Below are 136,644 nucleotides of genomic sequence, written 5' to 3'. Positions count from 1 at the left end.
GCCTGGGCCTGGGCCCTGGACAACTTCCCTGCGCTGAGCCGCCCCTCCTGCGACCCCCGCCTCTGCTTCCCCCAGCCCGGCCCCTGGGCCGCCGAGGTGCCCGGAGCAGAGCAGCCAGGAACGCGACCCGGACCCGAGCCTCCAGGACCCGCAGGCGCCTCCAGGGGAGGCCTTAGCGCCGGACCGCACAGCCCTGCGGCTCACGAACCCGCCAGGAGGTGTCGCCCCCGGAGGGGACGGGGGACGCGGACTCCTGGCGCCGCGCTGAGCCCCAGCCGCCCGCACCAGCGCTGAGCACCCAGCTGCACCCCAGGAAGCCGACAGGAGGCGCCCACCGGCTCGAGGAGCCGCACCCCTGGGGAGCCCGACGCTGCCCTGTAGGCAGCCCTGCTGCTGCTTCCTCTCCCGAAGGACACACAGACGTTCCTGGGACAAACCCCTCCGATCAGGCAATAGCGTGCTGAGGTGCTGACTTGGCTTTGGCCTCTACTCTCTGTTCTCCCTGGAACCTGTGCACCGCGATTAAACCACGGAGCCTTCTTCCGCCCCCACTTTGCAATGATTCCACATGGGGCATCCGGATGGCAGGGGATGGGGCGGCCTGGGCGGGGAGGGGCCAGGGAAGTCCTGGGGGTTCTGGGAGGGAAGGGACCTCAGGGTCACACCCAGGGGAGCTGGGCTGTCTGAGTGGCCCTCCAGCTGAGTGCAGGGCGAGGGCATCAGGAAATGTTTCTTGAAGGTTTGAAGGGTACATGGGCGGGTGGGGGAGGGTGCTGGTTAAGGGTAAGGGGGTCTAGGGGAAGCCCTGTGCCATCTGAATGACAGCCATTGGGGTTCCAGGGCACCAGCCCCCCCAGGCCAGACAGTTCCAGGCAGATACAGGATGCTCCCCTGGTGGGAGGGGGTGTTTTCCCCCCTTTTTTCTAAATAATGTGTATCTTAGCTCTGTCTACCTAATAGGACCAGGTGGGATTATCAACAGAACAGTTTTGAGCCTATCAGTGAAAAAATGGTGCTTTCTACATACATTTCCCAATAAATGGAACGGAGGTTCCTGGGGGGGGTGGGGGGGTCCGGTGCTGATTGCAGATCTGTGGCAAGAAAAGCTAGGAAACTGTGAAAGATTAGTATGGTGCTCAAAAGGAAAAAAGAAAACAAAAGGTGAGATTGAAGGGCTTTCATGGACCTAAGGTAACAAGATATGACTATCAAATAGGATAAGAGATGAACTGAAATTAAACACTGACTCCAGCAGGGGGGAGCATGCAGGAATGAAGTTGGGCAAGCAAATATTTTGTATTCATGAGTAATGCCTAGGACAGGAAGAAAGAAAAAGGGGAGTTGGACACGCACATCTGTGAGACTGCTCTGCAGATGTGACAGAGTTTCTGCCAGGCCCGGGGGTGGATCCAGGCCCAGAGGCAAGGATTCCTCATGAAAAGCCCTTATTCCACTGCAAGGCTGGGTCCTTGGCTGATGGGGCCTCACAAAGCCTGTGCCTCAGACTCAGCTCCTGAGAAGGGCTCCCCTGAAACTGAGAGCTGGAGGGCGGGGACAAGGACACTCTTCCCAGAGGGTGTGGCTTCGTGTGCTTCAGGGGCATCTGAGCACTGAGACCAAACCACACAAACGCCCTAGAAAGCTGGTGTTCAGTTCCCAATGATTCTGAAAACTCACCAAGGCCTCGTGTTCTTGGGATGTTGCGTGGATCTATCTTTCTCCAGCAGATGAATAAAGAGAAGTAATTATTTACCCAGCCACTGCTGTATGAATGACATTGTGGTCTAAGAAAACGATCAGAGAAATCGGAAAAGATATAAGCTGGCCTATGCTCATGGCAGCACCATTTACATGAGCTAAGCTACTGAAGCAATCTACGTGCCCACCAGTAGACAACGGGGTAAAAAAGTTGTCCAGCACATGGAATATTTGTTATAGAAGATGACCTTCCAAATAGCATATCCGACTAACTGGTTTGTTTTAAACAAACTTTAAGGCTCTCAGCAAAACATCTTAATCCTATCCAGCCCCCACCCAGAATTATTGGATCCCCCTCAATCTCATTAGGTCCCACCTTCAGCGACAATTGGCACCACCCAGCCTGACTACCCTCCCATTGGACCCAAGGAGCCCAGGGGGTATAAGTAGGCAGGGAAGGAGTCACTGGAAACCTTCCGCTCCCCAGCTGAGCCATGGAGCCCAGCCTTCCCCTCTGTGTGCCGGGTGTGGGCTGTGTGCGTGAGGCCTGGGGTTCCGTGGAGGAGCCGCAGGAACCACTCCAGACCTTCTAGCACCCCAGGCCCAGGGCACCCCCTCTCTGCCCTGGGCTGGGCAGCCTCACTTGGGCTTCAACCAAGATCTGTGTTCTGATCCCTGCGGACTTCTGCGCCAGCACTGCCCGCTGCACTGGCCCAGAGGACAGAACACGTCCAGTCGGGGCACCGAGCTGCCTGCACCAGACGGGACGCCCAAATCCCAGGAACCAGAGACGTCCCCAGGAGTGGGGCACCCCACTTCCAAGACACGGGAGCCAGAGAAACAGGAACCATTCCTGCCCCTCCCGGACCCCGGACCCTGGTCAGAACTCCTCCACTCTAGGCGGTGCCACCTCATTTCCAAACACCAGGACGCCACCCAGGAACTACATTCAGGCCCCTGTGGGCTTCGGCCCGAGGACTGCCTGCTGCACGGGCCCAGCGCGCACAACACGTCCAGTGGGAGCACACAGCCCCCCCGCCCAAGTCCCCGGAGCCAGAGACGCCCAGGATCCAGAGACCCCTCCAGGGGTGGAGGCTGCTGCCCGCCCAGAAGCCCCCCTGATGCTCGCCCTGCAGGCTCCCTCCGCCTATCCCCTCGAAGGGGGAGGGACAACTGGAACTGAGACTTCTGAGGGACCCTCCAGCATGGCTCTCAGGTGGGACCAGTTCCTTGGGAGGCCAGCAGCAGTGGATCTGAGGCGCGGGGCCCAGGAACTCCATGGCTGCCTCCACTGAGACCCGCTAGTGAACCATCCTCTGCCACAAACGTTCTCACAATAACGCTTCTGGGTGGAAGTCCTGTAGGAAATGGGCCTTCCTGGGCGTTGGGAACCTTTTCTTTTGGTTTTCTAGTAAATCTGGCAAGCATTCCAACGTCTTTCCCTGTGTGCCCCTGCTTTGGCCATAGGGAAGGACTAAGCCAGGGTCCCCACAAGTCGCCTGACTTTGGGGCTGTCAGGCGGTAGTGTCTCCTGCACACATGGGGTGGGGACATAGCAGGTCATCAAACTCGGACCCGAGTCCTGGGAGGGCCACTCAGCTCAGAACCGCTTCAGCTCCCGGCCCCGCCCCTTTCCTCTGGTCAAGAACCTGGAGTGGGCCCCCAGGTTCCAACCCCCGCTCCCAGCTGGTGGCTTACCAGGGCTCGTCCTTATTGCTGATAAAGAACCAAGTTCAACTCAGGAAATGTAAAGATTTAATTGGCTTTATTAAAAGATTCAGGAACCAGGCAGCATCCCCTCTAGCAACTAGAGCAGAACTCCCAGGGGCCACACAGAATGGAAGGTTTTAATAGGGAGAGGCTGAGCCAGAAGTGCTGTTAACAAAGGAAAGGATTATTATTACTCTGGCCATCTTCTGTGGAGGGGGCGGGGCAAGAACAGCAAGGGTTTTCTATGCACATTGTATCTTGAGGTGGGGGAGGGGGGGAGTGTATCAGAGATGGAGAGGTCCATGAGACAGATCACCTACCTGGTGCTTGACTGGAAAATTCCAGTCTGGTTCATTGAGATGACATTTCTGGGGAAGACTGCAATTGCAGTTAAGTCAGGTATTAAAGTTAGGTTCGGAGTCATGGGCTTTTAAGCGTGAGTGGTGCCATTCTGGGCCTGCGTGTTCTCTTTCACATGACCAAATAGAGCAGAGCTATGTTATCCAATGTATCAGGGGCTGAAAGCAGGCACTGCCTTAAACAATGCCCAGCAAAGTGTACATGCTCCATGCATGTCGACTATAATTATTCTTAGAATCGCTCAGCTCCTGTGATCTCTCTGGGTCAAAGGAATTCACTGAGATTGAACTCACAGGTGTCAACCTGTGGCTTTCTCCCTCAGGAGCTCGGCCTGTGATCCTGCACCTCAGCTCTCTGGTCTCTGCCATCCCACCCGGTCCCTGCTTCCTATTAGGATTCCGGTGTCACCTCTCCACACAGAGGAATGCTGAGGCTCAGCCACCTTAAAAGCCCTGCCCAGTCCTCAGGAATTACAGCTTTTCCTCAATGTGGAAATTATCTTGTTGGAGGCTGGATGAAGGAACAAAAATACACGGATTAAAATGCATTCCCACCCTTCCCCCTTGTCAATGTTTAAGTTGTTTTATTTCATTTCACTTCGTTGTGAAAAAATATTTTTATTGACTTTAGAAAGGCTAGGGAGGGGAGAGACAGAAAGAAAGACATCCACTGGCTGCCCCTGGGCACTGAACCTGCAACCCAGGTCTGGGAATCCAACCCAGGACCCTTTGGTGCTCCAGCCCAGGTCTGAACCGCTGAGCCACACCAGCCACAGTGAATTTTTTTCACTTCTGCACCATAAGGCTCCCCACAGAGAAACCATTTTTGGAGTTATTTTGTCTTTTAGAAGTTTCCTCATACTAGAATGAATTCTATGTTCTCCCTGAGCTTCCAGGATGCTTGCTTTTTAAGGGCAGCCCTAAGGTGGACCATCTCAGGTAAGTTAAAGTTTCCCCAGAGTGGTCACTACAGTTCCAAACTACCCAAAAGTCCCCCCATTTCCCCCTAAAGGCAAAGGACCCTGATTCCTGTATTGGCCCAGGAGAAAAGCCCCCTTTACCTCTAGATTTCCTAAAACATCTAAACCAGGGGTCCTCAAACTTTTTAAGCAGGGGGCCAGTTCACTGTCCCTCAGACCGTTGGAGGGTCAGACTATAGTTAAAAAAAAAAAACTATGAACAAATTCCTTTGCACACTGAACATATCTTATTTTGAAGTAAAAAAACAAAACGGCAAAAACACCCGCATGTGGCCCGAGGGCCGTAGTTGGAGAACGCCTGATCTAAACTGATGGACCCTGCTATTCATCAGCTCTTCCAACACAGAGGGACTCACACTGTTCCTGGTTTCAGTAGAATAGGGTGAATTATCAAGAAGCTTCGACAGAGATGGCTCAGGATCCCAGAGCTCAGCACTAAGAGAGTGGAGCTCACAGCTGAGCTGTACCCTGGAACTCCAAGGACCTCGGAGGAGGCAGAGAGGACAGTGGGCTCGGGGGTACCAGCACCCACTACTCACCAGCCTCGGGGGTCACCAGGCCTCTTGTCCCCATCCCGCTTCTTGGCCACAAGAACAGTGGAGTGAAAATTCAGAGCCCTACCTCCCTAGGAAATCTGAAAAGCAATATGCAGCTCGGAGGCTGGGTGTGCAGGACAGCTGGGAAGAGGAACTGAGAAGTGATGGGTTGTCAGGCCTGGCTTTCCTGGAGCCAGGGCATGGGGAAAGGGAATACATTGGTGTCTCTGGTAAACCAAGGCTTCCTGCTCACAAAACGCTGTTTCCATTGTTCTCCCCTCTTCCTCTCTGAAAGTCATTCAATTGTTTACAAAGTGACTCTATGGGGCCTGGCCAGAGAGCTCCTTCCTTTAGAGATAGGACTGTCCTCTCTACCCCTTTCTTAGCTCAGGCTGCCCTGTCAGCCTCCTCTGCCCGGCTTGCTCTCAAGAGCAAAAAACTGCCTCCAACAATACACAGCGCCCACCATTGAAGGGGCAGCCCTGCCTGTCCCCACCTCTGGAAACCAGTGCCTGCTGCTTCCCAAGTGGGGACTTGGAGGTCTGAGAAAGCACTCTCCCTGCTAAGCGGCGGCGTTTGCTGTGCGGAAATCGCTTCCCCAGAACCCGGTTTGGCGGGTGAAGTCGGAAGTGGGGCTACAGAGGAGCCTGCTGCCCTGAAACTGGCTCCTGCAAGGGGTGTCCCAGCCAGGCACACCCCAACGGGTCGAGGCAGTCTGAGGGGCGAGGGCAGAGTCCTCGGGGCTGGGCAGCACCCCTGGCGCCACCAAGAGAAACCAAGAGAGAAACTGCTTCTGAGAAAAAGTCTGCTGGGCGCACCCAGTCCCCAGCAGCCACAGCAAAAGCCCGTGGCCCCCGCTGGGGAGCATCTAATGGCCCAGGACTAACCAAGTTGCAAACAAACAAACACCTGCCACAAAGAAAGCATGGACACCGGGAGGGAGCAGTGCTAACACCCAAAGCGGGTCCCGGGTAAAATGCCATCCAATGATCACCAGGCTTGGAAATCCCCTGGGCGGACATTGCGCAACATAACCGGCACAGACCAGCCGATTTCTCCTACATGCTTGAAAATCAGAAAGAAAGCAAAAAAATAAAATAAAAAGGAGAAGAAAAAAAAAGAACAAGAAAAAGAGAAAACCAGAAAGAAAGCAGACACCATCTTCCTAAAACGGTAGGAGACGGTCCCTTTTTTGTTTTTCCAATTTATGCATTCCCTGGTTGCTTCTTGTGTGTGCCCTGACCCAGGGATTCCACCTTAAACCTTGGTATATCCGGACTACGAGCTAAACACCTGAGCATTCTAGCCAGCGCCTGAGATGGTCAGGTTTTAAACAATTTATTTACTGTTAGAGAGAGAAGACGGGAGAACAATGGAGACAGCAATTTGTGAGCCTGAAACCTTGGAACGCCAGACTGTCTGTTTATAAACAACTGAGCTCTCTGAGCTCTCCCTACAGACACCCATTGATGTTTCTCTCTCCCTTTCCCTTCCTCTCTGAAGTCAATAAAAATATGTAAAAATTAAAATCATATACATATTATGCATACACAGACACACAAACATACAGAGAGACAGACACAAAGACATTGCAGCTATCATGTAAAAACTCGAAATAGTCTTTGGAGCCAAATGGGGTTTCTGGGAGAAGGTAAGGTTACCTGCACAGGTGGCTAAAGCTTTCCCCTCCAGTTTTTCACCTCTGTTTTTCTTTGTTTGTTTCCTTGTTTGTTTGTGTTGTTAATCCTCACTGCAGGATAATTTGCCCCTGGGCATTGAACCAGCCATCCAGGTCTGGGAATCCAAGCCAGGACACTTTGATGCTCAGGGTGGTGCTTTAAGTGCAGAGTCACAACAGCCAGGGTTTTCTTTAACTTCTGCACCACAAGGATGCCCACAGAGAAATCATTTGTTGGAGTTATTTTGTCTTTTAGAAGTTTCCTCACACCAATCAAAGAACACATTCTATGTTCTCCCTGAGCTTCCAGAATGCTTGCTTTTTAAGGGCAGCCCTAAGGTGGACTATGTTAGGTAAGTTAAAGTTTCCCCAGAGTGGCCACTACAGTTCCAAACTACCCAAAAGTTCTCCCATGTCCCCCAAAGGCACAGGACCCTGGTTCCTGTACTGGCCCAGGAGGAAAGCCCCAATTGCCTCTAGATTTCCTTAAACATCCTAACTATGATTCACTGGCCCTGCCAACACACAGGGACTCACACGGTTCCCTGCTTTCAGTAGAATAGGGTGAATTATCGAGAAGCTTCAACAGAGATGGCTCAGGATCAGAGAGCTCAGCACTAAGGGAGTGGAGCTCAGAGCTGAGCTTTGCCCTGGAACTCCAAGGCAAGGCCCCGGGTGTGGGTGTGGGGGAGACAGAAAGGGCAGTGGGCTCAGGGGTACCAGCACCCGCTACTCACCAGCTTGGGGGGTCACCAGGCCTCTTGTCCCCATCCCGCTTCTTGGCCACAAGAACGGTTGAGAGAAAATTCGGAGCTCTTCCTTCCTAGGAAGACAATCTGAAAACTGGTAGTAACGCAGCGCAGCTCGGAGGCTGGGTGTTCAGGACAGCTGTGAGGAGGAACGGAGGAAGCAGCTTGCCCTTTGCAGTGATTGGTTGTCAGGACGGGGCGTTCCTGGAGCCAGGGGACCGTAATGTTTACAAGGGGGCGGGGAGGGCGGGGCTCACTGGGTACTGAATGACTCACCCAAGTGTTTAGTGGAAATACATCGCTCCAGCGCCAGGCGAAACCTGAAACCGCTTTGGCTCAGTGGATAGACCGTCGGGCTGCGGACTCAAAGGTCCCAGGTTCGATTCCGGTCAAGGCACATCCCCCCATCCCCCCATTACGGGGTGTGCAGGAGGCAGCTGATCGAAGATTCTAGCTCTCTATTCCTCTCTGTAAAAAATAACTTAAGTCTTCGAAAGGAAAGAAATATGCCATATGCCGGTTTAATTTCGTTATTCGGGCTAGGCGCGTTAGACGCAAGATCGGGCCGCAGAGCGGCCCTCCTACGTCGTCCGAAGACCGGGCTGCAGAGCGCCATCCTCTGTGGTCCTCTGTGGTCCCCGCTAATCTCAGACTCGCCACCTCCCCTCTGCCTGCCCCTGGCACAGTCCTCAAGCCACCACAGCGATGACCACCAGCCAGAAGTATGTTCGGATGGGGAATGCAACTCGCGGGATAGAGCCCGAACTCGGTTTAATATCAGCAAGAAGAGCGCCGTCCTACGTCGTCTGAAGACCGGGCTGCAGAGCGCCATCCTCTGTGGTCCCCGCTATCCTCAGACTCGCCACCTCCCCTCTGCCTGCCCCTGGCACAGTCCTCAAGCCTCGCACAGCTCTGCAGTCCTTGCTGGCAGCTGCCCTTCTGGAGCTGGAGCCAGGGGAACGTAATGTTTAGGGGTGGGGGCGGGGGCTAACTGGGTACTGAATGACTCACCCAAGTGTTTAGTCGAAATACATCGCTCCAGCTCCAGCCGAGACCGGAAACTGCTTTGGCTCAGTGGATAGACCGTCGGTCTGCGGACTCAAAGGTCCCAGGTTCGATTCCGCTCAAGGAGGCAGCTGATCGAAGATTCTAGCTGTCTATTCCTCTCTGTAAAAAATAATGTCTCTAAAGAAAGAAATATGTTCGGATACGATACGATCGGTTTATTAAACGAATCGGTTTATTAAACGATAGGGGCGTTAGACGCTTGCACCCGCGCGCCCCCCCTCCCCCCAGCCAGAGCATAAATATCCAGCTGCAGGCAGCACCCAAGGATTGGCCTCTGCATCAGCTCCAGGCTCACGTCCTCCTGGCCCAAGGTCTCTGCGATGGAGCAGCTCTTTCTCCTGGACAACGGCACGCTGCAGCTGGCTTGGGATTCCGAAGATCGGGCTGCAGAGCGCCATCCTACGTCGTCCCTGCTCTTCCCAGACTGGACACGACCCGCGCTGCAGCTGGCTTGGGATTCCGAAGACCGGGCTGCAGAGCGCCGTCCTACGTCGTCTGAAGAGCGGGCTGCAGAGCGCCCTCCTACGTCGTCTGAAGAGCGGGCTGCAGAGCGCCGCCCTGAAGATCGGGCTGCAGAGCACTGTTCTACATCGGCTGAAGAGCGGGCTGCAGAGCGCCGTCCTACGTCGTCCCTGCTCTCCCCAGACTGGCCACGACCCGCTCTGCAGGTGGCTTGGGATCCCGAAGATCAGGCTGCAGAGCGCCGTCCTGAAGATCGGGCTGCAGAGCACTGTCCTAAAGAGCGGGCTGCAGAGCGCCATCCTACGTCATCTGAAGAGCGGGCTGCAGAGCACCGTCCTACGTCATCCCTGCTCTCCCCAGAGTGGCCAAGACCCTCGCTGCAGCTGGCTTGGGATTCCGAGGCTGCAGAGCGCCATCTGTGGTCCCCGCTATCCTCAGACTCGCCACCTCCCCTCTGCCTGCCCCTGGCACAGTCCTCCAGCCACCACAGCGATGACCACCAGCCACTGCTCTGCAGTCCTTGCTGGCAGCTGCCCTCGGTCTACCTGCAATACCGAGCACTCTTAGCTGAGGCCCAGAGCCCCTGGGAAGAGAGCCCAGTGCCGCCCAGTGCAGGCCTCTTGCCAGGAGTCCCTGCAGGAGCGCCTGAGTCCCCGGAGCACACCCCCTCCCCGGAGCTTCCTGGGGCCCTGCGGCCCAGCGCCTGTGCTGGAAAGGGGCCGCTGGACACGGAGGCCTGGGACCCCTGGCAGCCTTCAGTGTGCAGTCCGCCCCCGGACCCCACCGGGTGGCGCCTGCACCTGCTTGGAGCGGGCTGCCTGCAGTGCATCCTTCGTGCTGTCTCCTCTTTGAGCCGCTGGGCTGCTGACTGCTGGGCGACAGTCCTGGACCTGTAGGAGCCCCCAGACTGTGCGGGCGGGAGGGCGCCTGTTGTGGACAAGAGGCCTGAAACAAATGTAAACCTGTTTTAATATTAAATATTGTGTCCAGACCACAGGATTCTGATTAATTTACATACTACGTGTACCAGTTGTATTTTGTTGTATTGACAGCAAGCTTCAAAACTTCATATATCAAATTTGCTGAAGGTGTTAACAGCATAGATATTTTTACGCTTAAAAATGTCGAAATTTGCCCTGACGGGTTTGGCTCAGTGCATAGAACATTGGACTGAAGGGTCTCAGGTTCGATTCCGGTCAAGGGCATGTACCTTGGTTGCTGGCACATGCCCAGTAGGGACCGTGCAGGAGGCAGCTGATCGATGTTTCTCTCCCATCGATGTTTCTAACTCTCTATCCCTCTCCCTTTCTCTCTATGAAAAGGTCAATAAAAGATATATTTTTAAAATGTTGAATTTCATGCCAAAAGAAGAGCATTTGCATGAAGTTTTAATTCGTTACTTTATTTTGAAGAAAAAGTTATCGTATACTTCAGGAAGCTTATGGTGAACATGCTCCATCTCAAGATACTTGTGAACGCTGGTTGAAATGCTTTAAAAGTGATCATTTCGATGTGAAAGACAAAGAACGTCCAGGTCAATGGAAAAAGTTTGAAGACCAACAATGACAAGCATGATTGGATGCAGATGCACGTCAGACTTAAAAACTACCTGCAGAAAGATTAAACGTTGCTCAGCAAACAATTTCCAAACAGCCTCACCGAGTCCGGAGAGCGGGCGCCCCTGGCCTCAGGCAGGCCGGCTCCCCGCCCTCTTCTTCCTTGGCCCGTCCCAGAGTCCGTGCTGGTTTCTCATCCTCGGGTCCATCCTCTGGTTCGACCTCGGCTTAATTTCGTGATCGGTTTAGGCGCGTTAGACGCAAGCAGAGCGCCATCCTCTGTGGTCCCCCCTATCCTCAGACTCGCCACCTCCCCTCTGCCTGCCCCTGGCACAGTCCTCCAGCCACCACAGCGATGACCACCAGCCACTGCTCTGCAGTCCTTGCTGGCAGCTGCCCTCGGTCTACCTGCAATACCGAGCACTCTTAGCTGAGGCCCAGAGCCCCTGAGAAGAGAGCCCAGTGCCGCCCAGTGCAGGCCTCTTGCCAGGAGTCCCCGCAGGAGCACCCCAGCCCCCAAAGAACACCATCTCCCACAGGAGCACCCAAGCCAGGGAACACCACCTCCCACAGGAGCGCCAGAGCCCCTGAGCACACCACCTCCCCGGAGCTTCCCCGGGCTCTTTGGCCCAGCACCCATGCTGGAGAGGGGCCACTGGACACGGAGACCTGGGACCCCTGGCAGCCTTCAGTGTGGCCTGGTGGTGCCTGCACCTGCTTGGAGCGGGCTGCCTGCAGTGCATCCTTTGTGCTGTCTCCTCTTTGAGCCGCTGGGCTGCAGACTGCTGGGCGACAGTCCTGGACCTGTAGGAGCCCCCAGACTGTGCGGGCGGGAGGGCGCCTGTTGTGGACAAGAGACCTGAATCAAATGTAAACCTGTTTTAATATTAAATATTGTGTCCAGTCCACAGGATTCTGATTAATTTACATACTAGGTGTACCAGTTAATAATGCGGATTTTTTCAATAGATGGAGTTACCCATAGGTTGATATATATGCGATTTGGTATGTATGCTATTTTGTTGTATTGACAGCAAGTTTCAAAACTTCATATATCAAATTTGCTGAAGGTGTTAACAGCATAGATATTTTTACGCTTAAAAATGTTGAATTTTCGTCCTGGGTCCGGGTGAGGCAGCCCCCCTGGGTCAGGGAGAGGCCACGCGCCCCTGGATCCAGGCGAGACCAAACCAGAGGGAGTGGGAACTGCATTGCGGGGGGGCTGAAGCGGCGGGGGCCAAACATGGCGGGGATCTCCCTTTTCCGCGTCCCTCACGGAAAGAGAGATGAACGAACCGGTTCTAAGTGGAGGCGGCCAGGGATTGAGAAATAATAGAAATAAAGAAAACAAGACGCAAAAATAGATTCATGAAGCTGGGGCTGGGTGGGACGCCATCTTTTCTCTCTGATGGAGAGGCAGCATGAGGACGAAGACAACCCTGAGCCACCCAGCAGGTTTATTTTATATCCCCAAAATCCAGGAAGTAACACCAAAACTTAGGATCAAAGGAGCTTATTTGCATTCTTAACTAGGCCCCAGCGTTACTGGATTTACATATCTAGACCCGCCCCTGCTGACACCTGGGCTGCTCTGAAGTCAGAACTGATTAACATGTCCAGCCTCATTGGGGAAGCATGTTCCCAGGGCGTGACTCGGCCTAAGCCCTGAGTTCGGCTGATGATAATTAAGGAAATGCCCAGGTGCCTCCCAGGCGGCCCTCTACACTGCATTACCACCATTTGTCCACCATCCAGAGCTGAAAAGTCAGTGCCAACATGTACACATAAGGAACTGGTGGACATTGAAATTGGGTCTCAAGAGAACTGTTGGTCCAGAAAGAAACTCACTACAGACTGATTCATTTGCCTGTCAGCATAAGTATTATTGCTCGTCTCACATTCTGTTCTTATAAGTATGTTTCTGGTGACACATGATCTCACTCATCTAGGGGAAATGATGAACAACATAGACTGATGAACAAGAACGGACCCAGAAACAGGGAGGCATCGATTGGACTGTGGGGCCTCTGAGGGGCCCCCTGTAGGGGAATGTGGGGGTAGGGGGGAGAGATCAACCAAAGGACTTGTGTGCATGCATAGGAGCCTAACCAATGGTTAAGGACAAAGGGGGGTGGAAGCATCTGTGGGGAGGGGTGTGGGATGGGAATGAAGGGATGAGGACAAATATGTGACACCTTAATCAATAAAGAAATTAAAATAAAATAAAAAGCACAAGGGCCTGTCTTGGTTTTGAACTAAAAAAAAAAAAAAGTCGAATTTTCCCTGGCCAGTTTGGCTCAGTGGATAGAGCATTGGCCTTCGGACTGAACGGTCCTGGGTTCGATTCAGGTCAAGGGCATGTACCTTGGTTGAGGGCACATCCCCAGTAGGGGTGTGCAAGAGGCAGCTGAGGGATGTTTCTCTCCCATCAATGTTTCTAACTCTCTATCCCTCTCCCTTCCTCTCTGTAAAAAATCAGTAAAAAATTTTTTTTAAATGTCGAATTTCATGCCAAAGGAAGAACATTTGTGGGAAGTTTTAATTCGTTACTTTATTTTGAAGAAAAAGTTATCGTATACTTCAGGAAGCTTATGGTGAACATGCTGCATCTCAACATACTTGTGAACGCTGGTTGAAATGCTTTAAAAGTGATCATTTTGATGTGAAAGACAAAGAACGTCCAGGTCAATGGAAAAATTTTGAAGACCATGCGCCCTGCACCCGCGCCCCGCGCCTCAGGCAGGCCGGCTCCCCGCCCTCCTAGTCCTCAGCCCCCTCTCGGGTCCGTCCTTGGGGTGCGCCCTGGTTCCTCGTCCTCGGGTTGATCCTTGAGTCCATTCTCATTTCTGTCCGTCCTCGGGTCCGTTCTCGGGTTCGACCTGGGGTCAGTCCTAGTGCCCGTCCCCGGTTTGGACCTCGTGCCCGACCTCGGGTCTGTCCTCCGGTTCGACCTCGGGTCTGTCCTGAGAGCGCTGGCTGCCCCGTCTCAGCTCCGCATCGCCCCGCGGGCGGGTGGAGGGAGCCCGTCCTGCAGGGGAACAGCGACCTCCGCTCTTGGCAAAACACCGGTCTCCTCGGCCGACGCCTCCGCCTCCTCTGCGCCCGGCCGGCCTGTGCGGAGCGCAGGGGGTGCGGGCGCCACTCGCTCTGAGCGCTGGGCGGATCCGAGTCTTTTTGCGGCTGGTCTTCAATCCTGTCGTCTGTGCACCTGGCATAGGAGTAACATACCAGGAACAACAGCAGCAACAGTGAGCCGTCACCACCGGTTTGGAATAGAAATGTCCAGCGCTAGATAACGGGGTTCGCGGGGAAAAGCATCCCAGCCAAGCGCGCAGAGCGAGTGCCGGCCGATAAAAGGAAAACATACAGCCCCAACCGGTGTCGCTCAGTGGATAGTGCATGGGACTTCGGGCTGAAGGGTCCCGGGTTCGATTCCTGGTCAAGGGCGTGTACCTTGGTTGAGGGCACATCCCCAGTAGGGGGTGTGCAGGAGGCAGCTGATCTCATGGACGTTTCCAACTCTCTATCCCTTTCCTTTCCTCTCTGTAAAAAAATCAATGAAATGTATTTTTTTTAAAAAAGGAAAACATATAATTAGCTTAAGAAAAAGCGATGATAATACCTGTGAAGGGTCTTGCTTGGCTGGGATGCTTTTCCCCGCGAACCCCGTTATCCAGCGCTGGACATTTCTATTCCAAACCGGTGGTGACGGCTCACTGTTGCTGCTGTTGTTCCTGGTATGTTACTCCTATGCCAGGTGCACGAAAAGCAGGATTGAGAACAAGCAGCAGAAAGACTCGGATGGGCCCAGCGCTCAGAGCGAGGGGCGCCCGCACCCCCTGCGCCCCCCCACAGGCCGGCCGGGCGCCTGGGAGGCGGAGGCGGCGCCCCAGGAGACCCCTGTTTTGCCGAGAGCTGAGGTCGCCATTCCGTGCAGGACGGGCTCCCTCCACCCGCCTGCGGGGTGATGCGGCGCTGAGACGGGGCAGCCAGCGCTCCGAGGACCGACCCGAGGTCGAACCGGAGGACAGACCGGAGGACGGGCACGAGGTCCAAACCGGGACGGGCACGAGGACGGACCCCAGGTCGAACCCCAGGACAGACAGACATGAGAATGGACTCAAGGATCAACCCGAGGACGGGCACCAGGACGGACCCAAGGACGAGGAACCACGGCGCACCCCAAGGACGGACCCGAGATGGGGCCGCGGACGAGGAGGGCGGGAGGGCAGGGAGCCGGCCTGCCTGAGGCGAGGGGCGCGGGTGCACCGCGCAGTGACCGGCCCTGCCACTCCGCCCGCTCTCGGGACTCATTAACTGGTACACCGAGCATATAAACTAATCAGAATCCTGTGGTCTGGACACAATATTTAATATTAAAACAGGTCTACATTTGATTCAGGCCTCTTGTCCACAAGGGCGCCCTCCAGCCCGCACAGTCTGGGGGCTCCTACAGGTCCAGGACTGTCGCCCAGCAGCTCAAAGAGGAGACGGCACGAAGGATGCACTGCAGGCAGCCCGCTCCAAGCAGGTGCAGGCGCCACCAGGTGGGGTCCGGGGGCGGACTGCACACTGAAGGCTGCCAGGGGTCCCAGGCCTCCTTGTTCAGCTGCCCCTCTCCAGCACGGGCTCTGGGCCAAAGAGCCCCGGGAAGCTCCGGGGAGGGGGTGTGCGCCGGGGGCTCAGGCGCTCCTGTGGGAGGTGGTGTGCTCCTGGGCACAGGTGCTCCTGAGGGAGGGGGTGTGCTCTGGGGCTCAGGTGCTCCTGTGGGAGATGGTGTTCATCGGGGGCTCAGGCGCTCCTGAGGGAGATGGTGTGCTCTGGGGGCTCAGGCGCTCCTGCGGGGACTCCTGGCAAGAGGCCTGCACTGGGCGGCACTGGGCTCTCTTCCCAGGGGCTCTGGGCCTCAGCTAAGAGTGCTCGGTATTGCAGGTAGACCGAGGGCAGCTGCCAGCAAGGACTGCAGAGCAGTGGCTGGTGGTCATCGCTGTGGTGGCTGGAGGACTGTGCCAGAGGCAGGCAGAGCGGAGGTGGCGAGTCTGGGGAGAGCGGGGACCGCGGGGGATGGTCCTCTGCAGCCCGGACTGCGGAATCCCCAGCCTTCTGCAGCGCTTCGACGTCCAGGAGAAATTGCTGCTCCATCGCAGAGACCTTGGGCCAGGAGGACGTGAGCCTGGAGCTGATGCAGAGGCTAAACCTGGTGTGCTGCCTGCAGCTGGATATTCATGCTCAGAGCAGGGGAGGGGGGCGGGGATGGAGGCGGGTGCAAGCCTCTAATGCGCCTAAACCAATCCTGTAATCATGCTCCACCAAAAGGATCAAGTAATCCTGTTCCACCCTAAGCCAATTGTGTGTTTGAGCTCTATATTTTGACTAAACACTCCAGGGAGTCATTCAATGCCCATTTAGCGACGCCCTTCCCCGCAGCCTTCTAAACATTGGTTTATCTAAGACAATGATACCTATATGGTCACCCAATCCCCTGGCTCCAGGAAAGCCCTGTCCTGACAACCAATCACTGTAAAGGACAAGCTGCTTCCTCCATTCCTCTTCACAGCTGTCCTGTAAACCCAGCCTCCCAGCTGCATTACTATGGGTTTTCAGATTGTCTTCCTATGAAGGAAGGGCTTCGAATTTTCTCTCAACCGTTCTTGTGGCCAAGAAGCAGGATGGGGACAAAACACCTGGTGACCCCCAAAGCTGGTGAGTAGCGGGTGCTGGTACCCCTGAGCCCACTGCCCTTTCTGTCTCCCCCACACCCACACCCGGGGCCTTGGAGTTCCAGGGCAAAGCTCAGCTCTGAGCTCCACTCCCTTAGTGCTGAGCTCTCTGATCCTGAGCCATGTCTGTTGAAGCTTCTTGATAATTCACCCTATTCTACTGTAACCAGGGAACACTGGGTCCCTGTGTGTTGGCAGAGCCAGTGAATCATAGTTCAGATGTTTAAGGAAATCTAGAGGCAAATGGGGCTTTCCTCCTGGGCCAATGCAGGAACCAGGGTCCTGTGCCTTTGGGGGACAGGGGGGAACTTTTGGGTAGTTTGGACCTGTAGTGGCCACTCTGGGGAAACTTTAACTTACCTAACATAGTCCACCTTAGGGCTGCCCTTAAAGAGAAAGGATCCTGGAAGCTCAGGGAGAAAGTAGAATGTGTTCTTTGATTGGTGTGAGGAAACTTCTAAAAGACAAAATAACTCCTAAAATGGTTTCTCTGTGGGCATCCTTGTGGTGCAGAAGTTAAAGAAAACCCTGGCTGTTGTGGCTCAGCAGTTAAAGCACCACCCTGAGCATCAGTGTCCTGGCTTGGATTCCCAGACCAGGATGGCTGGTTCAATCCCCAAGGGCAAATTATTCTCGAGTGAGGATTAACAACAACAACAATAACAACAACAAAATGACTTTAAAAAAATACAAGGAAACAAACAAATAAAAAATAGAGGTTAAAAACTTGAGTGGAAAGCTTTCGCCACCTGTGCAGGTAACCTTAACTTAGTCCTTCTCCCAGAAACCCAATTTGGCTTCAAATACTATTTCGAGTTTTTAAATGATAGCTGCAATATCTTTGTGTCTGTCTCTCTGTATGTTTATGTATCTATGTATGTATAATATGTATATGATTTTAATTTGTATGTATTTTTTATTGACTTCAGAGAGGAAGGCTACGGGAGAGAGAGAAACATCAATGGGTGTCTGTAGGGAGAGCTCAGAGAGCTCAGTTGTTTATAAATAGACAGTCTGGCGTTCCAAGGTTTCAGGCTCACAAATTGCTGTCTCCATTGTTCTCCCATCTTCTCTCTCTAACAGTAAATAAATTATTTAAAACCTGACCATCTCAGGCGCTGGCTAGAATGCTCAGGTGTTTAGCTCATAGTCCGGATATACCAAGGTTTAAGGTTGAATCCCTGGGTCAGAGCACACACAAGAAGCATCCAGGGAATGCATAAATTGGAAAAACAAAAAAGGGACCGTCTCCTACAGTTTTAGGAAGATGACTTCTGCTTTCTTTCTGATTTTCAAGCGTGTAGGAGAAATCGGCTGGTTTGTGCCGGTTATGTTGCCCTATGTCCGCCCAGGGGATGTCCAAGCCTGGTGATCATTGGATGGCATTTTACCTGGGACCCGCCTTGGGTGTTAGCACTGCTCCGTTCCCAGAGTCCAAGCTTTCTGAGTGACAGGTGTTTGTTTGCTTGTTTGTTTGCAATGTGGTTAGTCCTGGGCCATTAGATGCTCCCCAGCGGGGGCCACGGCTTTTGCTGTGGCTGATGGGGACTGGGTGCACCCAGCAGACTTTTTCTCAGAAGCAGTTTCTCTCTTGGTTTCTCTTGGTGGCGCCAGGGGTGCTGCCCAGCCCCGGGGATTCTGCCCTCGCCCCTCAGACTGCCTCGACCCAGTGGGGTGTGCCTGGCTGGGACACCCCTTGCAGGAGCCAGTTTCAGGGCAGCAGGCTCCTCTGTAGCCCCGCTTCCGACTTCACCCGCCAAACCAGGCGTTCTGGGGAAGTGATTTCCGATTTCAGCACAGCAAACGCCGCTTAGCAGGGAGAGTGCTTTCTCAGACCTCCAAGTCCCCACTTGGGAAGCAGCAGGCACTGGTTTCCAGAGGTGGGGACAGGCAGGGCTGCCCCTTCAATGGTGGGCGCTGTGTCTTGTTGGAGGCAGTTTTTTGCTCTTGAGAGCAAGCCGGGCAGAGGAGGCTGACAGGGCAGCCTGAGCTAAGAAAGGGGTAGAGAGGACAGTCCTATCTCTAAAGGACGGAGCTCTCTGGCCAGGCCCCGTAGAGTCACTTTGTAAACAATTGAATGACTTTCAGAGAGGAAGATGGGAGAGCAATGGAAACAAGATTTGTAAGCAGGAAGCCTTGGTTTACCAGAGACACCAATGTATTCCCTTTCCCCATGCCCTGGCTCCAGGAAAGCCAGGCCTGACAACCCATCACTTCTCAGTTCCTCTTCCCAGCTGTCCTGCACACCCAGCCTCCGAGCTGCATGTTGCTTTTCAGATTTCCTAGGGAGGTAGGGCTCTGAATTTTCTCTCAACAGTTCTTGTGGCCAAGAAGCGGGATGGGGACAAGAGGCCTGGTGACCCCCCAGGCTGGTGAGTAGTGGGTGCTGGTACCCTTGAGCCCACTGTCCTTTCTGTCCCCCCCCCCACCACCACCACCACCACCTAAGCCCCCCCTTGGGCCTTTGAGTTCCAGGGCAAAGCTCAGCTCTGAGCTCCACTCCCTTAGTGCTGAGCTCTCTGATCCTGAGCCATGTCTGTTGAAGCTTCTTGATAATTCACCCTATTCTACTGAAAGCAGGGAACCATATGAGTCCCTGTGTGTTGGAAGAGCTGATGAATAGCAGGTTCCATCAGTTTAGATGTTTAAGGAAATCTCCAGGGGAAGGGGGCTTTCCTCCTGGGCCAATACAGGTACCAGGGTCTTGTGCCTTTGGGGGACATGGGGGAACTTTTGGGTAGTTTGGAACTGTAGTGGCCACTCTGGGGAAACTTTAACTTACCTGAGATAGTCCGCCTTAGGGCTGCCCTTAAAAAGCAAGCATCCTGGAAGCTCAGGGAGAACATAGAATTCATTCTAATATGAGGAAACTTCTAAAAGACAAAATAACTCCAAAAATGGTTTCTCTGTGGGGAGCCTTATGGCGCAGAAGTGAAAAAATTCACTGTGGCTGGTGTGGCTCAGCGGTTCAGACCTGGGCTGGAGCACCAAAGGGTCCTGGGTTGGATTCCCAGACCTGGGTTGCAGGTTCAGTGCCCAGGGGCAGCCAGTGGATGTCTTTCTGTCTGTCTCTCCCCTCCCTAGCCTTTCTAAAGTCAATAAAAATATTTTTTTTTTACAATGAAGTGAAATGAAATAAAACAACTTAAACATTGACAAGGGGGAAGGGTGGGAGTGCATTTTAATCCGTGTATTTTTTTTTAATTTCTTTATTGATTAAGGTGTCACATATTTGTCCTCATCCCCCCCATTCCCATCCCACCCCTCTCCCCACGCATGCCCCAACCCCCTGTTGAACTTAACCGTTGGATAGGCTCATATGCTTGCATACAGGTCCTTTGGTTGAACTCTCCCCCTCCCCCCACCCTCCCCTATCCTCCCTCTGAGGCCAGATAGTCCGATCGATGCCTCCTTGCTTCTGGTTCTGTTCTTGTTCCTCAGTCTATGTTGTTCATCATTTCCCCTAGATGAGTGAGATCATATGTCACTAGATATATACTTATAAGAACTGAATGTGAGACGAGCAATAATAGTTATGCTGACAGGCAAATGAATCAGTCTGTAGCGAGCTTCCCCCTGGACCAACAGTTCTTTTGAGACCCAATTTCAATGTCCACCAGTTCCTTATGTGTACATGTCAGCACTGACCCCTCAGCTCTGGATGGTGGACAAATGGTGGTAACGGAGATCCGACTCCCTCTGGTTTGGTCTTGGCCGGACCCAGGGGCAAGACTTCACCTGGACTCAGGGGCACGTGGCCTCACCCAGACCCAGGGGGCGCATGGCCTCACCCGGGCCTGAGACCCAGCCTCACCCGGATGGATCCAGGGGCACAGGGCCTTAATCCGTGTATTTTTGTTCCTTCATCCAGCCTCCCAGGCACCTGAAGGCTCTGCTTTCTTCAGCGGGTGTTTGTCCAGGTAGCAGAGCAGGCGGCCTCCTGGGGAGCTGGCTGGACCCAGTCCTGGGAAGTGCTCAGGGCAGCGTGTGTAGCCCAGTCTCTGATTGGAGCCTCCCCACCCCCACCCCCCAGGCATTCCAGCACCTGGTGCGCCCAGTGTTTCAGGACCAGCCCCAGGCTCAGGATGGGAGGCCACCTGGTTCCTTGTTTGTGGTCGCACTTGGGCTGGGACTAAGGAACGGTGGCCTCCAGGTAGTTGCTTGTCTTCCGTCCTTTTCTGGGCAAACAGCGCTATTTTCAGGAAATTAAAAAATGGTGGAGTTTTCATGCCTTTTTTTCCCCAGGACGGGTCCAGGCAAAGCTCTCCGAGGCGGAACCCCGGGTCTCCGTGATTGGCTGGTCCTCACAAGGCCGGTTCCCCGCGCAGGACGGGCTCCCTCCACCCGCCCGCGGGACGATGCGGCACTGAGACGCGACACCCAGCGCTCCCAGGTCGGACCCGAGGACGGATCCGAGGAACCCCTGGTCCCCGGTGGTGACTGGTCTCCGCGGGGGTCTGGCAGTGTCCTGGCCTTGGCTCCGGCTGCGCGGAGCTCCCCTGCTCCCCTGAGAGCACTGTGGCTGGTTGGGAGCCGCCCTGTAGCTGTCACTCACCGGGGGCAGCACCGGCCGCGGTTCGGAGCCTTGTGGCGAGGATTGCTTTTTCCTCCTCGTACAGACGTGGGTTTCTCCGCGGAACACGGAGGGATCTGGGTCCATTCCCGCAGACTGGTGCGAGGGCCACGGCTCTGTTTCCCTGCGTGTGGCTCGCCTCCCGCAGCGCACTAGTTGGCCCTCTGTCTTTGGCATCGCACCGCTCTGGGCTCTGCCAGTGCCGGCTGGTTTCTGCAGGGCTGTCTCCATCCCCGGGGGCTAGGAGCTCAGGAAGGCAGTGTCTGCGCAGCAGGAAGCAGGGGGCGCCGGGTTTCCAGTGGTCCCCGCGCCCCTGGACCTGTGCTTTGCTGGGTAGTTCTTGGTTTCGGTTGCTATTGCTTCTCGCCAAGTGGTGAGTCAGGGGCTGTGACATTGTGGGTAGTGCTGGTTTTCTTGAATGTGTTAAGGGGTGGGGAACTGGAAACTGCGCTTTGAATTACTGGGTGTTTTGCCAAGTCTGTGGCTTGCATCTGCCCATGACCCTTGAGGGCATAAATGCGGGGCTGCTGGTACAAAGGAAGGCTTGGCCCCCTGCATCAGCTCAAAGGCTCCCCAACAAGCCAAAGTGCTCACAGCGGGAGCTCTGTGCAGCCTTGGAGGCTGAAACTGGGAGACACCCCCTCCCCCCAAGACAGGCCATAGGAGGACCCAGTCAACACCTGAGATCCAGGGGTTCCCTAAGGAGAGCTTTGACTTGATCCATCCTGGGAACAAAAGGGATGCAAATGGGAGGACTTTAGATTTTTCCTATAAGTAGTGCTCCTTGCAAGGAAAAGGATTGAGGAGAAGCAAGTGGCCTCTAGGTCAGTGAGAAAAGGCCCACTTCCAGTGTGACCCAGGATTATGGTCTCCTCCACCAGGGGGTGTGGGCTTGTCCGGAAACCCTGGCAGATGGAGGGAAACAGTAAGTTATTATATACTATAAGGAAATATAACTACAGTAATATATAATGCAATCTATACCTATATATATAAAAACCCAGCGACCATTACAGTGGAATGACCAGAAAGACCAGAGGCTATGACATGCACTGTGGCAGCCAACCAGCCTCATGTAGATCGCCCCCAACACCCCAATCAGGGTGGGGCTAGCTAGCTAACTGCCTTGGCTGGCAGAAATTTGGGGTCTGGGGACCTTGCTCCCCTTTGGCGGAAGTGGACCCAGGATCAGGGCACGGGAGTCGGGGATGGGGTAGGAAGACTTTCCTGGTGGCCACAGCAGTCCCTGCATGCTGAGCACAGCACCCAGGCATCTGGCCCTCGTCAGAGCAGTGGTAGGAATAGGGGCCATGGGGCACAGGAGGTGATGGCACAAGAGCCAAGAGGCATGAGGCCCGAACTGGGCTCTTACAACACCCTATGGGCCCTGTAACACCCATGGTGTGCAGCGAGGTGCTGGGCCATAGACAGAGGGGAAGCCAGCCAGGAAGGCAATGCCCCAGCCAGCCAGAGCCCCAAGCAGACTGGGCTGGCTGGAGCTGGAAACCCTCACAGAGTGGGCGGGGCTACAGAAGAGGAAGCTAAGACTCAAAGAAGGGAATCTTTCTCAACACCTCACCCACTTCTCATACTTGACCTGTGCAGCATTGTTTTCCTTGACAGTAGAGGATCCAAAATGTTTTTAGATCTTTGCTGTTTTAGGCAGGAGAGAATTTAGCACAGGGAATTGGTGCTTGGGAAATCACTGGAAAGCTGGAGGAGTGGGTATTAGGCTGGCCCCACAGGAAAGACCCTTGGCCAGCGGGAGGAGCAGCCGCCTCAGACACAACTGAATTCTAGGACATTCTGACACAGCTGTGACCAGGGAATCGGGAAATTGCTGCCCCTGCCAGTGCCCTTCATCTCCCACAAACAGGTCCCTGGGCACTGCCTCTGCCACAACTGCCTGTGCACAGCCTGGGTTCCACTGCAGAAAACCTCCACATCTCTGCAAACGTGATCACCAGCAGCAAACAGCCCAAACTGCAGGAAGATGCCTCTGCCCCGCTTCTGCCTTCAGAATATTGTGCAAGCAAATCCGATCGGCAGACGAATTCATATCCAGAAACCTAGCTGCAAAGGAGTTTGGGCAATTTCAGACATTCATCTGGGAGTGAGATCTTGCCAATGTACCTCATGTGCCTGGTATTGATAAAAATGGGGCCCCGGCTGGTGGGGCTCAGTGGTTGAGCATCGATCTATGACCAGGAGGTCACGATATGATTCTCAGTCAGGTTTCAGGCTTGATCCTCAGTAGGGGCAGGCAGGAGGCAGCTGATCAATGATTCTCATCATTGATGTTTCTATCTATCTCTCCCTCCCTTCCCTGAAATAAATAATTTTTAAAAATGGGATCATGCTGTATGTATGTGTCATAACAAGTTTATCACTTCATGGATCAGTAATGTCTTTCCTGTTAAAACCATACTTATAGAACATTATTTATTTATCATTCCTTTTAATTGATAGCCGGCAGAGAAGGGAAAGAGAGAGAAACATTGCTCCATTGTTTCCTGCACTCACTGGACTGGGTATTGAATCTGCAACCTGGGCATGTGCCCTGACTGGCAATTGATCCACCACTTTCTTGTGTGTGAGATGATGCTATGCTGGTACCCTGACTGCAAATTCCAGCCTCCAGAACTGTGAGAAAAATGCATTTCTGTTGTTTAAGCCACACAAATTTATGATATTTTTATGGCTGTTTGGGCTAACTAATCCTATATAATAAAAGCCCAGCAACCGAGTGGTAGAAAGACTGGAACAACCGTGGCCCTTCTCCCTGGCCGGCTCTGCCCTTCATCGGCCCCCATCGGGGCAGGCCGACTGGACCCCACCAGTGCACAAATTCATGCACTAGGCCTCTAGTTTATATCTATAAAAACCCAGTGGCCATAACATTGTATCAACCAGGGCACTACAAGGCATGCACGGGTAGGCGGGGCCACGTGATTTCACGGCGAGGCCTGGGGACTGAGGTCCTGCGGCATGCTGTGGCCTGGGCATTGCCTCTGCATATGTACTTCATTTGCCTTGTATTGATTTTGTGCACTGGGCCTCTAGTATGGCCTCTAGTATATATATAAAATGCTTCCCTCTGTCCAACCACTCCCTATGATGTGCACTGACCACCAGGGGGCAGATGCTCAATGCAGTAGCTGCCGAGCTGCAGTGACTTGCCAGCAAAGGTTCTTGGGTGATGCAACGTGAAACCAGAGAGGATGGAGCCAGACATAGCTGGATTCCTCTTTCAAACCTGGGTTATGTTGGGGGTCACTGTTGGCCCTGAATCTGGTTTACTGCACACTTGCGTTTGTGTTCCACACCCTGTACGACAGCAACTTTGCAGAGTGCCCGCTCCAACTCCGTGACGCCTCTGGGGATGTTGGAGAGCCTTTTCAGCCCAATCCCCGCAGGCCCGGCTGAGGGAACACACCTGTCAGAGTGACCCCGCTCACTCCACGGATGCCTTTGGAGGCATGGTGACTCCCCAGATGCAGCGGCCAGGGAGCGACTGTGGGAGGTTAGCTCCAGGGTCTATCCGGCCCATTTCATCCAGTCCTGCCTTGCCAGCCATCTTCTAATTAATTTCCTTCCAATGTGCATGAATCCGTGCACCAGGTCACTAGTATAGTAATATAATTATACGTTTTATATTATCCTGAAACTGACAGGTGCTGTGCCAGGACTTGACAGAGATGACACAGGACACAGAGATGACATGGGTGAGATGGGGGCTGCAAAAAATGTGATTTGAATATTTTATTTTAGACTAATTAAATTTAAGTCTATTATTTAATTATTCTTTTAAATGTATTCCTTTTTGCCTGGCTGGTTTTGCTCAGTGTTTGAGCATGGGCCCATGAATCAGGAGACCACAGTTCAATTCCTGGTCAGACCACATGCCAGATTAGAGGGCTCCATTCCCAGTGAGGAGCATGGAAGAGGCAGCCAGTAAATGTTTCTCCCTCAGAGATGTTTCTATCTCTCTATTCCTCTCCCTTCCTCTCTCTAAAATAAAAAATATATTAAAAGTGCTACTTTCAGTTATTAATGTTGGCCTTTGAGTTTCATAATAGACTTGCCTTTAGGGCATCAGGTTCAAGAACAGTCTGTTTCTCCCTCAATGAAATATTCATGTCAAGTAAAGTTCTCTGTATCTTTAAAAAACATATTTTTATTGATTTCAGAGAGGAAGTGAGAGGCAGAGAGATAGAAACATCAATGATAAGAGAGAATCATTGATCTCCTGCCTCCTGCAGGTTCCCTCCTTGGGATCGAGCCTGCAACCCAGGTATGTGCCCTGACTGGGAATCAAATTATGTCCTCCTGATTCATAGAGCCACACTGGTCGGGCCACATTTTCTTTCAACAGAGGAGTGAATGGTGCCTTCATAGAGTAACGTCTGAGTTGTGCCCACAAAAGGGTCTTCTAGTGACACTAGGGAATTGCAAGTGGGTATAAGGAGTGATTGCTGCCAATCATGAAATGGATAGGGGCTGTGCCAGGACTTGACAGAAAGGACACAGAGGACACAGAGATGACACGGGTGAGGTGGGGGCTGCAAAAAACGTGATTTGAGTGGTGCCCCCACCCAGGAGCCACCAAGAGTTGTTATTGTAAAACCACAATTGCTGGACTAAGGATCTCAGGCTGAACTAAATCCTCACTTGCCATACTAAGGAATCGCTAAGCCGGATATGCTCAGAATCAGAAATCGTGGCGGTACCATTAAACCCTGATGCTAGGGCTAAACATTGACCTCAAGGACTAAGAAATCGGCGTCAGGCCTAAGCCTGTACTTGACAAGCATGGCATTTTCTGTTGCTTATGTAGGGAGTGGCTATAGGGTCAAGCCTCGGGCTGATCTGTGGCAGGACCTCAAACAAGTCCCTGTCTAGAGGGCAGAGCTCTCCTAGCATAATTAAGTCTGACCTTGTAGCCCTCCCTAATTCCTTCCTAAGTAGCTAATGGGCTGTGGGAGGTGCAGCAAGTGTTGCCAAAAGAAGAACATTTGGAAAAGTGTTAATCTAACCTTGTTTTAATCAGACTATAAAGTAAAGCATCGGCTTGCAGGCTGGGTCTTTTGTGTTCTCATCCAGGCTCGGGAGATCCACCAAGCCCCAGCTATATTCTCTTGTCTGTCTTTTCTTCAATCCTTCACTGCCCCTCCTCAGGTTCACCCTTGGCCCTGCCGGGGTGGCACAGCTAAGACTTCACATTGAAGGTTCTCTCCCGACTACTGAGAGGTGTAGAGATAGCAGGAGGGGCCAGTGCCGTACCTCTAATCGGAAACTTGGTAAATGAAGGCTTCAATGATGTGGGGAAATCACAGCTGTCCTGTGACAGAGACGTGACAGGCACAGTCCACTGGTGTCCTGCTTTTCTAATTATTATTATTACTAGGGGCCGGGTGCACGAAATTCGTGCACTGGGGTGGGGCGTGGTCTCTCAGCCCAGCATGCCCCATTTCACATATTGGGAGCCCTCAGGGAATGTCCTACTGATGGCTTAAGTGGGGAGCGGAACTAAGCCACAGTCTGGTCTCCCTTTGTGGGAGGCGACTGGGCTTATCAGAGGAAGGCAACAGCACCATCACCACGCTGCTGCTGCAGCCACTGCCAGTCACTGCAGCCACCAAGGTATTTTCATCAACACGAAGTCCAGTCCCTTCACACTGAAAAAATGACAGCTTTCTTTAGGCATTTTCAAATTGTGTCTTTCATAGGATATGACATTTCTTTCTTTCTTTTATCCTCATCTGAGGATATGTTTCCATTGCTTTTTAGAGAATGTGGAAGATAAAGGGAAAGACGGAGAAACATCAAAGTGAGAGTAACACTTTGATTAGTTGTCTCCTACATGAGCCCTGACCTGGGCCCCATCCAGGGAGGAACCTGCAACCTAGGTACAAGCCCTTAATCAGAATCGAACCCGTAAGGAATCGCTAAGCCGGATATGCTCAGAATCAGAAATCGTGGCGGTACCATGAAACCCTGATGCTAGGGCTAAACATTGACCTCAAGGACTAAGAAATCGGCGTCAGGCCTAAGCCTGTACTTGACAAGCACGGCATTTTCTGTTGCTTATGTAGGGAGTGGCTATAGGGTCAAGCCTCGGGCTGATCTGTGGCAGGACCTCAAACAAGTCCCTGTCTAGAGGGCAGAGCTCTCCTAGCATAATTAAGTCTGACCTTGTAGCCCTCCCTAATTCCTTCCTAAGTAGCTAATGGGCTGTGGGAGGTGCAGCAAGTGTTGCCAAAAGAAGAACATTTGGAAAAGTGTTAATCTACCCTTGTTTTAATCAGACTATAAAGTAAAGCATCGGCTTGCAGGCTGGGTCTTTTGTCAGCAAGCCTAGGCATTATCCACTGACCCAAACCGACTAGGGCAGGATATGACATTTCTTAGCCCTCCAGCAGCGGACTTTCATTTTTTTCTTCAGGAGTGTGGTGGAAAAGCCTTAGATCACCTTTTTGGATTCTTATACCCAAGTTACTGAGAATATTACTAGTGGCAAAAGGGGAACTTAGCCAATGAGCGGTCAGAAAAGGCATTTCCTTTGTAGTTCACACCCTCTGATCTCCGACTCCACCCCTGCCAAGGCCTAAAGCCTCCTGGCTTAGGCAGTGGCCCCCAGCCTCCTCCAATATCCAGCTCCACCCCTGCTAAGGCCTAATGCCTCCTGGCCTGAGCAGGGGCCCTCTAGCTCTCTCTGATCCCCGGCTCCACCCCAGCCAACACCTAAAGCCTCAGGATTGGGCAGGCGCCCCCCAGTTCCCTAGGAACTCTAGCTCCACTGCTGCCAAGGCCTAAAGCCTTGAGGCTTGGGCAGGTTTCCCCCAGCTCCCTAGGTTCGAGGGCTCTGCCCTGCCCAGGTGCCCCCTGGCTCAGGCCCTTCCCAGGTTGCTCAGGACCCATTCGGGGCCTACCCTCGGAGTGACCTGGGTGCTTAGAAAGTTCCCAGGACACAGGCTGCTGGGCCCCTACCTGTGCAAATTAACCTCCATCTTTGTTGGGTTAATTTGCATACTCACTCTGATTGGCTGTGGGCGTAGCGGGGGTATGGTTAATTTGCATGTTTGTCTATTATTAGGTATGATTCTTTATTGTTGAAAGTATTACATATGTCCCCTTTTCCCCCATTGACCTCTTCCAGACTGCCCCTGCCCACCTGCCCAGGCCTTCACCCCCCTTTTTTGTGTGTCCTTGGGTTATGCATATATGCATACAAGTTCATTGGTTGATCTCTTCCCACCCATCCACCCTCCCCCGCCTCCCCTCTGAGGTTTGCAGTCTGCTCCATGCTTCTCTGGATCTATTTTTGTTGATCAGTTTATGTTGTTCAACCACTGACATTCTTATGACCAAGCGGTCAGGGCTGTGGGAGAGAAAGCTAGGGGAGGGCAGGTGTCCAGTAAAAGGACAGAAGGAGAAGCCGGGCCGGTCCACTGCGCGGGTCACTTCGCAGTAACAGCACCTCTAATTACAACTCTGGCACAGTGATATGTTGCAGGTTTCCCAGTTCCAAGGAGCAGAATGTATCTTCGTAGCAGCAAGCCGGGCAGTGGGGCACCTCCTCAACTAGCCACAGTGCTCTCAAGGGAGCAGGGGGAGCTCCAAGGAGCCAAGGCCCTGACACTGCCAGAACCCCGTGGAGACCGGCCTTGCAAGGACCAGTCACCACCAAGACCCAGGGTTCCGGGAGAGGTTTGCCTGGACCGGTCCTGAGAACAAGAGGGATGAAAACTCCACCATTTCTCAATTTCCTGCAAATGGCAATGTTTGCCCAGAAAAGGACGGATGAGGAGCAACTACCTGGAAGCCACGTCCTGGAGGCCACGTTCCTTGGTCCCAGCCCAAGTGCGACCAAAAACAAGGAACCAGGTGGCCTCCCATCCTGAGCCTGGGGCTGGTCCTGAAACACTGGGCACTGCAGGTGCTGGAATGCCTGTGGGGTGGGGGTAGGGGAAGCTCCAATCAGAGACTGGCCTACACACCGCCGCCCTGAGCACTTCCCAGGACGGGGTCCAGCCAGCTCCCCAGGAGGCCACCTGCTCTGCTACCTGGACAAACACCCGCTGAAGAAAGCAGAGCCTTCAGGTGCCTGGGAGGCTGGATGAAGGAACAAAAATACAAAGGATTAAAATGCACTCCCACCCTTCCCCCTTGTCAATGTTTAAGTTGTTTTATTTCATTTCACTTCGTTGTGAAAAAATATTTTTATTGACTTTAGAAAGGCTAGGGAGGGGAGAGACAGACAGAAAGACATCCACTGGCTGCTCCTGGGCACTGAACCTGCAACCCAGGTCTGGGAATCCAACCCAGGACCCTTTGGTGCTCCAGCCCAGGTCTGAACCGCTGAGCCACACCAGCCACAGTGAATTTTTTCACTTCTGCACCATAAGGCTCCCCACAGAGAAACCATTTTTGGAGTTATTTTGTCTTTTAGAAGTTTCCTCATACTAGAATGAATTCTATGTTCTCCCTGAGCTTCCAGGATGCTTGCTTTTTAAGGGCAGCCCTAAGGTGGACTATGTTAGGTAAGTTAAAGTTTCCCCAGAGTGGCCACTACAGTTCCAAACTACCCAAAAGTTCCCCCATGTCCCCCAAAGGCACAGGACCCTGGAGTCTGTACTGGCCCAGGAGGAAAGCCCCATTTGCCTCTAGATTTCCTTAAACATCTGAACTATGATTCACTGGCTCTGCCAACACACAGGGACTCATGGTTCCCTGGTTTCAGTAGAATAGGGTGAATTATCAAGAAGCTTCAACAGAGATGGCTCAGGATCAGAGAGCTCAGCACTAAGGGAGTGGAGCTCAGAGCTGAGCTTTGCCCTGGAACTCCAAGGCAAGGCCCCGGGTGTGGGTGTGGGGGAGACAGAAAGGGCAGTGGGCTCAGGGGTACCAGCACCCGCTACTCACCTGCTTCTGAGGTCTCCAGGTGTTTTGTCCCCATCCCGCTTCTTGGCCACAAGAACGGTTGAGAGAAAATTCGAAGCCCTTCCTTTCTAGGAAGACAATCTGAAAACCCATAGTAATGCAGCTGGGAGGCTGGGTTTACAGGACAGCTGTGAAGAGGAATGGAGGAAGCAGCTTGTCCTTTACAGTGATTGGTTGTCAGGACAGGGCTTTCCTGGAGCCAGGGGATTGGGTGACCATATAGGTATCATTGTCTTAGATAAACCAATGTTTAGAAGGCTGCGGGGAAGGGCGTCGCTAAATGGGCATTGGATGACTCCCTGGAGTGTTTAGTCAAAATATAGAGCTCAAACACACAATTGGCTTAGGGTGGAACAGGATTACTTGATCCTTTTGGTGGAGCATGATTAAAGGATTGGTTTAGGCGCATTAGAGGCTTGCACCCGCCTCCATCCCCGCCCCCCTGCCCTGCTCGGAGCATAAATATCGAGACTGCAGGCAGCACACCAGGTTTAGCCTCTGCATCAGCTCCAGGCTCACGTCCTCCTGGCCCAAGGTCTCTGCGATGGAGCAGCAATATCAGCAATATCTCCTGGACGTCGAAGCGCTGCAGAAGGCTGGGGATTCCGCAGTCCGGGCAGCAGAGGACCATCCCCCGCGGTCCCCGATCTCCCCAGACTCGCCACCTCCGCTCTGCCTGCCCCTGGCACAGTCCTCCAGCCACCACAGCGATGACCACCAGCCACTGCTCTGCAGTCCTTGCTGGCAGCTGCCCTCGGTCTACCTGCAATACCGAGCACTCTTAGCTGAGGCCCAGAGCCCCTCGGAAGAGAGCCCAGTGCCGCCCAGTGCAGGCCTCTTGCCAGGAGTCCCCGCAGGAGCGACAGAGTCTCCGGAGCCCACCACCTGCCACAGTAGCGCCTGAGCCCCGGAGCACACCTCCCGCAGGAGCGCCCGAGCCCCGGAGAAATACCACCTCCCATAGGAGCGCCTGAACCCCGGAGCACACCACCTCCCGCAGGAGCGCCCGAGCCCCGGAGAAAAACCACCTCCCGCAGGAGCGCCCGAACCCCGGCGCAGATCACCTCCCATAGGAGCGCCCGAACCCCGGCGCAGATCACCTCCCGGGGGATTCCCGGCCCTGCGGCCCAGCGCCCGTGCTGGGGAGGGACCACTGGACACGGAGGCCTGGGACCCCTGGCAGCCTTCAGTGTGCAGTCCGCCCCCGGACCCCACCTGGTGGCGCCTGCACCTGCTTGGAGCGGGCTGCCTGCAGCGCATCCTTCGTGCCCTCTCCTCTTTGAGCCGCTGGGCTGCTGACTGCTGGGCGACAGTCCTGGACCTGTAGGAGCCCCCAGACTGTGCGGGCGGGAGGGCGCCCTTGTGGACAAGAGGCCTGAATCAAATGTAAACCAGTTTTAATATTAAATATTGTGTCCAGACCACAGGATTCTGATTACTTTATATGCTCCGTGTACCAGTTAATGAGTCCCGAGAGCGGGCGGAGTGGCAGGGCCGGTCACTGCGCGGTGCACCCGCGCCCCTCGCCTCAGGCAGGCCGGCTCCCCGCCCTCCTCATCCTCAGCCCCCTCTCGGGTCCGTCCTTGGGGTGAGCCGTGGTTCCTCGTCCTTGGGTCCGTCCTGGTGCCCCTCCTTGGGTCGATCCTAGAGTCCATTCTCAAGTCCGTTGGTCCGTCCTCGGGTCCGTTCTCGGGTTCGACCTGGGGTCCGTCCTCGTGCCCGTCCCGGTTTGGACCTCGTGTCCGACCTCCAGTTCGACCTCGGGTCGGTCCTCGGAGCGCTGGCTGCCCCGTCTCAGCGCCGCATCGCCCCCGGGCGGGTGGAGGGAGCCCGTCCTGCAAGGGAACGGGGACCTCCGCTCTTGGCAAAACACGGGTCTCCTAGGCCTCCGCCTCCGCCTCCCGGGCGCCCGGCCGGCCTGTGGGGGAGCGCAGGGGGTGCGGGCACCCCTAGCTCTGAGCGCTGGGCGGATCCGAGTCTTTTTGCGGCTGGTCTTCAATCCTGTTGTCTGTGCACCTGGCATAGGAGTAACATACCAGGAACAACAGCAGCAACAGTGAGCCGTCACCACCGGTTTGGAATAGAAATGTCCAGCGCTAGATAACGGGGTTCGCGGGGAAAAGCATCCCAGCCAAGCAAGATTCCCCGCTTTCTGCAGGGGAATCACGGGTGGCCATCGCGGCGGCCTGCCGGCCCGCTCTCTGTAGGGGAATCACGGGTGGCCCATCGCGGCCGCTGCGGCCTGGAGAAGCCGTGTGTCTGGGCCACACGAAGCGGAGCTTCCCAGCCCGCTCAGTGCTCAGCGATCAAAGGAGGGCGGAAGGCTGGGTGTTGGCATTGACCTTGGGAAAGTGGAGGTATTTTTTGAAGTTGACTTGGTTGTAGTGTGCGTTGGAGCAGAAGCAGAGCGGGACAGACTTCAGGAGAGGAGCCGCTCCAGAAGGGCCTTTGAGGGGGGCTTAGGCGTCTAAGCCTCATGGGAAGTCTGCTCTGCATGCCCCTGCCCTCTGGTCCTCACGGCAACGCTGGGCGGGAATTGTCCGGTGTTATGGACCAGGTTTGTTACCCCGCCCCCAAAAAGAAACTAGTTAGTGCTGGAACAAAAGTGAAAGTCAGATCTCCAAGCAGCCTCATGCTAAGAAGGGGGGCAGACTCACATTTGGGGTGGGCCTTGTAGTGCGGAAAGAAAGAGGCAGGTGGGATCGACTTACAACATCCCAAAGGCCATCGGTTTATTTTTAAGTGCAGGTGAGCAAAAAGTACAAAATCGTGGGCTCTGGGATTCAGACTATCTGGGTGCAAACACAGGTCCCAACATTTGCAAACTTTGTGTCAATCCCGTCTCTGAAACCTCTGGTTTTTCCCCTGTAAGTGAGGACAGTAAGAGTACCTGCCCAGAGAGCCAGTGCTTTCCAAAGTACCTACTGCAAAGAAGTTGCTCAATTAATGTCTGTTGCTATTCTCTAGTGTAGAAACTTATCATCAATGAAGAATAAATGCAAAAAAAAAGTGACTGTTAAAGAGTTTTTAGAGTTTTCTTGCTGTGAAAGGATACGTTTGACTTATTAAACCAAATATACTGTGAAATTACTTTATCATTCATAAGCCCATAGCCAATTTCTGACCCTCTGTTTGCAGAAACATTGGTGGGAACAAATGGATTTCCTCCATCTACTCTAAGGATTGGTCAAGCCTTTTTTTTCTTTTCTGTGTTTAATGGACTGACTCTGTCCAATAGGCACAGTCTAACTCAACTAGCAGACTTCGAGAATGTTCTTTGTGCCAGGCACCGTGTGGCATGCTGGGCGCACAAGTGTCCTGCCAACACGCCCGGTCTAGTTGGAGAGCCAAGCAGAACACCAGGAGCCCAGGAGGTTGATGTGACCACCAGCAAGAACATGCTGAGGGCTCCGAATACCTTCTGGAATGGCTCATGTTCTCTGATGGTGTGATGAAGTGAAATAATAACAGACATTTTTTAATCCAAGGATTTAGAAAACTGAGGGAATCAGAGAAGGCGGTTTAGACCCCACAAAGTGGCAGCAATTAGAAGATTAGGCAATAGCAGCAGATGGTGGATCCTGGAGGACATGGGAACCACAGGCTGCTCACACAGCCGGGCTGAGCTGAGAGGTTTATGCTAGAACATGTGTGCTGGGGTGGGAGCGGAGCAGGGAGACCCTTGTCTAGGACGATGTGGTCCTGATGACATGGCCATAGAAGTCCTCTCTCCTGGGTAGTATGGATACCAAGGAGTGACATCCCAGTCCTGGCATGTCACTCCTCTGAACTCAAGGGCAGGGAGAAGCTGGGGATCAGAAAGGGATGGCTAGACACAGAGCAAAGTGGCATCTCTGTCAAAGGGCTCAAAGAATGCAGAAGAGGAACATTAAGAGGAGGGGACGATGATGAAGGAAGGAGCTAAAAGGAATCATTCATGAAAAAAAGAAGGCGGGCTACACTTGAAGGGAAAGTTTACCCAGCACCACCTCTGGCTAGCTCCCATTTGCCTGCTGACCATTCCTCTGTGCAGTGTTTCTCAAGCTTAGTGGGCATACAGATCACCTAGGGGTCTTGTCAAAATGCAGTAGGTCTGGAGCTACAGGTTCTGCATTTCTTTCTCTTTTTTTAATATATTTTATTGATTTTTTTTACAGAGAGGAAGAGAGAGGGATAGAGAGAAACATTGATGAGAGAGAAACATCGATCAGCTGCCTCCAGCACGCTCCCTACTGGGGATGTGCCCACAACCAAGGTACATGCCCTTGACCGGAATCGAACCTGAGACCCTTGAGTCCGCAGGTCGAAGCTCTATCCACTGAGCCAAGCTGGTTAGGGCTGGTTCTGCATTTCTAATGAGCTCCTGATGAAGGGGATGCTGTCTGTCCTCGACTTGGGCTACACATTAGACCCACCTGTGGAGTTTTGAAGCCAGAGTAGTGCTCAGGCCTCACACCAATGGTTGCATCTTGCAGCATAATGCCTGGGCATCGTGTTTTTAAAGGTTCCCCAGACGATTCTTGCCCCAGCAAGGGCTGAGAACCACCACTCTAGGGCAATGCAATGATTCCCGAGTCTCCTCACCTTCAGTATAAGTGCCCCCGACTTTCTTTCTCTTTCTCTACCATAGCTTTCTGTGCTGGTTCTCCTAGAAGCCTCTCATCTTCCCTGCAAGATTAGCTTCTCTCTACCCTGGCTGATGTGGCTTGGTTGGTTGGGTTCAATCCCTGGTCTGGGCATATATGGGAGGCAGCTGACCAATGCGCTCGCTCTCTCTCTCTCTCTCTCTCTCTCTCTCTCTCCCCCCCCCCTCTTTCCCTCCCTCCCTCCTTCTCTAAAATCAATTTTTCTAATTAGCTTCTCTCCCTCTATTCTCAAGCCAGTCTGGGAGCCAAGACAACTCCTGCCCTTTATTGCCTCCCCCACCCCCAGCCCCACCCAACGTGCTGGGTTAAATTCGGGCCCCCCTACCTGTGAGAATGACCAGGGATGGGTGCCCAGTGCTGACCCAGCTCCCAACTGGCTCTTGCGTCTCTGCTCACTCTCCCACCTGCTCCTGGATGGAGGATAATAAGCCGCTGCAGGAAGTTCCCAAACACTTGAGCCCCAGCCCTAACAACCTGATCTGGTTCCACTTCCTCACCTAATTCCTGGGCTCCTTCCAGGGCTTGGTTTGGCATCAAAGAGTGAGATAAAGAATGAGGAGCCAGGTGGTTTCGCCTACACCAAGAACGTATGGAACAGAGTCTTCTGAACCCAATGCCATGTGCTGGGGGGGTGGGATCGGCCAGGGAGAGGTCAATGGGGGAAAAGGAGACATATGTAATACTTTAAACAATAAAGAAGTTAAATTTTAAAAAATAAATAATAGCCCTAACGGGTTTGGCTCAGTGGATAGAGCGTCAGCCTGCGGACTGAGGGGTCCCAGGTTCGATTCCCATCAAGGGCATGTGTCTTGGTTGCGGGCACATCCCCAGTGGTGGTGGGGGGGGGGGGCGTGCAGGAGGCAGCTGATTGATGTTTCTCTCTCATTGATGTTTCTAACTCTTTATCCCTCTCCCTTCCTCTCTATAAAAAAATCAATAAAATATATTTAAAAATAAATAAATAGATAAATAATGGGGGGGGGGAGGGGAGAAGAACTTTGAGGAGGCACCGGTCCCTTCCCAGAGTCGGATCAATTAGGAGGAATGGTGATTGACCAGAGAGGGAGCTGACTGAGGGCAGAACCATGCCTGGATTGTTCCCCACGGTTTCCCAGCACATATCACAGTGCCTGGTGTGTGGTGTGCGCATGTGTGCATGAATGGGGATAAATGTTCCTGATTAGAGAGCTGACTTTCTCATCTCCGACCCTCAGCTGATCACAAAACTAATGGTAGCCAGGTGTGCTGAACGTTTTTTGGGTTTTTTTTTTACTTGTTTGTGGCAGAAGTTGTCAAATACAAATAAAGATAATACAAGCTTAGGAAGAGAAATTCCTTGCTGGGGCTTGAGTGAAAAAGTAAAAAGAAAGAAATTCTACCCCTTCAATGCTGGACAAGCTGGAGAAATATTAGGGCTAAACGTTTTTAGCAGTAGGGGGCGTGCAGGAGGCAGCCGATCAATGATTCTCTCTCATCATTGATATTTCTATGTCTCTCTCCCTCTCCCTTCCTCTCTGAAATCAATAAAATATATATAAAATGCTTCCAGAGTCTAAAGCGACTTGACAGTTGATCGCCTTGGTAACAGTGCAGTGAGCACTGGAAGGCTCCTTGGAGGCAAGCATTCATTCTTCCTTGCAGAGATCCAATATTTTCAACAAAAATAAATGGCAATGGATGAAGTTTTTAAAGTTTCAAAATTTGTTTTCCTAAGTCAGATAAGTTTTATTATATGAACAGTTTGAGGAAAATGTGTAATATACTAGTAAACATAGTTTGTAACTAAGTTGTGCAATAACTTCAAACAGCTTTTTTTGAATATTTTCATATCATGGTTCATACAGAAGATGAACATCTAGAATAAAGTGAAGAGGATTGGGAAGAGTTTTATATGGCTTGGTTTAAAAATTGTTACTTTTCAATATTATTATTATGATAAAAAAACAACATATCCAGGAAAACAGTAAATATTGACTTTTATAAAATTTCCAAGTATATCTTTGAAATTTTATGATAAATTTGAGTTTTTGAGTTTCTTTATTAGATTTTGAATATATTTTTATTGATTTCAGAGAGAAGGGAGAGAGAGATAGAAACATCAATGATGAGAGAAAATCATTGATCAGCTGCCTCCTGCATGCCCCACACTGGGCATGTGTCCCGACCCATGAAATCAAACCAGGACTTCCTGGTTCAGAGGTTGATGCTCAACCACTGACCCACACTTGCCAGGCAACTTTGTTTCTTTATATTGCTAAAATTATATAGTAAACTAGAAGCCCAGTGCATGAATTTGTGCACAGGTGGGGTCCCTAGGCCTGGCCAGCGATCAGGGCCTGGCTGATCAGGGCCTGCTGACCAGGGTGCCGGGGGAGGAGGTAGAGATGGGGCACAGGAGGTTGGCTACCTGCCCCAAGGAGGGAGCTGGCCCTCGGCCCCCCTGGGAAAGGGGCTGCATCTGCCACTACCCACCCCCAGTTCCCCAGCCCAGACCAGGGCCCAAAGGCCCCGGCAGGGTCTGGAGAGGAGGCGACAGTCGCCAGGCCGGGTGCAGAAGGAACAGACACTGATGCCAGCCAGCAGCAGGAGGTTGGCTGTGGGAGCGCACTAACCACCAGGGGGCAGCTCCAGCACTGAGCGTCTGCCCCCTGGTGGTCAGTGTGCGTATAGCAACCGGTCATGGTCATTTTAGTCATTCTGGTTGTTCAGTCATAACGGTCGCTTAGGCTTTTATATATATATATAGATCATTCTTATAGGTAGAGAGAAACATTGAGTTCACTGAAAAAAATTAAATTCATTGTGCAATTATTATTTAAGTCACAAAGTATATTACAAGACCGTGGTTCTTAATGTTTCATGACACCACTGGTGTAGCCATGTGGACATTCATGGCTCAGAATGTCTCTGCTTCTACCCTTGCAAGATCTAGGGGCTGGGGTCACCCAAGCCTTGTTTTCCAAGACTGCTTGCCTTTAATGTCATCCATCTGGGAAGCCAGCTTCTTAAAGAAAAGAAAAAATGATTCTACACTTGCACAGTGTAGAGATGGAGATGGAGAAAGAGAACATTTCCCAACTCATTTTGTGAGGCCAGAAAACCTCTGAAACCAAACCTGGAAAGGATATTGCAAGGAAGGAAAACCGCTGGCTGGTTTCACTATTGAACAGTAATGCAAAGACTGTAAACAAAACATTAGGACATCAAAACCAACAACATATATGAAGAAGAAATATATGAAGCCCAGATTGGATGTATCCTAGGGATAAATTAATCAATGTGATTCCATGCATTAAAAGAATTTTTTAAAATCTCATCTCAAGATGTAGAAAAATCCTTTGATAAAATTCAGTCTTCATTTATGCCAACACACACACACACACACACACACACACACACACACACGTTTTCATCCACTCCTAACATTCTTGCCATCTGCCTCTGGATCCAAACTAAGCTAATCTGTCCAACAAGAACTAAACTATTTTAATGTGTGTATAAAGTATAATGGACTAGCAGCCCCACAATAATTCCCAATAACAAAAAGGTAATTGTCTTCACATTTAGACAGAGGGGGAAAGGAGAGGGAGAGAGAGAGAGAGAGAGAGAGAGAGAGAGAGAGAGAGAGAGAGAGAGAGAGAGAGAGAGAGACTCTGACTTCATCTGGCTCAGAATCACCCTGAAGTACGCTCAGCAGGAGGCAGCACCACCGCCTGCTCAAAGGAACTGCGGTTCTGGGACAAGGAGTAGGCGAGCCTTCTGCGTTCCAGCCTGTGGCTGTGGATCAAATGATGGAGGATCCGAAGCTCTGGTAACTGCATCAGGCCTCTGCGTCCCCCAGGCCTCTGAGAAGGGGCTGGTTTCCAAGCCCCTGGAACGCAATCCTGAGGGAGCTTCTCCGCTTGCAGCTGAGCACGATCACCTGGCGATGACTTTGAAAGGGGATTCGGATTCTCGGATTCGGTGAATCTGGGTTCTGCGTTTCTAACAAGCCCCCAGGTGATGCCCACTCCGTCTGCTGACCACACAGCCCATCTTACAGCTTACGTCGTCGCCTCTCTGGGGGGGGGACAGGTGGGAAGAGGACCCAGCCCCTCCTGGGGCCACAGCAGCCTGACTCACCGATGCAAAGGAGGGGAGGAGCGAGGAGATGTGTTCTGAGTGCCGCACTGGGCACGGAGGTGGATAATCTCCAAGTATAGAGAGCCCTGCCCTGTTCCTACCACAAATCCCTCAGACACACACGCAGAGAGCAGTTGCACATTTCGGAATGGACAGCCCTAATGCTGTTGGAGAACAGAGATTCCTTTTCGGCAGTGGAACTATCTTTACATCTCAGTGAAGACCTTTGAGTTCAATGATCTCCAGAGCGATTCATTCTAAACACACTTTGTGAACTATCACTAGCTCCCACCCCAGCCATGCTGTAAGTGTTTTTCTCAATTTTCTAAAACACCTTTGCATAAATCTGAAAACAATAATAAACAAGGAGAGATGAAGAGGGGAAAAAATAAGGAGAGATGAATAGTCTTTATCCTTTTAAAAAATTTGTTCTTGTTAATCCTCGCCCAAGGATATTTTCCCATTGATTTTTAGAGAGAGTGGAAGAAAGAGGTAAAGACAGGGAGAAACATTGTTAGTTGCCTCCTGCACAAGCCCCAACCAGGGCCGGGTCCTGGCCTGGGAGGAGCCTGCAACCAAGGTACCACCCTTGACCGGGATGGAACCCGGGACCCTTAGGCTGCCGCTCTATCCACTGAGCCAAACCATTATCTTTTCACACTGAGTGGTGGGAACCCAGAAGAGAAGAATCCATTTACCTGAATGCATTCGATTATGAATCAAAATCAAGTTCTTTCAATCTGGAGAAGGAATCCCTTTTCACATATTCCACCTTTCCTTCACCCCTCTAGCTTTCTCTAGAGTCAAAGGCAGGTGGGGAGCGGGAGGGGAATCTCAGTTTTCCGTCACAAATGATGTCCTCAACCAATAAGATGGAGTGAGAACTGCCTTTTGGAATCCTGAAAGATTGAGGAAGGGTTGTATCCTAGGGGGAAGCTGGCTCTCGGAATATGTTATAAAGCCAAGAGGGGGAAATACAGTCTCTCTCTCCCTCTCTCTTTTTCTCTCTCAGAGTGGAGGACACTTGGCTAGAAGCTGAACATCCCTGAATATAATTTGTAGATTTTGTTTAAAAGAAAATTTCAATGCTTTCAAAAAATTGTTTTATAATTATGTAAAACAATTCTTAAAAATTGAAACCAACGGAACAAAAAATATCCCAAGTATATAAGTTGGGGTCGGAACCACACAAATAGAAACAGTTTTAAAGAATAATTTTAGTATTTCTCTCCAGTGGGTTAGACCTATGATTTGTTGTTGTTGTTAATCCTCACCCAAGGCTATTTTTTTGGTTGATTGTTTTTTAGAGAGGGTGGAAAGGAGGGTGGGGGGAGAGAGAGAGGTGTGAGAGGGATAAAAGGATTAGTTGCTTGCGTGGATAGAACCTGCAACCCAGGTACATGTCCTTGACTGGGAATCAATTAGAGACCCCTCACTAACCACTTAGATACACCAGCCAGGGCCCAAGACTTTTTTTAATGCCCGAAATTATAACGACTTGGCAATCCTACTGTTGGTGTTGGGATTGCTCCTCTGACACGGCTGTGTAGACACTGTGAGATAAAAGGTGCGATTACTGTGTGTGCATTGTTGGGAAGAACTGGGTGGGGGTGGGCCAGGGTGCAAACCTGTTTTGTGTGCAGGAAGCTTCTCTCTCAGGTTCAGACGGCTTTCTTTGCTCCCGGGTTCGTTTTTCCTAAATGTACTTATGGAGATGTGAGAGTAATGACTGTGAAATGCTTACCGCAATCAAGGTCATTAACATATCCATCACTCTACCTGTGAAAGCAACACCTAAGAGCTACTCCCTTTCTGCTCCCCTTTCTGAGTTAGGTTTACACTTTCCCTTCCTGGCTGTGGGTGTGTCACGATGTGAATGTCCTTGGTGCCTTATCATCAGTTAATATTGCTGTGCATTGGGTCACTGGTATTTTAAGCCAATCTAGAGCTGAAATGCAAGCTAATACTTTCAAATACGTGTTAGGGATTAGCCTGGAAGGCAAAGGGTGGGTGCAAAGAACTTGCATTTCCCATTAACTGAGCCTTTCTGCTCTCCTGCTCCACACCCAAACCAATACATTAATGAAATGACTTGTGCTTTTCGAGCGGAGGGTAAAATTTCACTAGAAATCCTTCCCCCAGAATCTGGAAAACTGGTGAAGACAAGTCTCGCTGCATCATTATTGACCAAACTCGGATGGTTTGACCCACCCACCACCACCACTGGCCCTGGCGCTGAGGTCCTGGGATCAGCGAGGATCCCGGGCTCTGCACCCAGCACTGCGCCACCTCCTGCAGCACCAAGGAGAAGGGGGGACCCAGAACTGCAGTCCCCCCACCCCCACCCCAGGCAGCCTGGGGACAGATCTGAGGGGGCGCTGGGAGCCTCCGTGGGAATTTTGAATGACTACATAGTGAAACTTCCCTTGTTTTGTTTTAAAATATATTTTTATTGATTTCAGAGAGGAAAGGAAAGGGAGATAAAAGCAGCAATGATGAGAGAGAATCTCACACTGAGAGGCTGCCTCCTGCACATTGACTGGAACCCCCTGGTTCATAGGTCCACGCTCAACCACGGGGCCACCAGGACGGATGATTTTTTTCATCAAGTAAGTGTACGCCGTTTGAGGAGGTGTAAATGTAGTCTATTCCCTTTGTCCTATCATTACACATTTCCCTGTTTCCACTCTTGGCCTCAAATAATCCTGTGCAATATTTTTGTCTCGGTTAAAGACTTCCTCGGATGTTCCCATAACACACTTCAGAATTAACTCAGCCACACCAGCCTTCTTGAGAGATCTGGTCACCTGAAATCACTAGGAACTCCACGCAGTATCCACATTTCTCACTCCTGACCTCTGACAGTTGCCTGGCTTCATTAGCATGAAGGTTATGGAGAATGCTGGTCTTCATATTCCAACCCGATCCATGTGCCTGAGGCTCCGGGGCCTCAGTCCAGCTGCAGCGGGACCAGCTCTGTGACCTGGGGTCACACTCTGACCACCCTGTGCAAGCACGCAATGCCTGCCGCATCCAGGAAGAGAGGTGGACACCCAAGTGCAAATTCCCTAGGCCTGTCTGAAACCTGAAGCATCTATCTCTCTTTTCAGTGGAAACTATCGATAACTATCGAAATTTTACCCTCCACCCTCCACCCATTCCTCTACCAAAGTCAGCCCTCAAAACCCCACAAGCCATAACCGATTTGGCTCATGGATAGAGCATCAGCCTTTGGATTGGAGGGTCCCCCGGTTCCATTCTGATCAGAGGCACAGGCCCAGGTTGCTGGCTCAAACCCCAGTGGGGGCCCTAAACGAGGCAGCTGATCCATGATTCTCTCTCATCATTGATGTTTCTCTCCCTCTGCTTCATCTCTGAAATAAATAAAAATATATATTTTGAAAACCCATGAAATTTCCAGGACATCTCTGCCGCCCTACTCCAAATGGGCGCTGACGCAATTTGCAATGCAAAGGAGGGTCCTACCCGCCTAGGTGGGCGTGCACCCCTGGGGCCTTTCCCACGGGGACGGTATAAAGGCGCCTCCACCCCTGCCCCAGCACTCCCTCTCCCTGCACCCGCCTCGCCTCTCCGCCTACGGGAGGCAGAAGCCATGGAAGCGCATCCCTCCGCCTGGGAAGACCCGTCGTGGATGCGGTGTGTGTGCCCGGAGCCTTCCCTGCCCCCGGGCCTGAACCGCGAACAGGCCTGGGCCTGGGCCCTGGACAACTTCCCTGCGCTGAGCCGCCCCTCCTGCGACCCCCGCCTCTGCTTCCCCCAGCCCGGCCCCTGGGCCGCCGAGGTGCCCGGAGCAGAGCAGCCAGGAACGCGACCCGGACCCGCGCCTCCAGGACCCGCAGGCGCCTCCAGGGGAGGCCTTAGCGCCGGACCGCACAGCCCTGCGGCTCACGAACCCGCCAGGAGGTGTCGCCCCCGGAGGGGACGGGGGACGCGGACTCCTGGCGCCGCGCTGAGCCCCAGCCGCCCGCACCAGCGCTGAGCACCCAGCTGCACCCCAGGAAGCCGACAGGAGGCGCCCACCGGCTCGAGGAGCCGCACCCCTGGGGAGCCCGACGCTGCCCTGTAGGCAGCCCTGCTGCTGCTTCCTCTCCCGAAGGACACACAGACGTTCCTGGGACAAACCCCTCCGGTGCAGGCAATAGCGTGCTGAGGTGCTGACTTGGCTTTGGCCTCTACTCTCTGTTCTCCCTGGAACCTGTGCACCGCGATTAAACCACGGAGCCTTCTTCCGCCCCCACTTTGCAATGATTCCACATGGGGCATCCGGATGGCAGGGGATGGGGCGGCCTGGGCGGGGAGGGGCCAGGGAAGTCCTGGGGGTTCTGGGAGGGAAGGGACCTCAGGGTCACACCCAGGGGAGCTGGGCTGTCTGAGTGGCCCTCCAGCTGAGTGCAGGGCGAGGGCATCAGGAAATGTTTCTTGAAGGTTTGAAGGGTACATGGGCGGGTGGGGGAGGGTGCTGGTTAAGGGTAAGGGGGTCTAGGGGAAGCCCTGTGCCATCTGAATGACAGCCATTGGGGTTCCAGGGCACCAGCCCCCCCAGGCCAGACAGTTCCAGGCAGATACAGGATGCTCCCCTGGTGGGAGGGGGTGTTTTCCCCCCTTTTTTCTAAATAATGTGTATCTTAGCTCTGTCTACCTAATAGGACCAGGTGGGATTATCAACAGAACAGTTTTGAGCCTATCAGTGAAAAAATGGTGCTTTCTACATACATTTCCCAATAAATGGAACGGAGGTTCCTGGGGGTAGTGGTGGGGGGGGGGGGGGGTCCTGATTGCAGATCTGTGGCAAGAAAAGCTAGGAAACTGTGAAAGATTAGTATGGTGCTCAAAAGGAAAAAAGAAAACAAAAGGTGAGATTGAAGGGCTTTCATGGACCTAAGGTAACAAGATATGACTATCAAATAGGATAAGAGATGAACTGAAATTAAACACTGACTCCAGCAGGGGGGAGCATGCAGGAATGAAGTTGGGCAAGCAAATATTTTGTATTCATGAGTAATGCCTAGGAAAGGAAGAAAGAAAAAGGGGAGTTGGACACGCACAGCTGTGAGACTGCTCTGCAGATGTGACAGAGTTTCTGCCAGGCCCGGGGGTGGATCCAGGCCCAGAGGCAAGGATTCCTCATGAAAGGCCCTTATTCCACTGCAAGGCTGGGTCCTTGGCTGATGGGGCCTCACAAAGCCTGTGCCTCAGACTCAGCTCCTGAGACAGGCTCCCCTGAAACTGAGAACTGGAGGGCAGGGACAAGGACACTCTTCCCAGAGGGTGTGGCTTCGTGTGCTTCAGGGGCATCTGAGCACTAAAACCAAGCCATACCAACACCCTAGAAAGCTGGTGTTCAGTTCCCAATGATTCTGAAAACTCACCAAGGCCTCGTGTTCTTGGGATGTTGCGTGGATCTATCTTTCTCCAGCAGATGAATAAAGAGAAGTAATTATTTACCCAGCCACTGCTGTATGAATGACATTGTGGTCTAAGAAAACGATCAGAGAAATCGGAAAAGATATAAGCTGGCCTATGGACATGGCAGCACCGTTTACATGAGCTAAGCTACTGAAGCAATCTACGTGCCCACCAGTAGACAATGGGGTAAAAAAGTTGTCCAGCACATGGAATATTTGTTATAGAAGATGACCTTCCAAATAGCATATCCGACTAACTGGTTTGTTTTAAACAAACTTTAAGGCTCTCAGCAAAACATCTTAATCCTATCCAGCCCCCACCCAGAATTATTGGATCCCCCTCAATCTCATTAGGTCCCACCTTCAGCGACAATTGGCACCACCCAGCCTGACTACCCTCCCATTGGACCCAAGGAGCCCAGGGGGTGTAAGTAGGCAGGGAAGGAGTCACTGGAAACCTTCCGCTCCCCAGCTGAGCCATGGAGCCCAGCCTTCCCCTCTGTGTGCCGGGTGTGGGCTGTGTGCGTGAGGCCTGGGGTTCCGTGGAGGAGCCGCAGGAACCACTCCAGACCTTCTAGCACCCCAGGCCCAGGGCACCCCCTCTCTGCCCTGGGCTGGGCAGCCTCACTTGGGACCAGCAGGGCTTCAACCAAGATCTGTGTTCTGGTCCCTGCGGACTTCTGCGCCAGCACTGCCCGCTGCACGGGCCCAGAGGACAGAACAAGTCCAGTCGGGGCACCGAGCTGCCTGCACCAGACGGGACGCCCAAATCCCAGGCACCAGAGACGTCCCCAGGAGTGGGGCACCCCACTTCCAAGACACGGGAGCCAGAGAAACATGAACCATTCCTGCCCCTCCCGGACCCCGGACCCTGGTCAGAACTCCTCCACTCTAGGCGGTGCCACCTCATTTCCAAACACCAGGACGCCACCCAGGAACTAGATTCAGGCCCCTGTGGGCTTCGGCCCGAGGACTGCCTGCTGCACGGGCCCAGCGCGCACAACACGTCCAGTGGGAGCACACAGCCGCCCACCCCGGACCCCACGCCCAAGTCCCTGGAGCCAGAGACCCCTCCAGGGGTGGAGGCTGCCTCCTGCCCAGAAGCCCCCCTGATGCTCGCCCTGCAGGCTCCCTCCGCCTGTCCCCTCGAAGGGGGAGGGACAACTGGAACTGAGACTTCTGAGGGACCCTCCAGCATGGCTCTCAGGTGGGACCAGTTCCTTGGGAGGCCAGCAGCAGCGGATCTGAGGCGCGGGGCCCAGGAACTCCATGGCTGCCTCCACTGAGACCCGCTAGTGAACCATCCTCTGCCACAAACGTTCTCACAATAACGCTTCTGGGTGGAAGTCCTGTAGGAAATGGGCCTTCCTAGGCATTGGGAACCTTTTCTTTTGGTTTTCTAGTAAATCTGGCAAGCATTCCAACGTCTTTCCCTGTGTGCCCCTGCTTTGGCCATAGGGAAGGACTAAGCCAGGGTCCCCACAAGTCGCCTGACTTTGGGGCTGTCAGGCGGTAGTGTCTCCTGCACACATGGGGTGGGGACATAGCAGGTCATCAAACTCGGACCCGAGTCCTGGGAGGGCCACTCAGCTCAGAACCGCTTCAGCTCCCGGCCCCGCCCCTTTCCTCTGGTCAAGAACCTGGAGTGGGCCCCCAGGCTCCAACCCCCGCTCTCAGCTGGTGGCTTCCCAGGGCTCGTCCTTATTGCTGATAAAGAACCAAGTTCAACTCAGTAAATGTAAAGATTTAATTGGCTTTATTAAAAGATTCAGGAACCAGGCAGCATCCCCTCTAGCAACTAGAGCAGAACTCCCAGGGGCCACACAGAATGGAAGGTTTTAATAGGGAGAGGCTGAGCCAGAAGTGCTGTTAACAAAGGAAAGGATTATTATTACTCTGGCCATCTTCTGTGGAGGGGGCGGGGCAAGAACAGCAAGGGTTTTCTATGCACATTGTATCTTGAGGTGGGGGGAGGGGGGGAGTGTATCAGAGATGGAGAGGTCCATGAGACAGATCACCTACCTGGTGCTTGACTGGAAAATTCCAGTCTGGTTCATTGAGATGACATTTCTGGGGAAGACTGCAATTGCAGTTAAGTCAGGTATTAAAGTTAGGTTCGGAGTCATGGGCTTTTAAGCGTGAGTGGTGCCATTCTGGGCCTGCGTGTTCTCTTTCACATGACCAAATAGAGCAGAGCTATGTTATCCAATGTATCAGGGGCTGAAAGCAGGCACTGCCTTAAACAATGCCCAGCAAAGTGTACATGCTCCATGCATGTCGACTATAATTATTCTTAGAATCGCTCAGCTCCTGTGATCTCTCTGGGTCAAAGGAATTCACTGAGATTGAACTCACAGGTGTCAACCTGTGGCTTTCTCCCTCAGGAGCTCGGCCTGTGATCCTGCACCTCAGCTCTCTGGTCTCTGCCATCCCACCCAGCCCGCCCGTTCCCTGCTTCCTATTAGGATTCCGGTGTCACCTCTCCACACAGAGGAATGCTGAGGCTCAGCCACCTTAAAAGCCCTGCCCAGTCCTCAGGAATTACAGCTTTTCCTCAATGTGGAAATTATCTTGTTGGAGGCTGGATGAAGGAACAAAAACACACGGATTAAAATGCATTCCCACCCTTCCCCCTTGTCAATGTTTAAGTTGTTTTATTTCATTTCACTTCGTTGTGAAAAAATATTTTTATTGACTTTAGAAAGGCTAGGGAGGGGAGAGACAGACAGAAAGACATCCACTGGCTGCCCCTGGGCACTGAACCTGCAACCCAGGTCTGGGAATCCAACCCAGGACCCTTTGGTGCTCCAGCCCAGGTCTGAACCGCTGAGCCACACCAGCCACAGTGAATTTTTTTCACTTCTGCACCATAAGGCTCCCCACAGAGAAACCATTTTTGGAGTTATTTTTTCTTTTAGACGTTTCCTCATACTAGAATGAATTCTATGTTCTCCCTGAGCTTCCAGGATGCTTGCTTTTTAAGGGCAGCCCTAAGGTAGACTATCTCAGGTAAGTTAAAGTTTCCCTAAAGTGGTCACTACAGTTCCAAACTACCCAAAAGTCCCCCCATTTCCCCCTAAAGGCAAAGGACCCTGATTCCTGTATTGGCCCAGGAGAAAAGCCCCCTTCACCTCTAGATTTCCTAAAACATCTAAACCAGGGGTCCTCAAACTTTATAAACAGGGGGCCAGTTCACTGTCCCTCAGACCGTTGGAGGGTCAGACTATAGTTAAAAAAAAAAAAAAACTATGAACAAATTCCTTTGCACACTGAACATATCTTATTTTGAAGTAAAAAAACAAAACGGCAAAAACACCCGCATGTGGCCCGAGGGCCGTAGTTGGAGAACGCCTGATCTAAACTGATGGACCCTGCTATTCATCAGCTCTTCCAACACAGAGGGACTCACACTGTTCCTGGTTTCAGTAGAATAGGGTGAATTATCAAGAAGCTTCGACAGAGATGGCTCAGGATCCCAGAGCTCAGCACTAAGAGAGTGGAGCTCACAGCTGAGCTGTACCCTGGAACTCCAAGGACCTCGGAGGAGGCAGAGAGGACAGTGGGCTCAGGGGTACCAGCACCCACTACTCACCAGCCTCGGGGGTCACCAGGCCTCTTGTCCCCATCCCGCTTCTTGGCCACAAGAACAGTGGAGTGAAAATTCAGAGCCCTACCTCCCTAGGAAATCTGAAAAGCAATATGCAGCTCGGAGGCTGGGTGTGCAGGACAGCTGGGAAGAGGAACTGAGAAGTGATGGGTTGTCAGGCCTGGCTTTCCTGGAGCCAGGGGATGGGGAAAGGGAATACATTGGTGTCTCTGGTAAACCAAGGCTTCCTGCTCACAAAACGCTGTTTCCATTGTTCTCCCCTCTTCCTCTCTGAAAGTCATTCAATTGTTTACAAAGTGACTCTATGGGGCCTGGCCAGAGAGCTCCGTCCTTTAGAGATAGGACTGTCCTCTCTACCCCTTTCTTAGCTCAGGCTGCCCTGTCAGCCTCCTCTGCCCGGCTTGCTCTCAAGAGCAAAAAACTGCCTCCAACAAGACACAGCGCCCACCATTGAAGGGGCAGCCCTGCCTGTCCCCACCTCTGGAAACCAGTGCCTGCTGCTTCCCAAGTGGGGACTTGGAGGTCTGAGAAAGCACTCTCCCTGCTAAGCAGCGTTTGCTGTGTGGAAATCGCTTCCCCAGAACCCGGTTTGGCGGGTGAAGTCGGAAGCGCGGCTACAGCGGAGCCTGCTGCCCTGAAACCGGCTCCTGCAAGGGGCGTCCCAGCCAGGCACACCCCAACGGGTCGAGGCAGTCTGAGGGGCGAGGGCAGAATCCCCGGGGCTGGGCAGCACCCCTGGCGCCACCAAGAGAAACCAAGAGAGAAACTGCTTCTGAGAAAAAGTCTGCTGGGCGCACCCAGTCCCCAGCAGCCACAGCAAAAGCCCGTGGCCCCCGCTGGGGAGCATCTAATGGCCCAGGACTAACCAAGTTGCAAACAAACAAACACCTGCCACCCAGAAAGCATGGACACGGGGAGGGAGCAGTGCTAACACCCAAAGCGGGTCCCGGGTAAAATGCCATCCAATGATCACCAGGCTTGGACATCCCCTGGGCGGACATTGCGCAACATAACCGGCACAAACCAGCCGATTTCTCCTACATGCTTGAAAATCAGAAAGAAAGCAAAAAAATAAAATAAAAAGGAGAAGAAAAAAAAAGAACAAGAAAAAGAGAAAACCAGAAAGAAAGCAGACACCATCTTCCTAAAACGGTAGGAGACGGTCCCTTTTTTGTTTTTCCAATTTATGCATTCCCTGGTTGCTTCTTGTGTGTGCCCTTACCCAGGGATTCCACCTTAAACCTTGGTATATCCGGACTATGAGCTAAACACCTGAGCATTCTAGCCAGCGCCTGAGATGGTCAGGTTTTAAACCACTTATTTACTGTTAGAGAGAGAAGACGGGAGAACAATGGAGACAGCAATTTGTGAGCCTGAAACCTTGGAACACCAGACTGTCTGTTTATAAACAACTGAGCTCTCTGAGCTCTCCCTACAGACACCCATTGATGTTTCTCTCTCCCTTTCCCTTCCTCTCTGAAGTCAATAAAAATATGTAAAAATTAAAATCATATACATATTATGCACACACAGACACACAAACATACAGAGAGACAGACACAAAGACATTGCAGCTATCATGTAAAAACTCGAAATAGTGTTTGGAGCCAAATGGGGTTTCTGGGAGAAGGTAAGGTTACCTGCACAGGTGGCTAAAGCTTTCCACTCCAGTTTTTCACCTCTGTTTTTCTTTGTTTGTTTCCTTGTTTGTCTGTGTTGTTAATCCTCACTGCAGGATAATTTGCCCCTGGGCATTGAACCAGCCATCCAGGTCTGGGAATCCAAGCCAGGACACTTTGATGCTCAGGGTGGTGCTTTAAGTGCAGAGTCACAACAGCCAGGGTTTTCTTTAACTTCTGCACCACAAGGATGCCCACAGAGAAATCATTTGTTGGAGTTATTTTGTCTTTTAGAAGTTTCCTCACACCAATCAAAGAACACATTCTATGTTCTCCCTGAGCTTCCAGGATGCTTGCTTTTTAAGGGCAGCCCTAAGGTGGACTATGTTAGGTAAGTTAAAGTTTGCCCAGAGTGGCCACTACAGTTCCAAACTACCCAAAAGTTCCCCCATGTCCCCCAAAGGCACAGGACCCTGGTTCCTGTACTGGCCCAGGAGGAAAGCCCCATTTGCCTCTAGATTTCCTTAAACATCTGAACTATGATTCACTGGCTCTGCCAACACACAGGGACTCACACGGTTCCCTGCTTTCAGTAGAATAGGGTGAATTATCGAGAAGCTTCAACAGAGATGGCTCAGGATCAGAGAGCTCAGCACTAAGGGAGTGGAGCTCAGAGCTGAGCTTTGCCCTGGAACTCCAAAGCAAGGCCCCGGGTGTGGGTGTCGGGGAGACAGAAAGGGCAGTGGGCTCAGGGGTACCAGCACCCGCTACTCACCAGCTTGGGGGGTCACCAGGCCTCTTGTCCCCATCCCGCTTCTTGGCCACAAGAACGGTTGAGAGAAAATTCGGAGCTCTTCCTTCCTAGGAAGACAATCTGAAAACTGGTAGTAACGCAGCGCAGCTCGGAGGCTGGGTGTTCAGGACAGCTGTGAGGAGGAACGGAGGAAGCAGCTTGCCCTTTGCAGTGATTGGTTGTCAGGACGGGGCGTTCCTGGAGCCAGGGGACCGTAATGTTTACAAGGGGGCGGGGAGGGCGGGGCTCACTGGGTACTGAATGACTCACCCAAGTGTTTAGTGGAAATACATCGCTCCAGCGCCAGGCGAAACCGGAAACCGCTTTGGCTCAGTGGATAGACCGTCGGTCTGCGGACTCAAAGGTCCCAGGTTCGATTCCGGTCAAGGCACATCCCCCCCATCCCCCCATTACGGGGTGTGCAGGAGGCAGCTGATCGAAGATTCTAGCTCTCTATTCCTCTCTGTAAAAAATAATGTTTCTAAAGAAAGAAATATGTTCGGATACGATCGGTTTATTAAACGAATCGGTTTATTAAACGATAGGGGCGTTAGACGCTTGCACCCGCGCGCCCCCCCTCCCCCCCCCTCCCCCCAGCCAGAGCAGAAATATCCAGCTGCAGGCAGCACCCAAGGATTGGCCTCTGCATCAGCTCCAGGCTCACGTCCTCCTGGCCCAAGGTCTCAGCGATGGAGCAGCTCTTTCTCCTGGACAACGGCGCGCTGCAGCTGGCTTGGGATTCCGAAGATCGGGCTGCAGAGCGCCATCCTACGTCGTCCCTGCTCTTCCCAGACTGGACACGACCCGCGCTGCAGCTGGCTTGGGATTCCGAAGATCGGGCTGCAGAGCGCCATCCTACGTCGTCTGAAGAGCAGGCTGCAGAGCGCCGTCCTAAGTCCTCTGAAGAGCGGGCTGCAGAGCGCCCTCCTAAGTCCTCTGAAGAGCGGGCTGCAGAGCGCCCTCCTACGTCGTCTGAAGAGCGGGCTGCAGAGCGCCGTCCTACGTCGTCTGAAGAGCGGGCTGCAGAGCGCCCTCCTAAGTCCTCTGAAGAGCGGGCTGCAGAGCGCCGTCCTATGTCGTCCCTGCTCTCCCCAGACTGGCCACGACCCGCGCTGCAGGTGGCTTGGGATCCCGAAGATCAGGCTGCAGAGCGCCGTCCTGAAGATCGGGCTGCAGAGCACCGTCCTACGTGGTCTGAAGAGCGGGCTGCAGAGCGCCATCCTACGTCATCTGAAGAGCGGGCTGCAGAGCACCGTCCTACGTCATCTAGGTCCTCTGAAGAGCGGGCTGCAGAGCACCGTCCTACGTCATCCCTGCTCTCCCCAGAGTGGCCAAGACCCTCGCTGCAGCTGGCTTGGGATTCCGAGGCTGCAGAGCGCCATCTGTGGTCCCCGCTATCCTCAGACTCGCCACCTCCCCTCTGCCTGCCCCTGGCACAGTCCTCCAGCCACCACAGCGATGACCACCAGCCACTGCTCTGCAGTCCTTGCTGGCAGCTGCCCTCGGTCTACCTGCAATACCGAGCACTCTTAGCTGAGGCCCAGAGCCCCTCGGAAGAGAGCCCAGTGCCGCCCAGTGCAGGCCTCTTGCCAGGAGTCCCTGCAGGAGCGCCTGAGTCCCCGGAGCACACCCCCTCCCCGGAGCTTCCTGGGGCCCTGCGGCCCAGCGCCTGTGCTGGAAAGGGGCCGCTGGACACGGAGGCCTGGGACCCCTGGCAGCCTTCAGTGTGCAGTCCGCCCCCGGGCCCCACCGGGTGGCGCCTGCACCTGCTTGGAGCGGGCTGCCTGCAGTGCATCCTTCGTGCTGTCTCCTCTTTGAGCCGCTGGGCTGCTGACTGCTGGGCGACAGTCCTGGACCTGTAGGAGCCCCCAGACTGTGCGGGCGGGAGGGCGCCTGTTGTGGACAAGAGGCCTGAATCAAATGTAAACCTGTTTTAATATTAAATATTGTGTCCAGACCACAGGATTCTGATTAATTTACATACTAGGTGTACCAGTTGTATTTTGTTGTATTGACAGCAAGCTTCAAAACTTCATATATCAAATTTGCTGAAGGTGTTAACAGCATAGATATTTTTACGCTTAAAAATGTCGAAATTTGCCCTGACGGGTTTGGCTCAGTGCATAGAACATTGGACTGAAGGGTCTCAGGTTCGATTCCGGTCAAGGGCATGTACCTTGGTTGCTGGCACATCCCCAGTAGGGACCGTGCAGGAGGCAGCTGATCGATGTTTCTCTCCCATCGATGTTTCTAACTCTCTATCCCTCTCCCTTTCTCTGTATAAAAAGGTCAATAAAAGATATATTTTTAAAATGTTGAATTTCATGCCAAAAGAAGAGCATTTGCATGAAGTTTTAATTCATTACTTTATTTTGAAGAAAAAGTTATCGTATACTTCAGGAAGCTTATGGTGAACATGCTCCATCTCAAGATACTTGTGAACGCTGGTTGAAATGCTTTAAAAGTGATCATTTCGATGTGAAAGACAAAGAACGTCCAGGTCAATGGAAAAAGTTTGAAGACCAACAATGACAAGCATGATTGGATGCAGATGCACGTCAGACTTAAAAACTACCTGCAGAAAGATTAAACGTTGCTCAGCAAACAATTTCCAAACAGCCTCGCCGAGTCCGGAGAGCGGGCAGAGTGGCAGGGCGGGCACGGCGCCGGGCACCCGCGCCCCTGGCCTCAGGCAGGCCGGCTCCCCGCCCTCTTCTTCCTCGGCCCTTCCCGGAGTCCGTGCTGGTTCCTCGTCCCCGGGGCCGTCCTGGTTTCTCGTCCTCGGGTCCGTCCTCCGGTTCGACCTGGGGTCCGTCCTGGTGCCCATCCTCGGGTCGATCCTCGAGTCTATTCTCATGTCCGTCCGTCCTCCGGTTCGACCTGGGGTCCGTCCTGGTGTCCGACCTCGTGCCCGTCCTCGGAGCGCTGCCTGCCGCGTCTCAGCGCCGCATCGCCCCGCGGGCGGGTGGAGGGAGCCCGTCCTGCACGGGAACGGGAACGGCGACCTCCGCTCTTGCGCGAGACACCGGTCTCCTCGGGCGCCGCCTCCGCCTCCCCGGGCGCCCGGCCGGCCGGCCTGTGGGGGGGCGCACGGGGTGCGGGCGCCCCTCGCTCTGAGCGCTGGGCCCATCCGAGTCTTTTTGCTGCTTGTTCTCAATCTTGTTTTTTGTGCACCTGGCATAGCGGTACCCTTTCACCCTTTTCTACTTGGTTACAAGCAGTTTTAGCCTCCAACAGGCTGCTCTTAACTGTATTGGCAGGAAGAGCGGGCGGGGGCGGGGCCGGTAAGGCCGTGGCCACATCCGGTTTAGACATTCTTAAACCCGCCTGTGCTGAATCAAGCCTGCAACTGCTTTCTGACCTTTCCCCACATTTTAACAACAAAAATTAAGAAAGAAATCAAGAGTTTGACTATGCTTAGCAGAAAATCTTTGAGATCTGAGCGTAGTTAAAGCATTTTTGAGGATTACCCCCGTTTTACACCCGGCTAATTCATATCAATTCACAATAATACACTCCCCTTACCTTATTCCTTTAAATCTGTGTGCACATGCTTGTGGGAGTGACCCCCTCGCTTCCTTCCCTCCCTACTCAGCCCCTGACCTTGGGCGCCATATGTATTGGTATTTCTCTCTTTTCTGCCTCCATCTCCATCAGGAAAAGGTACTGGTCCGGTTGCTGAGTGGAGGAGCTGGGGATTAAGAAATTCAAGAAAGAAAAGAGACTGATAGATCCTCCCTTCCGCCAACTGATGGACAGAGCATGATGTAAACTCCACCTGCAGCCGGACATTCCTGAACACCTTACATGGACTGTACATTGAACCACCAATCACCACCTGCCATACACCCTAAACCCCCAATTCCTAAATCCCTAGGCCCCTAACCATGTACCTTACATGAAACCACCAATCAGCGTGGGCTGAGTGCCCTAAGCCCCATCCCCTCTTTTCCTCCCCTTAAAGCCTTAAAGGCGCTCTCTCTCTCTCTCTCTCTCTCTCTCTCTCTCTCTCTCCCCCCCCCCCCCCTTTTCCCCTCTGGAAGGCAGCCGGCAGGGTGATCTCCAATAAAGCCTGTGTCCTGGGATCCCATGGTCTCCAGCTCTATTTCATCTTTCATCATGGTGCTGAACCTGGGTGAGCATGGACTATCCTCGAACCTAGCCCCGAGCTTCTGACTCCTGCTCTGGCTCTGCTCGGCAGCATGGTTCTGAGTCCATTGGCCTGCTCAGAACACTTCTCCAACTCTGCCCTACCAGGACACGTGGGAATCTCCTGGCTTTCTTCTAACCGGTAGGCTTCAGGGACCGCCCCCCCCCCCCCCGCCCCCACTCTCCCTCTCCTTCCCTTGACCTGGAAGGGCCTCAGAGTTTTCCCGAAATCTTGGCTTCACGTCTTCTCCAAAGCCCAGGCGCCTGGCCGGGAAAACTCTGCTCGGGAAAGGTATCGGGGTGACGACCTTGAGACCTTCTCTTGTCCCTAGGCATTGGGAACCTTTTCTTTTGGTTTTCTAGTAAATCTGGCAAGCATTCCAACGTCTTTCCCTGTGTGCCCCTGCTTTGGCCATAGGGAAGGACTAAGCCAGGGTCCCCACAAGTCGTCTGACTTTGGGGCTGTCAGGCGGTAGTGTCTCCTGCACGCATGGGGTGGGGACATAGCAGGTCATCAAACTCGGACCCGAGTCCTGGGAGGGCCACTCAGCTCAGAACCGCTTCAGCTCCCGGCCCCGCCCCTTTCCTCTGGTCAAGAACCTGGAGTGGGCCCCCAGGGTCCAACCCCCGCTCCCAGCTGGTGGCTTACCAGGGCTCGTCCTTATTGCTGATAAAGAACCAAGTTCAACTCAGTAAATGTAAAGATTTAATTGGCTTTATTAAAAGATTTATGAACCAGGCAGCATCCTCTCTAGCAACTAGAGCAGAACTCCCAGGGGCCACACAGAATGGAAGGTTTTAATAGGGAGAGGCTGAGCCAGAGGTGCTGTTAACAAAGGAAAGGATTATTATTACTCTGGCCATCTTCTGTGGAGGGGGCGGGGCAAGAACAGCAAGGGTTTTCTATGCACATTGTATCTTGAGGTGGGGGGGGGGGGGGTGGGAGGGTATCAGAGAGATGGAGAGGTCCATGAGACAGATCACCTACCTGGTGCTTGACTGGAAAATTCCAGTCTGGTTCATTGAGATGACATTTCTGGGGAAGACTGCAATTGCAGTTAAGTCAGGTATTAAAGTTAGGTTCGGAGTCATGGGCTTTTAAGCGTGAGTGGTGCCATTCTGGGCCTGCGTGTTCTCTTTCACATGACCAAATAGAGCAGAGCTATGTTATCCAATGTATCAGGGGCTGAAAGCAGGCACTGCCTTAAACAATGCCCAGCAAAGTGTACATGCTCCATGCATGTCGACTATAATTATTCTTAGAATCGCTCAGCTCCTGTGATCTCTCTGGGTCAAAGGCATTCACTGAGATTGAACTCACAGGTGTCAACCTGTGGCTTTCTCCCTCAGGAGCTCGGCCTGTGATCCTGCACCTCAGCTCTCTGGTCTCTGCCATCCCACCCGTTCCCTGCTTCCTAGTAGGATTCCGGTGTCACCTCTCCACACAGAGGAATGCTGAGGCTCAGCCACCTTAAAAGCCCTGCCCAGTCCTCAGGAATTACAGCTTTTCCTCAATGTGGAAATTATCTTGTTGGAGGCTGGATGAAGGAACAAAAACACACGGATTAAAATGCATTCCCACCCTTCCCCCTTGTCAATGTTTAAGTTGTTTTATTTCATTTCACTTCGTTGTGAAAAAATATTTTTATTGACTTTAGAAAGGCTAGGGAGGGGAGAGACAGACAGAAAGACATCCACTGGCTGCCCCTGGGGACTGAACCTGCAACCCAGGTCTGGGAATCCAACCCAGGACCCTTTGGTGCTCCAGCCCAGGTCTGAACCGCTGAGCCACACCAGCCACAGTGAATTTTTTTCACTTCTGCACCATAAGGCTCCCCACAGAGAAACCATTTTTGGAGTTATTTTTTCTTTTAGACGTTTCCTCATACTAGAATGAATTCTATGTTCTCCCTGAGCTTCCAGGATGCTTGCTTTTTAAGGGCAGCCCTAAGGTAGACTATCTCAGGTAAGTTAAAGTTTCCCTAAAGTGGTCACTACAGTTCCAAACTACCCAAAAGTCCCCCCATTTCCCCCTAAAGGCAAAGGACCCTGATTCCTGTATTGGCCCAGGAGAAAAGCCCCCTTCACCTCTAGATTTCCTAAAACATCTAAACCAGGGGTCCTCAAACTTTTTAAACAGGGGGCCAGTTCACTGTCCCTCAGACCGTTGGAGGGTCAGACTATAGTTAAAAAAAAAAACAAAACTATGAACAAATTCCTTTGCACACTGAACATATCTTATTTTGAAGTAAAAAAACAAAACGGCAAAAACACCCGCATGTGGCCCGAGGGCCGTAGTTGGAGAACGCATGATCTAAACTGATGGACCCTGCTATTCATCAGCTCTTCCAACACAGAGGGACTCACACTGTTCCTGGTTTCAGTAGAATAGGGTGAATTATCAAGAAGCTTCGACAGAGATGGCTCAGGATCCCAGAGCTCAGCACTAAGAGAGTGGAGCTCACAGCTGAGCTGTACCCTGGAACTCCAAGGACCTCGGAGGAGGCAGAGAGGACAGTGGGCTCGGGGGTACCAGCACCCACTACTCACCAGCCTCGGGGGTCACCAGGCCTCTTGTCCCCATCCCGCTTCTTGGCCACAAGAACAGTGGAGTGAAAATTCAGAGCCCTACCTCCCTAGGAAATCTGAAAAGCAATATGCAGCTCGGAGGCTGGGTGTGCAGGACAGCTGGGAAGAGGAACTGAGAAGTGATGGGTTGTCAGGCCTGGCTTTCCTGGAGCCAGGGGATGGGGAAAGGGAATACATTGGTGTCTCTGGTAAACCAAGGCTTCCTGCTCACAAAAGGCTGTTTCCATTGTTCTCCCCTCTTCCTCTCTGAAAGTCATTCAATTGTTTACAAAGTGACTCTATGGGGCCTGGCCAGAGAGCTCCTTCCTTTAGAGATAGGACTGTCCTCTCTACCCCTTTCTTAGCTCAGGCTGCCCTGTCAGCCTCCTCTGCCCGGCTTGCTCTCAAGAGCAAAAAACTGCCTCCAACAATACACAGCGCCCACCATTGAAGGGGCAGCCCTGCCTGTCCCCACCTCTGGAAACCAGTGCCTGCTGCTTCCCAAGTGGGGACTTGGAGGTCTGAGAAAGCACTCTCCCTGCTAAGCGGCTGCGTTTGCTGTGCGGAAATCGCTTCCCCAGAACCCGGTTTGGCGGGTGAAGTCGGAAGCGCGGCTACAGCAGAGCCTGCTGCCCTGAAACCGGCTCCTGCAAGGGGCGTCCCAGCCAGGCACACCCCAACGGGTCGAGGCAGTCTGAGGGGCGAGGGCAGAGTCCCCGGGGCTGGGCAGCACCCCTGGCGCCACCAAGAGAAACCAAGAGAGAAACTGCTTCTGAGAAAAAGTCTGCTGGGCGCACCCAGTCCCCAGCAGCCACAGCAAAAGCCCGTGGCCCCCGCTGGGGAGCATCTAATGGCCCAGGACTAACCAAGTTGCAAACAAACAAACACCTGCCACAAAGAAAGCATGGACACCGGGAGGGAGCAGTGCTAACACCCAAAGCGGGTCCCGGGTAAAATGCCATCCAATGATCACCAGGCTTGGAAATCCCCTGGGCGGACATTGCGCAACATAACCGGCACAAACCAGCCGATTTCTCCTACATGCTTGAAAATCAGAAAGAAAGCAAAAAAATAAAATAAAAAGGAGAAGAAAAAAAAAGAACAAGAAAAAGAGAAAACCAGAAAGAAAGCAGACACCATCTTCCTAAAACGGTAGGAGACGGTCCCTTTTTTGTTTTTCCAATTTATGCATTCCCTGGTTGCTTCTTGTGTGTGCCCTGACCCAGGGATTCCACCTTAAACCTTGGTATATCCGGACTATGAGCTAAACACCTGAGCATTCTAGCCAGCGCCTGAGGTGGTCAGGTTTCAAACAATTTATTTACTTTTAGAGAGAGAAGACGGGAGAACAATGGAGACAGCAATTTGTGAGCCTGAAACCTTGGAACGCCAGACTGTCTGTTTATAAACAACTGAGCTCTCTGAGCTCTCCCTACAGACACCCATTGATGTTTCTCTCTCCCTTTCCCTTCCTCTCTGAAGTCAATAAAAATATGTAAAAATTAAAATCATATACATATTATGCATACACAGACACACAAACATACAGAGAGACAGACACAAAGACATTGCAGCTATCATGTAAAAACTCGAAATAGTCTTTGGAGCCAAATGGGGTTTCTGGGAGAAGGTAAGGTTACCTGCACAGGTGGCTAAAGCTTTCCCCTCCAGTTTTTCACCTCTGTTTTTCTTTGTTTGTTTCCTTGTTTGTTTGTGTTGTTAATCCTCACTGCAGGATAATTTGCCCCTGGGCATTGAACCAGCCATCCAGGTCTGGGAATCCAAGCCAGGACACTTTGATGCTCAGGGTGGTGCTTTAAGTGCAGAGTCACAACAGCCAGGGTTTTCTTTAACTTCTGCACCACAAGGATGCCCACAGAGAAATCATTTGTTGGAGTTATTTTGTCTTTTAGAAGTTTCCTCACACCAATCAAAGAACACATTCTATGTTCTCCCTGAGCTTCCAGAATGCTTGCTTTTTAAGGGCAGCCCTAAGGTGGACTATGTTAGGTAAGTTAAAGTTTCCCCAGAGTGGCCACTACAGTTCCAAACTCCCCAAAAGTTCCCCCATGTCCCCCAAAGGCACAGGACCCTGGTTCCTGTACTGGCCCAGGAGGAAAGCCCCAATTGCCTCTAGATTTCCTTAAACATCCTAACTATGATTCACTGGCCCTGCCAACACACAGGGACTCACACGGTTCCCTGCTTTCAGTAGAATAGGGTGAATTATCGAGAAGCTTCAACAGAGATGGCTCAGGATCAGAGAGCTCAGCACTAAGGGAGTGGAGCTCAGAGCTGAGCTTTGCCCTGGAACTCCAAGGCAAGGCCCCGGGTGTGGGTGTGGGGGAGACAGAAAGGGCAGTGGGCTCAGGGGTACCAGCACCCGCTACTCACCAGCTTGGGGGGTCACCAGGCCTCTTGTCCCCATCCCGCTTCTTGGCCACAAGAACGGTTGAGAGAAAATTCGGAGCTCTTCCTTCCTAGGAAGACAATCTGAAAACTGGTAGTAACGCAGCGCAGCTCGGAGGCTGGGTGTTCAGGACAGCTGTGAGGAGGAACGGAGGAAGCAGCTTGCCCTTTGCAGTGATTGGTTGTCAGGACGGGGCGTTCCTGGAGCCAGGGGACCGTAATGTTTACAAGGGGGCGGGGAGGGCGGGGCTCACTGGGTACTGAATGACTCACCCAAGTGTTTAGTGGAAATACATCGCTCCAGCGCCAGGCGAAACCTGAAACCGCTTTGGCTCAGTGGATAGACCGTCGGTCTGCGGACTCAAAGGTCCCAGGTTCGATTCCGGTCAAGGCACATCCCCCCCATCCCCCCATTACGGGGTGTGCAGGAGGCAGCTGATCGAAGATTCTAGCTCTCTATTCCTCTCTGTAAAAAATAACTTAAGCCTTCGAAAGGAAAGAAATATGCCATATGCCGGTTTAATTTCGTGATCGGTCTAGGCGCGTTAGACGCAAGATCGGGCCGCAGAGCGGCCCTCCTACGTCGTCCGAAGACCGGGCTGCAGAGCGCCATCCTCTGTGGTCCTCTGTGGTCCCCGCTAATCTCAGACTCGCCACCTCCCCTCTGCCTGCCCCTGGCACAGTCCTCAAGCCACCACAGCGATGACCACCAGCCAGAAGTATGTTCGGATGGGGAATGCAACTCGCGGGATAGAGCCCGAACTCGGTTTAATATCAGCAAGAAGAGCGCCGTCCTACGTCGTCTGAAGACCGGGCTGCAGAGCGCCATCCTCTGTGGTCCCCGCTATCCTCAGACTCGCCACCTCCCCTCTGCCTGCCCCTGGCACAGTCCTCAAGCCTCGCACAGCTCTGCAGTCCTTGCTGGCAGCTGCCCTTCTGGAGCTGGAGCCAGGGGAACGTAATGTTTACCAAGTGTTTAGTCGAAATACATCGCTCCAGCTCCAGCCGAGACCGGAAACTGCTTTGGCTCAGTGGATAGACCGTCGGTCTGCGGACTCAAAGGTCCCAGGTTCGATTCCGCTCAAGGAGGCAGCTGATCGAAGATTCTAGCTGTCTATTCCTCTCTGTAAAAAATAATGCTTCTAAAGAAAGAAATATGTTCGGATACGATCGGTTTATTAAACGAAACGAATCGGTTTATTAAACGATAGGGGCGTTAGACGCTTGCACCCGCGCGCCCCCCCTCCCCCCAGCCAGAGCATAAATATCCAGCTGCAGGCAGCACCCAAGGATTGGCCTCTGCATCAGCTCCAGGCTCACGTCCTCCTGGCCCAAGGTCTCTGCGATGGAGCAGCTCTTTCTCCTGGACAACGGCGCGCTGCAGCTGGCTTGGGATTCCGAAGACCGGGCTGCAGAGCGCCATCCTACGTCGTCCCTGCTCTTCCCAGACTGGACACGACCCGCGCTGCAGCTGGCTTGGGATTCCGAAGATCGGGCTGCAGAGCGCCGTCCTACGTCGTCCCTGCTCTTCCCAGACTGGACACGACCCGCGCTGCAGCTGGCTTGGGATTCCGAAGAGCGGGCTGCAGAGCGCCCTCCAACGTCGTCTGAAGAGCGGGCTGCAGAGCGCCGTCCTAAGTCCTCTGAAGAGCGGGCTGCAGAGCGCCGTCCTACGTCGTCTGAAGAGCGGGCTGCAGAGCGCCGTCCTACGTCGTCTGAAGAGCGGGCTGCAGAGCGCCCTCCTAAGTCCTCTGAAGAGCGGGCTGCAGAGCGCCGTCCTACGTCGTCCCTGCTCTCCCCAGACTGGCCACGACCCGCTCTGCAGGTGGCTTGGGATCCTGAAGATCAGGCTGCAGAGCGCCGTCCTGAAGATCGGGCTGCAGAGCACTGTCCTAAAGAGCGGGCTGCAGAGCGCCATCCTACGTCATCTGAAGAGCGGGCTGCAGAGCACCGTCCTACGTCATCCCTGCTCTCCCCAGCCCTGCTCTCCCCAGAGTGGCCAAGACCCTCGCTGCAGCTGGCTTGGGATTCCGAGGCTGCAGAGCGCCATCTGTGGTCCCCGCTATCCTCAGACTCGCCACCTCCCCTCTGCCTGCCCCTGGCACAGTCCTCCAGCCACCACAGCGATGACCACCAGCCATTGCTCTGCAGTCCTTGCTGGCAGCTGCCCTCGGTCTACCTGCAATACCGAGCACTCTTAGCTGAGGCCCAGAGCCCCTGGGAAGAGAGCCCAGTGCCGCCCAGTGCAGGCCTCTTGCCAGGAGTCCCTGCAGGAGCGCCTGAGTCCCCGGAGCACACCCCCTCCCCGGAGCTTCCTGGGGCCCTGCGGCCCAGCGCCTGTGCTGGAAAGGGGCCGCTGGACACGGAGGCCTGGGACCCCTGGCAGCCTTCAGTGTGCAGTCCGCCCCCGGGCCCCACCGGGTGGCGCCTGCACCTGCTTGGAGCGGGCTGCCTGCAGTGCATCCTTCGTGCTGTCTCCTCTTTGAGCCGCTGGGCTGCTGACTGCTGGGCGACAGTCCTGGACCTGTAGGAGCCCCCAGACTGTGCGGGCGGGAGGGCGCCTGTTGTGGACAAGAGGCCTGAATCAAATGTAAACCTGTTTTAATATTAAATATTGTGTCCAGACCACAGGATTCTGATTAATTTACATACTAGGTGTACCAGTTGTATTTTGTTGTATTGACAGCAAGCTTCAAAACTTCATATATCAAATTTGCTGAAGGTGTTAACAGCATAGATATTTTTACGCTTAAAAATGTCGAAATTTGCCCTGACGGGTTTGGCTCAGTGCATAGAACATTGGACTGAAGGGTCTCAGGTTCGATTCCGGTCAAGGGCATGTACCTTGGTTGCTGGCACATCCCCAGTAGGGACCGTGCAGGAGGCAGCTGATCGATGTTTCTCTCCCATCGATGTTTCTAACTCTCTATCCCTCTCCCTTTCTCTCTCTAAAAAAGTCAATAAAAGATATATTTTTAAAATGTTGAATTTCATGCCAAAAGAAGAGCATTTGCATGAAGTTTTAATTCATTACTTTATTTTGAAGAAAAAGTTATCGTATACTTCAGGAAGCTTATGGTGAACATGCTCCATCTCAAGATACTTGTGAACGCTGGTTGAAATGCTTTAAAAGTGATCATTTCGATGTGAAAGACAAAGAACGTCCAGGTCAATGGAAAAAGTTTGAAGACCAACAATGACAAGCATGATTGGATGCAGATGCACGTCAGACTTAAAAACTACCTGCAGAAAGATTAAACGTTGCTCAGCAAACAATTTCCAAACAGCCTCGCCGAGTCCGGAGAGCGGGCAGAGTGGCAGGGCGGGCACGGCGCCGGGCACCCGCGCCCCTGGCCTCAGGCAGGCCGGCTCCCCGCCCTCTTCTTCCTCGGCCCTTCCCGGAGTCCGTGCTGGTTCCTCGTCCCCGGGGCCGTCCTGGTTTCTCGTCCTCGGGTCCGTCCTCCGGTTCGACCTGGGGTCCGTCCTGGTGCCCATCCTCGGGTCGATCCTCGAGTCTATTCTCATGTCCGTCCGTCCTCCGGTTCGACCTGGGGTCCGTCCTGGTGTCCGACCTCGTGCCCGTCCTCGGAGCGCTGCCTGCCGCGTCTCAGCGCCGCATCGCCCCGCGGGCGGGTGGAGGGAGCCCGTCCTGCACGGGAAAGGGAACGGCGACCTCCGCTCTTGCGCGAGACACCGGTCTCCTCGGGCGCCGCCTCCGCCTCCCCGGGCGCCCGGCCGGCCGGCCTGTGGGGGGGCGCACGGGGTGCGGGCGCCCCTCGCTCTGAGCGCTGGGCCCATCCGAGTCTTTTTGCTGCTTGTTCTCAATCTTGTTTTTTGTGCACCTGGCATAGCGGTACCCTTTCACCCTTTTCTACTTGGTTACAAGCAGTTTTAGCCTCCAACAGGCTGCTCTTAACTGTATTGGCAGGAAGAGCGGGCGGGGGCGGGGCCAGTAAGGCCTTGGCCACATCCGGTTTAGACATTCTTAAACCCGCCTGTGCTGAATCAAGCCTGCAACTGCTTTCTGACCTTTCCCCACATTTTAACAACAAAAATTAAGAAAGAAATCAAGAGTTTGACTATGCTTAGCAGAAAATCTTTGAGATCTGAGCGTAGTTAAAGCATTTTTGAGGATTACCCCCGTTTTACACCCGGCTAATTCATATCAATTCACAATAATACACTCCCCTTACCTTATTCCTTTAAATCTGTGTGCACATGCTTGTGGGAGTGACCCCCTCGCTTCCTTCCCTCCCTACTCAGCCCCTGACCTTGGGCGCCATATGTATTGGTATTTCTCTCTTTTCTGCCTCCATCTCCATCAGGAAAAGGTACTGGTCCGGTTGCTGAGTGGAGGAGCTGGGGATTAAGAAATTCAAGAAAGAAAAGAGACTGATAGATCCTCCCTTCCGCCAACTGATGGACAGAGCATGATGTAAACTCCACCTGCAGCCGGACATTCCTGAACACCTTACATGGACTGTACATTGAACCACCAATCACCACCTGCCATACACCCTAAACCCCCAATTCCTAAATCCCTAGGCCCCTAACCATGTACCTTACATGAAACCACCAATCAGCGTGGGCTGAGTGCCCTAAGCCCCATCCCCTCTTTTCCTCCCCTTAAAGGCTCTCTTTCTCTCTCTCTCTCTCTCTCTCTCTCTCTCTCTCTCTCTCTCTCTCCCCCCCCCCCCCCCTTTTCCCCTCTGGAAGGCAGCCGGCAGGGTGATCTCCAATAAAGCCTGTGTCCTGGGATCCCATGGTCTCCAGCTCTATTTCATCTTTCATCATGGTGCTGAACCTGGGTGAGCATGGACTATCCTCGAACCTAGCCCCGAGCTTCTGACTCCTGCTCTGGCTCTGCTCGGCAGCATGGTTCTGAGTCCATTGGCCTGCTCAGAACACTTCTCCAACTCTGCCCTACCAGGACACGTGGGAATCTCCTGGCTTTCTTCTAACCGGTAGGCTTCAGGGACCGCCCCCCCCCCGCCCCCACTCTCCCTCTCCTTCCCTTGACCTGGAAGGGCCTCGGAGTTTTCCCGAAATCTCGGCTTCACGTCTTCTCCAAAGCCCAGGCGCCTGGCCGGGAAAACTCTGCTCGGGAAAGGTATCGGGGTGACGACCTTGAGACCTTCTCTTGTCCCTAGGCATTGGGAACCTTTTCTTTTGGTTTTCTAGTAAATCTGGCAAGCATTCCAACGTCTTTCCCTGTGTGCCCCTGCTTTGGCCATAGGGAAGGACTAAGCCAGGGTCCCCACAAGTCGTCTGACTTTGGGGCTGTCAGGCGGTAGTGTCTCCTGCACGCATGGGGTGGGGACATAGCAGGTCATCAAACTCGGACCCGAGTCCTGGGAGGGCCACTCAGCTCAGAACCGCTTCAGCTCCCGGCCCCGCCCCTTTCCTCTGGTCAAGAACCTGGAGTGGGCCCCCAGGTTCCAACCCCCGCTCCCAGCTGGTGGCTTACCAGGGCTCGTCCTTATTGCTGATAAAGAACCAAGTTCAACTCAGTAAATGTAAAGATTTAATTGGCTTTATTAAAAGATTTATGAACCAGGCAGCATCCTCTCTAGCAACTAGAGCAGAACTCCCAGGGGCCACACAGAATGGAAGGTTTTAATAGGGAGAGGCTGAGCCAGAGGTGCTGTTAACAAAGGAAAGGATTATTATTACTCTGGCCATCTTCTGTGGAGGGGGCGGGGCAAGAACAGCAAGGGTTTTCTATGCACATTGTATCTTGAGGTGGGGGCGGGGGGGGGGGAGTGTATCAGAGATGGAGAGGTCCATGAGACAGATCACCTACCTGGTGCTTGACTGGAAAATTCCAGTCTGGTTCATTGAGATGACATTTCTGGGGAAGACTGCAATTGCAGTTAAGTCAGGTATTAAAGTTAGGTTCGGAGTCATGGGCTTTTAAGCGTGAGTGGTGCCATTCTGGGCCTGCGTGTTCTCTTTCACATGACCAAATAGAGCAGAGCTATGTTATCCAATGTATCAGGGGCTGAAAGCAGGCACTGCCTTAAACAATGCCCAGCAAAGTGTACATGCTCCATGCATGTCGACTATAATTATTCTTAGAATCGCTCAGCTCCTGTGATCTCTCTGGGTCAAAGGCATTCACTGAGATTGAACTCACAGGTGTCAACCTGTGGCTTTCTCCCTCAGGAGCTCGGCCTGTGATCCTGCACCTCAGCTCTCTGGTCTCTGCCATCCCACCCGTTCCCTGCTTCCTATTAGGATTCCGGTGTCACCTCTCCACACAGAGGAATGCTGAGGCTCAGCCACCTTAAAAGCCCTGCCCAGTCCTCAGGAATTACAGCTTTTCCTCAATGTGGAAATTATCTTGTTGGAGGCTGGATGAAGGAACAAAAACACACGGATTAAAATGCATTCCCACCCTTCCCCCTTGTCAATGTTTAAGTTGTTTTATTTCATTTCACTTCGTTGTGAAAAAATATTTTTATTGACTTTAGAAAGGCTAGGGAGGGGAGAGACAGACAGAAAGACATCCACTGGCTGCCCCTGGGCACTGAACCTGCAACCCAGGTCTGGGAATCCAACCCAGGACCCTTTGGTGCTCCAGCCCAGGTCTGAACCGCTGAGCCACACCAGCCACAGTGAATTTTTTTCACTTCTGCACCATAAGGCTCCCCACAGAGAAACCATTTTTGGAGTTATTTTTTCTTTTAGACGTTTCCTCATACTAGAATGAATTCTATGTTCTCCCTGAGCTTCCAGGATGCTTGCTTTTTAAGGGCAGCCCTAAGGTGGACTATCTCAGGTAAGTTAAAGTTTCCCCAGAGTGGTCACTACAGTTCCAAACTACCCAAAAGTCCCCCCATTTCCCCCTAAAGGCAAAGGACCCTGATTCCTGTATTGGCCCAGGAGAAAAGCCCCCTTTACCTCTAGATTTCCTAAAACATCTAAACCAGGGGTCCTCAAACTTTTTAAGCAGGGGGCCAGTTCACTGTCCCTCAGACCGTTGGAGGGTCAGACTATAGTTTAAAAAAAAAAAACTATGAACAAATTCCTTTGCACACTGAACATATCTTATTTTGAAGTAAAAAAACAAAACGGCAAAAACACCCGCATGTGGCCCGAGGGCCGTAGTTGGAGAACGCATGATCTAAACTGATGGACCCTGCTATTCATCAGCTCTTCCAACACAGAGGGACTCACACTGTTCCTGGTTTCAGTAGAATAGGGTGAATTATCAAGAAGCTTCGACAGAGATGGCTCAGGATCCCAGAGCTCAGCACTAAGAGAGTGGAGCTCACAGCTGAGCTGTACCCTGGAACTCCAAGGACCTCGGAGGAGGCAGAGAGGACAGTGGGCTCGGGGGTACCAGCACCCACTACTCACCAGCCTCGGGGGTCACCAGGCCTCTTGTCCCCATCCCGCTTCTTGGCCACAAGAACAGTGGAGTGAAAATTCAGAGCCCTACCTCCCTAGGAAATCTGAAAAGCAATATGCAGCTCGGAGGCTGGGTGTGCAGGACAGCTGGGAAGAGGAACTGAGAAGTGATGGGTTGTCAGGCCTGGCTTTCCTGGAGCCAGGGGATGGGGAAAGGGAATACATTGGTGTCTCTGGTAAACCAAGGCTTCCTGCTCACAAAAGGCTGTTTCCATTGTTCTCCCCTCTTCCTCTCTGAAAGTCATTCAATTGTTTACAAAGTGACTCTATGGGGCCTGGCCAGAGAGCTCCGTCCTTTAGAGATAGGACTGTCCTCTCTACCCCTTTCTTAGCTCAGGCTGCCCTGTCAGCCTCCTCTGCCCGGCTTGCTCTCAAGAGCAAAAAACTGCCTCCAACAAGACACAGCGCCCACCATTGAAGGGGCAGCCCTGCCTGTCCCCACCTCTGGAAACCAGTGCCTGCTGCTTCCCAAGTGGGGACTTGGAGGTCTGAGAAAGCACTCTCCCTGCTAAGCGGCGGCGTTTGCTGTGCGGAAATCGCTTCCCCAGAACCCGGTTTGGCGGGTGAAGTCGGAAGCGCGGCTACAGCAGAGCCTGCTGCCCTGAAACCGGCTCCTGCAAGGGGCGTCCCAGCCAGGCACACCCCAACGGGTCGAGGCAGTCTGAGGGGCGAGGGCAGAGTCCCCGGGGCTGGGCAGCACCCCTGGCGCCACCAAGAGAAACCAAGAGAGAAACTGCTTCTGAGAAAAAGTCTGCTGGGCGCACCCAGTCCCCAGCAGCCACAGCAAAAGCCCGTGGCCCCCGCTGGGGAGCATCTAATGGCCCAGGACTAACCAAGTTGCAAACAAACAAACACCTGCCACAAAGAAAGCATGGACACCGGGAGGGAGCAGTGCTAACACCCAAAGCGGGTCCCGGGTAAAATGCCATCCAATGATCACCAGGCTTGGAAATCCCCTGGGCGGACATTGCGCAACATAACCGGCACAGACCAGCCGATTTCTCCTACATGCTTGAAAATCAGAAAGAAAGCAAAAAAATAAAATAAAAAGGAGAAGAAAAAAAAAGAACAAGAAAAAGAGAAAACCAGAAAGAAAGCAGACACCATCTTCCTAAAACGGTAGGAGACGGTCCCTTTTTTGTTTTTCCAATTTATGCATTCCCTGGTTGCTTCTTGTGTGTGCCCTGACCCAGGGATTCCACCTTAAACCTTGGTATATCCGGACTATGAGCTAAACACCTGAGCATTCTAGCCAGCGCCTGAGGTGGTCAGGTTTCAAACAATTTATTTACTGTTAGAGAGAGAAGACGGGAGAACAATGGAGACAGCAATTTGTGAGCCTGAAACCTTGGAACGCCAGACTGTCTGTTTATAAACAACTGAGCTCTCTGAGCTCTCCCTACAGACACCCATTGATGTTTCTCTCTCCCTTTCCCTTCCTCTCTGAAGTCAATAAAAATATGTAAAAATTAAAATCATATACATATTATGCATACACAGACACACAAACATACAGAGAGACAGACACAAAGACATTGCAGCTATCATGTAAAAACTCGAAATAGTCTTTGGAGCCAAATGGGGTTTCTGGGAGAAGGTAAGGTTACCTGCACAGGTGGCGAAAGCTTTCCCCTCCAGTTTTTCACCTCTGTTTTTCTTTGTTTGTTTCCTTGTTTGTCTGTGTTGTTAATCCTCACTGCAGGATAATTTGCCCCTGGGCATTGAACCAGCCATCCAGGTCTGGGAATCCAAGCCAGGACACTTTGATGCTCAGGGTGGTGCTTTAAGTGCAGAGTCACAACAGCCAGGGTTTTCTTTAACTTCTGCACCACAAGGATGCCCACAGAGAAATCATTTGTTGGAGTTATTTTGTCTTTTAGAAGTTTCCTCACACCAATCAAAGAACACATTCTATGTTCTCCCTGAGCTTCCAGAATGCTTGCTTTTTAAGGGCAGCCCTAAGGTGGACTATGTTAGGTAAGTTAAAGTTTGCCCAGAGTGGCCACTACAGTTCCAAACTACCCAAAAGTTCCCCCATGTCCCCCAAAGGCACAGGACCCTGGTTCCTGTACTGGCCCAGGAGGAAAGCCCCATTTGCCTCTAGATTTCCTTAAACATCTGAACTATGATTCACTGGCTCTGCCAACACACAGGGACTCACAAGGTTCCCTGCTTTCAGTAGAATAGGGTGAATTATCGAGAAGCTTCAACAGAGATGGCTCAGGATCAGAGAGCTCAGCACTAAGGGAGTGGAGCTCAGAGCTGAGCTTTGCCCTGGAACTCCAAGGCCCCGGGTGTGGGTGTCGGGGAGACAGAAAGGGCAGTGGGCTCAGGGGTACCAGCACCCGCTACTCACCAGCTTGGGGGGTCACCAGGCCTCTTGTCCCCATCCCGCTTCTTGGCCACAAGAACGGTTGAGAGAAAATTCGGAGCTCTTCCTTCCTAGGAAGACAATCTGAAAACTGGTAGTAACGCAGCGCAGCTCGGAGGCTGGGTGTTCAGGACAGCTGTGAGGAGGAACGGAGGAAGCAGCTTGCCCTTTGCAGTGATTGGTTGTCAGGACGGGGCTTTCCCGGAGCCAGGGGACCGTAATGTTTACAAGGGGGCGGGGAGGGCGGGGCTCACTGGGTACTGAATGACTCACCCAAGTGTTTAGTGGAAATACATCGCTCCAGCGCCAGGCGAAACCTGAAACCGCTTTGGCTCAGTGGATAGACCGTCGGTCTGCGGACTCAAAGGTCCCAGGTTCGATTCCGGTCAAGGCACATCCCCCCCATCCCCCCATTACGGGGTGTGCAGGAGGCAGCTGATCGAAGATTCTAGCTCTCTATTCCTCTCTGTAAAAAATAACTTAAGTCTTCGAAAGGAAAGAAATATACCATATGCCGGTTTAATTTCGTGATTGGTCTAGGCGCGTTAGACGCAAGATCAGATCGGGCCGCAGAGCGGCCCTCCTACGTCGTCCGAAGACCGGGCTGCAGAGCGCCATCCTCTGTGGTCCTCTGTGGTCCCCGCTAATCTCAGACTCGCCACCTCCCCTCTGCCTGCCCCTGGCACAGTCCTCAAGCCACCACAGCGATGACCACCAGCCAGAAGTATGTTCGGATGGGGAATGCAACTCGCGGGATAGAGCCCGAACTCGGTTTAATATCAGCAAGAAGAGCGCCGTCCTACGTCGTCTGAAGACCGGGCTGCAGAGCGCCATCCTCTGTGGTCCCCGCTATCCTCAGACTCGCCACCTCCCCTCTGCCTGCCCCTGGCACAGTCCTCAAGCCTCGCACAGCTCTGCAGTCCTTGCTGGCAGCTGCCCTTCTGGAGCTGGAGCCAGGGGAACGTAATGTTTAGGGGTGGGGGCGGGGGCTAACTGGGTACTGAATGACTCACCCAAGTGTTTAGTCGAAATACATCGCTCCAGCTCCAGCCGAGACCGGAAACTGCTTTGGCTCAGTGGATAGACCGTAGGTCTGCGGACTCAAAGGTCCCAGGATCCGGTCAAGGAGGCAGCTGGTCGAAGATTCTAGTTTCTAAAGAAAGAAATATGTTCGGATACGATCGGTTTATTAAACGAATCGGTTTATTAAACGATAGGGGCGTTAGACGCTTGCACCCGCGCGCCCCCCCTCCCCCCAGCCAGAGCATAAATATCCAGCTGCAGGCAGCACCCAAGGATTGGCCTCTGCATCAGCTCCAGGCTCACGTCCTCCTGGCCCAAGGTCTCTGCGATGGAGCAGCTCTTTCTCCTGGACAACGGCGCGCTGCAGCTGGCTTGGGATTCCGAAGACCGGGCTGCAGAGCGCCGTCCTACGTCGTCTGAAGAGCGGGCTGCAGAGCGCCGTCCTCCGTCGTCTGAAGAGCGGGCTGCAGAGCGCCGTCCTATGTCCTCTGAAGAGCGGGCTGCAGAGCGCCCTCCTACATCGTCTGAAGAGCGGGCTGCAGAGCGCCGTCCTGAAGATCGGGCTGCAGAGCACTGTCCTACATCGTCTGAAGAGCGGGCTGCAGAGCGCCGTCCTATGTCGTCCCTGCTCTCCACATACTGGCCACGACCCGCGCTGCAGGTGGCTTGGGATCCCAAAGATCAGGCTGCAGAGCGCCGTCCTGAAGATCGGGCTGCAGAGCACCGTCCTACGTCATCTGAAGAGCGGGCTGCAGTGCGCCGTCCTACCTCATCCCTGCTCTCCACATACTGGCCACGACCCGCGCTGCAGCTGGCTTGGGATTCCGAGGCTGCAGAGCGCCATCTGTGGTCCCCGCTATCCTCAGACTCGCCACCTCTGCTCTGCCTGCCCCTGGCACAGTCCTCCAGCCACCACAGCGATGACCACCAGCCACTGCTCTGCAGTCCTTGCTGGCAGCTGCCCTCGGTCTACCTGCAATACCGAGCACTCTTAGCTGAGGCCCAGAGCCCCTGGGAAGAGAGCCCAGTGCCGCCCAGTGCAGGCCTCTTGCCAGGAGTCCCCGCAGGAGCGCCTGAGCCCCCGGAGCACACCCCCTCCCCGGAGCTTCCTGGGGCCCTGCGGGCCAGCGCCCGTGCTGGAGAGGGGCCACTGGACACGGAGACCTGGGACCCCTGGCAGCCTTCAGTGTGCAGTCCGCCTCCGGACCCCACCTGGAGACACCTGCACCTGCTTGGAGCGGGCTGCCTGCAGTGCATCCTTCGTGCTGTCTCCTCTTTGAGCCGCTGGGCTGCTGACTGCTGGGCGACAGTCCTGGACCTGTAGGAGCCCCCAGACTGTGCGGGCGGGAGGGCGCCTGTTGTGGACAAGAGGCCTGAATCAAATGTAAACCTGTTTTAATATTAAATATTGTGTCCAGACCACAGGATTCTGATTAATTTACATACTAGGTGTACCAGTTGTATTTTGTTGTATTGACAGCAAGCTTCAAAACTTCATATATCAAATTTGCTGAAGGTGTTAACAGCATAGATATTTTTACGCTTAAAAATGTCGAAATTTGCCCTGACGGGTTTGGCTCAGTGCATAGAACATTGGACTGAAGGGTCTCAGGTTCGATTCTGGTCAAGGGCATGTACCTTGGTTGCTGGCACATCCCCAGTAGGGACCATGCAGGAGGCAGCTGATCGATGTTTCTCTCCCATCGATGTTTCTAACTCTCTATCCCTCTCCCTTTCTCTCTATAAAAAAATCAATAAAATATATATTTTTAAAATGTTGAATTTCATGCCAAAAGAAGAGCATTTGCATGAAGTTTTAATTCAATACTTTATTTTGAAGAAAAAGTTATCGTATACTTCAGGAAGCTTATGGTGAACATGCTCCATCTCAAGATACTTGTGAACGCTGGTTGAAATGCTTTAAAAGTGATCATTTCGATGTGAAAGACAAAGAACGTCCAGGTCAATGGAAAAAGTTTGAAGACCAACAATGACAAGCATTATTGGATGCAGATGCACGTCAGACTTAAAAACTACCTGCAGAAAGATTAAACGTTGCTCAGCAAACAATTTCCAAACAGCCTCGCCGAGTCCGGAGAGCGGGCAGAGTGGCAGGGCGGGCATGGCGCCGGGCACCCGCGCCCCTGGCCTCAGGCAGGCCGGCTCCCCGCCCTCTTCTTCCTAGGCCCGGGCCCGAGTCCGTCCTGTTTCCTCATCCTGGGGTTCGTCCTCCGGTTCGACCTCGGCTTAATTTCGTGATCGGTTTAGGCGCGTTAGACGCAAGATCATGCTGCAGAGCGCGTCCTACGTTATGTGAAGACCGGGCTGCAGAGCGCCGTCCTACATTATGTGAAGACCGGGCTGCAGAGCGCCGTCCTCTGTGGTCCTCTGTGGTCCCCGCTATCCTCAGACTCGCCACCTCCCCTCTGCCTGCCCTTGGCACAGTCCTCAAGCCTGGCACGGCTCTGCAGTCCTTGCTGGCAGCTGCCCTTCTGGAGCCAGGGGAACGTAATGTTTACAAGGGGGCAGGGAGGGCCGGGGTAACTGGGTACTGAATGACTCACCCAAGTGTTTAGTGGAAATACATCGCTCCAGCGCCAGGCGAAACCGGAAACAGCTTTGGCTCAGTGGATAGACCGTCGGTCTGCGGACTCAAAGGTCCCAGGTTCGATTCCGGTCAAGGCACATCCCCAGTACGGGGTGTGCAGGAGGCAGCTGGTCGAAGATTCTAGCTCTCTATTCCTCTCTGTGAAAAATAACTAAAATAAGTCTTCGAAAGAAATGTGTTGGGATTGGGAATCGAACTCGGTCTAATTTCGTGAACGGTTTAGGCGCCTTAGACGCAAGATCGGACTGCAGAGCGCCGTCCTATGTCGCCCGAAGACCCGGCTGCAGAGCGCCATCCTCTGTGGTCCTCTGTGGTCCTCTGTGGTCCCCGCTATCCTCAGACTCGCCACCTCCCCTCTGCCTGCCCCTGGCACAGCCCTCAAGCCACCACAGCGATGACCACCAGCCAGAAATATGTTCGGATTGGGAATCGAACTCGCGGGCTTAATTTCGTGATCGGTTTAGGCGCGTTAGACGCAAGATCTGACCGCAGAGCGCAGTCCTACGTCGTCCCTGCTCTCCCCAGACTGGCCACGACCCGCGCTGCAGCTGGCTTGGGATTCCGAAGACCGGGCTGCAGAGCGCCGTCCTACGTTATCTGAAGACCGGGCTGCAGAGCGCCGTCCTACGTTATGTGAAGACCGGGCTGCAGAGCGCCGTCCTACGTTATGTGAAGACCGGGCTGCAGAGCGCCGTCCTACGTTATCTGAAGACCGGGCTGCTGCGCCGTCCTACGTTATGTGAAGATCGGGCTGCAGAGCGCCGTCCTACGTTATCTGAAGACCGGGCTGCAGAGCGCAGTCCTACGTTATGTGAAGACCGGGCTGCAGGCGCCGTCCTACGTTATGTGAAGATCGGGCTGCAGAGCGCAGTCCTACGTTATGTGAAGATCGGGCTGCAGAGCGCCGTCCTACGTTATCTGAAGACCGGGCTGCAGAGCGCAGTCCTACGTTATGTGAAGATCGGGCTGCAGAGCGCCATCCTCTGTGGTCCCCGCTATCCTCAGACTCGCCACCTCCCCTCTGCCTGCCCCTGGCACAGTCCTCAAGCCTGGCACGGCTCTGCAGTCCTTGCTGGCAGCTGCCCTTCTGGAGCCAGGGGAACGTAATGTTTAGAAGGGGGCGGGGAGGGCGGGGCTAACTGGGTACTGAATGACTCACCCAAGTGTTTAGTCGAAATACCTCGCTCCAGCTCCAGGCGAAACCGGAAACCGCTTTGGCTCAGTGGATAGACCGTAGGTCTGCGGACTCAAAGGTCCCAGGTTCGATTCCGGTCAAGGCACATCCCCAGTACGGGGTGTGCAGGAGGCAGCTGATCGAAGATTCTAGCTCTCTATTCCTCTCTGTAAAAAATAACTAAAATAAGTAACTTCGAAAGAAATGTGTTGGGATTGGGAATCGAACTCGGTTTAATTTCGTGATCGGTTTAGGCGCCTTAGATGCAAGATCGGGCTGCAGAGCGCCTTCCTACGTTATGTGAAGACCGGGCTGCAGAGCACCGTCCTCTGTGGTCCCCGCTATCCTCAGACTCGCCACCTCCCCTCTGCCTGCCCCTGGCACAGTCCTCAAGCCACCACAGCGATGACCACCACCAGCCAGAAATATGTTCGGATTGGGAATCGAACTCGGAATCGAACTCGCGGGTTTAATTTCGTGATGGTTTACGCGTTAGACGCAAGATCTGACTGCAGAGCGCCGTCCTACGTCGTCCCTGCTCTCCCCAGACTGGCCACGACCTGCGCTGCAGCTGGCTTGGGATTCCGAAGACCGGGCTGCAGAGCGCCGTCCTACGTCATCTGAAGACCGGGCTGCAGAGCGCCGTCCTAAGTTATCTGAAGACCTGGCTGCAGAGCGCCGTCCTACGTTATGTGAAGACCGGGCTGCAGAGCGCCGTCCTACGTTATGTGAAGACCGGGCTGCAGAGCGCCGTCCTACGTTATGTGAAGACCGGGCTGCAGAGCGCCGTCCTACGTTATCTGAAGACCGGGCTGCTGCAGAGCGCCGTCCTACGTTATGTGAAGACCGGGCTGCAGAGCGCCATCCTCTGTGGTCCCCGCTATCCTCAGACTCGCCACCTCCCCTCTGCCTGCCCCTGGCACAGTCCTCAAGCCTGGCAGAGCTCTGCAGTCCTTGCTGGCAGCTGCCCTCCTGGAGCCAGGGCAACGTAATGTTTAGAAGGGGGCGGGGGGGGGGGGGCACACTGGGTACTGAATGACTCACCCAAGTGTTTAGTTGAAATACATCTCTCCAGCTCCAGCCGAGACCGGAAACCGAAACCGCTTTGGCTCAGTGGATAGACCGAAGGTCTGCGGACTCAAAGGTCCCAGGTTCGATTCCGGTCAAGGCCCATTCCCAGTACGGGGTGTGCAGGAGGCATTTGGTCAAAGATTCTAGCTCTCTATTTCTCTCAGTAAAAAAATAAGTTAAATATGTTAAAAAATTAAATAAAATATGTTTCTAAAGATAGAGCTCGATCGGTTTATTAAACGTTGGTTTAGGCGCTCAGTGCGCCCCCTTTCCTTCCCCCCCACCCCCGGGCCAGAGCATAAATATCCAGCTGCAGGCAGCACCCAAGGATTGGCCTCTGCATCAGCTCCAGGCTCACGTCCTCCTGGCCCAAGGTCTCAGCGATGGAGCAGCACTTTCTCCTGGACAACGGCGTCCTATGTCGTCCCTGCTCTCCCCAGACGTGCGCTACAGCTGGCTTGGGATTCCGAAGACCAGGCTGCAGAGCGCCCTCCTATGTCTTCTGAAGAGCGGGCTGCAGAGCGCCATCTGTGGTCCCCGCTATCCTCAGACTGGCCACCTCCGCTCTGCCTGCCCCTGGCACAGTCCTCCAGCCACCACAGTGATTACCACCAGCCACTGCTCTGCAGTCCTTGCTGGCAGCTGCCCTCGGTCTACCTGCAATACCCAGCACTCTTAGCTGAGGCCCAGAGCCCAGTGCCCCCAAGTGCAGGCCTCTTGCCAGGAGTCCCCGCAGGAGCGCCTGAGCCCCCGGAGCACACCCCCTCCCCGGAGCTTCCTGGGGCCCTGCGGGCCAGCGCCCGTGCTGGAGAGGGGCCGCTGGACACGGAGGCCTGGGACCCCTGGCAGCCTTCAGTGTGCAGTCCGCCCCCGGACCACACCGGGTGGCGCCTGCACCTGCTTGGAGCGGGCTGCCTGCAGTGCATCCTTCGTGCCCTCTCCTCTTTGAGCCGCTGGGCTGCTGACTGCTGGGCGACAGTCCTGGACCTGTAGGAGCCCCCAGACTGTGCGGGCGGGAGGGCGCCCTTGTGGACAAGAGGCCTGAATCAAATGTAAACCTGTTTTAATATTAAATATTGTGTCCAGACCACAGGATTCTGATTAATTTACATACTAGGTGTACCAGTTAATAATGCGGATTTTTTCAATAGATGGAGTTACCCATAGGTTGATATATATGCGATTTGGTATGTATGCTATTTTGTTGTATTGACAGCAAGTTTCAAAACTTCATATATCAAATTTGCTGAAGGTGTTAACAGCATAGATATTTTTACGCTTAAAAATGTTGAATTTTCGTCCTGGGTCCGGGTGAGGCAGCCCCCCTGGGTCAGGGAGAGGCCACGCGCCCCTGGATCCAGGCGAGACCAAACCAGAGGGAGTGGGAACTGCATTGCGGGGGGCGGGGGGCCAAACATGGCGGGGATCTCCCTTTTCCGCGTCCCTCACGGAAAGAGAGATGAACGAACCGGTTCTAAGTGGAGGCGGCCAGGGATTGAGAAATAATAGAAATAAAGAAAACAAGACGCAAAAATAGATTCATGAAGCTGGGGCTGGGTGGGACGCCATCTTTTCTCTCTGATGGAGAGGCAGCATGAGGAAAACGACGACCCTGAGCCACCCAGCAGGTTTATTTTATATCCCCAAAATCCAGGAAGTAACACCAAAACTTAGGATCAAAGGAGCTTATTTGCATTCTTAACTAGGCCCCAGCGTTACTGGATTTACATATCTAGACCCGCCCCTGCTGACACCTGGGCTGCTCTGAAGTCAGAACTGATTAACATGTCCAGCCTCATTGGGGAAGCATGTTCCCAGGGCGTGACTTGGCCTAAGCCCTGAGTTCGGCTGATGATAATTAAGGAAATGCCCAGGTGCCTCCCAGGCGGCCCTCTACACTGCATTACCACCATTTGTCCACCATCCAGAGCTGAAAAGTCAGTGCCAACATGTACACATAAGGAACTGGTGGACATTGAAATTGGGTCTCAAGAGAACTGTTGGTCCAGAAAGAAACTCACTACAGACTGATTCATTTGCCTGTCAGCATAACTATTATTGCTCGTCTCACATTCGGTTCTTATAAGTATGTTTCTGGTGACACATGATCTCACTCATCTAGGGGAAATGATGAACAACATAGACTGATGAACAAGAACGGACCCAGAAACAGGGAGGCATCGATTGGACTGTGGGGCCTCTGAGGGGCCCCCTGTAGGGGAATGTGGGGGTAGGGGGGAGAGATCAACCAAAGGACTTGTGTGCATGCATAGGAGCCTAACCAATGGTTAAGGACAACAGGGGGGTGGAAGCATCTGTGGGGAGGGGTGTGGGATGGGAATGAAGGGATGAGGACAAATATGTGACACCTTAATCAATAAAGAAATTAAAATAAAATAAAAGCACAAGGGCCTGTCTTGGTTTTGAACTAAAAAAAAAAAATGTCGAATTTTCCCTGGCCAGTTTGGCTCAGTGGATAGAGCATTGGCCTTTCCACTGAACGGTCCTGGGTTCAATTCAGTTCAAGGGCATGTACCTTGGTTGAGGGCACATCCCCAGTAGGGGGTGTGCAAGAGGCAGCTGAGGGATGTTTCTCTCCCATCAATGTTTCTAACTCTCTATCCCTCTCCCTTCCTCTCTGTAAAAAATCAGTAAAATTTTTTTTTAAATGTCGAATTTCATGCCAAAGGAAGAACATTTGTGGGAAGTTTTAATTCGTTACTTTATTTTGAAGAAAAAGTTATCGTATACTTCAGGAAGCTTATGGTGAACATGCTGCATCTCAACATACTTGTGAACGCTGGTTGAAATGCTTTAAAAGTGATCATTTTGATGTGAAAGACAAAGAACGTCCAGGTCAATGGAAAAATTTTGAAGACCATGCGCCCTGCACCCGCGCCCCGCGCCTCAGGCAGGCCGGCTCCCCGCCCTCCTAGTCCTCAGCCCCCTCTCGGGTCCGTCCTTGGGGTGCGCCCTGGTTCCTCGTCCTCGGGTTGATCCTTGAGTCCATTCTCATGTCTGTCCGTCCTCGGGTCCGTTCTCGGGTTCGACCTGGGGTCCGTCCTAGTGCCCGTCCCCGGTTTGGACCTCGTGCCCGACCTCGGGTCTGTCCTCTGGTTCGACCTCGGGTCTGTCCTGGGAGCGCTGGCTGCCGCGTCTCAGCGCCGCATCGCCCCGCGGGCGGGTGGAGGGAGCCCGTCCTGCAGGGGAACGGGGACCTCCGCTCTTGGCAAAACACCGGTCTCCTCGGCCGACGCCTCCGCCTCCTCTGCGCCCGGCCGGCCGGCCTGTGCGGAGCGCAGGGGGTGCGGGCGCCACTCACTCTGAGCGCTGGGCGGATCCGAGTCTTTTTGCGGCTGGTCTTCAATCCTGTTGTCTGTGCACCTGGCATAGGAGTAACATACCAGCAACAACAGCAGCAACAGTGAGCGGTTACCACCGGTTTGGAATAGAAATGTCCAGCGCTAGATAAGGGGGTTCGCGGGGAAAAGCATCCCAGCCAAGCGCGCAGAGCGAGTGCTGGCCAATAAAAGGAAAACATACAGCCCCAACCGGTGTCGCTCAGTGGATAGTGCATGGGACTTCGGGCTGAAGGGTCCCGGGTTCGATTCCTGGTCAAGGGCGTGTACCTTGGTTGAGGGCACATCCCCAGTAGGGGGTGTGCAGGAGGCAGCTGATCTCATGGACGTTTCCAACTCTCTATCCCTTTCCTTTCCTCTCTGTAAAAAAATCAATAAAATGTATTTTTTTTAAAAAAGGAAAACATATAATTAGCTTAAGAAAAAGCGATGATAATACCTGTGAAGGGTCTTGCTTGGCTGGGATGCTTTTCCCCGCGAACCCCGTTATCCAGCGCTGGACATTTCTATTCCAAACCGGTGGTAACCGCTCACTGTTGCTGCTGTTGTTGCTGGTATGTTACTCCTATGCCAGGTGCACGAAAAGCAGGATTGAGAACAAGCAGCAAAAAGACTCGGATCTGCCCAGCGCTCAGAGCTAGGGGCGCCCGCACCCCCTGCGCTCCCCCACAGGCCGGCCGGGCGCCTGGGAGGCGGAGGCGGCGCCCCAGGAGACCCGTGTTTTGCTAAGAGCGGAGGTCGCCATTCCCCTGCAGGACGGGCTCCCTCCACCCGCCCGCGGGGCGATGCGGCGCTGAGACGGGGCAGCCAGCTCTACAAGGACAGACCCGAGGTCGAACCGGAGGACAGACCCGAGGACGCGCACGAGGTCCAAACCGGGACGGGCACGAGGACGGACCCCAGGTCGAACCCGAGAACGGACCCGAGGACGGACGAACGGACTCTAGGATCAACCCGAGGACGGGCACCAGGACGGACCCAAGGACGAGGAACCAGGGCGCACCCCAAGGACGGACCCGAGATGGGGCCGCGGACGAGGAGGGCGGGGAGCCGGCCTGCCTGAGGCGAGGGGCGCGGGTGCACCGCGCAGTGACCGGCCCTGCCACTCCGCCCGCTCTCGGGACTCATTAACTGGTACACCGAGCATATAAAGTAATCAGAATCCTGTGGTCTGGACACAATATTTAATATTAAAACAGGTTTACATTTGATTCAGGCCTCTTGTCCACAAGGGCGCCCTCCCGCCCGCACAGTCTGGGGGCTCCTACAGGTCCAGGACTGTCGCCCAGCAGTCAGCAGCCCAGCGGCTCAAAGAGGAGACAGCACGAAGGATGCACTGCAGGCAGCCCGCTCCAAGCAGGTGCAGGCGCCACCAGGTGGGGTCCGGGGGCGGACTGCACACTGAAGGCTGCCAGGGGTCCCAGGCCTCCGTGTCCAGCGGTCCCTCCCCAGCACGGGCGCTGGGCCGCAGGGCCGGGAATCCCCCGGGAGGTGGTGTGCGCCTGGGCTCAGGCGCTCCTGCGGGAGGTGGTGTGCTCCGGGGCTCTGGCGCTCCTGTGGGAGGTGGTGTGCTCCGGGGCTCGGGCGCTCCTGTGGGAGGTGTGCTCCGGGGCTCAGATGCTACTGTGCGAGGTGGTGTGCTCCGGAGACTCGGTCGCTCCTGCGGGGACTCCTGGCAAGAGGCCTGCACTGGGAGGCACTGGGCTCTCTTCCGAGGGGCTCTGGGCCTCAGCTAAGAGTGCTCGGTATTGCAGGTAGACCGAGGGTAGCTGCCAGCAAGGACTGCAGAGCAGTGGCTGGTGGTCATCGCTGTGGTGGCTGGAGGACTGTGCCACAGGCAGGCAGAGCGGAGGTGGAGAGTCTGGGGAGAGCGGGGACCGCGGGGGATGGTCCTCTGCAGCCCGGACTGCGGAATCCCCAGCCTTCTGCAGCGCTTCGACGTCCAGGAGAAATTGCTGCTCCATCGCAGAGACCTTGGGCCAGGAGGACGTGAGCCTGGAGCTGATGCAGAGGCTAAACCTGGTGTGCTGCCTGCAGCCTGGATATTTATGCTCAGAGCAGGGGAGGGGGGCGGGGATGGAGGCGGGTGCAAGCCTCTAATGCGCCTAAACCAATCCTTTAATCATGCTCCACCAAAAGGATCAAGTAATCCTGTTCCACCCTAAGCCAATTGTGTGTTTGAGCTCTATATTTTGACTAAACACTCCAGGGAGTCATTCAATGCCCATTTAGCGACGCCCTTCCCCCCACCCTTCTAAACATTGGTTTATCTAAGACAATGATACCTATATGGTCACCCAATCCCCTGGCTCCAGGAAAGCCCTGTCCTGACAACCAATCACTGTAAAGGACAAGCTACTTCCTCCATTCCTCTTCACAGCTGTCCAGTAAACCCAGCCTCCCAGCTGCATTACTATGGGTTTTCAGATTGTCTTCCTATGAAGGAAGGGCTTCGAATTTTCTCTCAACCGTTCTTGTGGCCAAGAAGCAGGATGGGGACAAAACACCTGGTGACCCCCAAACCTGATGAGTAGCGGGTGCTGGTACCCCTGAGCCCACTGCCCTTTCTGTCTCCCCCACACCCACACCCGGGGCCTTGGAGTTCCAGGGCAAAGCTCAGCTCTGAGCTCCACTCCCTTAGTGCTGAGCTCTCTGATCCTGAGCCATCTCTGTTGAAGCTTCTTGATAATTCACCCTATTCTACTGAAACCAGGGAACAGTGGGTCCCTGTGTGTTGGCAGAGCCAGTGAATCATAGTTCAGATGTTTAAGGGAAACTAGAGGCAAATGGGGCTTTCCTCCTGGGCCAATGCAGGAACCAGGGTCCTGTGCCTTTGGGGGACATGGGGGAACTTTTGGGTAGTTTGGAACTGTAGTGGCCACTCTGGGGAAACTTTAACTTACCTAACATAGTCCACCTTAGGGCTGCCCTTAAAGAGAAAGGATCCTGGAAGCTCAGGGAGAAAGTAGAATGTGTTCTTTGATTGGCATGAGGAAACTTCTGAAAGACAAAATAACTCCTAAAATGGTTTCTCTGCGGGCATCCTTGTGGTGCAGAAGTTAAAGAAAACCCTGGCTGTTGTGGCTCAGCAGTTAAAGCACCACCCTGAGCATCAAAGTGTCCTGGCTTGGATTCCCAGACCAGGATGGCTGGTTCAATCCCCAAGGGCAAATTATTCTCGAGTGAGGATTAACAAAAACAACAATAACAACAACAAAATGACTTTAAAAAAATACAAGGAAACAAACAAATAAAAAATAGAGGTTAAAAACTTGAGTGGAAAGCTTTCGCCACCTGTGCAGGTAACCTTAACTTAGTCCTTCTCCCAGAAACCCAATTTGGCTTCAAATACTATTTCGAGTTTTTCAATGATAGCTGCAATATCTTTGTGTCTGTCTCTCTGTATGTTTATGTATCTATGTATGTATAATATGTATATGATTTTAATTTGTATGTATTTTTTATTGACTTCAGAGAGGAAGGCTATGGGAGAGAGAGAAACATCAATGGGTGTCTGTAGGGAGAGCTCAGAGAGCTCAGTTGTTTATAAATAGAAAGTCTGGTGTTCCAAGGTTTCAGGCTCACAAATTGCTGTCTCCATTGTTCCCCCGTCTTCTCTCTCTAACAGTAAATAAATTGTTTAAAACCTGACCATCTCAGGCGCTGGCTAGAATGCTCAGGTGTTTAGCTCATAGTCCGGATATACCAAAGTTTAAGGTCGAATCCCTGGGTCAGGGCACATACAAGAAGCATCCAGGGAATGCATAAATTGGAAAAACAAAAAAGAAACCGTCTCCTACCATTTTAGGAAGATGACTTCTGCTTTCTTTCTGATTTTCAAGCATGTAGGAGAAATCAGCTGGTTTGTGCTGGTTATGTTGCCCTAAGTCCGCCCAGGGTATTTCCAAGCCTGGTGATCATTGGATTGCATTTTACCTGGGACCAGCTTTGGGTATTAGCACTGTCCCCCAAAGGCACAGGACCCTGGTTCCTGTACTGGAACAGGAGGAAAGCCCCATTTGCCTCTAGATTTCCTTAAACATCTGAACTATGATTCACTGGCTCTGCCAACACACAGGGACTCACACGGTTCCCTGCTTTCAGTAGAATAGGGTGAATTATCGAGAAGCTTCAACAGAGATGGCTCAGGATCAGAGAGCTCAGCACTAAGGGAGTGGAGCTCAGATCTGAGCTTTGCCCTGGAACTCCAAGGCCCCGGGTGTGGGTGTTTTGTCCCCATCCTGCTTCTTGGCCACAAGAAAGGTTGAGAGAAAATTCGAAGCCCTTCCTTCATAGGAAGACAATCTGAAAACCCATAGTAATGCAGCTGGGAGGCTGGGTTTACAGGACAGCTGTGAAGAGGAATGGAGGAAGCAGCTTGTCCTTTACAGTGATTGGTTGTCAGGACAGGGCTTTCCTGGAGCCAGGGGATTGGGTGACCATATAGGTATCATTGTCTTAGATAAACCAATGTTTAGAAGGCTGCGGGGAAGGGCGTCGCTAAATGGGCATTGAATGACTCCCTGGAGTGTTTAGTCAAAATATAGAGCTCAAACACACAATTGGCTTAGGGTGGAACAGGATTACTTGATCCTTTTGGTGGAGCATGATTACAGGATTGGTTTAGGCTCATTAGAGGCTTGCACCCGCCTCCATCCCCGCCCCCCTCCCCTGCTCTGAGCATAAATATCCAGCTGCAGGCAGCACACCAGGCTTAGCCTCTGCATCAGCTCCAGGCTCACGTCCTCCTGGCCCAAGGTCTCTGCGATGGAGCAGCAATTTCTCCTGGACGTCGAAGCGCTGCAGAAGGCTGGGGATTTCGCAGTCCAGGCTGCAGAGGACCATCCCCCGCGGTCCCCGATCTCCCCAGACTCGCCACCTCCCCTCTGCCTGCCTGTGGCACAGTCCTCCAGCCACCACAGCGATGACCACCAGCCACTGCTCTGCAGTCCTTGCTGGCAGCTGCCCTCGGTTTACCTGCAATACCGAGCACTCTTAGCTGAGGCCCAGAGCCCCTCGGAAGAGAGCCCAGTGCCGCCCAGTGCAGGCCTCTTGCCAGGAGTCCCCGCAGGAGCGACCGAGTCTCCGGAGCACACCACCTGCCACAGTAGTGCCTGAGTCCCGGAGCACACCTCCCGCAGGAGCGCCCGAGCCCCGGAGAAATACCACCTCCCATAGGAGCGCCTGAACCCCGGAGCACACCACCTCCCCCAGGAGCGCCCGAGCCCCGGAGAAAAACCACCTCCCGCTGGAGCGCCCGAACACCGGCGCAGATCACCTACCAGGGGATTCCCGGCCCTGCGGCCCAGCGCCCGTGCTGGGGAGGGACCACTGGACACGGAGGCCTGGGACCCCTGGCAGCCTTCAGTGTGCAGTCCGCCCCCGGACCCCACCGGGTGGCGCCTGCACCTGCTTGGAGCGGGCTGCCTGCAGCGCATCCTTCGTGCCGTCTCCTCTTTGAGCCGCTGGGCTGCTGACTGCTGGGCGACAGTCCTGGACCTGTAGGAGCCCCCAGACTGTGCGGGCGGGAGGGCGCCTGTTGTGGACAAGAGGCCTGAATCAAATGTAAACCTTTTTTAATATTAAATATTGTGTCCAGACCACAGGATTCTGATTACTTTATATGCTCGGTGTACCAGTTAATGAGTCCCGAGAGCGGGCGGAGTGGCAGGGCCGGTCACTGCTTGGTGCACCCGCGCCCCTCGCCTCAGGCAGGCCGGCTCCCCGCCCTCCTCCGCGGCCCCGTCTCGGGTCCGTCCTTGGGGTGCGCCCTGGTTCCTCGTCCTTGGGTCCGTCCTGGTGCCCGTCCTCGGGTCGATCCTAGAGTCCGTTGGTCCGTCCTCGGGTCCGTTCTCGGGTTCGACCTGGGGTCCGTCCTCGTGCCCGTCCCGGTTTGGAACTCGTGTCCGACCTCCAGTTCGACCTCCGGTCGGTCCTCGGAGCGCTGGCTGCCCCGTCTCAGCGCCGCAACGCCCCCGGGCGGGTGGAGGGAGCCCGTCCTGCACGGAACGGCGACCTCCGCTCTTGGCAAAACACCGGTCTCCTGGGGCGCAGCCTCTGCCTCCCGGGCGCCAGGCCGGCCAGTGGGGGAGCGCAGGGGGTGCGGGCACCCCTAGCTCTGAGCGCTGGGCAGATCCGAGTCTTTCTGCTGCTTGTTCTCAATCCTGTTTTTCGTGCACCTGGCATAGGAGTAACATACCAGGAACAACAGCCGCAACAGTGAGCCGTTACCACCGGTTTGGAATAGAAATGTCCAGCGCTAGATAACGGGGTTCGCGGGGAAAAGCATCCCAGCCAAGCAAGACCCTTCACAGGTATTATCATCGCTTTTTCTTAAGCTAATTATATGTTTTCCTTCTTTTAAAAAAATATACATTTTATTGATTTTTTTTTACAGAGAGGAAAGGAAAGCGATAGAGAGTTGGAAACGTCGATGAGATCAGCTGCCTCCTGCACACCTCCTACTGGGGATGTGCCCTCAACCAAGGTACACGCCCTTGACCAGGAATCGAACCCGGGACCCTTCAGCCCGAAGTCCCATGCACTATCCACTGAGCGACACCGGTTGGGGCTGTATGTTTTCCTTTTATCGGCCGGCACTCGCTCTGCGCGCTTGGCTGGGATGCTTTTCCCCGCGAACCCCGTTATCTAGCGCTGGACATTTCTATTCCAAACCGGTGGTGACGGCTCACTGTTGCTGCTGTTGTTGCTGGTATGTTACTCCTATGCCAGGTGCACAGACGACAGGATTGAAGACCAGCCGCAAAAAGACTCGGATCCGCCCAGCGCTCAGAGCGAGTGGCGCCCGCACCCCCTGCGCTCCGCACAGGCCGGCCGGTCCCGGGGGAGGCGGAGGCGGCGCCCCAGGAGACCGGTGTTCTGCCAAGAGCGGAGGTCGCTGTTCCCCTGCAGGACGGGCTCCCTCCACCCGCCCGCGGGGCGATGCGGCGCTGAGACGCGGCAGGCAGCGCTCCGAGAAGGGACCCGAGGACGGACCCCAGGTCGAACTGGAGGTCGGACACGAGGTCCAAACCGGGGAGAGAACTAGGACGGACCCCAGGTCGAACCCGAGAACGGACCCGAGGACGGACAGACATGAGAATGGACTCAAGGATCGACCCGAGGACGGGCAACAGGACGGACCCGAGGACCAGGAACCAGGACGGACCAGAGTCGGGCTGAGGATGAGGAGGGCGGGGAGCCGGCCTGCCTGAGGCGCGGGGCTCGGGTGCAGGGCGCATGGTCTTCAAAATTTTCCATTGACCTGGACGTTCTTTGTCTTTCACATCAAAATGATCACTTTTAAAGCATTTCAACCAGCGTTCACAAGTATGTTGAGATACAGCATGTTTACCATAAGCTTCCTGAAGCGTATCATAACTTTTTCTTCAAAATAAAGTAATGAATTAAAACTTCATGCAAATGTTCTTCCTTTGGCATGAAATTCGACATTTAAAAAAATATATTTTACTGATTTTTTACAGAGAGGAAGGGAGAGGGATAGAGAGTTAGAAACATCGATGGGAGAGAAACATCCCTCAGCTGCCTCTTGCACACCTCCTACTGGGGATGTGCCCGCAACCAAGGTACATGCCCTTGACCTGAATCGAACTGGGGACCATTCAGTGGAAAGGCCAATGCTCTATCCACTGAGCCAAACTGGCCAGGGAAAATTCGACTTTTTTTTTTTTTTAGTTCAAAACCAAGACAGGCCCTTGTGCTTTTATTTTATTTTATTTTAATTTCTTTATTGATTAAGGTGTCACATATTTGTCCTCATCCCTTCATTCCCATCCCACACCCCTCCCCACAGATGCCCCCAATCCCCTGTTGTCCTTAACCATTGGTTAGGCTCCTATTCATGCACACAAGTCCTTTGGTTGATCTCTCCCCCCTACCCCCACACTCCCCTACCCTCCCTCTGAGGCCCATAGACTGATAGATGCCTCCCTGTTTCTGGGTCTGTTCTTGTTCATCAGTCTATGTTGTTCATCATTTCCCCTAGATGAGTGAGATCATGTGTCACCAGAAACATACTTATAAGAACCGAATGTGAGACGAGCAATAATACTTACGCTGACAGGCAAATGAATCAGTCTGTAGGGAGTTTCTTTCTGGACCAACAGTTCTCTTGAGACCCAATTTCAATGTCCACCAGTTCCTTATGTGTACATGTTGGCACTGACTTTTCAGCTCTGGATGGTGGACAAATGGTGGTAATGCAGGTCCCACTCCCTCTGGTTTGGTCCTGCCCAGACCCAAGGGCACGGCTTCACCCGGACTAAGGGGCATGGACGCACCCAGACCCAGGGGTGCGTGGCCTCTCCCAGACTCAGGGGTGTGGTCTCTCCCGACCCAGGACCCAGCCTAGCCCGGACCCAGGGGCGCATGGCCTCTCCCTGACCCAGGGGTGCGGCCTCACCGGACCCAGGACGAAAATTAGACATTTTTAAGCATAAATATATCTATGCTGTTAACACCTTCAGCAAATTTGATATATGAAGTTTTGAAGCTTGCTGTCAATACAACAAAATACAACTGGTACACCTAGTATGTAAATTAATCAGAATCCTGTGGTCTGGACACAATATTTAATATTAAAACAGGTTTACATTTGACTCAGACCTCTTGTCCACAACAGGCGCCCTCCCGCCCGCACAGTCTGGGGGCTCCTACAGGTCCAGGACTGTCGCCCAGCAGTGAGCAGCCCAGCGGCTCAAAGAGGAGACAGCAGGAAGGATGCACTGCAGGCAGCCTGCTCCAAGCAGGTGCAGGCGCCACCCGGTGGGGCCCGGGGGCGGACTGCACACTGAAGGCTGCCAGGGGTCCCAGGCCTCCTTGTTCAGCTGCCCCTCTCCAGCAAGGGCTCTGGGCCAAAGAGCCCAGGGAAGCTCCGGGGAGGTGGTGTGCGCCTGGGCTAGGATGCTCCTGCGGGAGGTGGTGTGCTCCGGGGTTCGGGCGCTCCTGTGGGAGGTGGTGTGCTCCTGGGCACAGGTGCTCCTGAGGGAGGGGGTGTGCTCTGGGGCTCAGGCGCTCCTGTGGGAGATGGTGTTCTTCGGGGGCTCAGGCGCTCCTGCGGGGACTCCTGGCAAGAAGCCTGCACTGGGCGGCACTGGGCTCTCTTCCCAGGGGCTCTGGGCCTCAGCTAAGAGTGCTGGGTATTGCAGGTAGATCCAGGGCAGCTGCCAGCAAGGACTGCAGAGCAGTGGCTGGTGGTCATCCCTGTGGTGGCTGGAGGACTGTGCCACAGGCAGGCAGAGAGGAGGTGGGTAGTCTGGGGAGAGCGGGGATCGCGGGGGATGGTCTTCTGCAGCCCGGACTGCGGAATCCCCAGCCTTCTGCAGCGCTTCGATGTCCAGGAGATATTGCTGCTAATCCTATATAATAAAAGCCCAGCAACCGAGTGGTAGAAAGACTGGAACAACCGTGGCCCTTCTCCCTGGCCGGCTCTGCCCTTCATCGGCCCCCATCGGGGCAGGCCGACTGGACCCCACCAGTGCATGAATTCATGCACTAGGCCTCTAGTTTATATCTATAAAAACCCAGTGGCCATAACATTGTATCAACCAGTGCACTACAAGGCATGCACGGGTAGGCGGGGCCACGTGATTTCACGGCGAGGCCTGTGGACTGAGGTCCTGCGGCATGCTGTAGTCTGGGCATTGCCTCTGCAAATGTACTTCATTTGCCTTGTATTGATTTTGTGCACTGGGCCTCTAGTATGGCCTCTAGTATATATATAAAATGCTTCCCTCTGTCCAACCACTCCCTATGATGTGCACTGACCACCAGGGGGCAGATGCTCAATGCAGTAGCTGCCGAGCTGCAGTGACTTGCCAGCAAAGGTTCTTGGGTGATGCAACGTGAAACCAGAGAGGATGGAGCCAGACATAGCTGGATTCCTCTTTCAAACCTGGGTTATGTTGGGGGTCACTGTTGGCCCTGAATCTGGTTTACTGCACACTTGCGTTTGTGTTCCACACCCTGTACGACAGCAACTTTGCAGAGTGCCCGCTCCAACTCCGTGACGCCTCTGGAGATGTTGGAGAGCCTTTTCAGCCCAATCCCCGCAGGCCAAGCTGAGGGAGCACACCTGTCAGAGTGACCCCGCTCACTCCACGGATGCCTTTGGAGGCATGGTGACTCCCCAGATGCAGCGGCCAGGGAGCGACTGTGGGAGGTTAGCTCCAGGGTCTATCTGGCCCATTTCATTCAGTCCCACCTTGCCAGCCATCTTCTAATTAATTTCCTTCCAATGTGCATGAATCCGTGCACCAGGTCACTAGTATAGTAATATAATTATACGTTTTATATTATCCTGAAACTGACAGGTGCTGTGCCAGGACTTGACAGAGATGACACAGGACACAGAGATGACATGGGTGAGATGGGGGCTGCAAAAAATGTGATTTGAATATTTTATTTTAGACTAATTAAATTTAAGTCTATTATTTAATTATTCTTTTAAATGTATTCCTTTTTGCCTGGCTGGTTTTGCTCAGTGTTTGAGCATGGGCCCATGAATCAGGAGACCACAGTTCAATTCCTGGTCAGACCACATGCCAGATTAGAGGGCTCCATTCCCAGTGAGGAGCATGGAAGAGGCAGCCAGTAAATGTTTCTCCCTCAGAGATGTTTCTATCTCTCTATTCCTCTCCCTTCCTCTCTCTAAAATAAAAAATATATTAAAAGTGTTACTTTCAGTTATTAATGTTGGCCTTTGAGTTTCATACTAGACTTGCCTTTAGGGCATCAGGTTCAAGAACAGTCTGTTTCTCACTCAATGAAATATTCATGTCAAGTAAAGTTCTCTGTATCTTTAAAAAACATATTTTTATTGATTTCAGAGAGGAAGTGAGAGGCAGAGAGATAGAAACATCAATGATAAGAGAGAATCATTGATCTCCTGCCTCCTGCAGGTCCCCTCCTTGGGATCGAGCCTGCAACCCAGGTATGTGCCCTGACTGGGAATCAAATTATGTCCTCCTGATTCATAGAGCCACACTGGTCGGGCCACATTTTCTTTCAACAGAGGAGTGAATGGTGCCTTCATAGAGTAACGTCTGAGTTGTGCCCACAAAAGGGTCTTCTAGTGACACTAGGGAATTGCAAGTGGGTATAAGGAGTGATTGCTGCCAATCATGAAATGGATAGGGGCTGTGCCAGGACTTGACAGAAAGGACACAGAGGACACAGAGATGACACGGGTGAGGTGGGGGCTGCAAAAAACGTGATTTGAGTGGTGCCCCCACCCAGGAGCCACCAAGAGTTGTTATTGTAAAACCACAATTGCTGGACTAAGGATCTCAGGCTGGACTAAATCCTCACTTGCCATACTAAGGAATCGCTAAGCCGGATATGCTCAGAATCAGAAATCGTGGCGGTACCATTAAACCCTGATGCTAGGGCTAAACATTGACCTCAAGGACTAAGAAATTGGCGTCAGGCCTAAGCCTGTACTTGACAAGCACGGCATTTTCTGTTGCTTATGTAGGGAGTGGCTATAGGGTCAAGCCTCGGGCTGATCTGTGGCAGGACCTCAAACAAGTCCCTGTCTAGAGGGCAGAGCTCTCCTAGCATAATTAAGTCTGACCTTGTAGCCCTCCCTAATTCCTTCCTAAGTAGCTAATGGGCTGTGGGAGGTGCAGCAAGTGTTGCCAAAAGAAGAACATTTGGAAAAGTGTTAATCTAACCTTGTTTTAATCAGACTATAAAGTAAAGCATCGGCTTGCAGGCTGGGTCTTTTGTGTTCTCATCCAGGCTCGGGAGATCCACCAAGCCCCAGCTATATTCTCTTGTCTGTCTTTTCTTCAATCCTTCACTGCCCCTCCTCAGGTTCACCCTTGGCCCTGCCGGGGTGGCACAGCTAAGACTTCACATTGAAGGTTCTCTCCCGACTTCTAAGAGGTGTAGAGATAGCAGGTGGGGCCAGTGCAGTACCTCTAATTGGAAACTTGGTAAATGAAGGCTTCAATGATGTGGGGAAATCACAGCTGTCCTGTGACAGAGACGTGACAGGCACAGTCCACTGGTGTCCTGCTTTTCTAATTATTATTATTATTATTATTACTAGGGGCCGGGTGCACGAAATTCGTGCACTGGGGTGGGGCGTGGTCTCTCAGCCCAGCATGCCCCATTTCACATATTGGGAGCCCTCAGGGAATGTCCTACTGATGGCTTAGGCTTGCTTCCCGTGGGGAGCGGACCTAAGCCACAGTCTGGTCTCCCTTTGTGGGAGGCGACTGGGCTTATCAGAGGAAGGCAACAGCACCATCACCACGCTGCTGCTGCAGCCACTGCCAGTCACTGCAGCCACCAAGGTATTTTCATCAACACGAAGTCCAGTCCCTTCACACTGAAAAAATGACAGCTTTCTTTAGGCATTTTCAAATTGTGTCTTTCATAGGATATGACATTTCTTTCTTTCTTTTATCCTCATCTGAGGATATGTTTCCATTGCTTTTTAGAGAATGTGGAAGATAAAGGGAAAGACAGAGAGAAACATCAAAGTGAGAGTAACACTTTGATTAGTTGTCTCCTACATGAGCCCTGACCTGGGCCCCATCCAGGGAGGAACCTGCAACCTAGGTACAAGCCCTTAATCAGAATCGAACCCGTAAGGAATCGCTAAGCCGGATATGCTCAGAATCAGAAATCGTGGCGGTACCATTAAACCCTGATGCTAGGGCTAAACATTGACCTCAAGGACTAAGAAATTGGCGTCAGGCCTAAGCCTGTACTTGACAAGCACGGCATTTTCTGTTGCTTATGTAGGGAGTGGCTATAGGGTCAAGCCTCGGGCTGATCTGTGGCAGGACCTCAAACAAGTCCCTGTCTAGAGGGCAGAGCTCTCCTAGCATAATTAAGTCTGACCTTGTAGCCCTCCCTAATTCCTTCCTAAGTAGCTAATGGGCTGTGGGAGGTGCAGCAAGTGTTGCCAAAAGAAGAACATTTGGAAAAGTGTTAATCTACCCTTGTTTTAATCAGACTATAAAGTAAAGCATCAGCTTGCAGGCTGGGTCTTTTGTCAGTAAGCCTAGGCATTATCCAATGACCCAAAATGACTAGGGCAGGATATGACATTTCTTAGCCCTCCAGCATCGGACTTTCATTTTTTTCTTCAGGAGTGTGGTGGAAAAGCCTTAGATCACCTTTTTGGATTCTTATACCCAAGTTACTGAGAATATTACCAGTGGCATACAGGGAGCTTAGCCAATGAGCGGTCAGAAAAGGCATTTCCTTTGTAGTTCACACCCTCTGATCTCCGACTCCACCCCTGCCAAGGCCTAAAGCCTCCTGGCTTAGGCAGTGGCCCCCAGCCTCCTCCAATCTCCGGCTCCACCCCTGCCAAGGCCTAATGCCTCCTGGCCTGAGCAGGGGCCCTCTAGCTCTCTCTGATCCCCGGCTCCACCCCTGCCAAGGCCTAGAGCCTCGGGATTGGGCACGGGCCCCCCAGCTCCCTAGGAACTGTAGCTCCACCGCTGCCAAGGCCTAAAGCCTTGGGGTTTGGTCAGGGTTCCCCCCGCTCCCTATGATCGCGGGCTCTGCCCCTGCCCAGGCGCCCCCTGGCTCAGGCCCTTCCCAGGTTGCTCAGGACCCTTTCGGGGCCTACCCTCCGAGTGACCTGGGTGCTGAGAAAGTTCCCAGGACACAGGCTGCTGGGCCCCTACCTGTGCAAATTAACCTCCATCTTTGTTGGGTTAATTTGCATACTCACTCTATTAGGTGTAGCAGAGGTATGGTTAATTTACATGTTTGTCTATTATTAGGTATGATTCTTTATTGTTGAAAGCATTACATATGTCCCCTTTCCTCCCATTGACCTCTTCCAGACTGCCCCTGCCCACCTGCCCAGGCCTTCACCCCCCTTTTTTGTGTGTCCTTGGGTTATGCATATATGCATACAAGTTCATTGGTTGATCTCTTCCCACCCATCCACCCTCCCCCGCCTCCCCTCTGAGGTTTGCAGTCTGCTCCATGCTTCTCTGGATCTATTTTTGTTCATCAGTTTATGTTGTTCAACCACTGACATTCTTATGACCAAGCGGTCAGGGCTGTGGGAGAGAAAGCTGGGGGGAGGGCAGCTGTCTAGAAAAAGGACAGAAGGAGAAGCCGGGCCTGGCCACTGCGCGGGTCACTTCTCAGTAACAGCACCTCTAATTACAACTCTGGCACAGTGATATGTTGCAGGTTTCCCAGTTCCAAGGAGCAGAATGTATCTTCGTAGCAGCAAGCCGGGCAGTGGCCAGGCCTGGTTTCTGCTGCCCCTGGTGAGTGACAGCAACAGGGCATCTCCTCAACTAGCCACAGTGCTCTCAAGGGAGCAGGGGGAGCTCCAAGGAGCCAAGGCCCTGACACTGCCAGAACCCCGTGGAGACCTGCCTTGCAAGGACCAGTCACCACCAAGACCCAGGGTTCCGCCTGGGAGAGCTTTGCCTGGACCGGTCCTGAGAACAAGAGGGATGAAAACTCCACCATTTCTCAATTTCCTGCAAATGGCAATGTTTGCCCAGAAAAGGACGGATGAGGAGCAACTACCTGGAAGCCACGTCCTGGAGGCCACGTTCCTTGGTCCCAGCCCAAGTGCGACCACAAACAAGGAACCAGGTGGCCTCCCATCCTGAGCCTGGGGCTGGTCCTGAAACACTGGGCGCACCAGGTGCTGGAATGCCTGGGGGGTGGGGGTGGGGAGGCTCCAATCAGAGACTGGCCTACACACCGCCGCCCTGAGCACTTCCCAGGACGGGGTCCAGCCAGCTCCCCAGGAGGCCGCCTGCTCTGCTACCTGGACAAACACCCGCTGAAGAAAGCAGAGCCTTCAGGTGCCTGGGAGGCTGGATGAAGGAACAAAAATACACGGATTAAAATGCACTCCCACCCTTCCCCCTTGTCAATGTTTAAGTTGTTTTATTTCATTTCACTTCGTTGTGAAAAAATATTTTTATTGACTTTAGAAAGGCTAGGGAGGGGAGAGACAGACAGAAAGACATCCACTGGCTGCTCCTGGGCACTGAACCTGCAACCCAGGTCTGGGAATCCAACCCAGGACCCTTTGGTGCTCCAGCCCAGGTCTGAACCGCTGAGCCACACCAGCCACAGTGAATTTTTTCACTTCTGCACCATAAGGCTCCCCACAGAGAAACCATTTTTGGAGTTATTTTGTCTTTTAGAAGTTTCCTCATACTAGAATGAATTCTATGTTCTCCCTGAGCTTCCAGGATGCTTGCTTTTTAAGGGCAGCCCTAAGGTGGACTATGTTAGGTAAGTTAAAGTTTCCCCAGAGTGGCCACTACAGTTCCAAACTACCCAAAAGTTCCCCCATGTCCCCCAAAGGCACAGGACCCTGGAGTCTGTACTGGCCCAGGAGGAAAGCCCCATTTGCCTCTAGATTTCCTTAAACATCTAAACTATGATTCACTGGCTCTGCCAACACACAGGGACTCATGGTTCCCTGGTTTCAGTAGAATAGGGTGAATTATCAAGAAGCTTCAACAGAGATGGCTCAGGATCAGAGAGCTCAGCACTAAGGGAGTGGAGCTCAGAGCTGAGCTTTGCCCTGGAACTCCAAGGCAAGGCCCCGGGTGTGGGTGTCGGGGAGACAGAAAGGGCAGTGGGCTCAGGGGTACCAGCACCCGCTACTCACCTGCTTCTGAGGTCTCCAGGTGTTTTGTCCCCATCCCGCTTCTTGGCCACAAGAACGGTTGAGAGAAAATTCGAAGCCCTTCCTTTCTAGGAAGACAATCTGAAAACCCATAGTAATGCAGCTGGGAGGCTGGGTTTACAGGACAGCTGTGAAGAGGAATGGAGGAAGCAGCTTGTCCTTTACAGTGATTGGTTGTCAGGACAGGGCTTTCCTGGAGCCAGGGGATTGGGTGACCATATAGGTATCATTGTCTTAGATAAACCAATGTTTAGAAGGCTGCGGGGAAGGGCGTCGCTAAATGGGCATTGGATGACTCCCTGGAGTGTTTAGTCAAAATATAGAGCTCAAACACACAATTGGCTTAGGGTGGAACAGGATTACTTGATCCTTTTGGTGGAGCATGATTACAGGATTGGTTTAGGTGCATTAGAGGCTTGCACCCGCCTCCATCCCCGCCCCCCTGCCCTGCTCTGAGCATAAATATCCAGGCTGCAGGCAGCACACCAGGTTTAGCCTCTGCATCAGCTCCAGGCTCACGTCCTCCTGGCCCAAGGTCTCTGCGATGGAGCAGCAATATCAGCAATATCTCCTGGACGTCGAAGCGCTGCAGAAGGCTGGGGATTCCGCAGTCCGGGCAGCAGAGGACCATCCCCCGCGGTCCCCGATCTCCCCAGACTCGCCACCTCCGCTCTGCCTGCCTGTGGCACAGTCCTCCAGCCACCACAGCGATGACCACCAGCCACTGCTCTGCAGTCCTTGCTGGCAGCTGCCCTCGGTCTACCTGCAATACCGAGCACTCTTAGCTGAGGCCCAGAGCCCCTCGGAAGAGAGCCCAGTGCCGCCCAGTGCAGGCCTCTTGCCAGGAGTCCCCGCAGGAGCGACAGAGTCTCCGGAGCACACCACCTGCCACAGTAGCGCCTGAGCCCCGGAGCACACCTCCCGCAGGAGCGCCCGAGCCCCGGAGAAATACCACCTCCCGCAGGAGCGCCCGAGCCCCGGAGAAAAACCACCTCCCGCAGGAGCGCCCGAGCCCCGGAGAAAAACCACCTCCCACAGGAGCGCCTGAACCCCGGAGAAAAACCACCTCCCGCAGGAGCGCCCGAGCCCCGGAGAAATACCACCTCCCCCAGGAGCGCCTGAACCCCGGCGCAGATCACCTCCCACAGGAGCGCCCGAACCCCGGCGCAGATCACCTCCCGGGGGATTCCCGGCCCTGCGGCCCAGCGCCCGTGCTGGGGAGGGACCACTGGACACGGAGGCCTGGGACCCCTGGCAGCCTTCAGTGTGCAGTCCGCCCCCGGGCCCCACCTGGTGGCGCCTGCACCTGCTTGGAGCGGGCTGCCTGCAGCGCATCCTTCGTGCCGTCTCCTCTTTGAGCCGCTGGGCTGCTCACTGCTGGGCGACAGTCCTGGACCTGTAGGAGCCCCCAGACTGTGCGGGCGGGAGGGCGCCCTTGTGGACAAGAGGCCTGAATCAAATGTAAACCTGTTTTAATATTAAATATTGTGTCCAGACCACAGGATTCTGATTACTTTATATGCTCCGTGTACCAGTTAATGAGTCCCGAGAGCGGGCGGAGTGGCAGGGCCGGTCACTGCGCGGTGCACCCGCGCCCCTCGCCTCAGGCAGGCCGGCTCCCCGCCCTCCTCCGGGGCCCCGTCTCGGGTCCGTCCTTGGGGTGCGCCCTGGTTCCTCGTCCTTGGGTCCGTCCTGGTGCCCGTCCTCGGGTCGATCCTAGAGTCCATTCTCAAGTCCGTTGGTCCGTCCTCGGGTCCGTTCTCGGGTTCGACCTGGGGTCCGTCCTCGTGCCCGTCCCGGTTTGGACCTCGTGTCCGACCTCCAGTTCGACCTCGGGTCGGTCCTGGGAGCGCTGGCTGCCCCGTCTCAGCGCCGCATCGCCCCGCGGGCGGGTGGAGGGAGCCCGTCCTGCACGGGAACGGGGACCTCCGCTCTTGGCAAAACACCTATCCTAGGCCTCCGCCTCCGCCTCCCTGGCGCCAAGCCGGCCAGTGGGGGGCGCAGGGGGTGCGGGCGCCCCTCGCTCTGAGCGCTGGGCGGATCCGAGTCTTTTTGCGGCTGGTCTTCAATCCTGTTGTCTGTGCACCTGGCATAGGAGTAACATACCAGGAACAACAGCAGCAACAGTGAGCTGTCACCACCGGTTTGGAATAGAAATGTCCAGCGCTAGATAAGGGGGTTCGCGGGGAAAAGCATCCCAGCCAAGCAAGACCCTTCACAGGTATTATCATCGCTTTTTCTTAAGCTAATTATATGTTTTCCTTTTTAAAAAAAAATACATTTTATTGATTTTTTCACAGAGAGGAAAGGAAAGCGATAGAGAGTTGGAAACCGTGATGAGATCAGCTGCCTCCTGCACACCCCCTACTGGGGATGTGCCCTCAACCAAGGTACACGCCCTTGACCAGGAATCGAACCCGGGACCCTTCAGCCCGAAGTCCCATGCACTATCCACTGAGCGACACCGGTTGGGGCTGTATGTTTTCCTTTTATCGGCCGGCACTCGCTCTGCGCGTTGGCTGGGATGCTTTTCCCCGAGAACCCCCTTTTCTAGCGCTGGACATTTCTATTCCAAACCGGTGGTAACGGCTCACTGTTGCTGCTGTTGTTGCTGGTATGTTACTCCTATGCCAGGTGCACAGACAACAGGATTGAAGACCAGCCGCAAAAAGACTCGGATCCGCCCAGCGCTCAGAGCGAGTGGCGCCCTCACCCCCTGCGCTCCGCACAGGCCGGCAGGTCCTGGGGGAGGCGGAGGCGGAGGCCAAGAGCGGAGGTCCCCGTTCCCTCCACCCGCCCGCGGGGCGATGTGGCGCTGAGACAGGGCAGCCAGCGCTCCAAGGACAGACCCGAGGACCGACCCGAGGTCGAACCGGAGGACAGACCCCAGGTCGTACACGAGGTCCAAACCGGGGACGGGCACTAGGACGGACCCCAGGTCGAACCCGAGAACGGACCCGAGGACGGACAGACATGAGAATGATCGACCCCAGGAGGAGGAACCAGGGCGCACCCCAAGGACGGACCCGAGAGGGGGCTGAGGATGAGGAGGGCGGGGAGCCGGCCTGCCTGAGACAGGCAGGGCGCATGGTCTTCAAAATTTTCCATTGACCTGGACGTTCTTTGTCTTTCACATCGAAATGATCACTTTTAAAGCATTTCAACCAGCGTTCACAAGTATGTTGAGATGCAGCATGTTCACCATAAGCTTCCTGAAGTATACGATAACTTTTTCTTCAAAATAAAGTAATGAATTAAAACTTCCCACAAATGTTCTTCCTTTGGCATGAAATTCGACATTTAAAAAAATATATTTTACTGATTTTTTACAGAGAGGAAGGGAGAGGGATAGAGAGTTAGAAACATTGATGGGAGAGAAACATCCCTCAGCTGCCTCTTGCACACCTCCTACTGGGGATGTGCCCTCAACCAAGATACATGCCCTTGACCTGAATCGAACCCAGGACCGTTCAGTCCGAAGGCCAATGCTCTATCCACTGAGCCAAACTGGCCAGGGAAAATTAGACATTTTTTTTTTTTTAGTTCAAAACCAAGACAGGCCCTTGTGCTTTTATTTTATTTTATTTTAATTTCTTTATTGATTAAGGTGTCACATATTTGTCCTCATCCCTTCATTCCCATCCCACACCCCTCCCCACAGATGCCCCCGCCCCCCTGTTTTCCTTAACCATTGGTTAGGCTCCTATGCATGCACATAAGTCCTTTGGTTGATCTCTCCCCCCTACCCCCACCTTCCCCTACAGGGGGCCCCTCAGAGGCCCCACAGTCTGATTGATGCCTCCTTGTTTCTGGGTCCGTTCTTGTTCATCAGGCTATGTTGTTCATCATTTCCCCTAGATGAGTGAGATCATGTGTCACCAGAAACATACTTATAAGAACCGAATGTGAGACGAGCTATAATAGTTATGCTGACAGGCAAATGAATCAGTGTGTAGTGAGTTTCTTTCTAGACCAACAGTTCTCTTGAGACCCAATTTCAATGTCCACCAGTTCCTTATGTGTCATGTTGGCACTGACTTTTCAGCTCTGGATGGTGGACAAATGGTGGTAATGCAGGTCCCACTCCCTCTGGTTTGGTCCTGCCCGGACCCAGGGGCACGGCTTTACCCGGACTAAGGGGCATGGCCCCAACCAGACCCAGGGGTGCGTGGCCTCTCCCAGACTCAGGGGTGTGGTCTCACCCAACCCAGGACCCAGCCTCGCCCAGACCCAGGGGCGCATGGCCTCTCCCTGACCCTGGGGGGCGGCCTCACCCAGACCCAGGACAAAAATTCGACATTTTTAAGCATAAATATATCTATGCTGTTAACACCTTCAGCAAATTTGATATATGAAGTTTTGAAACTTGCTGTCAATACAACAAAATAGCATACATACCAAATCGCATATATATCAACCTATGGGTAACTCCATCTATTGAAAAAAATCCACATTATTAACTGGTACACCTAGTATGTAAAGTAATCAGAATCCTGTGGTCTGGACACAATATTTAATATTAAAACAGGTTTACATTTGATTCAGGTCTCTTGTCCACAAGGGCGCCCTCCCGCCCGCACAGTCTGGGGGCTCCTACAGGTCCAGGACTGTCGCCCAGCAGTCAGCAGCCCAGCGGCTCAAAGAGGAGACGGCACGAAGGATGCACTGCAGGCAGCCCGCTCCAAGCAGGTGCAGGCGCCACGAGGTGGGGCCCCGGGGGCGGACTGCACACTGAAGGCTGCCAGGGGTCCCAGGCCTCCTTGTCCAGCGGCCCCTTTCCAGCATGGGCTCTGGGCCGCAGGGCCCCAGGAAGCTCCGGGGAGGTGGTGTGCTCCGGGGCTCAGGCGCTACTGTGGCAGGTGGTGTGCTCCGGAGACTCGGTCGCTCCTGCGGGGACTCCTGGCAAGAGGCCTGCACTGGGCGGCACTGGGCTCTCTTCCGAGGGGCTCTGGGCCTCAGCTAAGAGTGCTCGGTATTGCAGGTAGACCGAGGGCAGCTGCCAGCAAGGACTGCAGAGCAGTGGCTGGTGGTCATCGCTGTGGTGGCTGGAGGACTGTGCCAGGGGCAGGCAGAGGGGAGGTGGCGAGTCTGGGGAGAGAGGGGACCGCGGGGGATGGTCCTCTGCGGAATCCGGAGCCTGCTGCAGCGCGTCGACGATGTCCAGGAGAAAGTGCTGCTCCATCGCAGAGACCTAGGGCCGGGAGGACGTGAGCCTGGAGCTGATGCAGAGGCTAAGCCTTGGGTGCTGCCTGCAGCTTGATATTTATCCTCTCCCGAGCTGGGGGTGGGGTTGGGGGGGGTGGAGGCGGGTGCAAGCCTCTAATGTGCCTAAACCAATCCTTTAATCATGCTGGACCAAACCGATTAAGTAATCCTGTTGGAGCCCAAGCAGATTGTGTGTTTGAGCTCTGTATTTCCACTAAACACTCCAGGGAGTCATTCCACGCCCAGTGAAAGCCGCCCTTCCCCGCCCCCTTCTAAACATTGTTATACCGAAGACACAGATGTGTACATGGTCACCCAATGCCCTCGCTCCAGGAAAGCCCCGTCCTGACAACCAATCACTGAAAAGGACAAGCTGCTTCCTCCATTCCTCTTCACAGCTGTCCTGAACACCCAGCCTCCCAGCTGCGTTACTACCAGTTTTCAGATTGTCTTCCTAGGAAGGAAGAGCTCCGAATTTTCTCTCAACCGTTCTTGTGGCCAAGAAGCGGGATGGGGACAAGAGGCCTGGTGACCCCCCAAGCTGGTGAGTAGCGGGTGCTGGTACCCCTGAGCCCACTGCCCTTTCTGTCTCCCCGACACCCACACCCGGGGCCTTGCCTTGGAGTTCCAGGGCAAAGCTCAGCTCTGAGCTCCACTCCCTTAGTGCTGAGCTCTCTGATCCTGAGCCATCTCTGTTGAAGCTTCTTGATAATTCACCCTATTCTACTGAAACCAGGGAACCATGAGTCCCTGTGTGTTGGCAGAGCCAGTGAATCATAGTTCAGATGTTTAAGGAAATCTAGAGGCAAATGGGGCTTTCCTCCTGGGCCAGTACAGGAACCAGGATCCGTTGCCTCTGTGGGAAATGGGGGAACTTTTGGGTTGTTTGGAACTGTAGTGGCCACTCTGGGGAAACTTTAACTTACCTAACATAGTCCACCTTAGGGCTGCCCTTAAAGAGAAAGGATTCTGGAAGCTCAGGGAGAAAGTAGGATGGGTTCTTTGATTGGTGTGAGGAAACTTCTGAAAGACAAAATAACTCCAAAAATTGTTTCTCTGTGGGGATCCTTATGGTGCAGAAGTTAAAGAAAACCAGCCTGGCTGTTGTGGCTCAGCAGTTAAAGCACCACCCTGAGCATCAAAGTGTCCTGGCTTGGATTCCCAGACCTGGATGGCTGGTTCAATGCCCAGGGGCAAATTATCCTGCAGTGAGGATTAACAACACAAACAAACAAGGAAACAAACAAAGAAAAACAGAGGTGAAAAACTGGAGTGGAAAGCTTTAGCCACCTGTGCAGGTAACCTTAACTTAGTCCTTCTCCCAGAAACCCAATTTGGCTCCAAACACTATTTAGAGTTTTTAAATGATAGCTGCAATATCTTTGTGTCTGTCTCTCTGTATGTTTATGTATCTATGTATGTATAATATGTATATGATTTTTATTTGTATGTATTTTTTATTGACTTCAGAGAGGAAGGGAAAGGGAGAGAGAAACATCAATGGGTGTCTTAGGGAGAGCTCAGAGAGCTCAGTTGTTTAGAAATAGACAGTCTGGGGTTCCAAGCTTTCAGGCTCACAAATTGCTGTCTCCATTGTTCTCCCGTCTTCTCTCTCTAACAGTAAATAAATTGTTTAAAACCTGACCATCTCAGGCGCTGGCTAGAATGCTCAGGTGTTTAGCTCATAGTCCGGATATACCAAGGTTTAAGGTCGAATCCCTGGGTCAGGGCACACACAAGAAGCAACCAGGGAATGCATAAATTGGAAAAACAAAAAAGGGACCGTCTCCTACCGTTTTAGGAAGATGGTGTCTGCTTTCTTTCTGGTTTTCTCTTTTTCTTGTTCTTTTTTTTTCTTCTCCTTTTTATTTTATTTTTTTGCTTTCTTTCTGATTTTCAAGCATGTCGGAGAAATCGGCTGGTCTGTGCCGGTTATGTTGCGCAATGTCCGCCCAGGGGATGTCCAAGCCTGGTGATCATTGGATGGCATTTTACCCGGGACCCGCTTTGGGTGTTAGCACTGCTCCCTCCCCGTGTCCATGCTTTCTGGGTGGCAGGTGTTTGTTTGTTTGCAACTTGGTTAGTCCTGGGCCATTGGATGCTCCCCAGCGGGGGCCACGGTCTTTTGCTGTGGCTGCTGGGGACTGGGTGCGCCCAGCAGACTTTTTCTCAGAAGCAGTTTCTCTCTTGGTTTCTCTTGGTGGCGCCAGGGGTGCTGCCCAGCCCCGGGGATTCTGCCCTCGCCCCTCAGACTGCCTCGACCCAGTGGGGTGTGCCTGGCTGGGACGCCCCTTGCAGGAGCCGGTTTCAGGGCAGCAGGCTCCGCTGTAGCCCTGCTTCCGACTTCACCCGCCAAACCGGGTTCTGGGGAAGCGATTTCCACACAGCAAAGCAGCTTAGCAGGGAGAGTGCTTTCTCAGACCTCCAAGTCCCCACTTGGGAAGCAGCAGGCACTGGTTTCCAGAGGTGGGGACAGGCAGGGCTGCCCCTTCAATGGTGGGCGCTGTGTCTTGTTGGAGGCAGTTTTTTGCTCTTGAGAGCAAGCCGGGCAGAGGAGGCTGACAGGGCAGCCTGAGCTAAGAAAGGGGTAGAGAGGACAGTCCTATCTCTAAAGGACGGAGCTCTCTGGCCAGGCCCCATAGAGTCACTTTGTAAACAATTGAATGACTTTCAGAGAGGAAGAGGGGAGAACAATGGAAACAGCGTTTTGTGAGCAGGAAGCCTTGGTTTACCTGAGACACCAATGTATTCCCTTTCCCCATGCCCTGGCTCCAGGAAAGCCAGGCCTGACAACCCATCACTTCTCAGTTCCTCTTCCCAGCTGTCCTGCACACCCAGCCTCCGAGCTGCATATTGCTTTTCAGATTTCCTAGGGAGGTAGGGCTCTGAATTTTCACTCAACAGTTCTTGTGGCCAAGAAGCAGGATGGGGACAGGAGGCCTGGTGACCCCCAGGCTGGTGAGTAGTGGGTGCTGGTACCCCTGAGCCCACTGTCCTCTCTGCCTCCTCCGAGGTCCTTGGAGTTCCAGGGCAAAGCTCAGCTCTGAGCTCCACTCTCTTAGTGCTGAGCTCTGGGATCCTGAGCCATCTCTGTCGAAGCTTCTTGATAATTCACCCTATTCTACTGAAACCAGGAACAGTGTGAGTCCCTCTGTGTTGGAAGAGCTGATGAATAGCAGAGTCCATCAGTTTAGATCAGGGGTTCTCAAACCAAGGCCCTCATGCGGGTGTTTTTGCCCTTTTGTTTGTTTTACTTCAAAATAAGATATGTTCAGTGTGCATAGGAATTTATTCATAGGATTTTTTTAAACTATAGTCTGACCCTCCAATGGTCTGAGGGACAGTGAACTGGCCCCCTGCTTAAAAAGTTTGAGGACCCCTGGTTTAGATGTTTTAGGAAATCTCGAGGTAAAGGGGGCTTTTCTCCTGGGCCAATACAGGAATCAGGGTCCTTTGCCTTTAGGGGGAAATGGGGGGACTTTTGGGTAGTTTGGAACTGTAGTGACCACTCTGGGGAAACTTTAACTTACCTAAGATGGTCCACCTTAGGGCTGCCCTTAAAAAGCAAGCATCCTGGAAGCTCAGGGAGAACACAGAATTCATTTTAGTTTGAGGAAACTTCTAAAAGACAAAATAACTCCAAAAATGGTTTCTCTGTGGGGATCCTTATGGTGCAGAAGTGAAAAAAATTCACTGTGGCTGGTGTGGCTCAGCGGTTCAGACCTGGGCTTGAGCACCAAAGGGTCCTGGGTTGGATTCCCAGACCTGGGTTGCAGGTTCAGTGCCCAGGGGCAGCCAGTGGATGTCTTTCTGTCTGTCTCTCCCCTCCCTAGCCTTTCTAAAGTCAATAAAAATATCTTTTCACAACGAAGTGAAATGAAATAAAACAACTTAAACATTGACAAGGGGGAAGGGTGGGAATGCATTTTAATCCGTGTATTTTTGTTCCTTCATCCAGCCTCCCAGGCACCGGACTGCTCTGATTTTTTCAGCGGGTGTTTGTCCAGGTAGCAGAGCAGGTGGCCTCCTGGGGAGCTGGCTGGACCCAGTCCTGGGAAGTGCTCAGGGCGGCGGTGTGTAGCCCAGTCTCTGATTGGAGCCTCCCACCCCCACCCCCCAGGCATTCCAGCACCTGCAGTGCCCAGTGTTTCAGGACCAGGCCCAGGCTCAGGATGGGAGGCCACCTGGTTCCTTGTTTTTGGTAGCACTTGGGCTGGGACCAAGGAACGTGGCCTCCAGGTAGTTGCTTGTCTTCTGTCCTTTTCTGGGCAAACAGCGCCATTTGCAGGAAATTGAAAAATGGTGTAGTTTTCATCACTGTTTTTCTCAGGATGGTCTCTGGTGGTGACTGGTCCTTGCAAGGCCGGTCTCCGCGGGGGTCTGGCAGTGTCAGGGTCACTGTGGCTGGTTGCAGAGCTGCCCTGTTGCTGTCACTCACCGGAGTCAGTACCTGCTGTGGTTCAGAGGATTGTAGCAAGGATTGCTTTTTCTCCTCCAGACAAGGGTTTTCTCACTCACTCCACAGATGCCTTTGGAGCCATAGTGCCACTCCAGATGCAGCGGCCAGGGAGGGACCATGGGAGGTTAGCTCCATGGTCTATCTGGCCCATTTCGTCCAGTCCCGCCTGCCAGCCACCTTCTAATTAATTTCCTTTCAATGTGCATGAATCCATGCACCAGGTCACTAGTATAGTAATATAATTATATGTTTTATGTTATCCTAAGTAAGAATATTTTATTTTGAACTAATTAAATTTAAGTCTATTATTTAATTTATTTTTTCTTTTAAATGTATTCCTTTTTGCCTGGCTGGTTTTGCTCAGTGGTTGGGCATGGGCTCATGAACCAGGAGATCACAGTTCAATTCCTGGTCAGGCCACATGCCAGATTTGAGGGCTCCATTCCCAGTGGGGAGCATGCAAGAGGCAGTCAGTAAATGTTTCTCCCTCAGAGATGTTTCTATCTCTCTCCCTTCCTCTCTCTAAAAGTAATAAAAATATATTAAAAGTGTTACTTTCAGTTATTAATGTTGGCCTTTGCGTTTCATAATACACTTGCCTTTGAGGCATCAGGTTCAAGAACAGTCGGTTTCTCCCTCAATGAAATATTAATGTCAAGTGAAGTTCTCAGTATCTTTAAAAATATATACTTTTATTGATTTCAGAGAGGAAGTGAGAGGCAGAGAGAAATAGAAACATCAATGATAAGAGAGGATCATTGATCTTCTGCCTTCTGCAGGTCCCCCACCTGTGATCAAGCCTGCAACCCAAGCATGTGCCCTGACTGGGAATCAAATCATGACCTCCTGATTCATAGGTCACTGCTCAACCACTGAGCCACACTGGTCAGGCCACATTTTCTTTCAACAGAGGAATGAATGGTGCCTTCATGGAGTAACGTCTGAGTTGTGCCCAAAAAAGTGTCTTCCAGTGACACTGAGTAATCGCTAACCCTGATATGCTCAGAATCAGAAACCTTGCCTGAGTCTTTTGTGTCCTCATCCAGGCACAGGAGATCCAACAAACCCCAGCTCTATTCTCTTATCTGTCTTTTCTTCAATCCTTCACTGCCCCTCCTCAGGTTCACCCTTGGCCCTGCTGGAGTGACACAGCTAAGACTTCAATTGAAGGTTCTCTCCCGACTTCTAAGAGGTGTAGAGATAGCAGGTGGAGCCAGTGCAGTACCTCTAATTGGAAACTTGGTAAATGAAGGCTTCAATGATGTGGGGAAATCACAGCTGTCCTGTGACAGAGACGTGACAGGCACAGTCCACTGGTGTCCTGCTTTTTTAAATTATTATTCTTTATTGTTGAAAGTATTACATATGTCTCCTTTCCCCCCATTGACCTCTTCCAGACTGCCCCTGCCCCCTAGCCCAGGCCTTCACCCCCCTTTTGTGTATGTCCTTGGGTTAAGCATATATGCATACAAGTTCATTGGTTGATCTCTTCCCACCCATCCACCCTCCCCCGCATACCCTCTGAGGTTTGCAGTCTGCTCCATGCTTCTCTGGATCTATTTTTGTTGATCAGTTTATGTTGTTCAACCACTGACATTCTTATGACCAAGCGGTCAGGGCTGTGGGAGAGAAAGCTGCGGGGAGGGCAGGTGTCCAGCAAAAGGACAGAAGGAGAAGCCGGGCCTGGCCACTGCCCGCCCTGCTGCCACGAAGATACATTCTGCTCCTTGGAACTGGGAAACCTGCAACATGTTACTGTGCCAGAGTTGTAATTAGAGGTGCTGTTACTGAGAAGTGACCCAATCAGTGATAGCAGTGGTATCGCCGCAGAGAAAATGTAGGCATGGAACACAGGCTGTGCGGAGACCAACAAAGAACTTATATGGCCCTAACGGGTTTGGCTCAGTGGATAGAGAGTCGGCCTGCGGACTCAAGGGTCCCAGGTTCGATTCTGGTCAAGAGCATGTACCTTGGTTCCAGGCACATCGGCTGTGCAGGAGGCAGCTGAATGATGTTTCTCTCTCATCAGTGTTTCTAACTCTCCCTCTCCCTTCCTCTCTAAAAAATCAATAAATATATATATACTAGGGGCCTGGTGCACGATATTCGTGCACTGGGGTTGGGGGGTCCCTCAGCCCAACCTGCCCCCTCTCACATACTGGGTGCCCTCAGGGGATGTCCTACTGATGGCTTAGGCCCGCTCCCCACTCTCCTTTGTGGGAGGCAACCGGGCTGATCAGGGGAAGGCACCAGCCCCATCACCCCACTGCTGCAGCCACTACCAGTCACCACAGCCACGAAGGTGTTTTCATCAACACGGACTCCAGTCCCTTCACCAAGAAACAATGACAACTTTCTTTAGGGAGGGAGAGACAGAGAGAAACATCAATGTGAGAGGGACACTTTGATTGGTTGCCTCCTGTATGAGCCCTGACCATGGGCGCCAGGCTGGGGGGCATGCAGGGACCCCTGGGCCGCACGCAGTGGTGGCCCCCAAGGGTCTCCACACACCCCAGAGGCCAGCAGCCAGCCCCCCATCATGTGCGCCAGGCTGGGGGCGTGGAACCAAACTGCCTCTTGGTGCTGGAGCATTCCCAAGCGGCTGGGGGCACTATGGTGACAGGGGATGTTTCCACCCCGCCCCGCCCCCAGCCCCTTGGCTCCTGCACCTATAGGCTCAAAGTGGCCAGGGGGCGTTCTGGGAACCCTGCCACTCAGGACCTAAGCAAGGGGCCTACAGGCTCAGACTGGCCTGGGTCCTGAGGATGTTTGCGGGACCCAGCCCCTTGGCGCCTGCACCCTTAGGCTCCAAGTGGCCAGGGGGCATTCTGGGACCCTGCCGCTCAGGACCTAAGTGCAGGCCTACAGGCTCTGATCGGCCTGGGTCCCGAGGATGTTTATGGGACCCAGGCTGCTCAGGACCTAAGCGCAAGGATCTGAGAGGCTTGGGTCTGAAGGATGTTTTTCAGACCCCAGACTGCTGCAAGTGTTTGGGGGCGGGAACATAGCGACACGGGAATGTTCCCGCCCCGCCAAGGCTCCCAGTAGCTAGGGGGCTTCTGGGGCCCCTGCCACTCAGGACCTAAGCGCGGGCCTACAGGCTCTGAGTGACTTAGGTCCCAGACCCCAGACTGCTGCAAGTGTTTGGGGGCGGGAACATTCCCGCGTCGCCATAGCGACGCGGGAATGTTCCCGCCCACCAAGGCTCCCAGTGGCCAGGGGGCGTTCTGGGGTCCCCACGGCTCAGGACCTAAGCGATCCCACCTGGGTCCGGAGGATGTTTATGGGACCCAGGCTGCTCAGGACCTAAGCGCAGGCCTACAGGCTCTGAGCAGCCTGGGTCCAGAGGACGTTTACAGGACTCAGGCTGCTCAGCACCTGCATATGCAAATTAACCGCCATCTTGTTCGCTCTGATTGGCTGTGGGCGTAGCGAAGGTGCGGTCAATTTGCATGTTTGGGTATTATTAGGTTAGATATTAAAAAGAACTTATATGCATAATCCAAGGACACAGACAATAGTGCAGGAGCAAGGCGGCGGGGGTCAATGGGGGAAATAAGAGGACATCTGTAATACTTTCAACAATAAAAATAAAATAAAATAAAGTCTATTTCTATGTGGTGAAAAATGTGAGCAGCCCTGGCATCCTACAAGTGGTGGCATCTACTGCTGTTGTCAACCACAAAAGTCTCTTTTTGGTGCAAATAAGGTCACTGTGAACAAGATAATTTAAAAATATATATATATTATTGTTTTTTTACAGGGAGGAAGGGAGAGGGATAGAGAGTTAGAAACATTGATGAGAGAGAAACATCCTGCACACTCCCCACTGGGTATATGCCCACAACCAAGGTACATGCCCTTGACCAGAATTGAACCTGGGACCCTTGAGTTTGCAGGCTGACGCTCTATCCACTGAGCCAAACCGGTTAGGGCTTACAAAATAATTTCGACATTGAGAAAAAGCTGCAATTCGTGAGGACTGGGCAGGGCTTTTATGGCGGCTGAGCCTCAGCATTCCTCTCTGTGGAGATGTGACACTAGAATCCTAATAGGAAGCAGGGAACAGGCGGGCTGGGTGGGATGGCTGAGACCAGAGAGCTGAGGTGCAGAATCACAGGCCGAGCTCCTGAGGGAGAAAGCCACAGGTTGAGATACCTGTGAGTTCAATCTCAGTGAATTCCTTTGACCCAGAGAGATCACAGGAGCTGAGCGATTCTAAGAACAATTATAGTCGACATGGATTGAGCATGTACACTTTGCTGGGCATTGTTTAAGGCAGTGCCTGCTTTCAGCCCCTGATACATTGGATAACATAGCTCTGCTCTATTTGGTCATGTGAAAGAGAACACACATGCCCAGAATGGCACCACTCATGCTAAAAGCCCTTGACTGAACCTAACTTTAATACCTGACTTAATTGCAATTGCAGTCTTCCCCAGAAATGTCATCTCAATGAACCAGACTGGAATTTTCCAGTCAAGCACCAGGTAGGTAATCTGTCTCATGGACCTCTCCATCTCTCTGATACCCTCCCACCCACCCCCGCCCCCACCTCAAGATTCAATGTGCATAGAAAACCCTTGCTGTTCTTGCCCCGCCCCCTCCACAGAAGATGGCCAGAGTAATAATAATCCTTTCCTTTGTTAACAGCACCTCAGGCTCAGCCTCTCCCTATTAAAACCTTCCATTCTGTGTGGCCCCTGGGAGTTCTGCTCTAGTTGCTAGAGGGGATGCTGCCTGGTTCATGAATCTTTTAATAAAGCCAATTAAATCTTTACATTTCCTGAGTTGAACTTGGTTCTTTATCAGCAATGAGGACGAGCCCTGGGAAGCCACCAGCTGGGAGCGGGGGTTGGAGCCTGGGGGCCCACTCCAGGTTCTTGAGCAGAGGAAAGGGGCGGGGCCGGGAGCTGAAGCGGTTCTGAGCTGAGTGGCCCTCCCAGGACTCGGGTCCGAGTTTGATGACCTGCTATGTCCCCACCCCATGTGTGCAGGAGACACTACCGCCTGACAGCCCCAAAGTCAGGCGACTTGTGGGGACCCTGGCTTAGTCCTTCCCTATGGCCAAAGCAGGGGCACACAGGGAAAGACGTTGGAATGCTTGCCAGATTTACTAGAAAACCAAAAGAAAAGGATCCCAACGCCCAGGGAGGCCCATTTCGCACAGGACTGCCACCCAGAAGCGTCATTGTGAGAACGTTTGTGGCAGAGGATGGTTCACTAGCGGGTCTCAGTGGAGGCAGCCATGGAGTTCCTGGGCCCCGCGCCTCAGATCCGCTGCTGCTGGCCTCCCAAGGAACTGGTCCCACCTGAGAGCCATGCTGGAGGGTCCCTCAGAAGTCTCAGTTCCGGTTGTCCCTCCTCCTGCGAGGGGACAGGCGGAGGGAGCCTGCAGGGCGAGCATCAGCATCAGCAGGGCTTCTGGGCGGGCAGCAGCCTCCACCCCTGGAGGCGTCTCTGGATCCTGGATCCTGGGCGTCTCTGGCTCCGGGGACTTGGGCGTGGGGTCCGGGGTGGGCGGCTCTGGCTCCGGGGACTTGGGCGTGGGGTCCGGGGTGGGCGGCTGTGTGCTCCCACTGGACGTGTTGTGCGCGCTGGGCCCGTGCAGCAGGCAGTCCTCGGGCCGAAGCCCACAGGGGCCTGAATCTAGTTCCTGGGTGGCGTCCTGGTGGTCGGAAATGAGGTGGCACCGCCTAGAGTGGAGGAGTTCTGAATTAGGGCCCGGGGTCCGGGAGGGGCAGGAATGGTTCCTGTTTCTCTGGCTCCCGTGTCTTGGAAGTGGGGTGCCCCACTCCTGGGGACGTCTCTGGCTCCTGGGATTTGGGCGTCCCGTCTGGTGCAGGCAGCTCGGTGCCCCGACTAGACGTGTTCTGTGCGCTGGGCCGGTGCAGCGGGCAGTGCTGGCGCAGGAGTCCACAGGGACCAGAATACAGATCCTGGTTGAAGCCCTGCTGGTTCCAAGTGAGGCTGCCCAGCCCAGGGCAGAGAGGGGATGCCCCGGGCCTGGGGTGCTGGAAGGTCTGGAGTGGTTCCTGCGGCTCCTCCACGGAACCCCAGGTCTCACGCACACAGCGCACACTTCGGAGAAGGCTGGGCTCCATGGCTCAGCTGGGGAGCGGAAGGTTTCCAGTGACTTCTTCCCTGCCCACTTATACCCCCTGGGCTCCTTGGGTCCAATGGGAGGGTAGTCAGGCTGGGTGGTGCCTATTTCCGCTGAAGGTGGGACCTAATGAGATTGAGGGGGATCCAATAATTCTGGGTGGGGGCTGGATAGGATTAAGGTGTTTTGCTGAGAGCCTTAAAGTTTGTTTCTTAGTTTAAAACAAACCAATTAGCCAGATATGCTATTTGGAAGGTTATCTTCTATAACAAACATTCCATGTGCTGGACAACTTTTTTTTACCCCATTGTCTACTGATGGGCACGTAGATTGCTTCAGTAGCTTAGCTCATGTAAATGGTGCTGCCTTGTCCATAGGCCAGCTTATATCTTTTCCGATTTCTCTGATCGTTTTCTTAGACCACAATGTCATTCATACAGTAGTGGCTGGGTAAATAATTACTTCTCTTTATTCATCTGCTGGAGAAAGATAGATCCACGCAACATCCCAAGAACACGAGGCCTTGGTGAGTTTTCAGCATCATTGGAAACTGAACACCCGCTTTCTAGGGTGTTTGTGTGGTTTGGTCTCAGTACTCAGATGCCCCTGAAGCACACGAAGCCACACCCTCTGGGAAGAGTGTCCTTGTCCCTGCCCTCCAGTTCTCAGTTTCAGGGGAGCCTGTCTCAGGAGCTGAGTCTGAGGCACAGGCTTTGTGAGGCCCCATCAGCAAGGACCCAGCCAGGCAGTGGAACAAGGGCCTTTCATGAGGAATCCTTGTCTGGGCCTGGATCCACCCCCGGGCCTGGCAGAAACTCTGTCACATCTGCAGAGCAGTCTCACAGCTGTGCGTGTCCAACTCCCCTTTTTCTTTCTTCCTTTCCTAGGCATTACTCATGAATACAAAACATTTGCTTGCCCAACTTCATTCCTGCATGCTCCAGACCCCTGCTGGAGGCAGTGTTTAAGTTCAGTTCATCTCTTATCCTATTTGATAGTCAAATCTTGTTACCTTAGGTCCATGAAAGCCCTTCAATCTCACCTTTTGTTTTCTTTTTTCCTTTTGAGCACCATACTAATCTTTCACAGTTTTCTTGCCACAGATCTGCAATCAACTCCCTTCTCCCCCTCCCTCAGAAAACTCAATTCCATTTATTGGGAAATGTATGTAGAAAGCACCATTTTTTCACTGATAGGCTCAAAACTATTTTGTTGATAATCAAACATGGTCCTTTTAGGTCAGTGATGGTGAAACTATGACACGCGTGTCAGCACTGACACGCGTAGCCATTTCTGATGACATGCAACCACTGAGGCGGCCGTATGCCGAGGATGAAACATTTGCTGCTCCTGAGGATGAAACATTTGCGACTAGAGTCTTGGAGTTAACTATTAGACACTCTGTGCCAGAGATCTGTAGGCCAAAACAACAGAAGTCCAGCACAGAGCGTCTAGTTCTGGGACTTCCGGTTAAGCCGGGATCTTTGACCTCACTTCCGCCAGCAGAGCAGGGAGCAGCGATCGAAGCAGGGGACACATCTCTGGGGGCCCAGCCATTACCAGTAACCAAATAACAGTTAACCACAGTAACCATTATCTACTGTTCTGGGGTGTCATGGATTTCTAATCCATCATTACTGAGATAAGTGAAGGGGAGGCTGGGAGAGGTGAGGGTTTATGGCATGCTATGGGTGCCGTTTCCCACCATTAGAAATAGCGGCAGCCATTTTAATTCACATAAGGAACACCATCTTGCTCCATAGTACAGACTCCATTTCACCACTATTACTGTTGTGCATCCTTATTAACCCCTATTTCTGCTTATTAACCCTGCCCTTTCCTAAAAGACAGTTATGTGCACCATTTTGTGGTTAGTTAGGCTAGTTAACCCCTAATTGCCTGCAGGCCTAACAAGCTATCTATAATCCTATCTTCTGTCATTGCCCCCCTGATGGAGAACCCAAAAAATAAAAAACTAAAGTTAAGTAAAGGAAGTGGTAGTAGCAGTGGCCGACCCTTTCAAGAGACATGGACAGAGATGTATAGCTTTATAGAAAAAAATGGCAGATCATTTTGCATTCTATGTACTGAAACGGTAGTAAGCAGAACATGGAATATAAATAGACATTTTGAAACTAATCATTCCCAGCTCTTGGAAAAAAGTGAGGATGAAAGGAAGGAATACATTTCCAGGCAGCTACACCTTTATAAGAGCCAACCTAATTCCATCCTTAAATTTATGAAAGGCTCTACAAATTTAACATCTGCAAGTTTGAGCATTGCTCACTCTATAGCTCAGCATGGAAAAGCGCTCAGTGAGGGAGAATTTATTAAAGAAACTCTCCTAAGATGTGCACCAGTTCTATTTCACGATATGCAGAATAAAGATGAAATTATTAAGAGAATATCTGAGTTACCACTCAGTAGAAATATCATAAAAGACCGAATAATGAGACTGAACACAAACGTACAACATCAATTAAAGAGAGACATAAGGAAGTGTAAATATTTTTCAATCTCTCTTGATGAAACTACTGATGTCACATCACATGCTCAGTTGGCCATTATTGGTCGATATTCTGATGGTCTCACAATGAGAGAAGAGTTGATAAAGTTAGTATCAGTGTCAACAAGTAAATCAGGAAGCGAAATATGTAAGGTTGTTATACAAACATTTCGTGACCGAAGCATTGATATCTCTAAAGTTGTGTCAGTGACGACAGATGGGGCACCAAATATGGTGGGGGAGAAAGTCAGGTTTGTCAAATTGTTTACAGAAGCTATTGGACATCTAATTGTGCCTTTTCATTGTATTATCCATCAGGAGGCTTTATGTGCCAAGGCAGGATTCACCGACTTCAACGATTTAATGTCAGTTGTTACAAAAATAGTTAATTTAATAGCTGCTCGCCCCCTTCACAAGCGAGAATTTTCGGCACTTTTTCTGGAGGTTGATTTCACCTACAGTGGACTGCTGATGTACAATAATGTAAGATGGCTGAGCCGAGGCAAAGTTCTTGAGCGCTTTGTGGAGTGCTTTGAAGAAATTAAGGTATTTCTTGACGATAAGGATCTGGGAAACTTTCCTCAGCTTAATGATGATAAGTGGGTCAACACCCTGATGTTTTTTACAGATCTCTCTGTTCATATTAATGAACTGAACTTAAAGTTACAAGGTTTTGGCAAAAGTATTGACGTTATGTTTGGATACATAAAAGCTTTTGAAAGTAAAGTTAAAAATTTCAAGCGAGATGTAGAAACTAAAACTTATAAATATTTTCCTAGAGTAACAAAGTATTTTGAGAAGGCCAGTGCAGCTGTACAAAATGAAATGGAACTGTTGCATATGAAGTACCAGCATGTTTTAGACTCGTTACTTGACCAGTTTAGTGATAGACTTAGTCAATTTAGAAGTCTAGAACAGACCATGAAAATAATTAAGTAACCTAATGTAGTAGTCTACAGTAGTTTGGAATTAAATGGTTTCCAATGGATGCAAATTGATGATTTGGAGATGCAACTTGCAGAATTTCAAGACAGTATCTGGGCTCAGGTGTTTGTCAACTTGAGGTCAAAGCTTGAGAATCTGGAAAGGTGCCGCTTGGAGAATCAAGAGGAGTGCCACTACAAACAGGAAATTTGGAGTGCCTGGAACCAACTACCAGACACTTTTAGCACCCTGAAAAATATAGCAATGGCTTTACTCACAATTTTTCCCTCTACATACTTTTGTGAGGCCTTATTCTCAGCGTTAAATAATATCAAAACCAACAAAAGAAACAGATTGACAGGTGAAGTTAGTAGCGCTTGCTTGGGCCTGAAGTGTACAAAATACCAACCTTCAATTGAAGATTTAGCCAATGAAATTCAGCAACAAAAAAGTCGCTAATAGGCAGGTTAGTTAAAGAATTCCCCCTCCCTCTTACTTATCTTAGTTCACGGCACCACACACAAGCTAAATAATATCAAGACCAACAAAAGAAACCGACTGACGGATGAACAAAGAAGTCACTAAGCAGGTAAGTTAAATATTTAGTTTTTGGTTTATTAAATACAATTATATATAACAATTATACATTTATGTTATTTAAACTATAAATATCGCGAAATAATGTTTTTTTCCCTCAAAGTGACACACTACCTGAGTTATGCTCAGTTTTTTGGCAAAGTTTGACACACCAAGCTCAAAAGGTTGCCCATCACTGTTTTGGGTAGACAGAGCTAAGATACACATTTTTAGAAAAAAGGGGGGAAAACACCCCCTCCCACCAGGGGAGCATCCTGTATCTGCCTGGAACTGTCTGGCCTGGGGGGGGCTGGTGCCCTGGAACCCCATGGCTGTCATTCAGATGGCACAGGGCTTCCCCTAGACCCCCTTACCCTTAACCAGCACCCTCCCCCACCCGCCCATGTACCCTTCAAACCTTCAAGAAACATTTCCTGATGCCCTCGCCCTGCACTCAGCTGGAGGGCCACTCAGACAGCCCAGCTCCCCTGGGTGTGACCCTGAGGTCCCTTCCCTCCCAGAACCCCCAGGACTTCCCTGGCCCCTCCCCGCCCAGGCCGCCCCATCCCCTGCCATCCGGATGCCCATGTGGAATCATTGCAAAGTGGGGGCGGAAGAAGGCTCCGTGGTTTAATCGCGGTGCACAGGTTCCAGGGAGAACAGAGAGTAGAGGTCAAAGCCAAGTCAGCACCTCAGCACGCTATTGCCTGATCGGAGGGGTTTGTCCCAGGAACGTCTGTGTGTCCTTCGGGAGAGGAAGCAGCAGCAGGGCTGCCTACAGGGCAGCGTCGGGCTCCCCAGGGGTGCGGCTCCTCGAGCCGGTTGGCGCCTCCTGTCGGCTTCCTGGGGTGCAGCTGGGTGCTCAGCGCTGGTGCGGGCGGCTGGGGCTCAGTGCGGCGCCAGGAGCCCGCGTCCCCTCCCACCCCCCCCCCCGTCCCCCTCCCCCCCCCCCCCCCCCCCCCCGTCCCCTCCGGGGCTGGCACCTCCAGGGCGCCGGGTCTCCCCTTGAGGCGCCTGCGGGTCTGGGTCTTGTTCCTGGCTGCTCTGCTCCGGGCACCTCGGCGGCCCAGGGGCCGGGCTGGGGGAAGCAGAGGCGGGGGTCGCAGGAGGGGCGGCTCAGCGCAGGGAAGTTGTCCAGGGCCCAGGCCCAGGCCTGTTCGCGGTTCAGGCCCGGGGGCAGGGAAGGCTCCGGGCACACACACCGCATCCACGACGGGTCTTCCCAGGCGGATGGATGCGCTTCCATGGCTTCTGCCTCCCGTAGGCGGAGAGGCGAGGCGGGTGCAGGGAGAGGGAGTGCTGGGGCAGGGGTGGAGGCGCCTTTATACCGTCCCCGTGGGAAAGGCCCCAGGGGTGCACGCCCACCTAGGCGGGTAGGACCCTCCTTTGCATTGCAAATTGCGTCAGCGCCTGATGGAATTAAGAGGTGTTTCCGGCCTAGTGGGGTGACCAAGGATAATCTGGGGGTTTCCCTGGATGAACTAGGGGAAGGGGAGAAGGAGGCTCCCTGGGGAGAGGTCCAGTTCCTGGCCATTTCTCTTCCTTGTAGAAGCCTCTGCTGACCAGGTTCCCTCCTGGCACAGTTCCCTTCTGGCAGGTCTGCTTTCAGCCGGTGGGCGAGGACCCTCTGGGACTAGAGATGAGACTGGGAGGTTGGATTCTTGCGGAATCACAAAGCTTTTTTCCTCTGAGGCTGGATTGAGATTCCGGGTCCTCACTCAGGCCCATGAGGCAGGAAGGCAGGAAGGGAGCCGTTAGGGAGGAGTGGGTAAAGGGGAGTCCAAACCTCACTTCAAATTGTGATATTTCATCTACATCAAAGGAAGACTTCAACTACGCTATGCTTTCCATACCCCACGGGCAAACTCTTCAAGTTAATGTCACTTTTTTCCAGTGGTTTTCTCCACCCAAATCCCTATTCTGTTTTATGTGATTACTAGGAACCCAGTGCACGGATTTTGTGCACTGGTGGGGGGTGTGGCTTGCGGGGATCGACCTGCTGTGGGAGTGCCTCTCATCCCAATCAGCTCCTGCGTTGAGTGTCTGCCCCCTGGTGGTCAGTGCGTGTCATAGCGACCAGTTGAGCAGTCGACTGGTCACTTAGGCTTTTATATATAGATAGATGTGCCTTCTATTATTAGTGATTCCCCTTTCTCAGCTCTCTTACTTGTCTTGCAATTCTTCAAATTAGGAACATTTTTTTATGTGTTTGTGTATTGGTTTTGTAATATATTCTTTTGTGGGCATATATCTGAAATTCAGAGAAAGTGATCACACATGTACCTGATGTGTTCCTCATTTTCCACTCATTTGCAAGTTTCTAAGATCACGGTATGTACATTTGTATCTGTTGCTCCCAAGTGACCAAGAGTCCTCCCTGGAGCCAGCACCACCCACCACCGCCCCTACCTCCTGGTTCCCCAAGACAAACCAGGCACAGGTGGGAGAGAGAAAGGACTGACATTGCTTTTTGTCACCATTACTGTGTAGCTGAAGGACAATTCTCTAAGAACTCTGAGGACAAAACTGCCTCTGGTCATGGAGCAAACGCAGTGGTGTGACTGCCGCATCCTTTGCTAGGGAGGATGGCGCAGCCAGGGGACACAGCGGAATCTCAGGGGTCCTTGGGGGCCAGGGTCTTCTGGGCCACTGAGCTCAGATCCACTATTTTGGGAGGTGCAGTGGCGGCTGTTGGAGAAGGAAAATGGGTCCCCACCCTCAAGGTCTCAGACGCCACCCACTTATCTTGGAGTCGGGTCACCCTGCCGACCTAAGGAGGCCACGGGAGGTAACTGCCTCCCCAGGGGGCGCCTCTGGCTCCTGGGGGGTCGGGGACCACATGGGTTTCTGGGTCCAGCCGGGAGGTTCGCTGGCCTCCAGAAAGGTGTGGGTTTCCACCATCTCAGCACAGAAGCCGCAGGGAACAGAAAGCTCTTCCCAGGGGGGCTTGGCCTTGGTCCCTGAGAGCACGCAGGAGTGGACAGAACAGCAGCCAGGGTGGCGTGGCCCATGGTCCTCGGGCTGTGGTCCAGGCCCAGCCTCACCCCAGGGAGGGCTGCTCGCTCCTGTCGGTCCCACCAGGACACAGAGGATCCGCGATTCCGAAGCCCCCGGCTGGTGTGTTTTTGTGCTCTTCTGGTCTCTGGGGGTCCTAACCTGATGGAAGGAAGTGGGGTGGAGACATTAATCCTAGGAGAAAATGGAATCACCCGCTCATTTTGGGTTGAATGATCCAGAGTCAAACTCTCTGCAGGATAGGTTGAATTAGGGTTGGAATTAGGGCAGGACCCGAGAAAAGAAACCTGTTTTGCCAACACTGGTTGGTAGAAAGCCCCCATCATCCTGCTAGTGTTGGACAAGGGGACCGGAACCAGGTCTGCAAGCAGAGGGAGGCCTGAGGGTGGGCTGGGAGGCCTAGGATGGGAAGTTTTCTTTCTCTAAATGGATTCTTTTCCCTCAGCACATTGTATCCACGGTGTATTCCACTGCAATACAGCCTTTGTCTGGGTCAAATAGCCTGTTGAGGCCGGTACCGTCTGGACGTCAATGGCATGTTTATCTTCCTGTCCTCAAGTTCATTCATCCCCAGCCCTTAGGAAGCAGTTAGTCATCCTTCCATGGTCCAGGGGCTGTGATGGGTGCCTTACACGCAGAGATGAAGAATGGCTACAGGTTTCAGACCTTCCATCCCAGTGAGAGAGCAAACACAGTCAGGAGACCGTTCGGAAGACAGCCAGGTCTGTGAGCATTGCGGTAGCTGATTTGAGGACCAGAAAGGAGCATTCTAAACCTGATGCCTCTCTTCAAAGTTAAATTTTTATTGTTTTCTTAACTGTGGGGGCTGAACAGGGATTGCAATAGAAGTAATAAATAAGTAACACAACAGGAAAAAACACCCAGCTTAATAGATAGTGAAGATGCCAGATGATTGAAAGCTCAAGCTAGTCGCAAGGTCAGGGAGCTACTTGGGACAGTCCACTGAGTTGAGGACTGGGACAAAGAGCCTGAGAATGAACGAGCTCTGCTGGGAGGTTAGGAGGGTGAGGCCAACGCAGAATTGTTAGAGCCCAGTCTGCATAGCACTCTGACAGCTTTACTTGTCCAATTCTCCTTTTTCTTTCTTCCTTTCATAGGTATTACTTTTTAATTTTTTAAAAAAATTGCCTGCTTAACTTCATCCCTGCATCCTCTAGAACCGGTTTGAAGACAGTTTTAAGTTCGGTTGTACTGCTCTGGCCAGTGTCACTTAGTGATTAGAGTATCGGTCCAGGCACTGAAGGGTCCATGGTTCAGTTCCCAGGTTGGGCATGGCTGGGAGGCAACCAGTGACTGCTTCTCTCTCACTTAGATGTTCCTGTGGCTATCATGATCTCTATCTCTATCTCTATCTCTATCTCTATCTCTATCTATCTCTATCTCTATCTCTATCTCTATCTCTATCACTTTTCCTTCCTTTGTCCCTCCCTTCTACTCTCTCTGAAAAGCAATGGAAAACAAAATATCCTCAGGTGAGGATAACAAAACAAAAACAAAGTTTAGTTGTTCTTATTATTCTATTTGATAGTCAAATTTTGTTGCCTTAGGTCCATGAAAACCCTTTAATCTCACTCCTCCCCTCCCCCTCCCCACCAGTTTCCTGTTTTCTGGTACAATAAACTGCCTCAAGTGCAAATTTTCTTTTTCTTTTCCCAGATCTGCAATCAGCCTTTTTTCCAGGAAACTTAGTGCCATTTATTGGGTAATGTAGAAACCACCATTTTTTCATTGATATGCTCAAAATTATTTTGTTGATAATTGTGCCCAGTCCTTTTAAGTAGACAGAGCTAAGATATACAATTTTTTTACAGAAAAAAACACACCCCTAAATCATCTTACCTAATAATAGAGAAACATGTAAATTGACCATACCTCCACTATGCCCACAGCCAATCAGAGTGAGTATGCAAATTAACACAACAAATATGGCGGTTAATTTGCATACATACCTGGGTCCCAGGAACCTCCTCAGCACCCAGGTCACTCCCAGCCGGCCATTGGAGGGGCGGGAGGAAACTGGGTTAACTTCTAGGTGCCTAGTTCCATGATACCTAAAGAAAAGGCCAGCTGCCTCTCTCCTTGCTTACCCATGACCTTTCCACACCTCTTCCCAAGCCTAAAGCCTGGGGCGGAGGCTTTAGGCTTGGGCAGGGGCAGAGCCTGGAATTGGAGGGAAGGGGAAAAAAATCAATGGAAACATATCCTCAGGTGAGGATAAAAAGAAAAATAAAGACAGAAATGTCATATCCTATGAAAGATACATCTTGAAAATGCTTAAAGAAAGTTGTCCACCTAGGCCCGGGTGAGCCCAAGTGGCCCTGGGTCGGGGAGAGGCCAAGCGTCCCTGGGTCCGGGTGAGACCATGTGTCCCTGGATCCGGGTGAGGCCTCGTGCACCTAGGCCCGGGTGAGCCCAAGTGGCCCTGGGTCTGGGAGAGGCCAAGCGTCCGTGGGTCCGGGTGAGACCATGTGTCCCTGGATCCGGGTGAGGCCTCGTGCACCTAGGCCCGGGTGAGCCCAAGTGGCCCTGGGTCGGGGAGAGGCCAAGCGTCCCTGGGTCCGGGTGAGACCATGTGTCCCTGGATCCGGGTGAGGCCTCGTGCACCTAGGCCCGGGTGAGCCCAAGTGGCCCTGGGTCTGGGAGAGGCCAAGCGTCCGTGGGTCCGGGTGAGACCATGTGTCCCTGGATCCGGGTGAGGCCTCGTCCACCTAGGCCCGGGTGAGCCCAAGTGGCCCTGGGTCTGGGAGAGGCCAAGCGTCCCTGGGTCCGGGTGAGACCATGCGTCCCTGGATCCGGATGAGGCCTCGTGCACCTAGGCCCGGGTGAGCCCAAGTGGCCCTGGGTCTGGGAGAGGCCAAGCGTCCCTGGGTCCGGGTGAGACCATGCGTCCCTGGATCCGGATGAGGCCTCGTGCACCTAGGCCCGGGTGAGCCCAAGTGGCCCTGGGTCGGGGAGAGGCCAAGCGTCCCTGGGTCCGGGAGAGACCATGTGTCCCTGGATCCAGGTGAGGCCTTGTGCAACTAAGCCCGGGTGAGGCCACGTGCCCCTGGGTCTGGGAGAGGCCAAGCGTCCCTGGGTACGGGTGAAGCCAGATCCTGGGTCCGGGTGAGTCCGTGCGCCCCTGGATCCATCCGGGTGAGGCTGGGTCCCAGGCCCGGGTGAGACCACGCGCCCCTTGGGTATGGGTGAGGCCACGTGCCCCTTAGTCCGGGTGACGCCATGCCCCTGGGTTCGGCTGAGACCAAACCAGAGGGAGTCGGACCTCCATTACCACCATTTGTCCACCATCCAGAGCTGAGGGGTCAGTGCTGACATGTACACATAAGGAACTACTGGACATCGAAATTGGGTCTCAAAAGAACTGTTGGTCCAGGGGGAAGCTCGCTACAGATTGATTCATTTGCCTGTCAGCATAAATATTATTGCTCGTCTCACATTCAGTTCTTATTAGTATATATCTAGTGACATTTGATCTCGTTCATCTAGAGGAAATGATGAACAACATAGACTGAGGAACAAGAACAGAACCAGAAGCAAGGAGGCATCGATCGGACTATCGGGCCTCAGAGGGAGGATATTGGAGGGTAGGGGGAGGGTGGGGGGGAGGGGGAGAGTTCAACCAAAGGACCTGTATGCATGCATATAAGCCTATCCAACGGTTAAGTTCAACAGGGGATTGGGGCATGCGTGGGGAGAGGGGTGGGATGGGAATGGGGGGATGAGGACAAATATGTGACACCTTAATCAATAAAGAAATTAAAAAAATAAATAAAATAAATTAAAAAAAAGAAAGTTGTCATTTTTTCATGGTGAAGGGACTGGAGTCCGTGTTGATGAAAATACCTTGGCGGCTTCCGTGACTGGCAGTGGCTGCAGCAGCAGGGTGATGGGGCTGGCGCCTTCTCCTGATCAGCCCGGTCACATCCCACAAAGGGAGGCCAGACTGCGGCTTAGGCCCACTCCTTGTGGGGATCGGGCCTAAGCCATGAGTAGGACATCCCCTGAGGGCTCCCAGTATGTGAGAGGGGGCAGGCTGGGCTGAGGGACCCCTCCCCAGTGCATGAATTTCATGTACCAGGCCCCTAGTAAATTTATAATAACAGTCCAATTTAGATGTTACAGATAGTTTTGAGCATCCTTAAAACCCAGGAGATACACTACAAGGAGATTATTTTAGAAGCTTCCAGGTAAGAACCATGCTTCAGTATAAGTTTCCATTTAAGAACTCAGTTCCTGATATTCTATTAAGGAAAATTTGCCTCTAAATTTTATGCTGGAATGTCACTGGAATAACTGTTTAGAAAGAATCACAACTACTTGACTTTTTAAGTTTTTGGTATGTATGTTAAGAAATGTGTACAAATCTAACTGTGTACTTACCCTCAAAGCAGCCAGTAAAATCTCAATTATGAAAAAAGCTATGTAGAACTAAAATTAAACAATGGACAGTTCCCAAAGTAGCTAGAAATAATGACCAAAAACACTGTCAGAAATATGATTAGGAAGGTAGTCTCTAGAAAGAAGAAATACCTTGGAGGTATAAAGCATGGGAAAACTGATAGATGACAACTGGGAGGAAATAATTTCAAACCCTAAAATGACAGAAAGTGGGAGTGCCTCCTTCACCCGCTTCCCAAGTGTGGGCCCCACCCAAACTGCTAAAACGTCCCTATGCCCACCCCACAATGCAGAGGAGGCACGGTGTCAGGTTAGCCCATGGCTGCAAATTTGCAAGCAGATGCCTCAAAGGGGCTGTTCGTAGTAACACCTCAGAGTTTGACATGGAGGACTTCAGTGACTTCAGTTAACTGTGCAGCCTGTCCCTCCCCGCTCATCGCTTCTCCACCACTGGCAGGTGCTCCTCAGAGCAGGACGGTGGGCTTTCTCTCAGAAAACGGTCATCTCAGCGGCCTGGGCAGAGCACGGTCCCCGTGGGCTGGAGAACACAGATGTGGGATGGAGAGCACAGATGTGGGATGGAGAGCACGGATGTGGGATGGAGAGCACAGTCCCCGTGGGATGGAGAGCACAGATGTGGGATGGAGAGCACAGTCCCCGTGGGATGGAGAGCACGGATGTGGGATGGAGAACACGGATGTGGGATGGAGAGCACAGTCCCCGTGGGATGGAGAACACGGATGTGGGATGGAGAGCACAGTCCCCGTGGGATGGAGAGCACAGTCCCCGTGGGATGGAGAGCACGGATGTGGGATGGAGAGCACAGTCCCCGTGGGATGGAGAGCACGGATGTGGGATGGAGAGCACAGATGTGGGATGGAGAGCACAGATGTGGGATGGAGAACACGGATGTGGGATGGAGAGCACAGTCCCCGTGGGATGGAGAACACGGATGTGGGATGGAGAGCACAGTCCCCGTGGGATGGAGAGCACGGATGTGGGATGGAGAGCACAGTCCCTGTGGGATGGAGAGCACGGATGTGGGATGGAGAGCACAGTCCCCGTGGGATGGAGAGCACAGTCCCCGTGGGATGGAGAGCACAGTCCCCGTGGGATGGAGAACACGGATGTGGGATGGAGAACACGGATGTGGGATGGAGAGCACAGTCCCCGTGGGATGGAGAGCACAGTCCCCGTGGGATGGAGAGCACAGTCCCCGTGGGATGGAGAGCACGGATGTGGGATGGAGAACACAGTCCCCGTGGGATGGAGAACACGGATGTGGGATGGAGGGCACAGTCCCCGTGGGATGGAGAACACGGATGTGGGATGGAGGGCACAGTCCCCGTGGGATGGAGAGCACTGATGTGGGATGGAGAACACGGATGTGGGATGGAGAGCACAGTCCCCGTGGGATGGAGAGCACAGTCCCCGTGGGATGGAGAGCACGGATGTGGGATGGAGAACACGGATGTGGGATGGAGAACACTGATGTGGGATGGAGAGCACAGATGTGGGATGGAGAACACGGATGTGGGATGGAGAACACAGATGTGGGATGGAGAGCACAGTCCCCGTGGGATGGAGAGCACGGATGTGGGATGGAGAACATGGATGTGGGATGGAGAACACGGATGTGGGATGGAGAGAACAGTCCCCGTGGGATGGAGAGCACGGATGTGGGATGGAGAACATGGATGTGGGATGGAGAACACGGATGTGGGATGGAGAGCACAGTCCCCGTGGGATGGAGAACACGGGCTACCTGGATGAAGTCAGGATGGTTGGTCTGAGATGGGTGTCGTAATTTTCCTTTAAGTTTAAAAGTCATGATTTCGGCATTGTTGAAAACAGAACAGTCTTTTAATCGGTTTATTCCTTTGCAACAGCTACCACTTCTATCCATCCCACCACAAGTCAATCTGAGCATATTCTCCTGCAAAGCGTGCTGTGGAAAAGGGCAGCCACAAAACACAAAACGTTTGTTTTCCTAACTGCCGTGCAAGGTGGGAGCACTTTTTAAAGGGAACGCTGCGAGTGTCTAACCCAGAGAGCTGACTTTGTTCCAAACCAGGACAAGCTGGCCGGGCCCAGGAACCCGCATCCTGGCCGTGGCTGCCCTGCGGCCACACCTGGAATCGTGCATTCACCTCTCTGGGTTGGACGTTGGAAGACTTCTGAAAAGTCCTAGATTTTACAATCTAAATCTTAGCAAGTTTAGATTATTTTTATAGAAGCTCAGTGCGTGGCCTATTTGCTTAAAATAAATGTACCTCTGTATTGGCAAGCGAATGCCAAAGCTCAGAGCATTGCTTCCTGCTCTGTACCTAAGAAAGTGCCTGGGAAGGGTTAGTAAATAAAAGGTAGTTTATGTTAAAGGTGCGGGGATGGACGTTTGCAGGGGAACGTGGGGGATCTCCTTCCTAGGGCTCCCAGAACGAACGGGGTTTCCTTAGGTCAGCATCGGGGTCAGTTTCCCAGGGGAATTTCTTTCCATGTGAGAAGTTCAGCTGCAGGAATAAGTAGCTTTTACCCACTAGCCCTGCCTACTCCTCCCACCTTGTTCCCTTTCCCCAGCAGACTCAGGGCGTGGGCACAGAAAGCCCTCTGGAATCAGAGGCCCTTTGCATGCTGGCCTTGGACCCTGTGAGCCAAAGGCTGGCACGTTGGTGTGGCAGATCCCTGCAGTTTGGTGGTGGTGATGGGGGGGGGTGCCTCAAGAGCCCTTTGCCCTTGAAACTGCACCTGAGGAAGCTGCCTGCATCCCTCACACGGTGCCGGTGACATCAGCCAAGGAGGGAAGGTGGCAAAATCGCCGTCTGCGCTTCATCGGGACAAAGGCCTAGACCTGGGCATGGGAGTTTGCTCCGAGGATGTTGTGTTGGAAGGTGATGGGCGTTTCTCTTTTCCAGGTCAGTCATGTGTTTAGCAGGGTTCATGCTAGAGTTTCTTCTAGTGCCATGGCAGGGCGGCGTGGACAACGCGTGAGGGTTTTCACTGAGGGCTCTAAGAGAACTATTGAAAAAAGTAAGATGCTATTTTGCAGTACGAGGGTTATTTTGTCTATTTAGTATATACATAGCTGTAGCTTTCTAAAAAGGGATCTTTGTAAAAACAATTGTATGAATGTGCACACTTATTTATTGATGATTGTAAATGAAGATATTAATGACTATTTGCCTAATTTATACCTGTGGGAAATTCACTGGAGTATTTGTTGACTGTTTTCTATTAAGGAATTTTAGGCTTGGTGCTATGATGAATGGTCTTGTAAAATTCATGTATTCTTAAGAAAATTTTTGAGTATAAATTTCAGGAACTGAAAAAAATAAAAAATAAAATAAAATTCATAAGTAGCTAAGAGTTACGTAGACAACACACATAACCTCTACAAATCAAAATGATAAGGCAGGAAATCCAAAGGAGAATGCTCAAGGGATATGATTAGGTAATTCACAGAAGAATAGCACAATACAGGTAAACCTTGCTTTTTGAAAGTTTGCTTTATGCCTCTTTGTTTTTATGAAAGATGTGCATTAGTACCTGTTTTCACTAACAGAAAGAAATCTGAAAATAATTTTTGCTTTTACAAAAAAAGGGAAAATAGCATCCAATGTTTTATTTATTTATTTATTTATTTATTTATTTATTTATTTTTAGCTGTTAGGGAGGCAGCAGTGAGAGTCCTCACCAAGCCTTTCTCAGGACCTACACTCAGCATCTCAGCATCAAGCTACCATGGCTTTGAGCTGTGTCTGTGCATCTGCGCTGTATCTGTGTGCATCTGTTAACAAGATGTGTCCTAAGGTACCCAAAATGCCTATGAAAGCTTGTGGGGGGTGAAACTTGAGTAAAATTTGATGTGTTTGAGCATTTCCATCCTGGTGAATAAAATAAAGACATTGTGTATGCGGTGAACAAGCAGAGGGGAAGAATCCAGAAAGCTGCTGAAGTTACTATTGGGTTCTGCTAAATGGTCTCTTTTAGTCAGCATCCAGTAATAGGTAAAGAGAAAAGTCTATTGCTTGAGTGGATTGATGGGTGTACAAATCATGGCATTCCATTATCCTATACTTAAGGAGAAATCAAGTCAGTCTTTTTAGTAAGTGAAACTACCCTGTACACACATTATTTCTATGTGTTACAGTCTGTAATATGTATCATAGTGACAAGAAAAAAAATTGAAATGCCCTAAATTAAATTACAGCAAGCTAGCCGGGCCAGCATGGCCCAGTGGTTGAGCACTGACCTATGGACCAGGAGGTCATGGTTTGATTCCTGGTCAGGGCACATGCCCAAGTTGCAGGCTCGATCCCCAGTAGGGGACATGCAGGAGGCAGCTTATCAATGGTTCTCTCTCACCGTTGATGTTTCTATCTTTCTCTCCCTCTCTGAAATTAAATATATATATATATATATATATATATATATATATATATATATAGAGAGAGAGAGAGAGAGAGAGAGAGAGAGAGTCCTTGTTCCCATGGGCAAGTGACCAGATCCCCAGCAGCACCCCCTCTGGGATCTCAATAAATAAATAAATAAATAAATTATTATAACAGCAGCCAGAGGATGGAAGGAAGAGACAGGAGAAGTTAACCAGTTAACAACTGCAGAGGAAAACACTGCTTACATTCCTGAGTGTATGCAGAAACTGAGTTAACCTCTCGGTGCCTAGTTCCGTGATTCCTAAAGAAAAGGCCAGCTGCCTCTCTCCTTGCTTATCCATGACCTTTCCACACTGTGGCCCACCACCAATCCAAAGGACCAAATACTGCCTTACGGGTTATGGAGCTACCCCAGAACTAGCCCACTTCACCCCCCACCCCCTTCATCTCCAGCCAATGTAAATTCTTCAGAACAGTGTGCCTCTTTCTCCCCCAAACTGTTTCCATGAAAGAGCCCGTCAACTCCAGGACAGAGGGTTTGTTCGTCTTTTCCACGAAGATCTGCCTCATCCCCAGGATCCGGGCCTCGTCTAGCTGGCATTTGGTTCAGTACATCCTTTCTTTCAGAAACGCTGTAGGCTGTGGAAGTTTTCTGTTTCACAATATCATTCTGCTTTTACTATATGTTAGTGTTATTTGAGGTTTTATATGTTATTTGCTATAATTTGGTCATTTATTATGGCTCAAAAAATCTCCGTATAAATTTATGGTAATTGCTTCTTCGTTTTATGCCATTTCAGTTTTTAAAAGTTGCATAGGAACACTGAGCTTTCAGATTGTGGGGAAATCTGTAATACAAATTGGCTAAAGAGTGTATAAAGAGAGGCTCAAAATGATTATAGATAAATAAATGCTAAAGCTATAAAACCGTTCACAGATGGATTGGTTCAATATTTGACTGTTACCATTTTCGCTTGTTTGAAGACTTTTTGTTTCTCTTTCTATATTCCTTGACCATTGTTTTATTGATTTCCTTGAATTGTCTTTCTGTGTCTTCTGGCAGCTCAATGAGCTTCCCTTAAAATAGCAAATTTTGAATTCTTTATTGGGTAACTCACAGATCTCCATGGCTTTGGTGTTGGTTACTGGAAGATTATTGTCACCCATTGGCAGTGTCATGTTCCCTTAATTACCCCTGTCCCTGGAAGGTTTACATTTCTGTCTTTGTATTTGAAACAGCAGCCACCTCTTGCAGTCCTCCCTGATTTTGGGAGGGAAACCAGACCTGAGGTTATGGCTGGCCTATGAGTCCAGCTCCTCCACGCTTCTTGCGCCCTCTTGTGGCAGAAGTCTTGAGCTTGTATGCTTTCTCTGGATCCTGCAATGGACCAGGGCCTAGCGCTGTCAGCCTCTCTCTAGTTTTCCCAAAGGTGGCGCTGAAGTTCAAGTTTGTGGCTTTTCTCTGGCTTGCAGATTTCAGCCAGTTTTCTGCCCAAGTTCAAGGTCTGAGAAGTGCCTTATTGTAGGCGTCCGCACAGGTGGGAAAGCTAAGCTCACGCACACACGCTCATTCTCCTCTCATCTCCTCCCCTTCCACCCTACCCCTAACCCCCAAGAGAAATAACTGCGGACCTGGACCTGCACAAAGACTCTCTTTGTCCACTGGTCACTGTCTGAGAGTGTTTTTTAGGGGCTGCAAGACCACAGGCAAGAGGGCTTGAGCTGGCTCATAGGCCACTACGGGACCTACAGCAGGTCTATAAGCCTATTACCTGACACAGGTGGGTGCTGGATTCCATGGCTCCCACAAAGCTCTTCTGTCTGTGTATGAACACCAAGTTAATGTTGCTGAGGGGCAGACAGCAAACATCTCATTCCACCATGATGCTCATGTCACTTCTCTGAAAACTGATTTGGGGCCAGTCTGCCTAGCAGTGTTGCTGGAGAGAGGTGAAAGGGAAGAATAGAGGGCCAGTCTTTACAAGGTTGGGAAGAAAAAAGTCAAGGGCCAGGGATGACTTTTGCAGGCATGGTCACTGCTGACCATTCAGCCACAGGTGGTCTGAAGAAAGAGATGAAGATTGTCCTATATAATAAAAGGCCAGCCACCATAAGCATAATGACCAGAACAACCAGAGACCAGAACCACCACGGCCCCTCACCCAAGGAAGCGGTTAGGGGTGATCAGGCAGGCAGGCAGAGTGGTTAGGGGTGATCAGGTAGGCAGACCAGCAGTTAGGGGTGATCAGGTAGGCAGACCAGTGGTTAGGGGTGATCAGGTAGGCAGGCAAGTGATTAGTGGTGATCAGGTAGGCAGGTGAGCAGTTAGGGGCAATTAAGGTAGGCAGATGGCCCCATCTCAAGGCTGGCCCCGCCCCCCAGCAAAGAAAGAGGGAGGCCCAGGCCACCGGTGATGACTCTGTGGCAGGTGTGCGGCCGGCCAGCAATCGCCCCACAGAGGGGGGCCGGGGCCAGCCAAGCCATCACACCCCACGCCTGTCACCTGCAGAGGAAGGCCAGTGGTGGCAGGGGAGGGGGGGCAGTGCTGCACAGAAGGCAAACAGTGGCAGCAGTGGGGGTGGGGCCAGCTGCCTGCAGCGGGGCAGGGGGAAGGAAAGCCCTGATAGGCCCTGATCTCAGGCCAAGCCTAGGGATCCTACCGGAGGGGTCCTGGATTGTGAGAGGGTGCAGGCCAGGCTGAGGGACCCCCCCCCCCCCAGTGCATGAATTTTCATGCACCAGGCCTCTAGTTTTTATATAATGTCCCAGGTTTTTAGTTGTGCGTACTGGAAGAAGTAGGAAAAAGTACACCAGCTCCATCTTCCTAGAAGTGGTAGTCTTGCATTCATTTAGTTTTTTAAAAAAAAGTTGTATAAAAATATTATTTATTTTATTCTGAGTTTTGGTCTCCTTATATTTATCACCTCAGGAAATACCTCCTTCACCTCACCCTAGTTCTGGCCCTGTTTGGAAGTCCTCTTATAGTCTGGAATAGTTTTTTAAATCAATCCAAAATAAGGTAAGAAAGGAAAGAGAGCTAACACAGAACAATAAGACAAGTATAAAACATAATAAATTTAATCCCAAATATATCAGATGACATTGAAAATAATAGACTGGGGTGCTCTAATATTAACAGGTCAAGGAAAAGAGGAAGATCCACAGAGATATCAAGGAGGGTCTGATGAATTCCATGTTTTCAATAAAAATAAAAAATAGATTACAGGGAACTCATACAACTTAACAAAAGGAAGATAAACAATCCAATAAAAAAATGGCAATAGACACTTTTTGAAAGTGGACATTCAGAAAGCCAAGAGACATATGAAAACATGCTCAAAGTCACTAATCATCCGAGAGATGCAAATCAAAACAACAATGAGGTACCATCTCACACCTGTCAGAATGGCTATCATCAACAAATCAACAAATGACAAGTGCTGGTGAGGATGCAGAGAAAAAGGTACCCTCCTGCACTGCTAGTGGGAATGCAGACTTGTGCAGCCACTGTGGAGAACAGTATGGAGTTTCCTCAAAACAACTAAAAATGGAACTCCCATTTGACCCAGTGATCCCACTTCTAGGAATATATCCTAGGAAAATAGAAACACCAATCAGAAAGGTAGCCAGAACTATTTGCCAATTCTCCTTAAGTTTGAAGAATGCATATTAACTCCAGAGAATATCTATAAATCTAGTTATTAACTGACACAAAATCTGCACCATGAAGTTAAGAATCACATGATTTCACTGATACGTGGGATATAAAACTGAAAGCAACAAATGAACAAACAAGAAAACCAAGCAAAACTCATAGACACAGACAAAGTATGGTGGTTACCAGAGGAAAGGGGGGTGGTGGGAGTAACGAAGGGTAAAGGGGGTCAGATATATGGCGACAATAGGAGATCTGACTGGGGGGGGGAGGGTGAGCACACACTGCAATATATAGGTGGTATCCTATCTAATAAAAGAGTAATATGCAAATTAACCATCACTCTGCTACACCCACAAGCCACGCCCACCAGTCAATCAGAGCAGGTATGCAAATTAACCCCAACCAAGATGGCTGCAGCCATAGAGAGCAGGAGGGAGGCTTGGGTTTCCCTGGTAATGGAGGAAGCCAAGTTTTCCACACACCCTGGAGGGCCCAGGCCTCCACTCAAGGGTACAAAGTTTCAATTATAGAAGGTAAATTCCAACAGAATGGCGGCAGCCACGTAGGTGGAAGAGCAGGAGGCTAGGGTTGCCCTGGGCGATGGAGGAAGCCAAGCTTCTGTAGCCCTGGCTGGCTCAGGCCTTCACTCCAGGCTACAAAGTTTCAATTATAGAAGATACATGAATTCCAACAGAAATGGCTGCCACCACAGAGCGAGTAGGAGGCTTGGCCCCGCTCCAGGCTACAAAGTTTCAATTGTAGAAGATAAATAAATTCCAGATACCAGGGCCTCCACTTGGTTCACCAGGGGGCGTGGCTGGCCTGCAAACCACCACAGGCCCCTCTCCCAGGCCACCCCACGCCCCAAGGGAACCCCCACCCTGATCCAGGACACCCTTCAGGGCAAACCAGCTGGCCCCCACCCATGCACCAGGGCTCTATCCTATCTAATAAAAGAGTAATATGCAGATTGACCATCACTCCAACACACAAGATGGCTGCACCCATATGGTCAAAGATCCTGCCCCCATGTGGACACAAGATGGCCACCAAAAGATGGCCAGCAGGGGAAGGCAGTTGGGAGGGACCAGGCCTGCAAGGGAGGGCAGTTGAGAGGGACCAGGCCTGCAAGGGAGGGCAGTTGGGGGCGATCAACACTGTAGGGGTGACCAGGCCGGCAGAGGAGGGAAGTTGGGGGCAAACAGGCTGGCAGGGGAGCAGTTAGACATCAATCAGGCTGGTAGGGGAGTGGTTAGGGGGTGATCAGGCTGGCAGGCAGAAGCGGTTAGGAACAATCAGGAAGGCAGGCAGGGGAGCAGTTGGGGCCAGCAGTCCTGGATTGTGAGAGGGATGTCTGACTGCCCGTTTATCGGGCCTAAACGAGCAGTCGGACATCACTGGAGGGGTCCCAGATTGGGGAGGATGCAGGCTGGGCTGAGGGAACCCCCCCCCCACCCCGTGCACAAGTTTCGTGCACCAGGCCTCTAGTATCATAAAATTGTAGAGTTGTATATAATCTTATTAACCAACTAGAGGCCTGGTATATGAAATTCATGCATTTGATGGGGGGGGGGGGTGTCCCTCAGCTGGGATTGCAAGAGGGCACAGACCAGGCAGAGGAACCCTACCGGGCCAGGAGGGATGAGGGAGGTTGGCCAGCGAGGGAGTGACCACAGGAGGGCTCCAGGGCATGTCCAGCACCTCCCGATCAGCCAGACCCCAGCAGCAAGCTAACCTACAGGTCAGAGCATCTGCCCCCTGGTGGTCAGTGCACGTCATAGCAAGCAGTTAAGCAGCCTTAGCATATCATTAGCATGTCACACTTGGATTGTTTGAATGGCTGGACTGGACACTTAGCATATTAGGCTTTTATTATATAGGATGTCACTCAATAAACTTGATTTTTTAAAAATCCATACCAAAGAGAACTGTGTTTGAACACTACATTCTTAGATCATCTGTTCTCGTAGGTACCTGATTACTGAATGCTTCTGAAGGAAATCACAATATGCAGCAGACTGCTATCATGTAAATTCTTGGTCGCCAACGTTTACCGATCCTGTTGATACTACTGTGATAGACTATGTCCAAGACCCATTTCAAATCTTTTCCATTCTGTTCTGTGGTGGGAAGCTCCTAAGGTTGGTCCCAATGATCATGCCTCCTAGTATTTGTGCCATTAACTGTGGGCTATACCTGGTGACTTGCTTCTAACAACTAGTGCAATTAGCCTCTTATATTCTTATCATCTTCTGCTGGTTCCTTCCCTGTCAGTATTTGAATTGCTGAAGTCTCTTCTATCCAAAAACATAAAACCTAAAACTGGCTTGACCCATCACCCTCTGTAGGTACTCCTTTCTCTCCTCCCTCACTTTTTTAAAATATATTTTATTGATTTTTTACAGAGAGGAAGGGAGAGAGATAGAGAGCTAGAAACATTGATGAGAGAGAAACATCGGTCAGCTGCCTCCTGCACACCCCCTACTGGGAATGTGCCCGCAGCCAAGGTACATGCCCTTGACCGGAATCGAACCTGGGACTTTTTAGTCCGCAGGCCGATGCTCTATCCACTGAGCCAAACCGGTTTCGGCCTCCCTCACTTTTTTAATGAGAGTTCTGTCATTGGTATTCCAATTTCTTTTCCTAATCATTGCTTAATCTACTTGGATAGAGAATTCTCCCTCTGGCCCCCCGAAGAACTTAATTAAAACGGTTCTTACTAAAGTCTTCTACCAAAGGCATCCATGATGCTACCTTTAATGGATCATTTCTAAACTTCATTTAGTTTGACCACTTGGTGGTGTTTGGCTTTGCTGATCATACCCTCTCTTTTGCAACATTGACCTCCTTGATGTCATACTCCTCTGGTTGTCCATCTGTCTCCCGCTGCCAATACTGTCCTTTCAGATTCTTCCTTTCCTACTCAACCCACACACATTGATACTTCACAGGGATAAAGTCCGACACCCTCTTCTATTCTGTCTCCATAGACCAAGAGGTCAAACTCCAATGCTTTCAAAACAAGGCAAGTAAAAAAGAATGATGTAATCTGGGTCTAAGACATTAGAGAATAACGGGGGCCATGGTAAACTGGATAGCTCATGTCCCATAGTAATCTCCATCTGGCTTCATCCAATTGTTACACAGGAAAGGAGCGTTATATGCTGGAATTTCCAAAATACCTATTTCTATACACAACTTCTTTAACTTAAAAAAAAAAAAAACACACAACAACACTGTGTGAATAATAATGATGATGGTGATGTTAAAACCTACAAACTGCTAGTCTATTATCCCTGCCAATTTTCCTTAAACAATCTAATCTATTTCCTTGGCTTCAATACCCACTTTACACTGAAAATCTCTAAGGTTAGCTCTCTCACCTAGACCCTATTCAGGTTCGTATATAATGTGCCTTGTTGACATCATCTCCATTCAGTTGTCTCCTTAAAATTATCCCTCTCCTCCCCATCTATTCTCCCCAAACAGTTCCTCCACTTATATTCCCCATTTTTTTGGTAATGATACCAATAATCTACCAGCTTAAGCCAGAAATCTAGGAGCCATCCTTGACTGTTCTTTTTTTGTCATGAATATATTCAATATTATTTAGTACCAGTGACATACTTTCCAGCCAGTGTCTATTCTATTACTGGATTCCATCCAGTTCCCTAATCCCAAATGCCACCATGGTTTCATCTAGATCACTAACAGCCTCCCAGTTGGCCTCATGTAATCCATTTTCCATATTTGGGCTAGAATTCCTACTCGAACAGGCCAATCTTATGATGACACTATTCTGCTCAATCTTCAAGGCTTTCCTGTGCCAGAGTGAGAAAATCTTACATCGTTAACAGTGTTTGCAAGGCCCCTGAGGGTCTGTCCCAGCAACATTCTTTCAGTTCCTGCAATGCTACAATCTCAGTGTGCCTTGGCTCCGGGCACTCAGGCTTCAGGTTGCTTCTTAGTCACTAGCTTCCTTAAGCCCCAGATTGCATCGTTCTTCCTATCTCATAACAATGAGCTGTTCAAGATGTCTATCAGACCAAGCTCTGGAAGGCAGAAATAAGCCTTGTTCACCGCTGGATTTCCCAGGCCCTTAAGCAGTGCCTATCACAGCCTTGATTCTCAATTAATGTGTTTAAATAAGGGTTACAATCCTGTCCAAACTCAGAGGATAGGTGGAGGTGGGTGGGAAGAGATTAACCAAAGAACTTGTATGCATATATGCAAATCCATGGACATAGACAATAGGGTGGTGAAGGCCTGGGGCGGGGAGGGGGGGGGAGGTAGTGGGGTAGAAGGGGTCAAGTGGGGGGGGGGGAAGGGACATATGTAATACTTTCAACAATAAAGATTAAAAGTAAATAAATAGGCCTGGCCGGTGTGGCTCAAGGGTTGAACGTGGATTTACGAACAAGGAGGTCTCGGCATATGCTTGGTTGTGGGCTCAATCCCTTGTAGGGGACGTGCAGCAGGCGGCCCATCAATGATTCTCTCTCATTGATGTTTCTATCTATATCTCCCTCTCCCTTCCCCTCTGAAATCAATACAAATATATAAATAAGTCTGAAAAACACACACAAATAAATGTTACATTCACCTTTACATATAGCTTTTTTAGTTCGCCTCCAATTCCCACTCTCTTCTCTTTTTAGAGAAAAGAATAAATGTCAATGATCTCATTTTCCTTAAAGACCATCCCACCTCCCTCCTTAATGGAGCCAGTCACGTGAGGCTAATGATGGGTCACTGGCCTCTAAAGCGCCGTGGGGTAGGGGGTCGGGGGTGGGGTAGGGAGTGGGGGGTCGGAGGTAGGGAGTAGGGAGTGGGGGGTCGGGGGTAGGGTGTGGACAGCTGTCGCTGCAGCACCACGTGCCAGTAATTCGATCAGATCCCCCGGGTCCCCAGCCCAGCAAACACGTGCTGCCCGCTGGGCACGGAGAGGGCGGGCACCGGGGAGGACGGTCCGCGGGCGGCCGGACGTGCTCGCGCCCGACTCAGCCCGCGCCGCGGCCGCCGGGGTCTCGGAGCAGCGGCACGTGCGCCGGCCGGACCCGAGCGGACGGAGCGGCGCGCACCGGCGAGGCCATGGAGGGCGAAGCGCCGCTGAGGGGCACGGACAGGTGTGGGGCGACTTCCGCCCCGGGAGGGGAGAGCCGAGCAGGGAAGGAGCGTCTCTGAGGGCCGCGGAGGAGAGCGGGAGGATCCCGAGCTGGGAGCGAGCTGGGTAAGGCGCGCCGAGCCGGGGCTGGGAGGGCGGGGGGGGGCGGGGCGGGGCCGCGGAGCGCGGGTTAAAAGCCGAGCAGCCAGCCCGGCGAATTCATTCTGCGTCCGGGGGGGGAGCGCGCACACCTGGAGCCGGGCGGGGTGGGTGGGGACAGAGGCTTCCCCGCCTTGGCACTGCCAGGCCCTGCACCGGCCCGGCGCCCGCAGTCCCACTTCCTCCCTGCGCGCGCGCGTCCCCGCCGAGGGCCCAGTCCCCACGGTTGGCTCCGCCCCGCCGCCGGGGGAGCCGGGGCGGTGTGGCCCCGCCCTCCGCGGTCTGCGCTCCGAGGCGGCCGCGTCAGCCGAAGCCCGACGCAGTGACGCAGCACGTCGACGTAAGTGACGCGCAGGCCCGGGCCGCTCCTCCTTCCTTGAGTGAGTGCCGGCCCGTTCCGGGCGGGGGAGACGAGGGAGGGCGGGGGAAAGAGAGGCGACCCGGGAGTCGTTGTGGGCCGCGGGCCGGACCGGGTCCCGGGGTGGCGGAGCCAGGGCCGGGCGGAAGGGCTGGGCGGCCGTTAGCGGGCGGCGGGGGCTGCCGGCCCCCTCCCCGCCTGACCTGCGCGCCGGGCGCCCGGCGCCTCCCGTGGCGCCCACCCGGCTCCAGCTCGCGTCTCCCGGCTCCAATTAGGTCAGGCTCCGAGTCGGGCGGCTGCTCTCCGGCCCCCGGCGCGCGGCCGCCACCGGCTAGCCTTCCTTTCTTCTCTCGCCTTTCTCGCCTCTCGCCTTACCCTCCCCCCTCCTGTTCGCGTTGCTGGGGTGTTGGTTTTTGTCTGCTGCTTTCGGGGTTCCGTGCCCCAGCCCGAGCTCATGGGTGTACATGATCATGCTCCTCTTTTGTAGAGCGACCCGCCGGCCATGGAGGCCGAAGAGACGATGGAATGCCTTCAGGAGTTTCCTGAGCATCACAAAATGATCCTGGACCGATTGAATGAGCAGCGGGAGCAGGACCGCTTTACTGACATCACCCTGATTGTCGATGGTGGGTAGCGGGGTGGGCTCAGCAGCGAATTGGGGGCTTGGGCCCTCTCGCCTCCCTTTCCCCCACCCGCCTCGTGACCCACCCCTGGCGGGCTCCCTATCGGAGGCTGCGGTGGACCGAGGGCGCTGTCAGTGTCCGCTCCCACGGGCCGGCTGCAGAGGCGAGTTGGCGGGCAGGCACGCTGTCGACATACCCGTGGCATTTGAACTTGCAGAAGTTTTCCCATTGCACGCTCGAGTGCAGGATTATGGTGTGGGGACAGGGAGGATGTCTCTAAGTGTTTGGTCAATAGTCTTCTCTGGATAAGCTGATTTTGAGTATCTCCCAGGAGCCAGGTGGGAGAAGGTTGATTTTTTTTTTTTTTTCCCATAGTTTGCAGCACTTGTACCCTCTTTGGGAACCCCTTTGTCAGTCATTGTAATGGAGGCAAGCCCAGCTTGGGTGTCTTCAATTGAGTGAAAATAGGCTTCATGCACATGCTAGGCATGTTAAAGTTTTTCCCATAGCAAACACCTGCAGCTTCCTGCTTGTTGTGTGGCTTTTTCTCCTCCCTTCCCAAATGATCTGTAGCCTTTTGGGTGGTGTTTATGTTTAGTAATTTAAACTGAATAGGATGTGCCTTTCACTCTTTAAGTGGTAGGAGGTTCCAACCTCCTGAAGTATTGTTAAACTGGCCTTTATAAAACTGACTTAATACGGTCTCTGAGGTAAAGATCTGGCTTTGTGTCTAATTGAGATTAAAATTTGTCAAGATAGCTGCCAAGAATATTCTGACACTAGTTCAGTAAGGTATATAGTTTTATAGTTATACTAGAGGCCTGGTGCATGAAATTCGTGCAGGGGGTGGGGGAAGGGGGGCAGTCCCTTAGCCAGGCCTGCACCCTCTCACAATCTGGGACCACTGGCTCCTAACCACTCGCCTGCCTGATCACTCTGCGTACCTGCCTGATCTCCCCTAACTGCTTGCCTGCCTGCCTGATCGCCTCTGCCTCAGCCCCCGCTGCTGTGGCTTCGTCAGGAAGGACGTCCAGAATGACGTCCGGAAGGTCGTTTGGCTGTCCGGTCTAATTAGCATAGTACGCTTTTTTTA

The 136,644-nt window shown here is 52.6% G+C and overlaps 10 protein-coding genes, 5 long non-coding RNA genes and 1 pseudogene across 26 annotated transcripts in view; 8 read left to right on the top strand and 8 right to left on the bottom strand.

Moving 5' to 3' along the window:
- Positions 1 to 3,446: 3,446 nt before the first annotated feature.
- LOC129148747 (uncharacterized) lies at positions 3,447 to 7,870 on the bottom strand. Of its 3 annotated transcripts, none has more exons than XR_008555722.1 (4): positions 7,699 to 7,870; positions 6,945 to 7,160; positions 4,177 to 4,278; positions 3,447 to 3,786 (listed from the first exon to the last, which is right to left on the bottom strand). It is a non-coding gene; the product is annotated as an uncharacterized LOC129148747 (long non-coding RNA). The 3 variants fall into 3 exon arrangements; XR_008555723.1 differs by lacking the exon at positions 4,177 to 4,278 and having other exon boundaries at positions 3,447 to 3,573; positions 3,729 to 3,786; XR_008555721.1 differs by lacking the exon at positions 4,177 to 4,278.
- A 1,145-nt stretch (positions 7,871 to 9,015) lies between these two features.
- Positions 9,016 to 10,219, top strand: LOC129148746 (uncharacterized). Its single transcript, XM_054714322.1, has one exon. It carries the CDS (start codon positions 9,099 to 9,101, stop codon positions 10,134 to 10,136), a length of 1,038 nt encoding a protein of 345 aa, XP_054570297.1. The 5' UTR covers positions 9,016 to 9,098; the 3' UTR covers positions 10,137 to 10,219.
- A 5,027-nt stretch (positions 10,220 to 15,246) lies between these two features.
- On the bottom strand, positions 15,247 to 18,781 carry LOC129148772 (annexin-2 receptor-like). Its single transcript, XM_054714368.1, has 4 exons — positions 18,764 to 18,781; positions 16,877 to 16,902; positions 15,602 to 15,969; positions 15,247 to 15,452 (listed from the first exon to the last, which is right to left on the bottom strand). The coding sequence occupies exons 1-4, from the start codon at positions 18,779 to 18,781 to the stop codon at positions 15,247 to 15,249; spliced, it is 618 nt and encodes a 205-aa protein (XP_054570343.1).
- Positions 18,782 to 28,892: 10,111 nt separating this feature from the next.
- LOC129148771 (annexin-2 receptor-like) lies at positions 28,893 to 31,379 on the top strand. The gene is made up of 3 exons (XM_054714366.1): positions 28,893 to 28,952; positions 30,445 to 30,879; positions 31,033 to 31,379. Exons 1-3 carry the CDS (start codon positions 28,893 to 28,895, stop codon positions 31,357 to 31,359), a joined length of 822 nt encoding a protein of 273 aa, XP_054570341.1. The 3' UTR covers positions 31,360 to 31,379.
- Positions 31,380 to 45,965: 14,586 nt separating this feature from the next.
- LOC129148745 (uncharacterized) lies at positions 45,966 to 50,399 on the bottom strand. 3 transcript variants are annotated; one of them, XR_008555720.1, is made up of 5 exons: positions 50,228 to 50,399; positions 49,474 to 49,689; positions 46,706 to 46,807; positions 46,249 to 46,306; positions 45,966 to 46,092 (listed from the first exon to the last, which is right to left on the bottom strand). It is a non-coding gene; the product is annotated as an uncharacterized LOC129148745 (long non-coding RNA). The 3 variants fall into 3 exon arrangements; XR_008555718.1 differs by having other exon boundaries at positions 45,966 to 46,306; XR_008555719.1 differs by lacking the exon at positions 46,706 to 46,807 and having other exon boundaries at positions 45,966 to 46,306.
- Positions 50,400 to 50,934: 535 nt separating this feature from the next.
- On the top strand, positions 50,935 to 52,195 carry LOC129148770 (capping protein-inhibiting regulator of actin dynamics-like). The gene has a single exon (XM_054714365.1). The coding sequence runs from the start codon at positions 50,935 to 50,937 to the stop codon at positions 52,105 to 52,107; it is 1,173 nt and encodes a 390-aa protein (XP_054570340.1). The 3' UTR covers positions 52,108 to 52,195.
- A 2,898-nt stretch (positions 52,196 to 55,093) lies between these two features.
- On the bottom strand, positions 55,094 to 59,528 carry LOC129148744 (uncharacterized). Of its 3 annotated transcripts, XR_008555716.1 has the most exons (4): positions 59,357 to 59,528; positions 58,603 to 58,818; positions 55,383 to 55,440; positions 55,094 to 55,220 (listed from the first exon to the last, which is right to left on the bottom strand). It is a non-coding gene; the product is annotated as an uncharacterized LOC129148744 (long non-coding RNA). The 3 variants fall into 3 exon arrangements; XR_008555715.1 differs by having other exon boundaries at positions 55,094 to 55,440; XR_008555717.1 differs by lacking the exons at positions 55,094 to 55,220; positions 55,383 to 55,440 and adding an exon at positions 55,831 to 55,932.
- Positions 59,529 to 64,888: 5,360 nt separating this feature from the next.
- LOC129148743 (uncharacterized) lies at positions 64,889 to 69,312 on the bottom strand. 2 transcript variants are annotated; one of them, XR_008555714.1, is made up of 4 exons: positions 69,141 to 69,312; positions 68,392 to 68,607; positions 65,175 to 65,724; positions 64,889 to 65,015 (listed from the first exon to the last, which is right to left on the bottom strand). It is a non-coding gene; the product is annotated as an uncharacterized LOC129148743 (long non-coding RNA). The 2 variants fall into 2 exon arrangements; XR_008555713.1 differs by having other exon boundaries at positions 64,889 to 65,724.
- Positions 69,313 to 69,862: 550 nt separating this feature from the next.
- On the top strand, positions 69,863 to 71,590 carry LOC129148769 (annexin-2 receptor-like). The gene is made up of 3 exons (XM_054714364.1): positions 69,863 to 69,879; positions 70,440 to 70,569; positions 71,008 to 71,590. The coding sequence occupies exons 1-3, from the start codon at positions 69,863 to 69,865 to the stop codon at positions 71,500 to 71,502; spliced, it is 642 nt and encodes a 213-aa protein (XP_054570339.1). The 3' UTR covers positions 71,503 to 71,590.
- An 8,005-nt stretch (positions 71,591 to 79,595) lies between these two features.
- Positions 79,596 to 81,300, bottom strand: LOC129148768 (annexin-2 receptor-like). Its single transcript, XM_054714363.1, has 3 exons — positions 81,294 to 81,300; positions 80,020 to 80,428; positions 79,596 to 79,892 (listed from the first exon to the last, which is right to left on the bottom strand). The coding sequence occupies exons 1-3, from the start codon at positions 81,298 to 81,300 to the stop codon at positions 79,655 to 79,657; spliced, it is 654 nt and encodes a 217-aa protein (XP_054570338.1). The 3' UTR covers positions 79,596 to 79,654.
- Positions 81,301 to 82,202: 902 nt separating this feature from the next.
- On the top strand, positions 82,203 to 83,983 carry LOC129148767 (annexin-2 receptor-like). Its single transcript, XM_054714362.1, has 3 exons — positions 82,203 to 82,252; positions 83,127 to 83,451; positions 83,605 to 83,983. Exons 1-3 carry the CDS (start codon positions 82,203 to 82,205, stop codon positions 83,893 to 83,895), a joined length of 666 nt encoding a protein of 221 aa, XP_054570337.1. The 3' UTR covers positions 83,896 to 83,983.
- A 3,079-nt stretch (positions 83,984 to 87,062) lies between these two features.
- Positions 87,063 to 88,624, bottom strand: LOC129148766 (annexin-2 receptor-like). The gene is made up of 3 exons (XM_054714361.1): positions 88,613 to 88,624; positions 87,431 to 87,761; positions 87,063 to 87,283 (listed from the first exon to the last, which is right to left on the bottom strand). Exons 1-3 carry the CDS (start codon positions 88,622 to 88,624, stop codon positions 87,063 to 87,065), a joined length of 564 nt encoding a protein of 187 aa, XP_054570336.1.
- A 5,020-nt stretch (positions 88,625 to 93,644) lies between these two features.
- On the top strand, positions 93,645 to 95,453 carry LOC129148765 (annexin-2 receptor-like). Its single transcript, XM_054714360.1, has 3 exons — positions 93,645 to 93,651; positions 94,522 to 94,935; positions 95,230 to 95,453. The coding sequence occupies exons 1-3, from the start codon at positions 93,645 to 93,647 to the stop codon at positions 95,451 to 95,453; spliced, it is 645 nt and encodes a 214-aa protein (XP_054570335.1).
- A 3,191-nt stretch (positions 95,454 to 98,644) lies between these two features.
- LOC129148764 (annexin-2 receptor-like) lies at positions 98,645 to 99,642 on the bottom strand (annotated as a pseudogene).
- Positions 99,643 to 99,673: 31 nt separating this feature from the next.
- LOC129148742 (uncharacterized) lies at positions 99,674 to 108,495 on the top strand. Its single transcript, XR_008555712.1, has 4 exons — positions 99,674 to 99,800; positions 100,336 to 100,554; positions 108,148 to 108,205; positions 108,369 to 108,495. It is a non-coding gene; the product is annotated as an uncharacterized LOC129148742 (long non-coding RNA).
- A 25,829-nt stretch (positions 108,496 to 134,324) lies between these two features.
- ZNF131 (zinc finger protein 131) overlaps positions 134,325 to 136,644 on the top strand; it is a 24,309-nt gene continuing 21,989 nt past the window's right edge. For 2 of the 5 annotated variants that reach the window (XM_054715276.1, XM_008151639.3), the window contains exons 1-2: positions 134,325 to 134,537; positions 135,416 to 135,554. In XM_054715276.1, coding sequence (XP_054571251.1) covers positions 135,431 to 135,554 — 124 coding nt within the window. In that variant the 5' untranslated portion in view covers positions 134,325 to 134,537; positions 135,416 to 135,430. Of the gene's footprint in view, positions 134,538 to 134,847; positions 134,911 to 134,930; positions 134,951 to 134,997; positions 135,204 to 135,415; positions 135,555 to 136,644 lie in introns of those variants that run through there. The other 3 variants (XM_028160756.2, XM_028160755.2, XM_028160754.2) reach the window with 3 other exon arrangements.

This window comes from Eptesicus fuscus, chromosome 4 (assembly GCF_027574615.1).
Source record: "Eptesicus fuscus isolate TK198812 chromosome 4, DD_ASM_mEF_20220401, whole genome shotgun sequence".
In the NCBI taxonomy this organism is placed as follows: Eukaryota; Metazoa; Chordata; class Mammalia; order Chiroptera; family Vespertilionidae; genus Eptesicus; species Eptesicus fuscus.
This window is presented reverse-complemented; position numbering and strand designations above follow the sequence as displayed.

What these genes read in the sequence shown, in the direction of transcription:
- LOC129148746 (XM_054714322.1), top strand. Translation starts at nt 9,099, where the DNA reads ATGGAGCAGCTCTTTCTCCTGGACAACGGCACGCTGCAGCTGGCTTGG.
- LOC129148772 (XM_054714368.1), bottom strand. An exon ending in CCTAAGGTGGACTATGTTAG is followed by an intron (nt 15,970 to 16,876) that starts GTAAGTTAAAGT and finishes CATCAGCTCCAG; the next exon opens with GCTCACGTCCTCCTGGCCCA. An exon ending in CCCAGAGCACACCATCTCCC is followed by an intron (nt 15,453 to 15,601) that starts TCAGGAGCGCCT and finishes CCCCCTCCCCGG; the next exon opens with AGCTTCCCGGGGCTCTTTGG.
- LOC129148771 (XM_054714366.1), top strand. Translation starts at nt 28,893, where the DNA reads ATGAGGAGCAACTACCTGGAAGCCACGTCCTGGAGGCCACGTTCCTTG. An exon ending in GTTCCTTGGTCCCAGCCCAA is followed by an intron (nt 28,953 to 30,444) that starts GTGCGACCAAAA and finishes TAGGCGCATTAG; the next exon opens with AGGCTTGCACCCGCCTCCAT. An exon ending in GTGCAGGCCTCTTGCCAGGA is followed by an intron (nt 30,880 to 31,032) that starts GTCCCCGCAGGA and finishes CACCTCCCGCAG; the next exon opens with GAGCGCCCGAGCCCCGGAGA.
- LOC129148770 (XM_054714365.1), top strand. Translation starts at nt 50,935, where the DNA reads ATGGAGCAGCTCTTTCTCCTGGACAACGGCGCGCTGCAGCTGGCTTGG.
- LOC129148769 (XM_054714364.1), top strand. An exon ending in CTTGGGATTCCGAAGACCGG is followed by an intron (nt 70,570 to 71,007) that starts GCTGCAGAGCGC and finishes TGGGATTCCGAG; the next exon opens with GCTGCAGAGCGCCATCTGTG.
- LOC129148768 (XM_054714363.1), bottom strand. An exon ending in TCTCCGGAGCACACCACCTC is followed by an intron (nt 79,893 to 80,019) that starts GCACAGTAGCAT and finishes GCCTGAGCCCAG; the next exon opens with GCGCACACCACCTCCCGGGG.
- LOC129148767 (XM_054714362.1), top strand. Translation starts at nt 82,203, where the DNA reads ATGACTTCTGCTTTCTTTCTGATTTTCAAGCATGTAGGAGAAATCAGC. An exon ending in CATGTAGGAGAAATCAGCTG is followed by an intron (nt 82,253 to 83,126) that starts GTTTGTGCTGGT and finishes CATCAGCTCCAG; the next exon opens with GCTCACGTCCTCCTGGCCCA. An exon ending in GTGCAGGCCTCTTGCCAGGA is followed by an intron (nt 83,452 to 83,604) that starts GTCCCCGCAGGA and finishes CACCTCCCCCAG; the next exon opens with GAGCGCCCGAGCCCCGGAGA.
- LOC129148766 (XM_054714361.1), bottom strand. An exon ending in CCCGAAGAACACCATCTCCC is followed by an intron (nt 87,284 to 87,430) that starts ACAGGAGCGCCT and finishes CCACCTCCCCGG; the next exon opens with AGCTTCCCTGGGCTCTTTGG.
- LOC129148765 (XM_054714360.1), top strand. An exon ending in AGAGTCTCCGGAGCACACCA is followed by an intron (nt 94,936 to 95,229) that starts CCTGCCACAGTA and finishes GCAGATCACCTC; the next exon opens with CCGGGGGATTCCCGGCCCTG.